The following is a 144,179-nucleotide window of genomic DNA, read 5'->3' as shown; positions in this document are numbered from 1 at the left end:
ACAATGTATCAGAATCTATACCCATGGAGAACAATGTATCAGAATCTATACCCGTGGAGAACAAGGTATCAGAATCTATACCCGTTGAGAACAAATTACCAGAATCCATACCCGTGCAGAACAATGTATCAGAATCTATTCCCATGGATTACAATGTATCAGAATCTATTCCCATGGAGGACAATGTATCAGAATCTATACCCGTGGAGAACAATGTATCAGAATCTATTCCCATGGAGGACAATATATCAGAATCTATTCCCATGGAGTACAATGTATCAGAATCTATTCCCGTGGAGAACAATGTATCAGAATCTATACCCGTGGAGAACAATGTATCAGAATCAATACCCGTGGAGAACAATGTATCAGAATCTATACCTGTGGAGAACAATGTATCAGAATCTATTCCCGTGGAGTACAATGTATCAGAATCTATACCCGTGGAGAACAATGTATCAGAATCTATATCTGTGGAGAACAATGTATCAGAATCTATTCCCGTGGAGAACAATGTATCAGAATATATACCCGTGGAGAACACTGTATCAGAATCTATTCCCGTGGAGAACAATGTATCAGAATCTATACCCATGGAGAACAATGTATCAGAATCTATACCCATGGAGAACAATGTATCAGAATCTATACCCGTGGAGAACAATGTATCAGAATCTATACCCATGGAGAACAATGTATCAGAATCTATTTCCGTGGAGAACAAATTATCAGAATCTATACCCGTGCAGAACAATGTATCAGAATCTGTTCCAATAGATTACAATGTATCAGAAGCTATTCCCGTGGAGGACAATGTATCAGAATCTATACCCGTGGAGAACAATGTATCAGAATCTATTCCCGTTGAGGACAATATAGCAGAATCTATTCCCATGGAGTACAATGTATCAGAATCTATTCCCGTGGAGAACAATGTATCAGAATCTATACCCGTGGAGAACAATGTATCAGAATCGATACCCGTGGAGAACAATGTATCAGAATCTATACCTGTGGAGAACAATGTATCTGAATCTATTCCCGTGGAGAACAATGTATCAGAATCTATACCCGTGGAGAACAATGTATCAGAATCTATACCTGTGGAGAACAATGTATTAGAATCTATTCCTGTGGAGAGCAATGTATCAGAATCTAAACCCGTGGAGAACAATGTATCAGAATCTATTCCCATGGGGAACAATGTATCAGGATCTATTCCCGGGGAGAACAATGTATCAGAATCTTTTCCCGTGGAGAACAATGTATCAGAATCTATACCCATGGAGAACAATGTATCAGAATCTATACCCGTGGAGAACAATGTATCAGAATCTATTCCTGTGGAGAACAATGTATCAGAATCTATTCCTGTGGAGAACAATGTATCAGAATCTATACCCGTGGAGAACAATGTATCAGAATCTATACCCGTGGAGAACAATGTATCAGAATCTATACCCATGGAGAACAATGTATCAGAATCTATTCCCGTGGAGAACAATGTATCAGAATCTATACCCGTGAAGAATAATGTATCAGAATCTATACCCATGGAGAACAATGTATCAGAATCTATACCCGTGGAGAACAATGTATCAGAATCTATTCCCGTGGAGAACAATGTATCAGAATCTATTCCTGTGGAGAACAATGTACCAGAATCTGTACCCGTGGAGAACAATGTATCAGCATCTATACCCATGCAGAACAATGTATCAGAATCTATTCCCGTGGAGAACACTGTATCAGAATCTATAACCGTGGAGAACAATGTATCAGAATCTACTCCCATGGAGAACACTGCATCAGAATCTATACCTGTGGAGAACAATGTAGCAGAATAGAAACATACAAACATAGAAGATAGGAGCAGGAATAGGCCATTCGGCCCCTCAAGATGCTCCGCCATTCAATGCGATCATGGCTGATCATCCAAATTCAGTACCCTGTCCCTGCTTTCTCCCCATATCCCTTGATCCCTTCAGCCTCAAGAAATATATCCAACTACTTCTTGAATATATTTAATGAATTGGACACTACTGCCTTCTGTGGTAGAGAATCTATTCCCGTGGAGAACACTGTATCACAATCTATACCCGTGGAGAACAATGTATCAGAATTTATTCCCATGGAGAACACTGTATCAGAATCTATGCCCTTGGAGAACAATGTATCAGAATCTATTCCCGTCGAGAACAATGTATCAGAATCTATACCCATGGGGAACAATGTATCAGAATCTATACCCGTGGAGAACAATGTATCAGAATCTATACCCGTGGAGAACAATGTAACAGAATCTATACCCGTGGAGAACAATGTATCAGAATCTATTCCCGTGGAGAACAATGTATCAGAATCTATTCCCGTGGAGAACAATGTATCAGAATCTATTCCCATGGAGAACAATGTATCAGAATCTATACCCGTGGAGAACAATGTATCAGAATCTATACCCGTGGAGAACACTGTATCAGAATCTATACCCGTGGAGAACAATGTATCAGAATCTATACCCGTGGAGAACACTGTATCAGGATCTATTCCCATGGAGAGCAATGTATCAGAATCTATACCCGTGGAGAACACTGCATCAGAATCTATACCCGTGGAGAACAATGTATCAGAATCTATTCCTGTGGAGAACAATGTATCAGAATCTATTCCTGTGGAGAACAATGTATCAGAATCTATTCCTGTGGAGAACAATGTATCAGAATCTATACCCATGGAGAACAATGTATCAGAATCTATTCCCATGGAGGACACTGTATCAGAATCTGTACCCGTGGAGAACAATGTATCAGAATCTATTCCTGTGGAGAACAATGTATCAGAATCTATTCCCGTGGAGAACAATGTATCAGAATCTATACCCGTGGAGAACAATGTATCAGAATCTATACCCATGGAGAACAATGTATCAGAATCAATACCCGTGGAGAACAATGTATCAGAATCTATACCCGTGGAGAACAATGTATCAGAATCTATACCCGTGGAGAACAATGTATCAAAATCTATACCCGTGGAGAACAATGTATCAGAATCTATACCCGTTGAGAACAATGTATCAGAATCTATACCCGTGGAGAACAATGTATCAGAATCCATACCAGTGGAGAACAATGGACCAGAATCTATTCCCGTGGAGAACGATAGATCAAAATCTATTCCCGTGGAGAACAATGTATCAGAATCTATACCATGGAGAACAATGTATCAGAATCTATACCCGTGGAGAACAATGTATCAGAATTTTTCCCGTGGAGAACAATGTATCAGAATCTAATCCCGTGGAGAACAATGTATCAGCATCTATACCCGTGCGGAACAATGTATCAGAATCTATTCCCGTGGAGAACACTGTATCAGAATCTATAACCGTGGAGAACAATGTATCAGAATCTATACCCATGGAGAACAATGTATCAGAATAGAAACATAGAAGATAGGAGCAGGAGTCGGCCATTCGGCCCCTCAAGATGCTCCGCCATTCAATGCGATCATGGCTGATCATCCAAATTCAGTACCCTGTCCCTGCTTTCTGCCCATATCCCTTGATCCATTTAGCCTTAAGAAATATATCCAACTACTTCTTGAATATATTTAATGAATTGGACACTACTGCCTTCTGTGGTAGAGAATCTATTCCCATGGAGATCACTGTATCAGACTCTATTCCCAGGTAGAAAACTGTATCAGAGTCTATTCCCGTGGAGAACACGATATCACAATCTATACCAGTGGAGAACAATGTATCAGACTTTATTCGCGTGGAGAACACTATCAGAATCTATACCCATGGAGAACACTATCAGAATCTAGTCCCGTGGAGAACAATGTATCAGAATCTATACCCGTGGAGAACACTGTATCAGAATCTATACCTGTGGAGAATGCTATCAGAATCTATACACGTGGAGAACACTATCAGAATCTATACATGTGGAGAACACTATCAGAATCTATACACGTGGAGAACACTATCAGAATCTATACATGTGGAGAACACTATCAGAATCTATACCCGTGGAATACACTGTATCAGAATCTATTTCCGTGGAGAACAAATTATCAGAATCTATTCCCATGGAGAACACTGTATCAGAATCTATAACCATGGAGAACAATGTATCAGAATCTATTCCCGTGGAGAACAATGTATCAGAATCTATACCCATGGAGCACAATGTATCAGAATCTATTCCCATGGAATACAATGTATCAGAATCTATTCCCGTGGAGGACAATGTATCAGAATCTATACCCGTGGAGAACAATGTATCAGAATCTATTCCCGTGGAGGACAATGTATCAGAATCTATACCCGTGGAGAACAATGTATCAGAATCTATTCCCATGGAGGACAATATATCAGAATCTATTCCCATGGAGTACAATGAATCAGAATCTATTCCCGTGGAGGACAATGTATCAGAACCTATACCCGTGGAGAACAATGTATCAGAATCTATTCCCGTGGAGGACAATATATCAGAATCTATTCCCATGGAGTACAATGTATCAGAATCCATTCCCGTGGAGAACAATGTATCAGAATCTATACCCGTGGAGAACAATGTATCAGAATTGATACCCGTGGAGAACAATGTATCAGAATCTATACCTGTGGAGAACAATGTATCAGAATCTATTCCCGTGGAGAACAATGTATCAGAATCTATACCCGTAGAGAACAATGTATCAGAATCTATACCTGTGGAGAACAATGTATCAGAATCTATACCCGTGGAATACACTGTATCAGTATCTATTCCCGTGGAGAACAATGTATCAGAATCTATTCCCGTGGAGAACAATGTATCAGAATCTATTCCCATGGAGAACAATGTATCAGAATCTATACCCGTGGAGAACAATGTATCAGAATCTATACCCGTGGAGAACACTGTATCAGAATCTATACCCGTGGAGAACAATGTATCAGAATCTATACCCGTGGAGAACACTGTATCAGGATCTATTCCCATGGAGAGCAATGTATCAGAATCTATACCCGTGGAGAACACTGCATCAGAATCTATACCCGTGGAGAACAATGTATCAGAATCTATTCCTGTGGAGAACAATGTATCAGAATCTATTCCTGTGGAGAACAATGTATCAGAATCTATTCCTGTGGAGAACAATGTATCAGAATCTATACCCATGGAGAACAATGTATCAGAATCTATTCCCATGGAGGACACTGTATCAGAATCTGTACCCGTGGAGAACAATGTATCAGAATCTATTCCTGTGGAGAACAATGTATCAGAATCTAATCCCGTGGAGAACAATGTATCAGAATCTATACCCGTGGAGAACAATGTATCAGAATCTATACCCATGGAGAACAATGTATCAGAATCAATACCCGTGGAGAACAATGTATCAGAATCTATACCCGTGGAGAACAATGTATCAGAATCTATACCCGTGGAGAACAATGTATCAAAATCTATACCCGTGGAGAACAATGTATCAGAATCTATACCCGTTGAGAACAATGTATCAGAATCTATACCCGTGGAGAACAATGTATCAGAATCCATACCAGTGGAGAACAATGGACCAGAATCTATTCCCGTGGAGAACGATAGATCAAAATCTATTCCCGTGGAGAACAATGTATCAGAATCTATACCATGGAGAACAATGTATCAGAATCTATACCCGTGGAGAACAATGTATCAGAATTTTTCCCGTGGAGAACAATGTATCAGAATCTAATCCCGTGGAGAACAATGTATCAGCATCTATACCCGTGCGGAACAATGTATCAGAATCTATTCCCGTGGAGAACACTGTATCAGAATCTATAACCGTGGAGAACAATGTATCAGAATCTATACCCATGGAGAACAATGTATCAGAATAGAAATATAGAAGATAGGAGCAGGAGTCGGCCATTCGGCCCCTCAAGATGCTCCGCCATTCAATGCGATCATGGCTGATCATCCAAATTCAGTACCCTGTCCCTGCTTTCTGCCCATATCCCTTGATCCATTTAGCCTTAAGAAATATATCCAACTACTTCTTGAATATATTTAATGAATTGGACACTACTGCCTTCTGTGGTAGAGAATCTATTCCCATGGAGATCACTGTATCAGACTCTATTCCCAGGTAGAAAACTGTATCAGAGTCTATTCCCGTGGAGAACACGATATCACAATCTATACCAGTGGAGAACAATGTATCAGACTTTATTCGCGTGGAGAACACTATCAGAATCTATACCCATGGAGAACACTATCAGAATCTAGTCCCGTGGAGAACAATGTATCAGAATCTATACCCGTGGAGAACACTGTATCAGAATCTATACCTGTGGAGAATGCTATCAGAATCTATACACGTGGAGAACACTATCAGAATCTATACATGTGGAGAACACTATCAGAATCTATACACGTGGAGAACACTATCAGAATCTATACATGTGGAGAACACTATCAGAATCTATACCCGTGGAATACACTGTATCAGAATCTATTTCCGTGGAGAACAAATTATCAGAATCTATTCCCATGGAGAACACTGTATCAGAATCTATAACCATGGAGAACAATGTATCAGAATCTATTCCCGTGGAGAACAATGTATCAGAATCTATACCCATGGAGCACAATGTATCAGAATCTATTCCCATGGAATACAATGTATCAGAATCTATTCCCGTGGAGGACAATGTATCAGAATCTATACCCGTGGAGAACAATGTATCAGAATCTATTCCCGTGGAGGACAATGTATCAGAATCTATACCCGTGGAGAACAATGTATCAGAATCTATTCCCATGGAGGACAATATATCAGAATCTATTCCCATGGAGTACAATGAATCAGAATCTATTCCCGTGGAGGACAATGTATCAGAACCTATACCCGTGGAGAACAATGTATCAGAATCTATTCCCGTGGAGGACAATATATCAGAATCTATTCCCATGGAGTACAATGTATCAGAATCCATTCCCGTGGAGAACAATGTATCAGAATCTATACCCGTGGAGAACAATGTATCAGAATTGATACCCGTGGAGAACAATGTATCAGAATCTATACCTGTGGAGAACAATGTATCAGAATCTATTCCCGTGGAGAACAATGTATCAGAATCTATACCCGTAGAGAACAATGTATCAGAATCTATACCTGTGGAGAACAATGTATCAGAATCTATTCCCGTGGAGACCAATGTATCAGAATCTATACCCGTGGAGAACAATGTATCAGAATCTATTCCCGTGGAGAACAATGTATCAGAATCTATTCCCGGGGAGGACAATGTATCAGAATCTTTTCCCGTGGAGAACACTGTATCAGAATCTTTTCCAATGGAGAACAATGGATCAGAATCTATTCCCCTGGGGAGCAAGGTATCAGAATCTATACCCATGGTGAAAAATGTATCAGAATCTATACCCGTGGAGAACAATGTATCAGAATCTATTGCCGTGGAGAACAATGTATCAGAATCTATACCCGTGGGGAACAATGTATCAGAATCTATACCCGTGGTGAACAATGTATCAGAATCTATACCCGTGGAGAACAATGTATCAGAATCTATTGCCGTGGAGTACAATGAATCAGAATCTATTCCCGTGGAGGACAATGTATCAGAATCTATACCCGTGGAGAACAATGTATCAGAATCTATACCCGTGGAGAACAATGTATCAGAATCGATGCCCGTGGAGAACAATGTATCAGAATCTATACCTGTGGAGAACAATGTATCAGAATCTATTCCCGTGGAGAACAATGTATCAGAATCTATACCCGTGGAGAACAATGTATCAGAATCTATACCTTTGGAGAACAGTGTATCAGAATCCATTCCTATGGAGTACAATGAATCAGAATCTATTCCCGTGGAGGACAATGTATCAGAATCTATACCCGTGGAGAACAATGTATCAGAATCGATACCTGTGGAGAACAATGTATCAGAATCTATTCCCGTGGAGAACAATGTATCAGAACCTATACCCGTGGAGAACAATGTATCAGAATCTATACCTGTGGAGAACAATGTATCAGAATCTATTCCCGTGGAGAACAATGTATCAGAATCTATACCCGTGGAGAACAATGTATCAGAATCTATTCCCGTGGAGAACAATGTATCAGAATCTATTCCCGGGGAGAAAAATGTATCAGAATCTTTTCCCATGGAGAACAATGTATCAGAATCTATACCAATGGAGAACAATGGATCAGAATCTATTCCTGTAGAGAACACTGTATCAGAATCTATACCCATGGAGAACAATGTATCAGAATCTATACCAATGGAGAACAATGTATCAGAATCTATACCCGTGGAGAACAATGTATCAGAATCTATACCCATGGAGAACAATGTATCAGAATCTTTTCCCGTGGAGAACAATGTATCAGAATCTATACCCGTGGAGAACAATGTATCAGAATCTATACCTGTGGAGAACAATGTATCAGAATCTATTCCCGTGGAGAACAATGTATCAGAATCTATACCCGTGGAGAACAATGTATCAGAATCTATTCCCATGGAGGACAATATATCAGAATCTATTCCCATGGAGTACAATGAATCAGAATCTATTCCCGTGGAGAACAATGTATCAGAATCTATACCCGTGGAGAACAATGTATCAGAATCGATACCCGTGGAGAACAATGTATCAGAATCTATACCTGTGGAGAACAATGTATCAGAATCTATTCCCGTGGAGAACAATGTATCAGAATCTATACCCGTGGAGAACAATGTATCAGAATCTATACCTGTGGAGAACAATGTATCAGAATCTATTCCCGTGGAGAACAATGTATCAGAATCTATACCCGTGGAGAACAATGTATCAGAATCTATTCCCGTGGAGAACAATGTATCAGAATCTATTCCCGGGGAGGACAATGTATCAGAATCTTTTCCCGTGGAGAACACTGTATCAGAATCTTTTCCAATGGAGAACAATGGATCTGAATCTATTCCCGTGGGGAGCAAGGTATCAGAATCTATACCCATGGTGAAAAATGTATCAGAATCTATACCCGTGGAGAACAATGTATCAGAATCTATTGCCGTGGAGAACAATGTATCAGAATCTATACCCGTGGGGAACAATGTATCAGAATCTATACCCGTGGTGAACAATGTATCAGAATCTATACCCGTGGAGAACAATGTATCAGAATCTATTGCCGTGGAGTACAATGAATCAGAATCTATTCCCGTGGAGGACAATGTATCAGAATCTATACCCGTGGAGAACAATGTATCAGAATCGATGCCCGTGGAGAACAATGTATCAGAATCTATACCTGTGGAGAACAATGTATCAGAATCTATTGCCGTGGAGTACAATGAATCAGAATCTATTCCCGTGGAGAACAATGTATCAGAATCTATACCCGTGGAGAACAATGTATCAGAATCGATGCCCGTGGAGAACAATGTATCAGAATCTATACCTGTGGAGAACAATGTATCAGAATCTATTCCCGTGGAGAACAATGTATCAGAATCTTTTCCCGTGGAGAACAATGTATCAGAATCTATACCTTTGGAGAACAATGTATCAGAATCCATTCCTATGGAGTACAATGAATCAGAATCTATTCCCGTGGAGGACAATGTATCAGAATCTATACCCGTGGAGAACAATGTATCAGAATCGATACCTGTGGAGAACAATGTATCAGAATCTATTCCCGTGGAGAACAATGTATCAGAACCTATACCCGTGGAGAACAATGTATCAGAATCTATACCTGTGGAGAACAATGTATCAGAATCTATTCCCGTGGAGAACAATGTATCAGAATCTATACCCGTGGAGAACAATGTATCAGAATCTATTCCCGTGGAGAACAATGTATCAGAATCTATTCCCGGGGAGAAAAATGTATCAGAATCTTTTCCCATGGAGAACAATGTATCAGAATCTATACCAATGGAGAACAATGGATCAGAATCTATTCCTGTAGAGAACACTGTATCAGAATCTATACCCATGGAGAACAATGTATCAGAATCTATACCAATGGAGAACAATGTATCAGAATCTATACCCGTGGAGAACAATGTATCAGAATCTATACCCATGGAGAACAATGTATCAGAATCTTTTCCCGTGGAGAACAATGTATCAGTATCTATACCCGTGAAGAATAATGTATCAGAATGTATACCCATGGAGAACAATGTATCAGAATCTATACCCGTGGAGAACAATGTATCAGAATCTATTCCCGTGGAGAGCAATGTATCAGAATCTATACCTGTGGAGAACAATGTATCAGAATCTATACCCGTGGAGAACAATGTATCAGAATCTATACCCGTGGAGAACAATGTATCAGAATCAATACCCATGGAGAACAATGTATCAGAATCTATTCCCATGGAGAACAATGTATCAGAATCTATACCCATGGAGAACAATGTATCAGAATCTATACCCGTGGAGAACAATGTATCAGAATCTATACCCGTGGAGAACAATGTATCAGAATCTATACCTGTGGAGAACAATGTATCAGAATCTATTCCCGTGGAGAACAATGTATCAGAATCTATTCCCGTGGAGAACACTGCATCAGAATCTATACCCATGGAGAACAATGTATCAGAATAGAAACATAGAAGATAGGAGCAGGAGTAGGCCATTCGGCCCCTCAAGATGCTCCGCCATTCAATGCGATCATGGCTGATCATCCAAATTCAGTACCCTGTCCCTGCTTTCTGCCCATATCCCTTGATCCATTTAGCCTTAAGAAATATATCCAACTACTTATTGAATATATTTAATGAATTGGACTCTACTGCCTTCTGTGGTAGAGAATCTATTCCCGTTGGGATCACTGTATCAGACTCTATTCCCATGTAGAAAACTGTATCAGAGTCTATTCCCGTGGAGAACACTATATCACAATCTATACCAGTGGAGAACAATGTATCAGAATTTATTCGCGTGGAGAACACTGTATCAGAATCTATACCCATGGAGAACACTATCAGAATCTAGTCCCGTGGAGAACAATGTATCAGAATCTATACCCGTGGAGAACACTGTATCAGAATCTATACCTGTGGAGAATGCTATCAGAATCTATACACGTGGAGAACACTATCAGAATCTATACACGTGGAGAACACTATCAGAATCTATACACGTGGAGAACACTATCAGAATCTATACATGTGGAGAACACTATCAGAATCTATACCCGTGGAATACACTGTATCAGAATCTATTTCCGTGGAGAACAAATTATCAGAATCTATACCCGTGGAGAACAATGTATCAGAATCTATACCCGTGGAGAACAATGTATCAGAATCTATTCCCATGGAGGACAATGTATCAGAATCTATACCCGTGGAGAACAATGTATCAGAATCTATTCCCATGGAGGACAATATATCAGAATCTATTCCCATGGAGTACAATGAATCAGAATCTATTCCCGTGGAGGACAATGTATCAGAATCTATACCCGTGGAGAACAATGTATCAGAATCTATTCCCGTGGAGGACAATATATCAGAATCTATTCCCATGGAGTACAATGTATCAGAATCTATTCCCGTGGAGAACAATGTATCAGAATCTATACCCGTGGAGAACAATGTATCAGAATCGATACCCGTGGAGAACAATGTATCAGAATCTATACCTGTGGAGAACAATGTATCAGAATCTATTCCCGTGGAGAACAATGTATCAGAATCTATACCCGTGGAGAACAATGTATCAGAATCTTTTCCAATGCAGAACAATGGATCAGAATCTATACCTGTGGAGAACAATGTATCAGAATCTATTCCCGGGGAGGACAATGTATCAGAATCTATACCCGTGGAGAACAATGTATCAGAATCTTTTCCAATGCAGAACAATGGATCAGAATCTATACCTGTGGAGAACAATGTATCAGAATCTATACCCGTGGAGAACAATGTATCAGAATTTTTCCCGTGGAGAACAATGTATCAGAATCTAATCCCGTGGAGAACAATGTATCAGCATCTATACCCGTGCGGAACAATGTATCAGAATCTATTCCCGTGGAGAACACTGTATCAGAATCTATAACCGTGGAGAACAATGTATCAGAATCTATACCCATGGAGAACAATGTATCAGAATAGAAACATAGAAGATAGGAGCAGGAGTCGGCCATTCGGCCCCTCAAGATGCTCCGCCATTCAATGCGATCATGGCTGATCATCCAAATTCAGTACCCTGTCCCTGCTTTCTGCCCATATCCCTTGATCCATTTAGCCTTAAGAAATATATCCAACTACTTCTTGAATATATTTAATGAATTGGACACTACTGCCTTCTGTGGTAGAGAATCTATTCCCATGGAGATCACTGTATCAGACTCTATTCCCAGGTAGAAAACTGTATCAGAGTCTATTCCCGTGGAGAACACGATATCACAATCTATACCAGTGGAGAACAATGTATCAGACTTTATTCGCGTGGAGAACACTATCAGAATCTATACCCATGGAGAACACTATCAGAATCTAGTCCCGTGGAGAACAATGTATCAGAATCTATACCCGTGGAGAACACTGTATCAGAATCTATACCTGTGGAGAATGCTATCAGAATCTATACACGTGGAGAACACTATCAGAATCTATACATGTGGAGAACACTATCAGAATCTATACACGTGGAGAACACTATCAGAATCGATACATGTGGAGAACACTATCAGAATCTATACCCGTGGAATACACTGTATCAGAATCTATTTCCGTGGAGAACAAATTATCAGAATCTATTCCCATGGAGAACACTGTATCAGAATCTATAACCATGGAGAACAATGTATCAGAATCTATTCCCGTGGAGAACGATGTATCAGAATCTATACCCATGGAGCACAATGTATCAGAATCTATTCCCATGGAATACAATGTATCAGAATCTATTCCCGTGGAGGACAATGTATCAGAATCTATACCCGTGGAGAACAATGTATCAGAATCTATTCCCGTGGAGGACAATGTATCAGAATCTATACCCGTGGAGAACAATGTATCAGAATCTATTCCCATGGAGGACAATATATCAGAATCTATTCCCATGGAGTACAATGAATCAGAATCTATTCCCGTGGAGGACAATGTATCAGAACCTATACCCGTGGAGAACAATGTATCAGAATCTATTCCCGTGGAGGACAATATATCAGAATCTATTCCCATGGAGTACAATGTATCAGAATCCATTCCCGTGGAGAACAATGTATCAGAATCTATACCCGTGGAGAACAATGTATCAGAATTGATACCCGTGGAGAACAATGTATCAGAATCTATACCTGTGGAGAACAATGTATCAGAATCTATTCCCGTGGAGAACAATGTATCAGAATCTATACCCGTAGAGAACAATGTATCAGAATCTATACCTGTGGAGAACAATGTATCAGAATCTATTCCCGTGGAGAACAATGTATCAGAATCTATACCCGTGGAGAACAATGTATCAGAATCTATTCCCGTGGAGAACAATGTATCAGAATCTATTCCCGGGGAGGACAATGTATCAGAATCTTTTCCCGTGGAGAACACTGTATCAGAATCTTTTCCAATGGAGAACAATGGATCAGAATCTATTCCCCTGGGGAGCAAGGTATCAGAATCTATACCCATGGTGAAAAATGTATCAGAATCTATACCCGTGGAGAACAATGTATCAGAATCTATTGCCGTGGAGAACAATGTATCAGAATCTATACCCGTGGGGAACAATGTATCAGAATCTATACCCGTGGTGAACAATGTATCAGAATCTATACCCGTGGAGAACAATGTATCAGAATCTATTGCCGTGGAGTACAATGAATCAGAATCTATTCCCGTGGAGGACAATGTATCAGAATCTATACCCGTGGAGAACAATGTATCAGAATCTATACCCGTGGAGAACAATGTATCAGAATCGATGCCCGTGGAGAACAATGTATCAGAATCTATACCTGTGGAGAACAATGTATCAGAATCTATTCCCGTGGAGAACAATGTATCAGAATCTATACCCGTGGAGAACAATGTATCAGAATCTATACCTTTGGAGAACAGTGTATCAGAATCCATTCCTATGGAGTACAATGAATCAGAATCTATTCCCGTGGAGGACAATGTATCAGAATCTATACCCGTGGAGAACAATGTATCAGAATCGATACCTGTGGAGAACAATGTATCAGAATCTATTCCCGTGGAGAACAATGTATCAGAACCTATACCCGTGGAGAACAATGTATCAGAATCTATACCTGTGGAGAACAATGTATCAGAATCTATTCCCGTGGAGAACAATGTATCAGAATCTATACCCGTGGAGAACAATGTATCAGAATCTATTCCCGTGGAGAACAATGTATCAGAATCTATTCCCGGGGAGAAAAATGTATCAGAATCTTTTCCCATGGAGAACAATGTATCAGAATCTATACCAATGGAGAACAATGGATCAGAATCTATTCCTGTAGAGAACACTGCATCAGAATCTATACCCATGGAGAACAATGTATCAGAATCTATACCAATGGAGAACAATGTATCAGAATCTATACCCGTGGAGAACAATGTATCAGAATCTATACCCATGGAGAACAATGTATCAGAATCTTTTCCCGTGGAGAACAATGTATCAGAATCTATACCCGTGGAGAACAATGTATCAGAATCTATACCTGTGGAGAACAATGTATCAGAATCTATTCCCGTGGAGAACAATGTATCAGAATCTATACCCGTGGAGAACAATGTATCAGAATCTATTCCCATGGAGGACAATATATCAGAATCTATTCCCATGGAGTACAATGAATCAGAATCTATTCCCGTGGAGAACAATGTATCAGAATCTATACCCGTGGAGAACAATGTATCAGAATCAATACCCGTGGAGAACAATGTATCAGAATCTATACCTGTGGAGAACAATGTATCAGAATCTATTCCCGTGGAGAACAATGTATCAGAATCTATACCCGTGGAGAACAATGTATCAGAATCTATACCTGTGGAGAACAATGTATCAGAATCTATTCCCGTGGAGAACAATGTATCAGAATCTATACCCGTGGAGAACAATGTATCAGAATCTATTCCCGTGGAGAACAATGTATCAGAATCTATTCCCGGGGAGGACAATGTATCAGAATCTTTTCCCGTGGAGAACACTGTATCAGAATCTTTTCCAATGGAGAACAATGGATCTGAATCTATTCCCGTGGGGAGCAAGGTATCAGAATCTATACCCATGGTGAAAAATGTATCAGAATCTATACCCGTGGAGAACAATGTATCAGAATCTATTGCCGTGGAGAACAATGTATCAGAATCTATACCCGTGGGGAACAATGTATCAGAATCTATACCCGTGGTGAACAATGTATCAGAATCTATACCCGTGGAGAACAATGTATCAGAATCTATTGCCGTGGAGTACAATGAATCAGAATCTATTCCCGTGGAGGACAATGTATCAGAATCTATACCCGTGGAGAACAATGTATCAGAATCGATGCCCGTGGAGAACAATGTATCAGAATCTATACCTGTGGAGAACAATGTATCAGAATCTATTGCCGTGGAGTACAATGAATCAGAATCTATTCCCGTGGAGAACAATGTATCAGAATCTATACCCGTGGAGAACAATGTATCAGAATCGATGCCCGTGGAGAACAATGTATCAGAATCTATACCTGTGGAGAACAATGTATCAGAATCTATTCCCGTGGAGAACAATGTATCAGAATCTTTTCCCGTGGAGAACAATGTATCAGAATCTATACCTTTGGAGAACAATGTATCAGAATCCATTCCTATGGAGTACAATGAATCAGAATCTATTCCCGTGGAGGACAATGTATCAGAATCTATACCCGTGGAGAACAATGTATCAGAATCGATACCTGTGGAGAACAATGTATCAGAATCTATTCCCGTGGAGAACAATGTATCAGAACCTATACCCGTGGAGAACAATGTATCAGAATCTATACCTGTGGAGAACAATGTATCAGAATCTATTCCCGTGGAGAACAATGTATCAGAATCTATACCCGTGGAGAACAATGTATCAGAATCTATTCCCATGGAGGACAATATATCAGAATCTATTCCCATGGAGTACAATGAATCAGAATCTATTCCCGTGGAGGACAATGTATCAGAACCTATACCCGTGGAGAACAATGTATCAGAATCTATTCCCGTGGAGGACAATATATCAGAACCTATACCCGTGGAGAACAATGTATCAGAATCTATTCCCGTGGAGGACAATATATCAGAATCTATTCCCATGGAGTACAATGTATCAGAATCCATTCCCGTGGAGAACAATGTATCAGAATCTATACCCGTGGAGAACAATGTATCAGAATTGATACCCGTGGAGAACAATGTATCAGAATCTATACCTGTGGAGAACAATGTATCAGAATCTATTCCCGTGGAGAACAATGTATCAGAATCTATACCCGTAGAGAACAATGTATCAGAATCTATACCTGTGGAGAACAATGTATCAGAATCTATTCCCGTGGAGAACAATGTATCAGAATCTATACCCGTGGAGAACAATGTATCAGAATCTATTCCCGTGGAGAACAATGTATCAGAATCTATTCCCGGGGAGGACAATGTATCAGAATCTTTTCCCGTGGAGAACACTGTATCAGAATCTTTTCCAATGGAGAACAATGGATCAGAATCTATTCCCCTGGGGAGCAAGGTATCAGAATCTATACCCATGGTGAAAAATGTATCAGAATCTATACCCGTGGAGAACAATGTATCAGAATCTATTGCCGTGGAGAACAATGTATCAGAATCTATACCCGTGGGGAACAATGTATCAGAATCTATACCCGTGGTGAACAATGTATCAGAATCTATACCCGTGGAGAACAATGTATCAGAATCTATTGCCGTGGAGTACAATGAATCAGAATCTATTCCCGTGGAGGACAATGTATCAGAATCTATACCCGTGGAGAACAATGTATCAGAATCTATACCCGTGGAGAACAATGTATCAGAATCGATGCCCGTGGAGAACAATGTATCAGAATCTATACCTGTGGAGAACAATGTATCAGAATCTATTCCCGTGGAGAACAATGTATCAGAATCTATACCCGTGGAGAACAATGTATCAGAATCTATACCTTTGGAGAACAGTGTATCAGAATCCATTCCTATGGAGTACAATGAATCAGAATCTATTCCCGTGGAGGACAATGTATCAGAATCTATACCCGTGGAGAACAATGTATCAGAATCGATACCTGTGGAGAACAATGTATCAGAATCTATTCCCGTGGAGAACAATGTATCAGAACCTATACCCGTGGAGAACAATGTATCAGAATCTATACCTGTGGAGAACAATGTATCAGAATCTATTCCCGTGGAGAACAATGTATCAGAATCTATACCCGTGGAGAACAATGTATCAGAATCTATTCCCGTGGAGAACAATGTATCAGAATCTATTCCCGGGGAGAAAAATGTATCAGAATCTTTTCCCATGGAGAACAATGTATCAGAATCTATACCAATGGAGAACAATGGATCAGAATCTATTCCTGTAGAGAACACTGTATCAGAATCTATACCCATGGAGAACAATGTATCAGAATCTATACCAATGGAGAACAATGTATCAGAATCTATACCCGTGGAGAACAATGTATCAGAATCTATACCCATGGAGAACAATGTATCAGAATCTTTTCCCGTGGAGAACAATGTATCAGAATCTATACCCGTGGAGAACAATGTATCAGAATCTATACCTGTGGAGAACAATGTATCAGAATCTATTCCCGTGGAGAACAATGTATCAGAATCTATACCCGTGGAGAACAATGTATCAGAATCTATTCCCATGGAGGACAATATATCAGAATCTATTCCCATGGAGTACAATGAATCAGAATCTATTCCCGTGGAGAACAATGTATCAGAATCTATACCCGTGGAGAACAATGTATCAGAATCGATACCCGTGGAGAACAATGTATCAGAATCTATACCTGTGGAGAACAATGTATCAGAATCTATTCCCGTGGAGAACAATGTATCAGAATCTATACCCGTGGAGAACAATGTATCAGAATCTATACCTGTGGAGAACAATGTATCAGAATCTATTCCCGTGGAGAACAATGTATCAGAATCTATACCCGTGGAGAACAATGTATCAGAATCTATTCCCGTGGAGAACAATGTATCAGAATCTATTCCCGGGGAGGACAATGTATCAGAATCTTTTCCCGTGGAGAACACTGTATCAGAATCTTTTCCAATGGAGAACAATGGATCTGAATCTATTCCCGTGGGGAGCAAGGTATCAGAATCTATACCCATGGTGAAAAATGTATCAGAATCTATACCCGTGGAGAACAATGTATCAGAATCTATTGCCGTGGAGAACAATGTATCAGAATCTATACCCGTGGGGAACAATGTATCAGAATCTATACCCGTGGTGAACAATGTATCAGAATCTATACCCGTGGAGAACAATGTATCAGAATCTATTGCCGTGGAGTACAATGAATCAGAATCTATTCCCGTGGAGGACAATGTATCAGAATCTATACCCGTGGAGAACAATGTATCAGAATCGATGCCCGTGGAGAACAATGTATCAGAATCTATACCTGTGGAGAACAATGTATCAGAATCTATTGCCGTGGAGTACAATGAATCAGAATCTATTCCCGTGGAGAACAATGTATCAGAATCTATACCCGTGGAGAACAATGTATCAGAATCGATGCCCGTGGAGAACAATGTATCAGAATCTATACCTGTGGAGAACAATGTATCAGAATCTATTCCCGTGGAGAACAATGTATCAGAATCTTTTCCCGTGGAGAACAATGTATCAGAATCTATACCTTTGGAGAACAATGTATCAGAATCCATTCCTATGGAGTACAATGAATCAGAATCTATTCCCGTGGAGGACAATGTATCAGAATCTATACCCGTGGAGAACAATGTATCAGAATCGATACCTGTGGAGAACAATGTATCAGAATCTATTCCCGTGGAGAACAATGTATCAGAACCTATACCCGTGGAGAACAATGTATCAGAATCTATACCTGTGGAGAACAATGTATCAGAATCTATTCCCGTGGAGAACAATGTATCAGAATCTATACCCGTGGAGAACAATGTATCAGAATCTATTCCCGTGGAGAACAATGTATCAGAATCTATTCCCGGGGAGAAAAATGTATCAGAATCTTTTCCCATGGAGAACAATGTATCAGAATCTATACCAATGGAGAACAATGGATCAGAATCTATTCCTGTAGAGAACACTGTATCAGAATCTATACCCATGGAGAACAATGTATCAGAATCTATACCAATGGAGAACAATGTATCAGAATCTATACCCGTGGAGAACAATGTATCAGAATCTATACCCATGGAGAACAATGTATCAGAATCTTTTCCCGTGGAGAACAATGTATCAGTATCTATACCCGTGAAGAATAATGTATCAGAATGTATACCCATGGAGAACAATGTATCAGAATCTATACCCGTGGAGAACAATGTATCAGAATCTATTCCCGTGGAGAGCAATGTATCAGAATCTATACCTGTGGAGAACAATGTATCAGAATCTATACCCGTGGAGAACAATGTATCAGAATCTATACCCGTGGAGAACAATGTATCAGAATCAATACCCATGGAGAACAATGTATCAGAATCTATTCCCATGGAGAACAATGTATCAGAATCTATACCCATGGAGAACAATGTATCAGAATCTATACCCGTGGAGAACAATGTATCAGAATCTATACCCGTGGAGAACAATGTATCAGAATCTATACCTGTGGAGAACAATGTATCAGAATCTATTCCCGTGGAGAACAATGTATCAGAATCTATTCCCGTGGAGAACACTGCATCAGAATCTATACCCATGGAGAACAATGTATCAGAATAGAAACATAGAAGATAGGAGCAGGAGTAGGCCATTCGGCCCCTCAAGATGCTCCGCCATTCAATGCGATCATGGCTGATCATCCAAATTCAGTACCCTGTCCCTGCTTTCTGCCCATATCCCTTGATCCATTTAGCCTTAAGAAATATATCCAACTACTTATTGAATATATTTAATGAATTGGACTCTACTGCCTTCTGTGGTAGAGAATCTATTCCCGTTGGGATCACTGTATCAGACTCTATTCCCATGTAGAAAACTGTATCAGAGTCTATTCCCGTGGAGAACACTATATCACAATCTATACCAGTGGAGAACAATGTATCAGAATTTATTCGCGTGGAGAACACTGTATCAGAATCTATACCCATGGAGAACACTATCAGAATCTAGTCCCGTGGAGAACAATGTATCAGAATCTATACCCGTGGAGAACACTGTATCAGAATCTATACCTGTGGAGAATGCTATCAGAATCTATACACGTGGAGAACACTATCAGAATCTATACACGTGGAGAACACTATCAGAATCTATACACGTGGAGAACACTATCAGAATCTATACATGTGGAGAACACTATCAGAATCTATACCCGTGGAATACACTGTATCAGAATCTATTTCCGTGGAGAACAAATTATCAGAATCTATACCCGTGGAGAACAATGTATCAGAATCTATACCCGTGGAGAACAATGTATCAGAATCTATTCCCATGGAGGACAATGTATCAGAATCTATACCCGTGGAGAACAATGTATCAGAATCTATTCCCATGGAGGACAATATATCAGAATCTATTCCCATGGAGTACAATGAATCAGAATCTATTCCCGTGGAGGACAATGTATCAGAATCTATACCCGTGGAGAACAATGTATCAGAATCTATTCCCGTGGAGGACAATATATCAGAATCTATTCCCATGGAGTACAATGTATCAGAATCTATTCCCGTGGAGAACAATGTATCAGAATCTATACCCGTGGAGAACAATGTATCAGAATCGATACCCGTGGAGAACAATGTATCAGAATCTATACCTGTGGAGAACAATGTATCAGAATCTATTCCCGTGGAGAACAATGTATCAGAATCTATACCCGTGGAGAACAATGTATCAGAATCTTTTCCAATGCAGAACAATGGATCAGAATCTATACCTGTGGAGAACAATGTATCAGAATCTATTCCCGGGGAGGACAATGTATCAGAATCTATACCCGTGGAGAACAATGTATCAGAATCTTTTCCAATGCAGAACAATGGATCAGAATCTATACCTGTGGAGAACAATGTATCAGAATCTATACCCGTGGAGAACAATGTATCAGAATTTTTCCCGTGGAGAACAATGTATCAGAATCTAATCCCGTGGAGAACAATGTATCAGCATCTATACCCGTGCGGAACAATGTATCAGAATCTATTCCCGTGGAGAACACTGTATCAGAATCTATAACCGTGGAGAACAATGTATCAGAATCTATACCCATGGAGAACAATGTATCAGAATAGAAACATAGAAGATAGGAGCAGGAGTCGGCCATTCGGCCCCTCAAGATGCTCCGCCATTCAATGCGATCATGGCTGATCATCCAAATTCAGTACCCTGTCCCTGCTTTCTGCCCATATCCCTTGATCCATTTAGCCTTAAGAAATATATCCAACTACTTCTTGAATATATTTAATGAATTGGACACTACTGCCTTCTGTGGTAGAGAATCTATTCCCATGGAGATCACTGTATCAGACTCTATTCCCAGGTAGAAAACTGTATCAGAGTCTATTCCCGTGGAGAACACGATATCACAATCTATACCAGTGGAGAACAATGTATCAGACTTTATTCGCGTGGAGAACACTATCAGAATCTATACCCATGGAGAACACTATCAGAATCTAGTCCCGTGGAGAACAATGTATCAGAATCTATACCCGTGGAGAACACTGTATCAGAATCTATACCTGTGGAGAATGCTATCAGAATCTATACACGTGGAGAACACTATCAGAATCTATACATGTGGAGAACACTATCAGAATCTATACACGTGGAGAACACTATCAGAATCGATACATGTGGAGAACACTATCAGAATCTATACCCGTGGAATACACTGTATCAGAATCTATTTCCGTGGAGAACAAATTATCAGAATCTATTCCCATGGAGAACACTGTATCAGAATCTATAACCATGGAGAACAATGTATCAGAATCTATTCCCGTGGAGAACGATGTATCAGAATCTATACCCATGGAGCACAATGTATCAGAATCTATTCCCATGGAATACAATGTATCAGAATCTATTCCCGTGGAGGACAATGTATCAGAATCTATACCCGTGGAGAACAATGTATCAGAATCTATTCCCGTGGAGGACAATGTATCAGAATCTATACCCGTGGAGAACAATGTATCAGAATCTATTCCCATGGAGGACAATATATCAGAATCTATTCCCATGGAGTACAATGAATCAGAATCTATTCCCGTGGAGGACAATGTATCAGAACCTATACCCGTGGAGAACAATGTATCAGAATCTATTCCCGTGGAGGACAATATATCAGAATCTATTCCCATGGAGTACAATGTATCAGAATCCATTCCCGTGGAGAACAATGTATCAGAATCTATACCCGTGGAGAACAATGTATCAGAATTGATACCCGTGGAGAACAATGTATCAGAATCTATACCTGTGGAGAACAATGTATCAGAATCTATTCCCGTGGAGAACAATGTATCAGAATCTATACCCGTAGAGAACAATGTATCAGAATCTATACCTGTGGAGAACAATGTATCAGAATCTATTCCCGTGGAGAACAATGTATCAGAATCTATACCCGTGGAGAACAATGTATCAGAATCTATTCCCGTGGAGAACAATGTATCAGAATCTATTCCCGGGGAGGACAATGTATCAGAATCTTTTCCCGTGGAGAACACTGTATCAGAATCTTTTCCAATGGAGAACAATGGATCAGAATCTATTCCCCTGGGGAGCAAGGTATCAGAATCTATACCCATGGTGAAAAATGTATCAGAATCTATACCCGTGGAGAACAATGTATCAGAATCTATTGCCGTGGAGAACAATGTATCAGAATCTATACCCGTGGGGAACAATGTATCAGAATCTATACCCGTGGTGAACAATGTATCAGAATCTATACCCGTGGAGAACAATGTATCAGAATCTATTGCCGTGGAGTACAATGAATCAGAATCTATTCCCGTGGAGGACAATGTATCAGAATCTATACCCGTGGAGAACAATGTATCAGAATCTATACCCGTGGAGAACAATGTATCAGAATCGATGCCCGTGGAGAACAATGTATCAGAATCTATACCTGTGGAGAACAATGTATCAGAATCTATTCCCGTGGAGAACAATGTATCAGAATCTATACCCGTGGAGAACAATGTATCAGAATCTATACCTTTGGAGAACAGTGTATCAGAATCCATTCCTATGGAGTACAATGAATCAGAATCTATTCCCGTGGAGGACAATGTATCAGAATCTATACCCGTGGAGAACAATGTATCAGAATCGATACCTGTGGAGAACAATGTATCAGAATCTATTCCCGTGGAGAACAATGTATCAGAACCTATACCCGTGGAGAACAATGTATCAGAATCTATACCTGTGGAGAACAATGTATCAGAATCTATTCCCGTGGAGAACAATGTATCAGAATCTATACCCGTGGAGAACAATGTATCAGAATCTATTCCCGTGGAGAACAATGTATCAGAATCTATTCCCGGGGAGAAAAATGTATCAGAATCTTTTCCCATGGAGAACAATGTATCAGAATCTATACCAATGGAGAACAATGGATCAGAATCTATTCCTGTAGAGAACACTGTATCAGAATCTATACCCATGGAGAACAATGTATCAGAATCTATACCAATGGAGAACAATGTATCAGAATCTATACCCGTGGAGAACAATGTATCAGAATCTATACCCATGGAGAACAATGTATCAGAATCTTTTCCCGTGGAGAACAATGTATCAGAATCTATACCCGTGGAGAACAATGTATCAGAATCTATACCTGTGGAGAACAATGTATCAGAATCTATTCCCGTGGAGAACAATGTATCAGAATCTATACCCGTGGAGAACAATGTATCAGAATCTATTCCCATGGAGGACAATATATCAGAATCTATTCCCATGGAGTACAATGAATCAGAATCTATTCCCGTGGAGAACAATGTATCAGAATCTATACCCGTGGAGAACAATGTATCAGAATCGATACCCGTGGAGAACAATGTATCAGAATCTATACCTGTGGAGAACAATGTATCAGAATCTATTCCCGTGGAGAACAATGTATCAGAATCTATACCCGTGGAGAACAATGTATCAGAATCTATACCTGTGGAGAACAATGTATCAGAATCTATTCCCGTGGAGAACAATGTATCAGAATCTATACCCGTGGAGAACAATGTATCAGAATCTATTCCCGTGGAGAACAATGTATCAGAATCTATTCCCGGGGAGGACAATGTATCAGAATCTTTTCCCGTGGAGAACACTGTATCAGAATCTTTTCCAATGGAGAACAATGGATCTGAATCTATTCCCGTGGGGAGCAAGGTATCAGAATCTATACCCATGGTGAAAAATGTATCAGAATCTATACCCGTGGAGAACAATGTATCAGAATCTATTGCCGTGGAGAACAATGTATCAGAATCTATACCCGTGGGGAACAATGTATCAGAATCTATACCCGTGGTGAACAATGTATCAGAATCTATACCCGTGGAGAACAATGTATCAGAATCTATTGCCGTGGAGTACAATGAATCAGAATCTATTCCCGTGGAGGACAATGTATCAGAATCTATACCCGTGGAGAACAATGTATCAGAATCGATGCCCGTGGAGAACAATGTATCAGAATCTATACCTGTGGAGAACAATGTATCAGAATCTATTGCCGTGGAGTACAATGAATCAGAATCTATTCCCGTGGAGAACAATGTATCAGAATCTATACCCGTGGAGAACAATGTATCAGAATCGATGCCCGTGGAGAACAATGTATCAGAATCTATACCTGTGGAGAACAATGTATCAGAATCTATTCCCGTGGAGAACAATGTATCAGAATCTTTTCCCGTGGAGAACAATGTATCAGAATCTATACCTTTGGAGAACAATGTATCAGAATCCATTCCTATGGAGTACAATGAATCAGAATCTATTCCCGTGGAGGACAATGTATCAGAATCTATACCCGTGGAGAACAATGTATCAGAATCGATACCTGTGGAGAACAATGTATCAGAATCTATTCCCGTGGAGAACAATGTATCAGAACCTATACCCGTGGAGAACAATGTATCAGAATCTATACCTGTGGAGAACAATGTATCAGAATCTATTCCCGTGGAGAACAATGTATCAGAATCTATACCCGTGGAGAACAATGTATCAGAATCTATTCCCGTGGAGAACAATGTATCAGAATCTATTCCCGGGGAGAAAAATGTATCAGAATCTTTTCCCATGGAGAACAATGTATCAGAATCTATACCAATGGAGAACAATGGATCAGAATCTATTCCTGTAGAGAACACTGTATCAGAATCTATACCCATGGAGAACAATGTATCAGAATCTATACCAATGGAGAACAATGTATCAGAATCTATACCCGTGGAGAACAATGTATCAGAATCTATACCCATGGAGAACAATGTATCAGAATCTTTTCCCGTGGAGAACAATGTATCAGTATCTATACCCGTGAAGAATAATGTATCAGAATGTATACCCATGGAGAACAATGTATCAGAATCTATACCCGTGGAGAACAATGTATCAGAATCTATTCCCGTGGAGAGCAATGTATCAGAATCTATACCTGTGGAGAACAATGTATCAGAATCTATACCCGTGGAGAACAATGTATCAGAATCTATACCCGTGGAGAACAATGTATCAGAATCAATACCCATGGAGAACAATGTATCAGAATCTATTCCCATGGAGAACAATGTATCAGAATCTATACCCATGGAGAACAATGTATCAGAATCTATACCCGTGGAGAACAATGTATCAGAATCTATACCCGTGGAGAACAATGTATCAGAATCTATACCTGTGGAGAACAATGTATCAGAATCTATTCCCGTGGAGAACAATGTATCAGAATCTATTCCCGTGGAGAACACTGCATCAGAATCTATACCCATGGAGAACAATGTATCAGAATAGAAACATAGAAGATAGGAGCAGGAGTAGGCCATTCGGCCCCTCAAGATGCTCCGCCATTCAATGCGATCATGGCTGATCATCCAAATTCAGTACCCTGTCCCTGCTTTCTGCCCATATCCCTTGATCCATTTAGCCTTAAGAAATATATCCAACTACTTATTGAATATATTTAATGAATTGGACTCTACTGCCTTCTGTGGTAGAGAATCTATTCCCGTTGGGATCACTGTATCAGACTCTATTCCCATGTAGAAAACTGTATCAGAGTCTATTCCCGTGGAGAACACTATATCACAATCTATACCAGTGGAGAACAATGTATCAGAATTTATTCGCGTGGAGAACACTGTATCAGAATCTATACCCATGGAGAACACTATCAGAATCTAGTCCCGTGGAGAACAATGTATCAGAATCTATACCCGTGGAGAACACTGTATCAGAATCTATACCTGTGGAGAATGCTATCAGAATCTATACACGTGGAGAACACTATCAGAATCTATACACGTGGAGAACACTATCAGAATCTATACACGTGGAGAACACTATCAGAATCTATACATGTGGAGAACACTATCAGAATCTATACCCGTGGAATACACTGTATCAGAATCTATTTCCGTGGAGAACAAATTATCAGAATCTATACCCGTGGAGAACAATGTATCAGAATCTATACCCGTGGAGAACAATGTATCAGAATCTATTCCCATGGAGGACAATGTATCAGAATCTATACCCGTGGAGAACAATGTATCAGAATCTATTCCCATGGAGGACAATATATCAGAATCTATTCCCATGGAGTACAATGAATCAGAATCTATTCCCGTGGAGGACAATGTATCAGAATCTATACCCGTGGAGAACAATGTATCAGAATCTATTCCCGTGGAGGACAATATATCAGAATCTATTCCCATGGAGTACAATGTATCAGAATCTATTCCCGTGGAGAACAATGTATCAGAATCTATACCCGTGGAGAACAATGTATCAGAATCGATACCCGTGGAGAACAATGTATCAGAATCTATACCTGTGGAGAACAATGTATCAGAATCTATTCCCGTGGAGAACAATGTATCAGAATCTATACCCGTGGAGAACAATGTATCAGAATCTTTTCCAATGCAGAACAATGGATCAGAATCTATACCTGTGGAGAACAATGTATCAGAATCTATTCCCGGGGAGGACAATGTATCAGAATCTATACCCGTGGAGAACAATGTATCAGAATCTTTTCCAATGCAGAACAATGGATCAGAATCTATACCTGTGGAGAACAATGTATCAGAATCTATACCCGTGGAGAACAATGTATCAGAATTTTTCCCGTGGAGAACAATGTATCAGAATCTAATCCCGTGGAGAACAATGTATCAGCATCTATACCCGTGCGGAACAATGTATCAGAATCTATTCCCGTGGAGAACACTGTATCAGAATCTATAACCGTGGAGAACAATGTATCAGAATCTATACCCATGGAGAACAATGTATCAGAATAGAAACATAGAAGATAGGAGCAGGAGTCGGCCATTCGGCCCCTCAAGATGCTCCGCCATTCAATGCGATCATGGCTGATCATCCAAATTCAGTACCCTGTCCCTGCTTTCTGCCCATATCCCTTGATCCATTTAGCCTTAAGAAATATATCCAACTACTTCTTGAATATATTTAATGAATTGGACACTACTGCCTTCTGTGGTAGAGAATCTATTCCCATGGAGATCACTGTATCAGACTCTATTCCCAGGTAGAAAACTGTATCAGAGTCTATTCCCGTGGAGAACACGATATCACAATCTATACCAGTGGAGAACAATGTATCAGACTTTATTCGCGTGGAGAACACTATCAGAATCTATACCCATGGAGAACACTATCAGAATCTAGTCCCGTGGAGAACAATGTATCAGAATCTATTCCCATGGAGGACAATGTATCAGAATCTATACCCGTGGAGAACAATGTATCAGAATCTATTCCCATGGAGGACAATATATCAGAATCTATTCCCATGGAGTACAATGAATCAGAATCTATTCCCGTGGAGGACAATGTATCAGAATCTATACCCGTGGAGAACAATGTATCAGAATCTATACCCGTGGAGAACAATGTATCAGAATCTATACCCGTGGAGAACAATGTATCAGAATCTATACCAGTGGAGAACAATGTATCAGAATCTATACCCGTGGAGAACAATGTATCAGAATCTATACCCGTGGAGAACAACGTGTCAGAATCTATACCCGTGGAGAACAATGCATCAGAATCTATTCCCGTGGAGAACAATGTATCAGAATCTATACCAGTGGGGAACAATGTATCAGAATCTATACCCGTGGAGAACAATGTATCAGAATCTATACCCGTGGAGAACAATGTATCAGAATCTATTCCCGTGGAGAACAATGTATCAGAATCTATTCCCGGGGAGAAAAATGTATCAGAATCTTTTCCCATGGAGAACAATGTATCAGAATCTATACCAATGGAGAACAATGGATCAGAATCTATTCCTGTAGAGAACACTGTATCAGAATCTATACCCATGGAGAACAATGTATCAGAATCTATACCAATGGAGAACAATGTATCAGAATCTATACCCGTGGAGAACAATGTATCAGAATCTATACCCATGGAGAACAATGTATCAGAATCTTTTCCCGTGGAGAACAATGTATCAGAATCTATACCCGTGGAGAACAATGTATCAGAATCTATACCTGTGGAGAACAATGTATCAGAATCTATTCCCGTGGAGAACAATGTATCAGAATCTATACCCGTGGAGAACAATGTATCAGAATCTATTCCCATGGAGGACAATATATCAGAATCTATTCCCATGGAGTACAATGAATCAGAATCTATTCCCGTGGAGAACAATGTATCAGAATCTATACCCGTGGAGAACAATGTATCAGAATCGATACCCGTGGAGAACAATGTATCAGAATCTATACCTGTGGAGAACAATGTATCAGAATCTATTCCCGTGGAGAACAATGTATCAGAATCTATACCCGTGGAGAACAATGTATCAGAATCTATACCTGTGGAGAACAATGTATCAGAATCTATTCCCGTGGAGAACAATGTATCAGAATCTATACCCGTGGAGAACAATGTATCAGAATCTATTCCCGTGGAGAACAATGTATCAGAATCTATTCCCGGGGAGGACAATGTATCAGAATCTTTTCCCGTGGAGAACACTGTATCAGAATCTTTTCCAATGGAGAACAATGGATCTGAATCTATTCCCGTGGGGAGCAAGGTATCAGAATCTATACCCATGGTGAAAAATGTATCAGAATCTATACCCGTGGAGAACAATGTATCAGAATCTATTGCCGTGGAGAACAATGTATCAGAATCTATACCCGTGGGGAACAATGTATCAGAATCTATACCCGTGGTGAACAATGTATCAGAATCTATACCCGTGGAGAACAATGTATCAGAATCTATTGCCGTGGAGTACAATGAATCAGAATCTATTCCCGTGGAGGACAATGTATCAGAATCTATACCCGTGGAGAACAATGTATCAGAATCGATGCCCGTGGAGAACAATGTATCAGAATCTATACCTGTGGAGAACAATGTATCAGAATCTATTGCCGTGGAGTACAATGAATCAGAATCTATTCCCGTGGAGAACAATGTATCAGAATCTATACCCGTGGAGAACAATGTATCAGAATCGATGCCCGTGGAGAACAATGTATCAGAATCTATACCTGTGGAGAACAATGTATCAGAATCTATTCCCGTGGAGAACAATGTATCAGAATCTTTTCCCGTGGAGAACAATGTATCAGAATCTATACCTTTGGAGAACAATGTATCAGAATCCATTCCTATGGAGTACAATGAATCAGAATCTATTCCCGTGGAGGACAATGTATCAGAATCTATACCCGTGGAGAACAATGTATCAGAATCGATACCTGTGGAGAACAATGTATCAGAATCTATTCCCGTGGAGAACAATGTATCAGAACCTATACCCGTGGAGAACAATGTATCAGAATCTATACCTGTGGAGAACAATGTATCAGAATCTATTCCCGTGGAGAACAATGTATCAGAATCTATACCCGTGGAGAACAATGTATCAGAATCTATTCCCGTGGAGAACAATGTATCAGAATCTATTCCCGGGGAGAAAAATGTATCAGAATCTTTTCCCATGGAGAACAATGTATCAGAATCTATACCAATGGAGAACAATGGATCAGAATCTATTCCTGTAGAGAACACTGTATCAGAATCTATACCCATGGAGAACAATGTATCAGAATCTATACCAATGGAGAACAATGTATCAGAATCTATACCCGTGGAGAACAATGTATCAGAATCTATACCCATGGAGAACAATGTATCAGAATCTTTTCCCGTGGAGAACAATGTATCAGTATCTATACCCGTGAAGAATAATGTATCAGAATGTATACCCATGGAGAACAATGTATCAGAATCTATACCCGTGGAGAACAATGTATCAGAATCTATTCCCGTGGAGAGCAATGTATCAGAATCTATACCTGTGGAGAACAATGTATCAGAATCTATACCCGTGGAGAACAATGTATCAGAATCTATACCCGTGGAGAACAATGTATCAGAATCAATACCCATGGAGAACAATGTATCAGAATCTATTCCCATGGAGAACAATGTATCAGAATCTATACCCATGGAGAACAATGTATCAGAATCTATACCCGTGGAGAACAATGTATCAGAATCTATACCCGTGGAGAACAATGTATCAGAATCTATACCTGTGGAGAACAATGTATCAGAATCTATTCCCGTGGAGAACAATGTATCAGAATCTATTCCCGTGGAGAACACTGCATCAGAATCTATACCCATGGAGAACAATGTATCAGAATAGAAACATAGAAGATAGGAGCAGGAGTAGGCCATTCGGCCCCTCAAGATGCTCCGCCATTCAATGCGATCATGGCTGATCATCCAAATTCAGTACCCTGTCCCTGCTTTCTGCCCATATCCCTTGATCCATTTAGCCTTAAGAAATATATCCAACTACTTATTGAATATATTTAATGAATTGGACTCTACTGCCTTCTGTGGTAGAGAATCTATTCCCGTTGGGATCACTGTATCAGACTCTATTCCCATGTAGAAAACTGTATCAGAGTCTATTCCCGTGGAGAACACTATATCACAATCTATACCAGTGGAGAACAATGTATCAGAATTTATTCGCGTGGAGAACACTGTATCAGAATCTATACCCATGGAGAACACTATCAGAATCTAGTCCCGTGGAGAACAATGTATCAGAATCTATACCCGTGGAGAACACTGTATCAGAATCTATACCTGTGGAGAATGCTATCAGAATCTATACACGTGGAGAACACTATCAGAATCTATACACGTGGAGAACACTATCAGAATCTATACACGTGGAGAACACTATCAGAATCTATACATGTGGAGAACACTATCAGAATCTATACCCGTGGAATACACTGTATCAGAATCTATTTCCGTGGAGAACAAATTATCAGAATCTATACCCGTGGAGAACAATGTATCAGAATCTATACCCGTGGAGAACAATGTATCAGAATCTATTCCCATGGAGGACAATGTATCAGAATCTATACCCGTGGAGAACAATGTATCAGAATCTATTCCCATGGAGGACAATATATCAGAATCTATTCCCATGGAGTACAATGAATCAGAATCTATTCCCGTGGAGGACAATGTATCAGAATCTATACCCGTGGAGAACAATGTATCAGAATCTATTCCCGTGGAGGACAATATATCAGAATCTATTCCCATGGAGTACAATGTATCAGAATCTATTCCCGTGGAGAACAATGTATCAGAATCTATACCCGTGGAGAACAATGTATCAGAATCGATACCCGTGGAGAACAATGTATCAGAATCTATACCTGTGGAGAACAATGTATCAGAATCTATTCCCGTGGAGAACAATGTATCAGAATCTATACCCGTGGAGAACAATGTATCAGAATCTTTTCCAATGCAGAACAATGGATCAGAATCTATACCTGTGGAGAACAATGTATCAGAATCTATTCCCGGGGAGGACAATGTATCAGAATCTTTTCCCGTGGAGAACACTGTATCAGAATCTTTTCCAATGGAGAACAATGGATCAGAATCTATTCCCGTGGGGAGCAAGGTATCAGAATCTATACCCGTGGTGAACAATGTATCAGAATCTATTCCCGTGGAGAACAATGTATCAGAATCTATTCCCGTGGAGAACAATGTATCAGAATCTATACCCATGGATAACAATGTATCAGAATCTATTCCCGTGGAGAACAATGTATCAGAATCTATACCCGTGGAGAACAATGTATCAGAATCTATACCCGCGGAGAACAATGTATCAGAATCTATACCCATGGAGAACAATGTATCGGAATCTATACCCGTGGAGAACAATGTATCAGATTCTATACCCGTGGAGAACAATGTATCAAAATCTATACCCGTGGAGAACACTGTATCAGAATCTATACCCGTGGAGAACAATGTATCAGAATCTATACCCGTGGAGAACAATGTATCAGAATCTATACCCGTGGTGAACAATGTATCAGAATCTATCCCCATGGAGAACAATGTATCAGAATCTATGCCCGTGGTGAACAATGTATCAGAATCTATTCCCGTGGAGAACAATGTATCAGAATCTATACCCGTGGAGAACAATGTATCAGAATCTATACCCGCGGAGAACAATGTATCAGAATCTATACCCGTGGAGAACAATGTATCGGAATCTATACCCGTGCAGAACAATGTATCAGAATGTATACCCGTGGAGAACAATGTATCAGAATCTATACCCGTGGAGAACACTGTATCAGAATCTATACCCGTGGAGAACAATGTATCAGAATCTATACCCGTGGAGAACAATGTATCAGAATCTATACCCGTGGAGAGCAATGTATCAGAATCTATTCCCGTGGAGAACAATGTATCAGAATCTATTGCTGTGGAGAACAATGTATCAGAATCTATACCCGTGGTCAACAATGTATCAGAATCTATACCCGTGGAGAACAATGTATCAGAATCTATACCCGTGGAGAACAATGTATCAGAATCTATTCCCATGCAGAACAATGTATCAGAATCTATACCCGTGGAGAACAATGTATCAGAATCTATACCCCTGGAGAACAATGTATCAGAATCTATACCTGTGGGGAACAATGTATCAGAATCTATTCCCATGGAGAACAACGCATCAGAATCTATACCTGTGGAGAACAATGTATCAGAATCTATACGCATGGAGAACAATGTATCAGAATCTATACGCATGGAGAACAATGTATCAGAATCTATACCCGTGGAGAACAATGTATCAGAATCTATACCCGTGGTGAACAATGTATCAGAATCTATACCCGTGGTGAACAATGTATCAGAATCTATACCCGTGGTGAACAATGTATCAGAATCTATACCCGTGGAGAACAATGTATCAGAATCTATACCCGTGGTGAACAATGTATCAGAATCTATACCCGTGGAGAACAATGTATCAGAATCTATACCCGTAGAGAACAATGTATCAGAATCTATACCTGTGGAGAACAATGTATCAGAATCTATACCCGTGGTGAACAATGTATCAGAATCTATACCCGTGGAGAACAATGTATCAGAATCTATACCCGTGGAGAACAATGTATCAGAATCTATTCCCGTGGAGAACAATGTATCAGAATCTATACCCGTGGTGAACAATGTATCAGAATCTATCCCCATGGAGAACAATGTATCAGAATCTATGCCCGTGGAGAACAATGTATCAGAATCTTTCCCAGTGGAGAACAATGTATCAGAATCTATACCCGTGGTGAACAATGTATCAGAATCTATACCAGTGGTGAACAATGTATCAGAATCTATACCAGTGGAGAACAATGTATCAGAATCTATACCCGTGGAGAACAATGTATCAGAATCTATACCCGTGGAGAACAACGTGTCAGAATCTATACCCGTGGAGAACAATGCATCAGAATCTATTCCCGTGGAGAACAATGTATCAGAATCTATACCAGTGGAGAACAATGTATCAGAATCTATACCAGTGGAGAACAATGTATCAGAATCTATACCCATGGAGAACAATGTATCAGAATCTATTCCCGTGGAGAACAATGTATCAGAATCTATACCAGTGGAGAACAATGTATCAGAATCTATACCAGTGGAGAACAATGTTTCAGAATCTATACCAGTGGGGAACAATGTATCAGAATCTATACCCGTGGAGAACAATGTATCAGAATCTATACCCGTGGAGAACAATGTATCAGAATCTATTCCCGTGGAGAACAATGTATCAGAATCTATACCCGTGGGGAACAATGTATCAGAATCTATTCCCGTGGAGAACAATGTATCAGAATCTATACCCATGGATAACAATGTATCAGAATCTATTCCCGTGGAGAACAAAGTATCAGAATCTATACCCGTGTAGAACAATGTATCAGAATCTATACCCGCGGAGAACAATGTATCAGAATCTATACCCGTGGAGAACAATGTATCAGAATCTATACCCATGGTGAACAATGTATCAGAATCTATCCCCATGGAGAACAATGTATCAGAATCTATGCCCGTGGTGAACAATGTATCAGAATTTATTCCCGTGGAGAACAATGTATCAGAATCTATACCCGTGGAGAACAATGTATCAGAATCTATACCCGCGGAGAACAATGTATCAGAATCTGTACCCGTGGAGAACAATGTATCGGAATCTATACCCGTGGAGAACAATGTATCAGAATCTATACCCGTGGAGAACAATGTATCAGAATCTATACCCGTGGAGAACACTGTATCAGAATCTATACCCGTGGAGAACAATGTATCAGAATCTATACCCGTGGAGAACAATGTATCAGAATCTATACCCGTGGAGAGCAATGTATCAGAATCTATTCCCGTGGAGAACAATGTATCAGAATCTATTCCTGTGGAGAACAATGTATCAGAATCTATACCCGTGGAGAACAATGTATCAGAATCTATACCCGTGGAGAACAATGTATCAGAATCTATACCCGTGGAGAACAATGTATCAGAATCTATTCCCGTGCAGAACAATGTATCAGAATCTATACCCGTGGAGAACAATGTATCAGAATCTATACCCCTGGAGAACAATGTATCAGAATCTATACCTGTGGGGAACAATGTATCAGAATCTATTCCCATGGAGAACAATGCATCAGAATCTATACCTGTGGAGAACAATGTATCAGAATCTATACGCATGGAGAACAATGTATCAGAATCTATACGCATGGAGAACAATGTATCAGAATCTATACCCGTGGAGAACAATGTATCAGAATCTATACCCGTGGTGAACAATGTATCAGAATCTATACCCGTGGTGAACAATGTATCAGAATCTATACCCGTGGTGAACAATGTATCAGAATCTATACCCGTGGTGAACAATGTATCAGAATCTGTACCCGTGGAGAACAATGTATCAGAATCTATACCCGTGGAGAACAATGTATCAGAATCTATACCCGTGGTGAACAATGTATCAGAATCTATACCCGTGGAGAACAATGTATCAGAATCTATACCCGTAGAGAACAATGTATCAGAATCTATACCCGTGGAGAACAATGTATCAGAATCTATACCCGTGGTGAACAATGTATCAGAATCTATACCCGTGGAGAACAATGTATCAGAATCTATACCCGTGGAGAACAATGTATCAGAATCTATTCCCGTGGAGAACAATGTATCAGAATCTATACCCGTGGTGAACAATGTATCAGAATCTATGCCCATGGAGAACAATATATCAGAATCTATTCCCGTGGAGAACAATGCATCAGAATCTATACCCGTGGAGAACAATGTATCAGAATCTATTCCCGTGGAGAACAATGTATCAGAATCTATACCCGTGGTGAACAATGTATCAGAATCTATCCCCATGGAGAACAATGTATCAGAATCTATGCCCGTGGAGAACAATGTATCAGAATCTATACCAGTGGAGAACAATGTATCAGAATCTATACCCGTGGTGAACAATGTATCAGAATCTATACCCGTGGTGAACAATGTATCAGAATCTATACCAGTGGAGAACAATGTATCAGAATCTATACCCGTGGAGAACAATGTATCAGAATCTATACCCGTGGAGAACAACGTGTCAGAATCTATACCCGTGGAGAACAATGCATCAGAATCTATTCCCGTGGAGAACAATGTATCAGAATCTATACCCGTGGAGAACAATGTATCAGAATCTATACCCGTGGAGAACAATGGATCAGAATCTATACCCGTGGGGAACAATGTATCAGAATCTATTCCCGTGGAGAACAATGTATCAGAATCTATACCCGTGGAGAACAATGTATCAGAATCTATACCCGTGGGGAACAATGTATCAGAATCTATTCCCGTGGAGAACAATGTATCAGAATCTATACCCATGGATAACAATGTATCAGAATCTATTCCCGTGGAGAACAAAGTATCAGAATCTATACCCGTGTAGAACAATGTATCAGAATCTATACCCGCGGAGAACAATGTATCAGAATCTATACCCGTGGAGAACAATGTATCAGAATCTATACCCATGGTGAACAATGTATCAGAATCTATCCCCATGGAGAACAATGTATCAGAATCTATGCCCGTGGTGAACAATGTATCAGAATCTATTCCCGTGGAGAACAATGTATCAGAATCTATACCCGTGGAGAACAATGTATCAGAATCTATACCCGCGGAGAACAATGTATCAGAATCTGTACCCGTGGAGAACAATGTATCGGAATCTATACCCGTGGAGAACAATGTATCAGAATCTATACCCGTGGAGAACAATGTATCAGAATCTATACCCGTGGAGAACACTGTATCAGAATCTATACCCGTGGAGAACAATGTATCAGAATCTATACCCGTGGAGAACAATGTATCAGAATCTATACCCGTGGAGAGCAATGTATCAGAATCTATTCCCGTGGAGAACAATGTATCAGAATCTATTCCTGTGGAGAACAATGTATCAGAATCTATACCCGTGGAGAACAATGTATCAGAATCTATACCCATGGAGAACAATGTATCAGAATCTATACCCGTGGAGAACAATGTATCAGAATCTATTCCCGTGCAGAACAATGTATCAGAATCTATACCCGTGGAGAACAATGTATCAGAATCTATACCCCTGGAGAACAATGTATCAGAATCTATACCTGTGGGGAACAATGTATCAGAATCTATTCCCATGGAGAACAATGCATCAGAATCTATACCTGTGGAGAACAATGTATCAGAATCTATACGCATGGAGAACAATGTATCAGAATCTATACGCATGGAGAACAATGTATCAGAATCTATACCCGTGGAGAACAATGTATCAGAATCTATACCCGTGGTGAACAATGTATCAGAATCTATACCCGTGGTGAACAATGTATCAGAATCTATACCCGTGGTGAACAATGTATCAGAATCTATACCCGTGGTGAACAATGTATCAGAATCTGTACCCGTGGAGAACAATGTATCAGAATCTATACCCGTGGAGAACAATGTATCAGAATCTATACCCGTGGTGAACAATGTATCAGAATCTATACCCGTGGAGAACAATGTATCAGAATCTATACCCGTAGAGAACAATGTATCAGAATCTATACCCGTGGAGAACAATGTATCAGAATCTATACCCGTGGTGAACAATGTATCAGAATCTATACCCGTGGAGAACAATGTATCAGAATCTATACCCGTGGAGAACAATGTATCAGAATCTATTCCCGTGGAGAACAATGTATCAGAATCTATACCCGTGGTGAACAATGTATCAGAATCTATGCCCATGGAGAACAATATATCAGAATCTATTCCCGTGGAGAACAATGCATCAGAATCTATACCCGTGGAGAACAATGTATCAGAATCTATTCCCGTGGAGAACAATGTATCAGAATCTATACCCGTGGTGAACAATGTATCAGAATCTATCCCCATGGAGAACAATGTATCAGAATCTATGCCCGTGGAGAACAATGTATCAGAATCTATACCAGTGGAGAACAATGTATCAGAATCTATACCCGTGGTGAACAATGTATCAGAATCTATACCCGTGGTGAACAATGTATCAGAATCTATACCAGTGGAGAACAATGTATCAGAATCTATACCCGTGGAGAACAATGTATCAGAATCTATACCCGTGGAGAACAACGTGTCAGAATCTATACCCGTGGAGAACAATGCATCAGAATCTATTCCCGTGGAGAACAATGTATCAGAATCTATACCAGTGGGGAACAATGTATCAGAATCTATACCCGTGGAGAACAATGTATCAGAATCTATACCCGTGGAGAACAATGTATCAGAATCTATTCCCGTGGAGAACAATGTATCAGAATCTATACCCGTGGGGAACAATGTATCAGAATCTATACCCATGTAGAACAATGTATCAGAATCTATACCCGTGGAGAACAATGTATCAGAATCTATACCCGTGGAGAACAATGGATCAGAATCTATACCCGTGGGGAACAATGTATCAGAATCTATTCCCGTGGAGAACAATGTATCAGAATCTATACCCGTGGAGAACAATGTTTCAGAATCTATACCCGTGGTGAACACTGTATCAGAATCTATACCCGTGGAGAACAATGTATCAGAATCTATTCCCGTGCAGAACAATGTATCAGAATCTATACCCATGGAGAACAATGTATCAGAATCTATACCCGTGGAGAACAATGTATCAGAATCTATACCCGTGGAGAACAATGTATCAGAATCTATACCCGTGGAGAACAATGTATCAGAATCTATACCCGCGGAGAACAATGTATCAGAATCTGTACCCGTGGAGAACAATGTATCGGAATCTATACCCGTGGAGAACAATGTATCAGAATCTATACCCGTGGAGAACAATGTATCAGAATCTATACCCGTGGAGAACACTGTATCAGAATCTATACCCGTGGAGAACAATGTATCAGAATCTATACCCGTGGAGAACAATGTATCAGAATCTATACCCGTGGAGAGCAATGTATCAGAATCTATTCCCGTGGAGAACAATGTATCAGAATCTATTCCTGTGGAGAACAATGTATCAGAATCTATACCCGTGGAGAACAATGTATCAGAATCTATACCCGTGGAGAACAATGTATCAGAATCTATACCCGTGGAGAACAATGTATCAGAATCTATTCCCGTGCAGAACAATGTATCAGAATCTATACCCCTGGAGAACAATGTATCAGAATCTATACCTGTGGGGAACAATGTATCAGAATCTATTCCCATGGAGAACAACGCATCAGAATCTATACCTGTGGAGAACAATGTATCAGAATCTATACGCATGGAGAACAATGTATCAGAATCTATACGCATGGAGAACAATGTATCAGAATCTATACCCGTGGAGAACAATGTATCAGAATCTATACCCGTGGTGAACAATGTATCAGAATCTATACCCGTGGTGAACAATGTATCAGAATCTATACCCGTGGTGAACAATGTATCAGAATCTATACCCGTGGTGAACAATGTATCAGAATCTGTACCCGTGGAGAACAATGTATCAGAATCTATACCCGTGGAGAACAATGTATCAGAATCTATACCCGTGGAGAACAATGTATCAGAATCTATTCCCGTGGAGAACAATGTATCAGAATCCATACCCGTGGTGAACAATGTATCAGAATCTATGCCCATGGAGAACAATATATCAGAATCTATTCCCGTGGAGAACAATGCATCAGAATCTATACCCGTGGAGAACAATGTATCAGAATCTATTCCCGTGGAGAACAATGTATCAGAATCTATACCCGTGGTGAACAATGTATCAGAATCTATCCCCATGGAGAACAATGTATCAGAATCTATGCCCGTGGAGAACAATGTATCAGAATCTATACCAGTGGAGAACAATGTATCAGAATCTATACCCGTGGTGAACAATGTATCAGAATCTATACCCGTGGTGAACAATGTATCAGAATCTATACCAGTGGAGAACAATGTATCAGAATCTATACCCGTGGAGAACAATGTATCAGAATCTATACCCGTGGAGAACAACGTGTCAGAATCTATACCCGTGGAGAACAATGCATCAGAATCTATTCCCGTGGAGAACAATGTATCAGAATCTATACCAGTGGGGAACAATGTATCAGAATCTATACCCGTGGAGAACAATGTATCAGAATCTATACCCGTGGAGAACAATGTATCAGAATCTATTCCCGTGGAGAACAATGTATCAGAATCTATACCCGTGGGGAACAATGTATCAGAATCTATACCCGTGGAGAACAATGTATCAGAATCTATACCCGTGGAGAACAATGTATCAGAATCTATACCCGTGGAGAACAATGGATCAGAATCTATACCCGTGGGGAACAATGTTCCAGAATCTATACCCGTGGAGAACAATGTTTCAGAATCTATACCCGTGGTGAACACTGTATCAGAATCTATACCCGTGGAGAACAATGTATCAGAATCTATTCCCGTGCAGAACAATGTATCAGAATCTATACCCATGGAGAACAATGTATCAGAATCTATACCCGTGGAGAACAATGTATCAGAATCTATACCAGTGGAGAACAATGTATCAGAATCTATACCCGTGGAGAACAATGTATCAGAATCTATTCCCGTGGAGAGCAATGTATCAGAATCTATACCCGTGGAGAACAATGTATCAGAATCTATACCCGTGGATAACAATGTATCAGAATCAATTCCCGTGGAGAACAATGTATCAGAATCTATTCCCGTGGAGAACAATGTATCAGAATCTATAGCCGTGGAGAACAATGTATCAGAATCTATACCCGTGGAGAACAATGTATCAGAATCTATACCCGTGGAGAACAATGTATCAGAATCTATACCCGTGGAGAACAATGTATCAGAATCTATACCCGTGGTGAACAATGTATCAGAATCTATACCCGTGGAGAACAATGTATCAGAATCTATACCCGTGGAGAACAATGTATCAGAATCTATTCCCGTGGAGAGCAATGTATCAGAATCTATAGCCGTGGAGAACAATGTATCAGAATCTATACCCGTGGATAACAATGTATCAGAATCAATTGCCGTGGAGAACAATGTATCAGAATCTATACCCGTGGAGAACAATGTATCAGAATCTATTCCCGTGGAGAGCAATGTATCAGAATCTATAGCCGTGGAGAACAATGTATCAGAATCTATACCCGTGGTGAACAATGTATCAGAATCTATACCCGTGGAGAATAATGTATCAGAATCTATACCCGTGGTGAACAATGTATCAGAATCTATGCCCATGGAGAACAACGTATCAGAATCTATTCCCGTGGAGAACAATGTATCAGAATCTATACCCATGGAGAACAATGGCCTACAAATTCAGCTGTTTGCGCCAGCCGTTAGCACCAGATTTCCGGCGCTAGCCACTTAGCGCCCGGGCACCGCCGGATCTGCGCCTACGCCGAAATTCAGGTGGGATTTAGTGCCGGCGCAAAGTGTTAGTGCCCGCTCAGCTGCGCGCGCATCTTATGACGTCATTTCTTCGTGCAACGCCGTTTGTGCGCCCCAAACCGGAAATTCAGTGGCGCCCGGCCGATGTGGGCGTGGCGCTGCTAAGAACTGTGAAATGGAACTCAACAGAGGCCCTGTGGGATTCCGGGAGTGCTAATTAAAGGGCACATCCACTCACCCATAAAAGCCAGCCATTTCGCTGCAATGACTTTACTGCTTTGGATTTCTGCACAGATAGCAAGGCACAGAGATTACTGATTTCGGACACCATAGGAGAGGTATTTTTGGCTTCTCGCCAGTGCTTTGACATTTGCATCTTTGTGATTTTGCTGTTTGGAACTTTGTAATGGGGGCTGCATGGGGGGCCAACCCTCAGTTGCTACATTTTGTGCGAAGGGCTCGCAGACGCTTTGAGAGAGGGCCAGGCATGCCTAGACGCAGAGGGGCCATTAGGCGTCGCCAACGTAGGCCTTACCCAGTCAGGCAATACCGGGAGCAGGTCTCATATCTCACCATGACTGCGGCGCATTGTGTTAAGAGGCTGCGCTTCAGAAGGGAGGTGGTTGGAGAGATCTGCCAGCTGCTTCACGCAGATTTGCAGCCACAGCTCATGTCCAGGACGTCTCTCTCGGTGGAAGTGAAGGTCACGGTGGCTCTCAGCGTTTATGCAAGCGGCTCCTTCCAAGCCGCTGCTGGGGACATTGCGAACATCTCCCAGTTTGCCGCGCATCGCTGCATCCGACAGGTCACCGAAGCACTTTTCGCGAGGAGGCACCAATTCATCTCCTTCCCCATGACCCAACACAAGCAGGAGCAGCGTGCAGTCGGATTTGCCAGGATCGCGGCCTTCCCCATGGTGCAGGGCGCCATTGACTGCACGCATGTGGCTATGCGGGCACCTATCCACAATGCCGAGCAATACCGCAACCGGAAGGGCTACCATTCCCTAAATGTGCAGCTGGTGTGTGACCACAGGCAGCGCATCCTAGCTGTCAATGCCCGCTTCCCAGGAAGCAGCCACGATGCCTTTATCCTGCGCCAGACTACTGTGGCTGACATGTTCCAGGCACAGCCTCCACCAAGGGGATGGCTTATCAGGGACAAGGGCTACCCTTTGTGCACATGGCTCATGACCCCGCTCCGCGCGCCCAGGACCCCAGCGGAGCTGGCATACAACGAAAGCCATCAAGCCACAAGGAACCTAATAGAGCAAACGATAGGCGTCCTCAAGCAACGGTTCCGTTGCCTGGATCGTTCAGGCGGGTCTCTTCAGTATTCGCCGGATAGAGTCTCCCAGTTCGTCGTGGTGTGCTGCATGCTCCACAACCTGGCTATCCGCAGGACTCAGGCACTGCCACCTGACATTGCCCCACCACCTCAGGAGGACGAGCAGGAGGACCGAGGAGGAGGAGCACCAGGCCAGGAGGGAGCGACAAGGTCCAAGGGCCGTCCGCCGGGGGCTTATTGCTCGACACTTCTAGGCCCCCTGTCAGGGAATGGCCTGGGCCACTGAATGCAGCTGAAGGCAGCCGCTCCGCAAGCCCTCAGCCGGTTAACCCAACAACCACTTGAAACATGACACCTGCACATGGTGAATAAATAAACATCTTTATTTCAAAAACTCAGGGCCCTTCCCACATGGAAGAGCAAAACAGAGAAGACCCCCAAAAAACAGTCACAAACTTCTGTCACTCCCAAAACCTGGGGAGGACTAACAAAACATCAACATCCAAATGGCCTTCCTCACTGGCCTAACAAAAACAAGCCCCCCCCACAACACAAACACCCCCATAAAACCAAACAACATAATGCCCCCCAGAACAGAAGCCCCCGCATCACCCAAACCCTCGCTCACCACACTCTATTCAGTGTGGCGAGAGGGCGAGTCCGTCGACAGCCGTCTTTTGCCCCGGCCCGTCCTGCTGCTGCGCCTCAAGCTGGGCCGTGAAGCTGTGGCGAGGCTGGGGGAAGGATCTTCAGGGCGACAAGGCATCTCGCCAGATGCCCTTGGGGGTCGGCCTACACGAGGGCGGGCCCGGGAGGGGCCGGCTGGTGGCTGCTGCAGCTGTGGGTGGCCCTCTTCACTGCCTGCAGCAGCTCCTTGCACCCTGGCTGGGGGAGTGGCAGGCTCGCCTGCACCAATGGGGACAAGGTGGGTGATGCCAGGCGCGCGCTGCTCGCCAGACACACGTGCACTCGGGCGGCCTGGCTGGGGAGCAAGCGCGCCAAACTGTTGGTCGCCAGACCGGTGTGCGGCAGCAGGGCGGCGGCTGGCCTGGCGACGCCTCCGCGCCAGTGCGAGGGTGGCAGAAGTCAGTGCCCCAACTGCGCCGGCATGTGCCCGCATCTGCAGTGCCATTGTCTGCCCAGCACCTCTCAGCTGGTGACTGGCGTGCTGCGCTGCCTCGAGTTGTTGCACCCCCGCCTCTCATGCACTGCCACAAGGAGCTCCACCCCCCTGGCGTGCGCTGCTGCGATTTCCTCCAGCCCCCTGGCCTGGGATTGGCCGAAAGCCACCACACTTTGTGCGAGGCTTTCGATGGCGTGAGGCATCTGTGCCACCACCTCCATGAATTCGACGTGCCGCCGCTCCGACGCCGCCGACATCTCGTCCAGGAGGCGCACCTCCTGGGCGACGTCCGAGTCCGGACTGGAGGGCGCCTCCCCCCTCTGGGCAGAAGGCTGGCGTGCCGCCGGAGCCTTGCCGCGTGCGGCCACGCCACTGGGAGCAGGTTCTGCCCTCCCCTCCACCGCCTCCCCCCTCTGGGCAGAAGGCTGGCGTGCCGCCGGAGCCTTGCCGCGTGCGGCCACGCCACTGGGACCAGGTTCGGGGCTCCCCTCCCCCGCCTCCCCCTGGCTCTCCGGCACGCCAGACGTCTCCCCTTCATTGCCATCTCCTGGAGCGGAGGAGGGTTCCCCCGAGGTGGCGCCTTCCTGCTGCTCCTCGACGTCCTCCTCCTCCGAGGGCCTGGCTGTGTGGGCTTCAGGGAGCACCTCCTCCTCACCAGCTGAAAGCAGGAAGGCACAAGTGTAGCTTTAGAGTGAGGACAGGCCGACAGCGAGGGAGGCCGCACTGGTGCATTATGCGCATTTTTCGGCCAGTGGGGAAGGATGTAGATCTGATGCGCGAGGGCAAGGAGAGAGGTGCACCCGGTCCTGTCCTTACCAGTGGGTTCCAGTATAGGGTCTGCGTCGCCGAGCGCCACAGGCCCAGTCACCGGGTGACGCAGGAGTCGGGCCACCCTCTCTTCCAGAACCGTTAGCTCCTGGTAATCGCGAGGGCCTCCACCAGTGAAACGCAGGCTCCTGGCGCTCCTCGCCAGCTTGGCCTGCAAGAGAAAGGAGGGCGTCTAAGTACAGTGTGGTGCCCCGTTGCTGTGTGTGAGTCCTCCCATGGTGGAATAGCTTGGACAGTGTGGTGCCCCATTGGTGTGTGTGAGGCCTCCCATGGTGGAATAGCTTGGACAGTGTGATAAGTGCAGAAAGAGCTATTGATTAACATGCAAGTGCCACTGCAGCGGGAGGAGGGCTGGGCATTAGACCTTTGATGTCCCTTTGGCCCTAATGGGAGGTGCACATGCAAGGATGAGGGGGACACTGGAAAGGGTACTCACCTTGACCAGCCGACATAGGTCATTGTATTTCTTGCGGCACTGGTCTGCACTCCTGGGAACATCGGAGTTGGAGGAGACCCTCCGGGCAATTTTGGTCCAGGCCTCCCTGAACTTGCTCCTGGGAGCCTTCCTGCCACTAGCCGGGCACACGACCCGTCTTCTCTTGCGTACCCCATGAAGGAGCACACCCAGCGCATGGTCAGAGAACCGCTGGGCTCTTTCACGGGCCCTCTCCATTACCTCCAGGCGTTGATTTGGGACACAACCAGTGCTGAGGCCTAGTTGCAGGGCTACAGCATGCAGGGCGTGGCTGCAGTCAAAGTTGACCCTTCCCCCTTTAAGAGCTGGCCGGCGTCAGGGTGTCTGCTGACACTCCGCACCTGCGCTGCGCCCGGAATCAGTGATATCAGGCCGCATCGCCGGATTAGTGCCTGAACACAGGGTTCCAATGCCTATTGCAGCGCTCGGCCAAAAAGTTGGCCAAATCTACTGAATTTCGGCGAGGTCGCCTGCACTTTCCGGCGGCCGCTAAATTTGCCGAGCGCCCGACTTTAGCGCCGCAAGAGCGTCCGAACTGAATTTCTAGGCCAATGTATCAGAATCTATACCCGTGGAGAACAATGTATCAGAATCTATACCCGTGGTGAACAATGTATCAGAATCTATTCCCGTGGAGAACAATGTATCAGAATCTATACCCGTGGAGAACAATGTATCAGAATCTATGCCCATGGAGAACAATGTATCAGAATCTATACCCATGGAGAACAATGTATCAGAATCTATTCCCGTGGTGAACAATGTATCAGAATCTATTCCCGTGGTGAACAATGTATCAGAATCTATTCCCGTGGAGAACAATGTATCAGAATCTATACCCATGGAAAACAATGAATCAGAATCTATACCCATGGAGAGAAATGTATCAGAATCTATTCCCATGGAGAACACTGTATCAGAATCTATACCCGTGGAGAACAATGTATCAGAATCTATTCCTGTGGAGAACAATGTATCAGAATTTATACCCGTGGAGAACAATGTATCAGAATCTATTCCCGTGGAGAACACTGTATCAGAATCTATACCCGTGGAGAACAATGTATCAGAATCTATACCCGTGGAGAACAATGTATCAGAATCTATACCCGTGGAGAACAATGTATCAGAATCTATACCCGTGGAGAACAATGTATCAGAGTCTATACCCGTGGAGAACAATGTATCAGAATCTATTCCCGTGGAGAACACTGTATCAGAATCTATACCCGTGGAGAACAATGTATCAGAATCTATACCCATGGAGAACAATATATCAGAATCTATACCCGTGGAGAACAATGTATCAGAATCTATACCCGTGGAGAACAATGTATCAGAATCTATACCCGTGGAGAACAATGTATCAGAATCTATTCCCATGGAGAACAATATATCAGAATCTATACCCGTGGAGAACAATGTATCAGAATCTATACCCGTGGAGAACAATGTATCAGAATCTATACCCGTGGAGAACAATGTATCAGAATCTATTCCCGTGGAGAACAATGTATCAGAATCTATACCCATGGAGAACAATGTATCAGAGTCTATACCCGTGGAGAACAATGTATCAGAATCTATACCAGTGGAGAACAATGTATCAGAATCTATTCCCGTGGAGAACAATGTATCAGAATCTATACCAGTGGAGAACAATGTATCAGAATCTATTCACGTGGAGAACAATGTAACAGAATCTATTCCCGTGGAGAACAATGTATCAGAATCTATACCCGTGGAGAACAATGTATCAGAACCTATTCCCGTGGAGAACAATGTATCAGAATCGGTACCCGTGCAGAACAATGTATCAGAATCTATACCCGTGGCGAACAATGTATCAGAATCCATACCCGTGGAGAACAATGTATCAGAATCTATTCCCGTGGAGAACAATGTATCAGAATTTATTTCCGTGGAGAACAATGTATCAGAATCTATACCCGTGGAGAACAATGTATCAGAATCGATACCAGTGGAGAACAATGTATCAGAATCTATTCCCGTGGAGAACAATGTATCAGAATCTATTCCCGTGGAGAACAATGTATCAGAATCTATACCCGTGGATAACAATGTATCAGAATCTGTTCCCGTGGAGAACAATGTATCAGAATCTATACCCGTGGAGAACAATGTATCAGAATCTATTCCCGTGGAGAACAATGTATCAGAATCTATACCCGTGGAGAACAATGTATCAGAATCTATTCCCGTGGAGAACAATGTATCAGAATCTACACCCGTGGAGAACAATGTATCAGAATCTATACCCGTGGAGAACAATGTATCAGAATCTATAGCCGTGGAGAACAATGTATCGGAATCTATACCCGTGGAGAATAATGTATCAGAATCTATACCCATGGAGAACAATGTATCAGAGTCTATACCCGTGGAGAACAATGTATCAGAATCTATACCCGTGGAGAACAATGTATCAGAATCTATTCCCATGGAGAACAATGTATCAGAATCTATACCCGTGGAGAACAATGTATCAGAATCTATACCCATGGAGAACAATGTATCAGAGTCTATACCCGGGGAGAACAATGTATCAGAATCTATACCCGTGGAGAACAATGTATCAGAATCTATTCCCGTGGAGAACAATGTATCAGAATCTACACCCGTGGAGAACAATGTATCAGAATCTATTCCTGTGGAGAACAATGTATCAGAATCTATACCTGTGGTGAACAATGTATCAGAATCTATACCCGTGGAGAACAATGTATCAGAATCTATACCCGTGGAGAATAAAGTATCAGAATCTATACCCGTGGCGAACAATCTATCAGAATCAATACCCGTGGAGAACAATGTATCAGATTCTATACCCATGGAGAACAATGCATCAGAATCTCTACCCGTGGAGAACAATGTATCAGAATCTATACACGTGGAGAACAATGTATCAGAATCTATGCCCGTGGTGAACAATGTATCAAAATCTATACCCGTGGAGAACAATGTATCAGAATCTATTCCCGTGGAGAACAATGTTTCAGAATCTATACCCATGCAGAACAATGTATCAGAATCTATACCCGTGGAGAGAAATGTATCAGAATCTATTCCCGTGGAGAACACTGTATCAGAATCTATACCCGTGGAGAACAATGTATCAGAATCTATTCCCGTGGAGAACAATGTATCAGAATTTATACCCGTGGAGAACAATGTATCAGAATCTATTCCCGTGGAGAACACTGTATCAGAATCTATACCCGTGGAGAACAATGTATCAGATTCTATACCCGTGGAGAACAATGTATCAGAATCTATACCCGTGGAGAACAATGTATCAGAATCTATACCCGTGGAGAACAATGTATCAGAATCTATACCAGTGGAGAACAATGTATCAGAATCTATACCCGTGGAGAACAATGTATCAGAATCTATACCCGTGGAGAACAATGTATCAGAATCTATACCAGTGGAGAACAATGTTTCAGAATCTATACCCGTGGAGAACAATGTATCAGAATCTATACCAGTGGAGAACAATGTATCAGAATCTATACCAGTGGAGAACAATGTTTCAGAATCTATACCCGTGGAGAACAATGTATCAGAATCTATTCCTGTGGAGAACAATGTATCAGAATCTATTCCCATGGAGAACAATGTATCAGAATCTATTCCTGTGGAGAACAATGTATCAGATTCTATTCCCGTGGAGAACACTGTATCAGAATCTATTCCCATGGAGAACACTGTATCAGAATTATTCCCATGGGGAACAATGTATCAGAATCTATACCCATGGAGAACAATGTATCAGAATCTATACCCGTGGAGAACAATGTATCAGAATCTATACCCGTGGAGAACAATGTATCAGAATCTATACCCGTGGAGAACAATGTATCAGAATCTATACCCGTGGAGAACAATGTATCAGAATCTATTCCCGTGGAGAACAATGTATCAGAATCTACACCCATGGAGAACAATGTATCAGAATCTATACCCCTGGAGAACAATGTATCAGAATCTATTCCCGTGGAGAACACTGTATCAGAATCTATTCCCATGGAGAACACTGTATCAGAATCTATACCCGTAGAGAACAATGTATCAGATTCTATTCCCGTGGAGAACACTGTATCAGAATCTATTCCCGTGGAGATCACTGTATCAGAATCTATTCCCATGGAGAACACTGTATCAGAATCTATACCCGTGGAGAACAATGTATCAGAATTTTTCCCGTGGGTAACAATGTATCAGAATCTATTCCTGTGGAGAACAATGTATCAGATTCTATTCCCATGGAGAACACTGTATCAGAATCTATTCCCGTGGAGAACAATGTATCAGCACCTATTCCCGTGGAGAACACTGTATCAGAATCTATTCCCGTGGAGAACAATGTATCAGAATCTATTCCCGTGGAGAACACCATATCAGCATCTATTCCCATGGAGAACACTGTTTCAGAATCTATTCCCGTGGAGAACAATGTATCAGAATCTATACCCGTGGAGAACAATGTATCAGAATCTATTCCCGTGGTGAACAATGTATCAGAATCTATTCCTGTGGAGAACAATGTATCAGAATCTATTCCCGTGGAGAACACTGTATCAGAATCTATTCCTGTGGAGAACAATGTATCAGAATCTATTCCCGTGGAGAACAATGTATCAGAATCTATACCCATGGAGAACAATGTATCAGAATCTATTCCCGTGGCGAACAATGTGTCAGAATCTATTCCCGTGGAGAACAATGTATCAGAATCTATACCTGTGGAGAAAAATGCATCAGAATCTATTCCCGTGGAGTACACTGTATCAGAATCTATTCCCGTGCAGAACAATGTATCAGAATCTATACCCAAGGAGAACAATGTATCAGAATCTATACCCATGGAGAACACTATCAGAATCTATTCCCATGGAGAACAATGTATCAGAATCTATACCCATGGAGAACAATGTATCAGAATCCATACCCCTGGAGAACAATGTATCAGAATCTATACCAGTGGAGGACAATGTACCAGAATCTATTCCCGTGGAGAACGATGGATCAAAATCTATTCCCATGGGGAACAATGTATCAGAATCTATTCCTGTGGAGAACAATGTATCAGAATCTATTTCCATGGAGAACACTATCAGAATCTATACCCGTGGAGAACAATGTATCAGAATCTATACCCGTGGAGAACAATGTATCAGAATCTATTCCCGTGGAGAACAATGTATCAGAATCTATTCCCGTGGAGAACAATGTATCAGAATCTATTCCCGTGGAGAACAATGTATCAGAATCTATTCCCGTGGAGAACAATTTATCAGAATCTATTCCCTTGGAGAACACTGTATCAGCATCTATTCCCGTGGAGAACACTGTATCAGAATCTATTCCCATGGAGAACAGTGTATCAGAATCTATTCCCATGGAGAACAATGTATCAGAATCTATACCCGTGGAGAACACTGTATCAGAATCTATTCCCATGGAGAACAATGTATCTGAATCTATTCCCATGGAGAACACTGTATCATCATCTATTCCCGTGGAGAACACTGTATCAGAATCTATTCCCGTGGAGAACAATGTATCAGAATCTATTCCCGTGGAGAACACTTTATCAGAATCTATTCCCGTGGAGAACACTATCAGAATCTGTTCCCGTGGAGAACACTGTATCAGAATCTATTCCCGTGGGGAACAATGTATCAGAATCTATTCCCGTGGAGAACAATGTATCAGAATCTATTCCCGTGGGGGACAATGTATCAGAATCTATTCCCGTGGGTAACAATGTATCAGAATCTATTCCCGTGGGGAACCAGGTATCAGAATCTATTCCCATGGAGAACACTGTATCAGAATCTTTGGTGGAGTCATGCAATTGCCTTAAATGCATTTTTGAAACTGGAAGTGAGTGAAGACTTGCGTGTATCAAAGTTTGCATCAGCTTATCTCTCTTTGCTATCCTGTTGATTGTGCTCATGAAATCCTTGGCTATACTGAAAATGGTGTATTTTCTCCTCTTTGTGGTTAAAGTTTACATTGCATGGGCGAATTGTGGCTCGGGTTAAATCAATGAAAAGTGTGATTCAAAAAACAATGAAACAATATAGCTTGTTTATATTTTTTAAAATTGCAAATGCCAGATATCTGATAAAACAATGGGAAATGCCTAGTCAGTGTATGACGGTGAAAGTCAGCTGAATGTTTCGTAGGGAACCACCACCAACAACAAAAGCAACTTGTATTTATATAGTGCCTTCAATGTAGCAAAACATCCCAAGGCACTTCACAGGAGTATTATAAGACAAAAAATTGTCACTGAGCCACAGAAGAAATTAGGGCAGATGACCAACAGCTTGGTGAAAGAAGTAGGTTTTAAGGAGCGTCTTAAAGCGGGAAAGAGAAGTAGAGAAGCGGAGAGGTTTAGGGAGTGAGTTCCAGAGCTTGGGGCCTAGGCAGCTGAAGTCACGACTACCAATGGCTGAGCAATTATAATCAGGGATGCTCAAGAGAGCAGAATTTGAGGAGCGCAGATATCTCGGGGCGGGGGGGGGGGTGGTTGTGGGGCTGAAGAAGATTACAGAGATAGGGAGGGGCGAGGCCATGGAAGGATTTAAAAACAAGGATGAGAATTTTAAAATCGAAGCATTGCTTAACCGGGAACCAATGTAGATCAGCGAGCACAGGTGTGATGGGTGAACGGGTCTTGGTGCGAGTTAGGACACGGCAGCTGAGTTTTGGATGACCTCAAGTTTATGTAGGGTGGAATGTGGGAGGCCAGTCAGGAGTGCGTTGGAATAGCCAAGTCTAGAGGTAACAAAGACATGGATGAGGGTTTCAGCAGCACATGAGCTGAGGCAGGGGCGGAGACGGAGACGGGCAATGTTACGGAGGTGGAAATGGGCGGTCTTAGTTTTGCCACGGATATGTGGTCGGAAGCTCATTTCAGGATCAAATATAACACCAAGGTTGCAAATAGTCTGGTTCAGCCTCAGACAGATGCTAGGGAGAGGGATGGAATCAGTGGCTAGGGAATGGAGTTTGTGGCGGGGACCGAAGACAGTGGCTTCGGTCTTCCCAATATTTAATTGGAGAAAATTTCTGCTCATCCAGTACTGGATGGCAATTTAGAGACAGTGGAGGGGTCGAGAGAAGAGGTACTGAGGTAGAGCTGGGTGTCATCAACGTACATATGGAAAATGACGCTGTGTTTTCAGATGATGTCGCCAAGGGGATGAGAAATACAGGAAACTTTTTTTTAATCTGGCACGGACGGGGCCGACGTGGTGCCGGTTCATCAAAAATTCCGGATAACCGAAAGCTATAGTAAAAGATACGGAGCTGAGAGCTCCGTATAAAGCAACAAACCCTGTTGCTTAGCAACAGCTTCAGAACAATGGCCACAAGTTGCAAGCGTCTCTGTAGCTTAGCAACAGCTGCAGCCACACCCTTGCACAGCAACAAATGGAGGAAGGCAAGTAATAAAAGTTACCTGAACCTACTCCTGAATTTTGCCGGTTAACCGAGATTTCTGGTTATTTAGGTGTCAGTAAATCGAAAGTTTCCTGTAGGAGGGGGCCATCATTAATGCATACCATTAACCCTTCATTAATACATAGCATCTATCTGACTAAATCTGTCTGAAAGATTGGATAGGTTGGGATTGTTTTCTCAAATAACCAGGGGGCATAGATTTAAAGTAATTGGTAGGCGGTTTAGAGGGGATTTGAGGAGAAATATTTTTACTTAGAGGGTGGTGGGGGTCTGGAACTCACTGCCTAAAAGGGTGGTAGAGGCAGAAACCCTCATCACATTTTAAAAGTACTTGGATATGCACTTGAAGTGCCGTAACCTACAAGGCTACGGACCAGGAGCTGGAAAGTGGGATTTGGTTGGATAGCTCTTTGTCAGCCAGCATGGACACGATGAGCTGAATGGCCTCCTTCTGTGCCCTAAATTTCTATGACCTGATTTGTATTTGGTGTATTTTCCTTTCCTCTTTAAGTTGTTTAAATTAGACTTGGGATAGTGTCCTATAGAAAGTGGCACCCCATATCTCAAGTAAAATAACAGACACAAATTAAGCAAATCTAGAGAGAAAAAGACAACTAATAAGATATTGGTGTAATAATGACCTTTCTTCTTGTGGTACAGATCCTCCCCATCATCTGAGGATTCAGTGCGGTACAGCAGAAGTTCTTGCTCGTAAATTTCTTGATAGTTGTATGCTTTTTTGGATTTTTTGCCTTTTGATTTATCTCCTTTCCCTTTATCCTTTTTCTTTTCTCTTTTTTCTTCATCACTGTCATCGGAGCCCTTCTTGGGTTTTTTCCCTTTTTTCTTTTCCTTTCTAGGTTTTTCATCATCATTATCATCTTCAACCGAACCTTTTGACTTGGACCTTTTGTTTGACTCTTCTGTTGATGATGATTTTTTTTTCTTCCTTTTCTCCAGTATTTCTTCTTCTTCCTCATCGTCGTCTAAATGCTCCTTTGATTTTTTCTTCTTGTCTTTCATGTTGGTGTCATTTTCATATTTTCTTTCCTACCCTTTATCCTCCGTGTCACATTCATACAACAAGTCGCTCTCTGCTCTCTCCTGCATAGCCGCACGACTCTCATGAAAAATTACTACTCTGACAGAGTCACGTGACTAGAAGAGAAAGCAGAGTGTAAAAAGAGCCCAGAAGCACAAACCCTATCGTCAGGCTTTAGGTCTGTCCATAATTTATGGTATTGGGATCACTTTACAGATGGGGGAATGTCTCAGCTTTACCTGAGATCTCCAACCACCTCAGTACATGAAGCAGACAATGGCTGGGCTGCATTCAGAAAATTGCATGTTAACACATATTATACTCTAACGACATAATAGTAAGTCAATTGGACAAATTCTGTGCCAAATCATTGATATGTGTAGGGGGACTTGTCATTGAATTAGGTTGTCTTCATTACATCACATTGCCTAACTCTATCATACCATTACTTGGCTAATCAAGTTCTGCTACACTCCTATATTATGAATTTAAGGTAGTTGATATCATCACTTTATTCGTAGAACTCCAGATGAGATGACTCATCATTGGGGTTGTTTTTAACTTCCCCCTTGCCGGTGGGAATGGTGCATGGGAGGGGTTAAAAGTGGGCGAGTCGACTTACTGAGGTCACTCTGTGCCCGCCCAGCGCTATTTTATTTTCATTGACTTCTCTGTAGATCTCCTACTACAGGCAGGCAGGGACCTAACTGAAATGTAAAAGTCACGGCCTAATTAACATAATAGGCGCTGCAATGTTATTTTTACTCAACTCGGGGGGGGGGGGGGCGGACCGCCTGGTGCCAAATCCACTGGAGAAACCTTGCAGGAGGCAGCACAGTGGCCAGAAGAGGCCACAGTAAGTTACATTTTTGGAAGGTTTCCTCGGGGGCCAGGAGGAACAGGAGTGTTCCTCTGGGTGCCGCAGGGAATTCTGGAGACTCCCCACTCATGATCTTTCTTATCCCTCCCCCAACTGGCATTGGTTCTGCAATCCTTCTCCCCCCACCCCACTCCCGGCATTTACTTATGCCGGTGACCATTCATTTGAGTGTCTGGCGGTGTCCGGCTCCCGCTTCAATTCCCACTTCCGCCCGCCAGACTTGATATCATCCCGCTAGCTTTGGGTGGGAGACAGATGTCCAATATTAAAATGAGCCAGGCTTCACAACGTTCTCTTCCACCAGGTGCGTCATCCGCTTTAGGCATCCCATGCATCGATTCCACCCTGAGTTTAAATCAACCCCAATTTGTTAATTGGGTCATAAAAATAACTTACATTAATACTGTGCTTTAACATAGAGAAATACCCCAAGGACCTTTACAAAGTGAGTGGAGGTTGAACATTGAGCCGAAAAGGCAAGATGGCTGCAGACGTGGCCAAAGATGTAGGTATTGAGAAGGCTTTTGAAAATGAGAGATGTAGGAATGGTTGGAGGAAGGGAAGTTCAGAAGGTGGCGCATGATGGTTTTGAGATGCTGAAAGTTGAACGGGGGAGGTGACTGTCGTTCAAGCTGAGACTTAGTGCTAGAGGACGTTGCGGAGTTAGGATGGGGTAAGATCGTGGAGGGATTTGCAGACAAGGACCAGGATTTGGAAATCAATATGCTTGGGGGGTGGGGAGCCAGTGGATGGCAGTGAGAACTGAGTCTGATTGGTGTGCAGGACTTAGTACAGGATAGGAAGGGGGTTGTGGAATTTTGGATGAGTTGGAAATATATAAGCTAAAGGGCTAAAGGGATCAAGGGATATGGGGAGAAAGCAGGGACAGGGTACTGAAGTTGGATGATCAGCCATGATCTCATTAAATGGCGGAGCAGGCTCGAGGGGCCGAATGGCCTACTCCTGCTCCTATCTTCTATGTTTCTATGGAACTTGCAAAACTGGAAAGGAGCATATTGGAGTAATGGAGCCAGGAGGTGACAAAGTTGTAGAAGTGGAGATCAGTGTTGATGGGGTCAAGGAAGAGCTGGGAGAAGTTACCGAGATGGATGTAGGCAGTCTTGATGGTTAGGATATGGGATTGAACGTCAGCTCAGGATTAAACAGAACGCCAAGGTTGTGCAATGTCAGATTCAGCCTAAGCGGGTAGCTGGGTAGGGAGATGAAATTGGGGGAAAGGTGCTAAATTTCTGGCAGGAGCCGAACAGGATGCTTTCTTGTTGCCAGGGTCGAGCCCCAGAATGTTCACGACAAGATTAGACCGGCAGACAGACAAAATAGCAAAGTTGATGGAGTTGAGGGAGAGGAAAAAAGCTAACTAACAACATTTTTCAACTTCATTCTTGTACTCAAACCACCGCACTATGACCTGGCTTCTGCGAAGTTGGGTTAATCCTGCATCTTCAATGTGTTGGAATCATGTCATTTCACTGTTGCCTAATTCAACTCATTCTCCAGGACTCAAAACTGTCAAATTGCTTACTACTTCCATTTAGTGTGTGGGAGCTGCTGATTGTGTTACAATACACACTCTGATGTATAATAATATACACTGACTGTTTTATATAAGACACTTGTAACATTAATGATCTGCATAACTGTTATTTTAATATGTATATACAAAATGTGCATTATTTTAATATACATTAACTGTTATTTTGTATATATACGGTGTATTATTTAATGTACAGAATGCAATGAGAATCTTCAATTTTACTTGAAGCAAAAGTGCATGATCTGTATAAGTAACAAGCTATTCTTTAAATGGCAAATGATAAGCTGATCTGGCATTAAAGATTACTTTAGCTTACTTGTAGGTCAGGTTTCAAATTTAGACAGGTTGAGTTACACTGCCCCTGGAAGTTCTGTACCTTTTGGCTTGTAACCTTAGAATGCATTGGCTTTATGAATGAAATTGTTCATCTAAATGCATTGTACCTGCTTGTCTCCTGTGGGTGCATTATGTAAGTGTTATTATGCAACTGCAGGTTGGCCCCAGTGTAGTCTAGTCGAACACACACTGCTAATTGCAGTCGTTAGGGGGCTGATTGTGTGATGCCATTGCGGTGGCAGTGGGACTGCTGTACGTGTGCCACGTGTGCAGCGGTGAACGAATGGCGCCAGCCGTGCATTACACTTACACTTGGCCACAGACATCCTATGGGATTTTGCACTGGAAATTACTGTCAATTAGAGAGCCAAAACAACGTGGCGCCCTCTACAGGGGATCTGGGGCCTGTGCGAACAGGACAAGCAGCTGTGTATCTCCTTAACCAATCAGACTGAAGAATTATTAATGAGCAGCGCAGAGTCTGAAACAGGCAGTGTCAGTTGGAATACTGAATTCAATGTCAAATCATGTACAGAAAGTGAAATGAAGAGAGGGAAAGAAAGATGCAATTAAGAGAGAGAGAGATAAAAGAGACAGAAAGAAAAAGTAAAAAAAATTAATGTTTTTTTTTTAAATCTTCAACTTTAATTAAAATGTGAAGGAATGAGACTCCACGCTTGTAAAAGTTCAGTGCCAGAGAGGTTGTTTGGCAGTAATTAAGACTTACCACGCCTATAAAAATCCACTTACTGTAGAATGGACACGCCCTAACTTTTTCGGGCAAATTTAGTGGGTATCTATCAGGTAAGTACCGCAACTTCACACCGTTCCATGTATTTAAATGGTGAGTCTCTGGGTGAGTCTCTGGTATAGCACAACTTCTGGAGGAGCAGGGCAACTCGGACAGGAACTTCCTGATTTCCACGTTTAACTGCGCATGTGCCGTCACTGGAAGTTCCTGTCCAACTTACACTTTAATAACGGTGAGCGCTGTTAGCCTCACCATTATTTCTACAGCAAAATCCAGTCCATTATGTTGTTTTGCTAGATCAGCTTGTTTGAATATTGGCCGGGAATGTGCTGCAATGACGATACTGGCGCCAAACGCTATAAGTTAGAGCACTGTGCTCCCCGATCCTCCAGTGGCCAATTTATGCCAGAATTCGCTGGAAAAATAATTATAATACGGTGCAGCGATTATAGTGGCAAATCGAGAATGGCAGCACCAATGAATAGTTAAGAATTAATTTCAATTGTTGATTTCTGCGGAAGTTTCAACCTTTAGATTGTACAATTAAACATTGTGTGGGAGGGTAATGTCAATTATAGGTAAAAATAATAACTAAATCGTTTTAAATCATTAAGGAATTCATAAAAACACAGCAGTGTCTATTTCTATTACATTGCTGCCTCTTGCCAACATTTATTTATATCTGGCAGCAAATTAATAAAAGATATAAACAGGGATGTATATTGAATAAATATTACAAGAGCAAACAGTTCTTCTATAAATCTCACACTGTCTCGCGAGGCTATGGCTGGGAGCTGTAAATTTAAGCAGAGTGTTGTACCACACCTGTGATTGACATCAAAAAGCGATTTCAGAAACAGTGCAGAAAACAGTCACTCCAAGCGGCAATTTCACTGTGTTTCAAGGATTACCCAACTTCTTTTGATTACAGTATTTAGCAGTGTGAGAAATAAGTATAAATAACATTCACATTTGCATTACATTAAACCTTCAAAAATATGGGCTCTGCTTTGATAAATCTGATCAAAATAATTTAGATTTCAGATAGCCACTGTATTATAATGTCCAGAAGTGATGTTGCCACTTTTAAACATGTACCTTTTTTTTCATTCGCTCCTGGGATGTGGGCGTCGCTGGCAAGGCCAGCATTTATTGCCCATCCCTAATTGCCCTTCAGAAGGTGGTGGTGAGCCACCTTCTTGAACCGCTACAGTCCGTGTGGTGAAAGTACTCCCACAGTGCTGTCAGGGAGGGAGTTCCAGGATTTTGACCCAAATCCAGGAACCTGTTATGTTCCTGTATATTCACCCCACCAGCGCCATTCTGCAATGATCTCAGTTGCAGTGGAGATCACAGTGGCTTTAATTCAGCAAACTCGACTGCACCATTGATTTTAATGGGGGTGGAGCTAACTGTCCTACTGTGATGGCGTGGGAAAAGGCGGAGCGGCACAGAACTATCAGGAAATTATGGGCGTGGCAACAACATATTACATAGAAACATAGAAACATAGAAGATAGGAGCAGGAGTAGGCCATTCGGCCCTTCGAGCCTGCTCCGCCATTCAATGAGATCATGGCTGATCATCCAAATTCAGTACCCTGTCCCTGCCTTCTCCCCATATCCCTTGATCCCTTTAGCCTCAAGAAATATATCCAATTCTTTCTTGAATATATTTAATGACTTGGCCTCCACCGCCCTCTGTGGCAGAGAATTCCACAGGTTCACCACTCTCTGGGTGAAGAAATTCCTCCTCATTTCAGTCCTAAATGGCTTACCCCTTATCCTTAGACTATGACCCCTGGTTCTGGACTCCCCGGCCATCAGAAACATCCTTCCTGCATCTAGTCTGTCCAGACCTGACAGAATTTTATAGGTTTCGATGAGATCCCCTCTCAATCTTCTAAACTCCAGTGAGTATAAGCCCAATCGACACAATCTCTCCTCATAGGTCATTCCTGCCATCCCAGGTATCAGCCTGGTGAATCTTCGCTGCACTCCCTCCATGGCAAGAACGTCCTTCCTCAGGTAAGGTGACCAAAACTGCACACAATACTCAACAGTTGGAGATGATGGAGGGACTGAGTTGGGATTGTTGAGGAAGCAGTTTAGAAGGAGTAGAGATGGTTAAGGACGATACCTAAATCTCAAGACGAAGATAGCCATTCTCAAAGGTATGGGAAGTTGGGACTTGTAGCTTCTCATAGACAAGAGACAATTTATTTTTTCCATCTGCCTGTCCCAGCTCTTTAGCCTACATTTCAGAGGTAAGAGAAAGAGAAGGAACAGAGAGATCAGTTGTGAGAGAAAGAGATGGCAGTGATGGGGCAAGAGATCATGGGACAGATATTGCTGGAGAGAGAGGGGGAAATATAGCTGGAGAAAGAAATGGGGGAGAGAAATGGGAAAGAGAGTCATTGGGGGAAAAAGAGATGTTTAAGAGAGATATGGTAATCCAGTACCATAACCATTGCACTATGATTACAGTGGTGTAATGGCTATAGTACTGAACTAGCATCTTTAATCTTCCCTTCCATTCCAAAGTCCTGGAATGTGTTGTTGTGATTTCAAATCCCACCATAGCAAGTTGTGAAACTGAATTCAACAAATCTGGTAAATTATGGGTTAGTATCAAGAAAAATTATCAAAGCTGTCAGATTGTTGTGTAAAAATCCAATTTGTTCTTCAGGGAAGAGAACCTTTCACCCCTAACAAAGTCAGTTTGTCACCATGAGGACACTCTCCATCGTGTAGTGTGACATTAGCACCATGCTAAGTGGGACATAATAAGGATAGATCTAGCAGCCCAAAACTAGGTATCCAGGAGGTGCCATGGGCCAGCTGCAATGGCAGAATTATACATCACCACAATCTGAAACCTCCTGGTCTGACACATCCCTCACTCCTCCATCAATACCATGCTGGGAGACCAGCCCTGATTCAATGGGGAGTGTAGAAAGGTGTGCCACAAGCAACATCAGACATACCTTAGAATGAGGTGCCAATCTAGTGAATCTATAACACAGGGCTACCTGAATGCTATACATCAAAAGCCACAGGCTGTAGACAGAGCAATATAGTCCCACAGCCCACAACAGAGCTCTGTGACCCTACCACTTCCAGTCCAGAATGGTGGTGGTAATTGTAGTGTATGTACCTTTAAGGGGAGAACTACTTTTTACAGCTCCTGTATACTGTAGTACCGGCAGTGACCACACCTGCATATAAACCCTGAGTAGGGATCTGTACTGTTAGTTTTAGAGTAACCCTCATCCAGTAAACACCTGTTGATTGTTCCTCTGCAGTCTCTGTCTATTTATTGAAGGACACCATACATCAAGATTCACGGATTTAACAGTAAAGCAAGCAACTAACAGGAGGAGGAAGCTCCATGAACTTCCCCATCCTCAACTGAGGTAGAACCCAACACATGAGCACACAAGATCAGGCTGAAGTATTTGCAGATATTTTTTAGTCAAAGCAGTCAAGTGGATGATCCCACTCAGGCTCCTCCCAAGGTTCGTACCATCATAAATGCCTGTGTCCTGCAGATTCAGTTCACTCTAAGTGGCATTCGATCATGTAGCATCAAGGAACCCTAGCAAAACAGGTCAATGAGGGTCAAGGGGAAAAAAAACATCCAATGGTAGAATTATACCTGACACAAAGGAAGATGACTGTGGTTGTTGGAGGCCAATCATCGCAGCTCCAGGACATTGCTGCAGGAGTTTCCCAACAATCTTCATCTGCTTCATTAACCATCCGAAGGTCAAAGTGGAGCAGGTCGCTGACAATTCTACAATGCTTAGCTCCATTCACAACTCCTCTGATAATGAAGCAATTCACAGAGGAGGCCCACCACCACTCTCTCAGGACAATTAAGGATGAGCAATAAATGCAGCTTTGCCGGTGTTGTCTACATCCCAAAACAAGTTAAAAAAATATGGGGCTTCCAGGCCAATTTTGCCCCTATTTCAGAGAGGGAGAACAGAAAGACCAGGGGAGAGACATAGGGGGAAAAATTCAGTATCGCTCCATTTGGGGCGCCATTATCGGCCGTGTGCAAAGTTTAGCGCCTGGCGCTAATTATCGCCTCCGACAGTAAACTTGGCTTTTATCGCCCCTGGAGGTGATTGGAGCGTTAAATCAGGCACTTCACACCCGTCTTAAGGCGCAAAGGCCGAGGAGTGAGGCGCTACCTCAGAGCGCTGGTGAAGCAAGGAAGGGCAAATCAAAATAAACCTGCAAAGTGCTGCTCAGTACCCAAAACTCCTTCAAACAGCGTTGAATCTCTCCAGAAGTCTCTCTCTCTCTCTGAATGCACGGTGCAAAAATGTCACCGACAAAAAAAGGCAGGAAGCGGTCGCCTTTAAATAGCACTCCCCTAGTCCCTTTCTGACAGCAGGGGGCGCCACTCAATATCCGGTCCGGGGTGCTAATGGGGCGTTGCACACTCGACTGACGTCACAATCTGCCGGCGCAGGAGATCGTGGCGGTAGTGTTTAGCGCCGCCGCAAAATGTCTAGTTAATTTCGCGAGCGGCGCAAACATCGCCGCGCCCAGGCGCTAGTTGCTTTGCGCCCCATTAGCGCCCTCTTAAGGCGCTAACGGGAGGTGCAAACAACTGAATTTTTCATAAAGGAGAGAGGGATAGAGAAAAAAAATACTAGCGTGAAAGATGGAAGAAGAAAGAATAAATAATGCAGCCTGGTTGCATAGTGCAGAGGAGGGCACAAGCAGGGATGTGGTCAGAAGGACCTGGGTGCAGTGCCACAAACCTTTCAATGATCTCAGTAGATCACGAAACATTAGTACAAAGCCACACTCAACCTCATCCTGCTGTGCCTCTCATCGCATCCCCATCACTCTGCCTTCCCTACCCTACTCCTGCACATCCTTACTCAAACCAACTTACCTTACACCTCCACCTATCCCTCTCTCTCTACATTATCACTTCCCCATCTCACTAGCCACCCCTCACACTCACCCTCATCCTGGTGCAATCATACCAACTAACAACACTTTATTTTACATAGAAAAAAAAATAGAAGATAGGAGCAGGAGCAGGCCATTCGGCCCCTCGAGCCTGCTCCGCCATTCAATGAGATCATGGCTGATCAAATTTAGTACCCTGTCCCTGCCTTCTCCCCATATCCCTTGATCCCTTTAGCCTTAAGAAATATATCCAACTCCTTCTTGAATATATTTAATGAATTGGCCTCCACTGCCTTCTGTGGTAGAGAATTCCACAGGTTCACCACTCTCTGGGTGAACACTTTGCATTCTTGGACAGATTTGTGTGCACCTTTGAAAGTGGCTTAATGAGTTGGAATGAATGGTGAGACATAACAGTACCCCCCGCAATGGTCATGAGTGTGAAAATAATGGCTTATGTATTGTAGGGATGCTTTATGGTGTTGATGTGGGGTGGTGCCAACCTGGCGCATCATGTGGCAGCCAGGGTGTACAGCGTCAAGTGAAGTAAATCTGGCCATGGTGAGGCCATTCCTGGCATCCCAGGCAGCAATATGGTTGGACGCTGATGCCCTCTGTCCTGTGCAGCATCAGTTGATTGCGGAGAAGGTTGGTGTTGTTGTTGGTGCTGCTGGTGTTGGGGCTGATCGTGGTGGGATTCTGAGGACCAAGGTGAGCGAGTATAAAGGGCACCCATGTTGATGGAATAGATGGCAGGTGAAGTAGAGATGACAGAAGCGATCTGTCAATGGTGAGAGAGGTAATGAGGTCAGACTGGATGGAGACTTATGTAAAGACTTGCAGCATCCTGAATCTGTTGTGGAAATGCAGTGAGGAAGAGCTTGTGGCTAAGGGAAGATAGCTCTGTAAGGTGGGAGCTTTTACTGTACATTTGAAACTGTCAACTCAACGGTCACTGAACTCCTGCCTTAGTTTAACAGACGAGATCCCCGAGCAGCGAGGACCCCATGGGCGAGCACATAAAATCAAAAGGTGAGCTCAAAAGTAATCTTAATGATCTCCAAACAAGGTCATAATGACCTGAATTGGGTCTCCCGCCGCTGCATGTTGTGTCTGCTCAGCGCTGACAGACCCGACATCGGGGAAAGGTGCGTGGCGGCAGGTTCACAGTGGGGTCCCAACCCACTGGGGGAAAAAAACACTTTCCCACCCGACCCGCCACCGATCGCTCCGGCTGACCCCCTGAAAAATCTCGGCCTCTGTCCCTATTAGTAGAATTATCCGGTTTTACTGATACCTAATAACTATGGGCCAGATTTTGGGAATTAAAGGAGCACACTGTTATTAGCGTGTAAAAGTCCAGCAATTTGTGGCGAGGAAGAGATAGGCCGTGAGTTGTAAATCGGCACAAATTGCTGGACAATTTGCACCCCGCTCTGCTGTCTCACAGAAATGGCTGCTCGCTGTCAATCTCCCCATGAGAAATGACTGGATTTGTGCCATAACTATGAATTAAACTCCCTGAGAAAGTTAGGCCTGGTATTTTATGACATAAGCACCCTTTTAATGATGAAATTTATGTTCCCGCAATGCCACTCAACCTCACAGGCCCAGAATGGGAAAAATTGAAACTGGGAAGTCTCACTCCTGCCATTTTTCCTAGAGGTTTTTAAAAAATTTTATTTAAATGTTTTTTTCTTACTTTTCCTTTCTGACACTTTTTCTCTCACTCTTAATTCAATCTTTCTTTCCCTCTGCTTTCTTTCTCTTTCTGTATCTAATTTGACTTTAATTCACTCCATTTCCTCATCTGTCGTTCACTCTTTCTTTCTCTATCCTTAAGTTTAATTGGTTTAGGAGATAGACTATTGGGCCCGTCATTCGGTAAGGTTCCAGATTCCCCGTTGACCCCGTGATCAATTTGCACGACCAACAATTTGTGGCGCAAAATGTTTTCCAACTGAAGGGTGAGGAAAAAAATCCAACTCACGAGATACCTCGCTCCAGCAAGTGCTGACCCAGTGTTATTCTTCAAGAGCAAGTTCCCTGCTGTTCATTCTGGCATCAAATTTATTTCAAAAACTGTGGAAATTTTATTTGTACCAAGATATATTTGGTTTACAGTTCCAAGAGTGTCAGTCACCCTACGTTATCCAATGCCTCACATAGGCACTTCATCTTTAATTAATTCTCAAGATGTGGGCATCGCCGACAAGGCCGGAAGTTATTGCCCATCCCGAGTTGCCCTGCGAAGGTGGTGTCACACTTGAATGGTTTACTAGGCCATATCAGAGGGCAATTAAGAGTCAACCGTGTCAGTGTGGGCCTGGAGTCACATATAGGCCAGACCGGGTAAGGACGGGAGGTTTTCTTCCCTAAAGGACATTAGTGAACCAGTTGGGTTTTTACGACAGTCCGACAGCTTCATGGTCACTTTTTACTGATAACAGCTTTTCATTTCCAGAATTTTTTCCTCAAACTGCTGTGGTAGGATTTTAACTCATAGGGCTTGATATTGCCAGGCCCGAGGAGGCGGGATTGGAGGCGTGTGAGGTGGTAAAATCGCAAAAAATGGTGGGCGGGCCCACTCCCACCTCCATCCCGCCTCCGAGCAATTTTCCCTAATGCATGTTTTCTGACCCCATTTCCATCCCGCCTCCAAGAGGCGGGATAGACCCTTGAAGCCCTTAACAACCAATTAGGACCAGGCCTCTATAATCCCATTTTGAGGGGCCTTTCTGAATTTACCACTTTTCCCACATCCTGCACGTCTCCTCTGGAACACACTAGTGAATCCTGGCGGCCTCACAAGTGGACTGCTTACGAACAGCTGCAGCTCCACCATTAAAAAGGAGTTTTCAGCAAGCATCATTTGCAGGTGGTAGAACTTTGTTGTCTCAGGTCTGGAGGAACTTTTAGCAGGCATACTCATTGTTGTGGAAGTTTGGAGCCTGACACCCATCTCCAGTGTTGTAGTGTCCGAGTATCAATAATACACGGACTGCAGGAGAACAATAATAACAGGTATTTACTGAACAGAGGGTAAGCTTAAACTGAAAGTACAGAAGCCTGCTATGGCTTTATATACAGGTGTGGTCACTGCCGGTACTACAGTATAAAATCAGTTCTCTCTTAAAGGTACATACACAACAATTCCTCCCCTTTTAGATAAACAGTACATAACATTAATTTAACAATTAAATAATAACTAATCACAATTACAATTTTCTCTGTACTATATACATCAACTGAAATAATCATTTATAAGTTCAGTCTTTGAGGAGGCTTCCTGATCCTGACTGGATAGCACCTTTCTCGAGTATCCTGTTCTTGCGGCGGAGTCGATTCTGGCTCATTGTCATTGGTTGGTTCGTCAGCTTCCAATACCACTGATTCTGAGGTAGAGGCAATCTGTACTTCGGGTTCATTACCAGGTGCACATGCTCGTGGTATGGGTTTGGCTTGTTCCTGTGACTCTAGAATCTGGTCAGCATGGCGTCTCCCGATGCTCTCTCCAACGTCCACTGTGTACATTAGTGGTCCCTGCTGTGTGCATATCGTTCCTGGCTGCCATTTTTCTGTTCGGTAGTCGCGGGCCAAGACTGGTTGCCCTATCTTGAAGCTCCTGGTTGGCTTCTCATTGATGTGCTGGAATTGCTTATCCTCAACATCTCGTCTTATGTTTGGTTTGAGCAAATCCAGGCGACATCTTAGCCTTCGGTTGAAGAACATTATGGCTGGAGCTTGGTTGGTGACTGCATGTGTCGCATTCCGGTAAGCAAACAAGAAATTATCCACCTTGTGTTGTAGTGGTATGTCGTCGTTATACATCGCCTTTATTGCCTTTTTAAAGGTCTGAACAAACCTCTCAGCCAATCCATTTGTGGCTGGATGATATGGGGCAGATGTATAATGTTTCACCCCATTATTCCTCAGGAACCTCCGGAAATCCTCGGACACAAACTGTGGTCCATTGTCGGAGCAAATCTGTTCTGGCAAGCCATTCCTGGCGAAGGTGGTCCGTAGGACTGCAACAGTTTTCTCCGTGGTGGTGGAGGACATTTTGATGACCTCTGGCCATTTCGAATGGGCATCCACGGCGATTAAAAACGTTGAGTCCATAAATGGACCAGCAAAATCAACGTGTACCCGTTGCCATGGAGATGAGGGCCACTCCCATGGGTGTAGCGGGGCCTGTGGTGGAGCGTTTTGGACCTTCTGGCATCCTGTACATCTCTTGGTCATATCCTCGATTTCTTTATCGATTCCCGGCCACCACACAAATGCCCTGGCTAGGCTCTTCATTTTTACCCCTCCCAGATGACCCTCATGAAGCTCATTGAGCACTCTATCTCTCAACTTGGGTGGAATTCCCACTCGGGATCCACACATCAAGGTCCCCCGGCACACTGACAGCTGTTCTCTCCTTGGCGAGAATGCTGGCAACAGTGAGTCGCCATGTACTGGCCATCCCTTCACCGTCAAATCATAGACCCGAGAGAGTGTTGGGTCATTTCGGGTTTCCTTCTCTATACTTGAGTTTGTAACAGGTAGACATTCGACTATGGTTGAATGGAATATCTCAACAGGGTCCACTGCAGGTGCTTCCTCCACCGTAGGCAACGGTAGGCGCGACAGCCCATCAGCATTTCCATGCTGTTTCGTACCCTTGTACTCTATGTCGTACTGATGTGCCCCTAGAAAAAGTGACCATCTTTGCAGCCGTTGCGCCGTCATCACCGGAACGCCCTTCTTTGGGTTAAAAATGGAGACCAGAGGCTGGTGATCAGTCAGTAGGGTGAATTTCTGCCCGTGCAGATAGTGATTGAACTTCTTCACCCCCCACACCAGGCTGAGGGCCTCCCTGTCAATCTGGGCGTAGTTACGCTCGGCTGAGGTTAACGAGCGCGACGCAAAGGCTATTGGCCTCTCTGAACCGTCAAGGAATTTGTGTGACAGCACCGCTCCAATGCCGTAGGGAGACGCATCACATGCCAACCGAATCAGTAGTGTTGGATTGTAGTGGGCCAATACTTCTTTTGAAGTGATTAGGCATTTACATTTCTGAAAGGCACGCTTACACTCATCACTCCATTTCCATGTTACTCCAGTTTGCAGCAGGGCATTCAGTGGGTGCAGAATTGTAGATAAATTCGGCAAGAACTTATGGTAGTAGTTCACCAACCCGAGGAACGACCTCAGTTGCGACACATTTTCCGGTGCTGGAGCCTTGACTACTGCCTCAATCTTGTCTGGGGACTTATGCAACCCTTCCTCATCAATCATGTGGCCACAATACGAGATTTGTCTCCTGAAGAACTCGCATTTGGGGCAGTTGGCTCGTAGCCCATATTCTTGTAATCTAGTGAGCACCTGCTCCAGGTTGGCAAGGTGTTAACTGTCATTTTCGCCCGTAACCAGGATGTCGTCCAAATAACACTGGGTCCCCGGGATCCCTTGCAGGACTTGTTCCATCGCCCTCTGCCAAATAGCCGGGGCTGATGCTACCCCGAATACCAGTCGGTTGTACTGGTAAAGACCTTTGTGAGTGTTTATCATGAGGTATTTCCTACATGCTTCTTCCACCTCCATTTGTAGATACGCTTGGGCCAGATCAATCTTCGTAAAGCGTTTCCCTCCAGATAGTGAGGCGAAAATATCTTCTATCCGTGGCAGTGGATATTGTACTGTGTGCAGGACTGGGTTCACAGTTACCTTGAAGTCCCCACAGATGCGAACCTTCTTCGGCTCCCCAGGCGTGCTGCTCAATGATTTCTTCATTACAGGAATGATGGGTGTGGCCCACTCGCTCCAGTCCACCTTGGACAGCACACCCGAACGCTCCAGACGCTCCAGCTCTGCTTCAACGGCTGGGCGGATCACGTACGGTACCGGTCTGGCCTTAAAACATTTTGGGTTTGCGCTATCTTCGATTTTTATCATTGCTGTTACTCCTTTTAGAATCCCAAGTCCTTGTTGGAACACCTCTTTCGCGTCAGTTAGAATTTTTGACAGTCGTCCAGGTGTGACGTCGTCATCCTTTTTGTCAGTCACAGTTAGCGCCTGAATGGAATGCCAATCCAATTGTATTTTTCAGATCCATTCACATCCCAATAATGGTGGTCCTCCATCTTGTAGTATATATAGGTACAGTTTCTGTGTTTCCTTGCCGTTGTATTTAACTGGCACCCTTATTTTTCCTCTGGGGTAGACTTTTTGCCCTGTGTATGTCTTCAATACAATGGATGTGTCCTTCAAGGGTATGTGTGAGAATAGCCGCTCATAGTCTCGTCGATTCATGACAGTTAAGGCTGATCCTGTGTCCAATTCCATCTTTACTTGGGACCCTGCTATCATGAGGGTGACCCAAATGGTTCGGTGATCCTCCTTTGTGATCACGTTGTGTAACTTTAGACAACTTAGTCTCCTGTTCCCGGAGTCATTATCACTCTCCTGATCATCTGAACTACTGTGTCATTTTTTTTACTTTCTTGTACTTTTCCTCAGTAGTTCTTTTAGTGTTGGTTTTCTTTCCCGACCTGCAGACTCTTGCTATGTGTCCCATTTTCCCACATTGCCTGCATACTTTGTCCTTAAACCAGCAGTCCTTCTGATCATGGGTTGTTCTGCCGCAGCGATAGCACTTTTCTGCTCCATATGCCATTTTGTTAGCGCTGTATTCTTGTGGTTTCTGTTGTATTTCTGCAGCTCCCCGTGCTGCTGCTTCGTAGGATACTGCCACGCTGAAAGCCTGTTCTAGCGTCAGGTCCTTTTCCGAAAGTAGTCGTTTCTGGGTTCCTTTGCTCTGGAGCCCGCAGACAAACTTATCCCTTAAGGTGTCTGCCAGTCCTGCTCCGAACTGGCAGTGCTTCGATAACTTGCATAGTTCCGTAAGATAGTCAGCATTGCTCTCATCTTTGTGCTGGTTTCTTTTATGGAACTTGAATCTTTCTGCTATCAGCAGCGGTGTAGGGTTTAGGTGTTCCTGTAAGATATTAACAATCTCTTCAAAACTTTTCTCCAATGGTTTAGCTGGGGTAATTAAATTCCGCAATAGGCCGTACGTTCTCGCGCCCATCAAATTTAATAATACCGACGCCTTCTTTCCATCGGCCACCTCATTTGCCTTGCAGTACACTTCAATTCTTTCCACATACGTGGTCCAGTCTTCTACCTCGTTGTCGAAAGCAGTGATACTGCCACTCTTCGGCATCTTGGGTGGTTTAAAATGGTGCCTCCCGCGCTTTTCCTTCTTTCCCAATGGAATAAAATGGCGCCTCCCGCGCTTTTCCTTCTTTCCCTTGCTGCTCCTAGCGTTCTACAGGGTAATGGCAGCGACCCGCGGCTTCGGCGCGTCTCACTTTTCCTTCCCCTCGTTTTATTTTCTCTACGCTGCCTGGTTCTTGAGCACCGACCGCGCCCTGTGCGCTCCACCCTCTCTCGCTCTCTTTTCCTCCCGACGACGCTGCACGGCCCCTTTGCAGAGCCGCTCGATCGAGCTTGAGCCCACCGCAGTCCGGAAGGGTCAGCGCACTACCTGCTACCAGCACGATTTGCTGGAACACCTTGGCTGGGGAGCCAAGCCCAGCTCTCCACAGCCTCCCCTGCAATTCTCCGAACTCCGATGGATCCCTGGGCGGTTGCCCGCGGTCGACACCCGTTGCTCTGACTTCGACCTCCAAGAAGCTTCTCTTCAGGGAAAGATCCCCGTGAGGTGATGCAGTACTGCAGGTGAGTTTGAACCTGCTCATCGCCAGTGTAGTGTCCGAGTATCAATAATACACGGACTGCAGGAGAACAATAATAACAGGTATTTACTGAACAGAGGGTAAGCTTAAAACTGAAAGTACAGAAGCCTGCTATGGCTTTATATACAGGTGTGGTCACTGCCGGTACTACAGTATAAAATCAGTTCTCTCTTAAAGGTACATACACAAGTGTGACCTCCTGGGAAACCCCTCTCGCCACCTTGACTGAGCGCTTCCTCAACTGAGGTATATACCAGAAGCATAGGAACCATTTATTTCCTTTCCTCCTGGACATCAGGTTCGGATGAAGACCAGCCGTGGCAGCAGCAGAACCATGAACAACAGCACCACCAACAGCAGCAGCAACAACAGGAGCGCCAAGCTGCTGCTCACCCACGTGAAGCTGCACAGACCAGAAGGCGCCAGCACGCGACTACATTGCTGCTGGGGATGCAAGGGGCGCACTCATCTTGGCCAGATTTGCTTAGCCTGCACAATCAAACACTTTTGCCTCACACCTTCTTACCAGAGCATCCACAATGGCCAAGAGCCTGCGGATTCCTATCACTCTGACCACCATACTGACAATTGCAAGTCGCCCTAAGCCCTCAATGTGGAAGTTCCATTAGCGAAATGACACACGCCACAACTGCAACAGTTTGCCATCAGAATTTTTTATGACAATAAGCAACTGATGGCTTTTCAAAATTAAACACATTACACCCAAGTGACTACCCTTGTGACTACTTGTGCATTATCTTCCTCTTACGCGTGCTTCCCCTGTGGCTTCAGCAGATGTGGAGGCCCCTTGCTCACTTTCTTGCTGCTCCTGTCTCGACACCTTTGGCGGCCGTCCTCTGGGGTTGCGAACCTGTGAGGGCTCAGCAACAATCTGCTGCTCCTGCGGCTGTGCAGGGGCTGAGATGCCCATCTCAGTTGGGTGTGGACTCTGGTGGGGCTCTGACCGAGGGCTTTGCAGTGGCATGGTCGTGTGAGCGCTTGGAGAGGAGCCCCCCACTTCCTTGTTGTATGCCACCAACATCCCTCTCATGGGTCAGCCCCACTTCAGATGTAGCAAGTGGCTTGACAGCACCTTGCTGCACTGCAGGGGGGCCATGAGGACCCGTTTCTGCACTGGAAGTCCTACTCCAGAGGACTTGCATGAAGGTCTGGTTTGTTTGCTCAATAGCTGACCATCGCTCCTCAAGAGATGTCAGTCTATTCTGAACAATTACCATGTTTCCATACCCTTGCGAATAAGCTCCTCCATGGCAATAGCCATCCTCTCCTCTACCGTAGCCATCCTCTCCTGTACAGTAGCCAGCCTTACCATGGAGGTAGCCATCCTTTCCGTGGTGATGTGTTCATCCACCAACTCCTCCACAAAGGCTCTGCTCATGTTAGCGATGGACTCCTCCATTCGCTCCACACTCGCAGCGAACCTGGAGACAAAACCTGCCAGAGACTCCTGCACCTGTTCCTGGAGTTCCAGCACTGCTCTCCTTCTGGGTGGACCCAGAGGCACAGGGTCGACATGCAGCGGAGCCGAGCTGGGAGCGTCCTCTCCACTGCAACAAGGACTCTCCACTGCTGTCCCTGTCTCCACCATCTGCTGATGCTCACTTGTGAGCTGTGATACACCAGGTGACAACACTACTCTATCTCCCGAAGGTCCCACCGAGGTGTGAGTGTCTGCGCTGGTGCAGGGTGTGCTTAATTCTGCTGATGCTGCGCCCTCAGAGGTTGCAGCTTCCTCTGAGGAGTCTGGAAGCTCAGGCTCTTCCTCCTGGACAGTGGGGACGGGGGCTCTCGATGGTCCTGTGGGGGAGTAAAGGAAAGAGTTAGAGATGTGAGACCAAGGTTGCATGCACACTGAATTGTGCAGATGATCATAAATCAATCTGTTAGAGCATCAGAATCATTATCAGTGACTCATGCTGTGTCTATGAGAGAGATTCCAAACTATTCTGTCACCAGCTTGCTGTGATGCGCCCGCCTGTCCGTCCCCCACTTGGATATCCTCCTCGATCCCGGCAATTTCGAGGGCCGCCTCCTCCCAGAGGGTGAGCTGGGCTACTAAGGGTGGCCCTCCTCCTGTCCTCACTCTTTCCCTCTTATTGTGGGCTCTCTTTTCCTGCAATGAGAGACACGAGTGGAGTTTGAGTGAGAATGAAGGAGTGAGTTTAGAGAATCCATAGCATAGATGCTTAGACCGAGACAAAGGGCCCTCCCTGTGTGTTGTAAGTTGTTGTTGTCATGGTATCACAGTGATAGGGAGTGCGAGTGCTGCATGGTCGAATAGTTAAGTGAATGTGACCAGAGAGAGAGAGGGAATGGGTAAGGGTGCAGGGATGTCAGTGTCAAGTGGGATGCAGAGGAAGAGGTTGGCAAAACTGAGTGCTGGTGAGGAGAGGCAATGGGGATGAGATTGAGGGTGATGAGAAAGTCATACTCACTTTTCCTGTGCGGAGAAGGTCATGAAACCTCTTCCTGCACTGCAACCAGGTTCCGCGGCACATAGAGATGGCATTGACCTCCTGGGCCACTTGCAGCCACACAGCTTTAGTCTGTTGTGGTGGCTTTTTTCTCCCTGAGGAAGGGAAGAGCACCTCCTTATTAGATCTTGCTCCCTGCACCAGAGCTTGGAGTGAGGGCTCATCAAAGCGATTGCACACTTTTGCTTGCTAGTGGGCCTGGTCGGTAAATTAAGTCCTTCATACAATGTCCAAAGCCTTTCCAGTCTCCAGAAGAAGCAAGGCTGCTTGCAGGCCTTAAATTCAGCAGCACTGATGACGTCATCGGAGGCGACTTTCAGGATGGAAAGACTAATTGGGCCAGGGGTTCCCACACGCTGGAAATCGTGCCCAATTAGGGGAAAATCGCAATTTTTTTCCCCCTTCACATCGGAGTCGGGGTCCTGACACGAAAATCACCTGACGCGCCCCAGCCCGGCCCCAATGGCAAAATCGAGTCCATATTCTCAGGATTATTAGTCCAGGACTCACAGGGTTTCCATCAGGGGCCACTGGATAATGCACAGGGGCAGGAATGCTGACAGATTCTTCCCTTATCAAGCCATAACACCCTGACTATGATCAGCTAGGAAGCTCGGGAGAATGCTAAATCAGTGGGAACTGTGCAGAACACGGAGATAGAGAAACTGGGTAGAACACGGAGTCAGGAAGATTTTCTTTCATTCTCAAGATGTGGCCATTGCTGGCAAGGTCGCCATTTGTTGCCCAGAGGAGGTGGTAGTGGGCCTTCTGGTTGATGCAGCTGAGTGGCTTGCGAGACAACCTTAGATGGCAGTTAAGAGTCAACCATATTGATGTGGGACTGGAGTCACATATAGGCCAGACCGGATGGCAGGTCTCCGTCCTTAAAAGGACATTTGTGAACCAGTTGGATTTTTACGACAATCCGGCAGCTTCAGAGTCACTTTTACTGACATCAGTTTTTTATTTTCAGAATTTTTAAAAAAAAACTGAGAGCAACAGGAGCGAGCCCTAGGGTTCTTCCAAATGTCAGATACCCAAAAGTTCAGGGTGTCATTGATTGCACTCAGCCCCTCATTTCCCTGCACACGAGATTGCGCCAACCGGAACTACAAGGGCTGCTACTCAATCAACGTGCAGCTTGTCTGGGATCACCCACACAGGGTAATGCAGCTGAAAGAAAGCCCATTTCCTCATCAGTAGACACAATGGAGGAGAAATCGGTATGTGTAACACTTGTTTGTCAGGTGTTAAACGTGTTGTATCCGTGTGTTAATGGAGACACGGAATGCAGGAGTTGGTTTCACAGGTGTTCACTGAACAAAGTCTGGAGGTGAACTAAAAGATACAAGACACTATACAGGCTTATATAGCCCGAGTAGCCATTACCGGCATTACAGTACACAGGGGCTCTTAAAGGCACATACACCACAATTCCTCCCGTTTTAGGCAACCAGTACATAACATTTTAAGTAATCATTAATTAACATGTTACAAGAACAATAATCTACACATTTGCTGCAGTTAATCAATTATAAGTCAGTCTCTCTGGAGGCTTCCTGACTCGGTCCAGATAACGCCTTGGGGGTGTAGTAGTTTTTGGTGGTGTAGTAGGTTCTTTTGGCAAGGTCGATTCGGCTTGAATGCCAGTGTCGGGTTCATCTGGTTCCAGTATCACCGGATCGGAGGTAGATACTATGGGTATCTCTGCTTCATCATTAGGCATATAGAGTTGTGGTGTAGGTTGTCCCTTTTCAGATGACTCTATGATCTGGTCAGCATGGCACCTTATTATGCTTTCTCCAATGTCCACGGTATACATCAGCGGTCCTAGTTGTGTGCAAATAGTTCCAGGCTGCCATTTCTCGGTACGGTAGTCCCGGGCCAAAACTTGTTGACCTATCTGGAAGGTTCTAGTTGGCCTTTCATTCATGCCTTGAAATTGCCGGTTCTCCACATCCCTTCTGATGTTTGGCTTGATCAAATCCAGCCGGCATCTTAGGCTTCTATTGAAGAACATCATGGCGGGAGTTGGTTTGTAACCACGTGTTGCATTCCTGTATGCTAACAAGAAGTTATCTACCTTATGCTGTAGATTTATGTCTTCATTACCCATGGCCTTTATGGCCTTCTTGAAGGTCTGGACAAACCTTTCAGCCAATCAATTGGTGGCGGGATGGTATGGGGCGGACGTGTAGTGCTTAACCCCATTGTTTTTTAAGAACTTCCTGAATTCTTCAGACACAAATTGTGGTCCATTATCAGAACAGGTCTGTTCAGGCAGCCCATTCCTGGCAAATATGGTCCTTAATACAGTGATGGTTTTTTCCGTGGTGGTGGAGGACATCTTTATTACCTCCGGCCACTTGGAGTGTGCATCAACCGCGATTAAGAACATTGAGTCCATAAATGGACCAGCAAAGTCGATGTGTACCCTTTGCCATGGAGGTGAGGGCCACTCCCATGGATGTAGAGGGACTTGTGGTGGGGTGTTTTGGACCTTCTGGCATCCTAGGCAGCTCTTGGTCATTTCTTCGATGTCTCCATCGATACCTGGCCACCACACAAACGCTCTGGCTAAGTTCTTCATTTTCACTCCACCCAGATGCCCCTCGTGAAGCTCCTTTAGCACTTTATCCTGGAGTTTGGGTGGAATCACCACTCTGGATCCACACATCAAGGTTCCTCGGCATACTGACAGCTGTTCTCTTCTTTGCGAGAATGCTGGCAACAGTGGTTCACCATGTGCTGGCCATCCCTTCACCGTTAAATCGTAGACTCGTGAGAGAGTCGGGTCATTTCTCGTTTCCTTTTCAATGGCAGAATTTGTTACTGGTAGACATTCCACTATGGTTGAGTGGAACATTTCCACTGGGTCCACTGTAGGTGCCTCTTCTACCGTTGGCAACGGTAGGCGCGATAAACCGTCAGCATTCCCATGCTGTTTTGATCCTTTGCATTCTATGTCATATTGGTGTGCCCCTAGAAAAAGGGACCACCTCTGTAGCCTTTGCGCTGTCATAATGGGAACACCCTTTTTAGGGTTGAATATGGAGACGAGGGGTTGATGGTCAGTCAACAAGGTAAATTTTTGTCCGTGTAGGTAATGGTTGAATTTCTTCACTCCCCATACCAGGCTGAGTGCTTCCCTGTCGATCTGGGCATAGTTACGCTCAGCTGAGTTCAATGAGCGTGACGTAAAAGCTATCGGTCGCTCCGAGCCATCAGGGAATCTATGCGATAATACCGCTCCTACGCCGTAAGGGGATGCATCGCACGCCAGTCTGATTGGCAGTGATGGGTTGTAATGAGCCAACACTTCCTTGGACGTGATCAAGCCTTTGCATTTATGGAAGGCATGCTTCGCTCCATTTCCAAATTACTCCCATTTGTAGCAGTTCATTAAGAGGGTACAGAACAGTTGACAAGTTCGGTAAAAATTTATGATAGTAATTTACCAATCCCAGGAACGACCTTAATTGTGAGACATTTTCAGGTGCTGGGGCTTTTATGACCGCTTCAATTTTTTCAGGTGACTTATGCAACCCTTCCTCGTTAATTATGTAGCCACAATATGATATTTGTTTCTGGAAAAATTTGCACTTGGGCCGATTTGCTCGTAGGCCCCGTTCTCTCAGCCTAGTGAGCACCTGCTCCAAATTGGCAAGGTGCTCATTGTCGTTTTCTCCTGTTACAAGGATGTCGTCTAGGTAGCATTGAGTCCCCGGAATCCCTTGCAGGACTTGCTCCATAGCTCTTTGCCAGATAGCTGGAGCTGATGCTACTCCGAAAACCAGTCGATTGTACTGGTACAGGCCTTTGTGTGTGTTTATCGTGAGATACTTTTTGGAGGCCTCTTCAACCTCCATCTGTAGATATGCCTGTGCCAAGTCAATTTTGGTGAAACGTTTCCCTCCGGATAGTGAGGCGAAAATATCTTCTATCCTCGGAAGAGGATACTGTACCGTGTGAAGGACCGGGTTTACAGTTACCTTGAAGTCCCCACAGATGCAAATTTTTCTCTGTTCTTCAGATTTATCATTATTCAATGTTTTCTTCATGACCGGGACGATGGGTGTTGCCCACTCGCTCCAATCTATTTTGGATAATACGCCTGCCTTTTCCAAATTCTCCAGCTCTGCCTCGGCTGCTGGACGAATTGCGTATGGCACCGGCCTTGCCTTAAAAAACTTGGGAATTGCCGCATCTTCCACTTTTATTGCGGCGGCAACGCCTTTCAAGGTTCCTAGTTCCTGTTGAAACACTTCCTTGGCGTTGGCCAAGATGTCTTTTAATCATTCAGGTATGACGTCATCATCATTTTTTTTCTTACTGGTCACCGTCAGTGCCTGAATGGAGTGCCAGTCTAAACGTATTTTCTTGATCCATTCACGTCCCAACAGCGGTGGACCACCATCTTGCAGAATGTATAAATACAACTTCTGTATTTCCTTGCCGTTGTATAAAACAGGCACCCTTATTTTCCCTTTGGGGTATACTTTCTGCCCCGTATATGTTTTCAAGATAATGGATGTGTCTTTCAAAAGGTATATGCGGAAATAGCCGCTCGTAATCCCGTCGACTTATGACGGTCAGAGCTGATCCTGTATCTAGCTCCATTTTAACTGAGGACCCTGCTATTGTGAGGGTAACCCAAATGGTCTGGTAATCTTCTTTGGCAATTACATTATGTAATTTGAGACAGCTTAGTCTCTTGTTTCCGGAGTCGCTATCGCTCTTCTGGTCTTTGGAGCTACTGTCCGTCATCATTTGTACCTTTCTTTATTGATTTTTTTCCTGTCCATGGATTTTGTGTTTCCAGATCGGCATACACGTGCAATGTGTCCAATCTTTCCGCATCGCCTGCATGCTTTGTCCTTGAACCAGCAGTCCCTCTGGGCATCTGCCGCTGCGATAACATCTCTCGAAACCCTGTGTCATTTCATGGGTGCCAAAGTCCTGTGGCTTTTGCTGTATCTCTGCAGCTCCTCTTGCGGCTGCTTCGTATGATACAGCCACACTGAAAGCCTTGTCCAGTGTCAAATTTTTCTCAGAAAGTAGCCTTTTCTGTGTTCCTTCACTTAGGAGACCACAGACGAATTTGTCTCGAAGAGAATCTGCCAGTCCTGCCCCGAATTGGCAGTGCTTTGACAGCTTCCTTAATTCGGTGAGTTAATCAGCATTACTTTCATTCTTGTGCTGATTGCTCCTGAAGAATTTGAATCGCTCCGCTATCAGCAGCGGTGTTGGGTTTAAGTGCTCCTGTAGGGTATCAACAATCTCCTTAAAATTCTTGTCCCTCGGTTTGGCTGGAGTGATTAAGTTTCGTAACAGCCCGTATGTCCTTGCGCCCATTAGATTTAGAAGTACTGATGCCTTTTTATCATCCTCTATTTCATTTGCCGTGAAATATACCTCCACTCTTTCCACATATGTGGTCCAATCCTCTATATCGCTATCGAAAGCAGTAATATTGCCAGTCTTAGGCATCCTGGAAAAAAAATGGCGCCTCCCGCGCTTTCCTTTCTTCCCTGCAGAAAAAAAATGGCGCCTCCCGCGCTTTCCCGTCGCTGCTGCTGCTGACAACGCTGTTCTCCGCACTTTTTATTTACACAGGTATTTTTAATAGGTGGAGACTCGTTCCCGCTGGACTCTCTGGGACTTTTCCCTCCCTCTGCTTGGTCCGAACGCCGACCTGCTTTGCAGCGCCGGCCGTCTCCTGAGTGCTCCACCCTCCGTCTCGGTTTGCCTCCGCCTTTGCTGCTCGGCCCCGCTGTAGAGCCAGCCGATCGAGCCCCAGCCCGCCGCCCAGGAAGGATTATTGCAGTACCTGCCACCAGCTCGGCTAGCTGGTGAAACCACAGTTTTTTTTCTTTCTTGTTTTTTTTTTTTCGACTTTCGTCTGAGGAATCGATCTCCTTGAGGTGCTGCCGAATTGCAGGTAAGTCCGTTTCCAATTCGTCGCCACTGTTGTATCCGTGTGTTAATGGAGACACGGAATGCAGGAGTTAGTTTCACAGGTGTTTACTGAACAAAGTCTGGAGGTGAACTAAAAGGTACAAGACACTATACAGGCTTATATAGCCCGAGTGGCCATTACCGGCATTACAGTACACAGGGGCTCTTAAAGGCACATGCACCACAAAACGGGTACAAAGGTGTACCAATTTCTGGGCGCGAGGTCCTGCACCGGGGACATGATCGTTGTCAGATTGGTCCTCACTGTTTTACGCCGTCCCTGGTGGCTGCCTGAAAGCAGCGTTGGCCCAATTTAAATATGCAAAGAAGGGTCCCAGGGTTGTCTCAGAAGGGGAAGGGGAAAAATTTGCAGGGCTATGAGGAAAGAGCAGGGGAATGGGACTATAGGTAGACTATCCTTTATCCGCACTTCCAAAAACTGAAAACCTCTAAAAACCGAAAGTTTTTTCGTGGAGCGTAAGTCGTGCGCACGACATGACCCGAGTGGCGCCAAACATGACAGGAGTGGTCCGGGAGCTCTGCCTTTCCCTGTGAGCAGGGCAGAGGGTCACAGAGTTCCCTCCTGGGTAGGAGATTGCAGGCCGAGCCGGGCAGTGTGAAGGAGGTACCGGGAGAGTGAACCCAACAATACAGCGGCCCGTCCGATAGCTGCAGCGGCCCGCCCGATAGTCTTTTCTTCCCCCACCCCCCCCCGACCTGATTTGCGGGCCAGCTTAGTGTAGGAGTCAGCCGATATCCGGCTTTCCCACAACTGGCGGCGGCAGTCGAGCCCCAGACCCCCGCTAAGTCAAGGAATTCAGATACGGAGCAGGGGGAGCCGGAAACCTCGATCTAACAGCAGAAATCAGCAGCCGTTTTGTTAGGTTTTTTTTCTTCCCCTAGCAATTTTTTTCTTCCCCTAGCATTTTTTTAAACAGTCAGGCTGGGCAAAGAGTCTCTGTAGCTTAGCAACAGCTTCAGAGACGCTTCCAAGGCAGGGCCCGAGTGTTTACAAGCTGTTGCTAAGCAACAGTGTTTGTTGTCAGATACGGAGATGAAAACCTTCTGAAATCCGAAAAATTCCGAAAATCGAAACACAGCTGGTCCCAAGGTTTTCGGATAAAGGATAGTCTACTTGTAATTGGATAGAAACATAGAAAAATAGGAGCAGGAGTAGGCCATTCGGCCCTTCGAGCCTGCTCCGCCATTCAATATGATCATGGCAGATCCTCTATCTCAATACCATATTCCCGCTCTCTCCCCATACTCCTTGATGCCTTTTGTGTCTAGAAATCTATCTATCTCCTTCTTAAATATATTCAGTGACTTGGCTTCCACAGCTTTCCGTGGTAGAGAATTCCACAGGTTCACCACCCTCTGAGTGAAGAAATTTCTCCTCATCTCAGTCCTAAATGTCCTACCCCGTATCCTAAGACTGTGACTTTCAAAGACACAGGCGCAATGGGCCAAATGGCCTCCTTCTGTGCTGTATCATTCTATGATTCTATGAAAAACATGTAAGGTAATGTTTAAATAAAACCATTTTTTCTCTCTAGATATTGGAGTGTAATTCCAGATATCAACAGTCTTTGTGTATGTCACATAATTGGCAATTCTTCATGTGTGAGCCTAGATAGAGTGTTAGAGTGTGTTGGCCAGCTGACCTACCTGGGAGGGCATCAAAGCTAAGCCAGAACCTTTACTGCCCATGCCTGCAAACAACAACTTGAACTTATATAGTGTTTTTAATGTAGCAGAATGTTCTACGGCATGTACTTGGGGGGGAGCCAGACAGACACTTAATAAGATATAAGGAGAGATAGGTAAGGTTTGCGTGTTGCCCGCATTACTTTGAACAGGCGCGGGTTAAATCGGGCATCGCGATCTCCGCGCCCATTTTCAGGTGTTATCGAATTTTTAACCCCTGGATTTTAGGGCGGTAGTGGCGAGGTAAAGCTGAGTATCGTCATTTGGAAGCTGATCCTACAGACTAGCAGGGATTACTGATTAGTGACCAGGAGCAGGAGCCATGGCTGATCTTTAGCTCGGGGACGCTGAGGTGATTTGCAGCGATTGACCGAGATCAGCACAGACTGGGGACGTAGCCTGCGGCCTACCCGGTCTGTATTGTTCATGTCCACACTAAGTAGTGCATTTATTGGCCCAGAAATTCGGGTCGGGGGCTTCCCGCGGGTGCAAGCCCCCGACCTGCACTTACCTTGCGCGCCGGCCGTTGAGCTCTGGGCCCCCGTGGAATTCCAATCCGGGGCCTGCTCCAACTGCCTGCGGGCAGTGCTTGCGTATCCCAGGGGCGCAGTTAGTTCGATGCGTCCCCTGGGATCACGTGGGCCATGGGCAGCCAATCGGAGCAGGAAATGCTCCATTCATAAGTCTGACAGGAAGTGCTGTCAAGACTTATAAATACTACGGCCCCAAAATAGCACTAAACCTTCAAACACATTTTTAAAAAACATCACATTTTTTAAATAAACTATAAATTAAATGAAATAACTATTTTAAACAATAATTTAAATTTTTGAAAAAAATAATGTTATATTCTAACGGGGCTAAAAATAAACTTACCTTGCTTTAAAGTATTTAAAAATAATAAACCTGTGGAAAAAATGTTTTAATTTTCATTAATTCACCACTTACCTTGTAAAAAGCAGGCCTTACACCTGCTTTTTACATTTCTAAATTCTGCAGACTTACCCTCACGGAGAAACCTGTAAAAAACGTAAGTTCAAAGCGCACGTGCCGCCTCCCCCGCGCACACGTTCGACCTCTGAACCTCTTCGTTCAGAGGAACGGAAGTGCCGGTTTCCCGCGCATGCGCAGTGCATGCAGGAAACCGGCACTTCCATCGGGCCTACGGGTGAGTACCCCGTGTGTACTCACCCGTGGAGACCCGAATTTCTGGGCCAATATCTGAGCCATTGGGGCGTGACCATGCTCACTTCAATCACTTAGGAAAGGCAAGACAAATACAGATCTGGCACCAGTGAATGGCTAGCGATCTCAATTATAATTAGCAGCTCTTAATTATTCCGTCCAACACAACCTCAAGTGAAACTTTCGAGAATCTGACAATGCAGATGGATAAGGAATCGGGGTTTCAAATTGTTTTCACTTTAATGAGAAGATGCCAGAGATGATAAGGAACAATCACTGTATCTTGAGCCAGAATTAATCAGCCTTTTATCTGTGTGTAGTATCCATGTTTCAGAGTAAGTGATAGGGAAGCCTGCAATTAAATATACGCAGAATTCGGATACAGCAACACCAATTTGCACTGTATTTCCACAAGGTTGTAGGTATCAGAAACCATCTTTGCCAGGAACATTATAGTGGAGACTTTGCTATGTCTGCGACTCAGTGCAGCAAATACCAGAAAATCAGGCAGGTCGGAGCGCACACCTGTAAAGCAACCTGCCCATATTTTCCTCTATTAATTAGCATGGAGGAAAATCAGTCATGTTCCTTTACAAGTGTGTGATCTGACTATTTTCCACACCCAGGCAATCCAGTTCACCCGGGCACAGAGCCAGGAAAACCTCCCTTCATATCTTTTATTTCCAATGTTCTCCCTTCTTCCCTTCTCTTACGAAGTACCTTGCTCAATGATGGGCTGTGAGCAACAGGGTTTCGGATGAACTGAAGTTTGTACAAAGTAGAACCAGGTAGAAGCTGGCAGAGAGCACAGATACTGAAGTCTCCCAATTATATATTTTAATATTATTTACTTCCCACTTTACAAAACAACATCAAAAACTGGCATTTATATAGCACCTTTAACGTAATAAATAAATATCCCAATGTGCTTCACAGGAGCGTTATCAGATAAGTGTTGACACCGGGCCACGTAGAGCTATTGGGACAGGGGACCAAAAGTTTGGTCAAAGAGGTGGGTTTCTGACTTAATACAGAAGTAACTGCATTTGTCTTTCCCTCCCCATCATCTATTATTTACATTATTAAATATATTTTGCTTCACCTCCCATTTGCAGTATTTGCTTAAGATACAAGTACTTATTTATTGGTTCATTCTTTTTGTCTCCCTCCCAAAACCCCTTTCTCAGTTATTTCCACGATAATAAAAGATGATGCCCTTCTCCTAGCCTCCACAGTGGATCTATCGTACTAGCTGAAATTATTGGATATGGGCTGGTGATGGAGGATTTCTCCCACTGTCTAGTTCTCAGTGACCAACACTTGAACAGACAGCCATTCATCATGGTGCTGGTTTGACCAACAGTCTGACCCCACCTGCAGTGCCTAAAGTCAGCATCAGAGCACCTCATAAACATCCCTGTGCAAACATCAGTCCCACCTCCCAACAACAGCCCCCCCCACTCCCCCGCCCTCCCGCTCCTCCGATCAGCTGCTCCGGCTCCCTATGTGCACCCAGCTCCTCCTGCCCTCCAATCTGCTCCGGACCCCCTCGCCCTGCTCCCCAGGCCCTCCAATCTGCTCTGGGCCTCCCCCCACTCATCTGCCGCCCCACCCCCCTCCCATCTGCTACTCCAGCCCCTGATTAGCTCTCGACACCACTACCACCCCACCTGCTCCTCTGGCCCTCCCCGTGCTCCTCCACACCCCACCCCCTCCACCGACCACCCCCTGGTCCCCACATGACCTCTTCCTCCCTCCTCTCTGCAGCCTAGTGCCGCAGGCCTACCCGCCCGCAGCCAGCCAGCCTCTCAATCTCAAGGTTTCCCGACTGCTTCCGAGCTACTGAATTCAGGCTACTGTATTTGTCTCCAGCAGTGAGAAACTCCTAGTTGAAATTTCCAACTGCAAATAACAGCGTTGACATGATGCACGCAATCGGTATCCCCAATTCATTGCTCTTGCCATTTTGTAGCGTACTTTTTCGTGAAAAGCCTCATCTCAAACTATTCACAGTGCTCAAAATTTAGAAAATATACTCTACCTAGAAGTGCAGCCTCAATCATTTTACGTGGGATTCAGCTGTGAGTGATACCCAAATCCAGCCACACATACACTGGCTGACACTAAAACTGCATAACAAACTTTTCAGAATAAGGCTGGAAATATGCAGAAGACTCATCGACATCTGCAACTGGGAAAGATGAGTAATCATTCAGTCTGTAACCCTTAATCAGAACTTAGCTAGACCTGAAATGTTAACCCATGATCTGTGGCTCAGCTGGTAGCACACTCGCCTCGGAGTCAGAAGGTTGTGGGTTCATAGTCCCACCCAAGCACCCCACCCACCCGCCCCTTCAACCACCGTCTGCCCCACCTGTGACAGAGACTGTAGGTCCCGCATTGGACTCATCAGTCACCTGAGAACTCATTTTTAATGTGGAAGCAAGTCATCCTCGGTTCCGAGGGACTGCCTAAGAAGAAGAAGAAGAAGAAGAAGAAGAGGGACTTGAGCACAAAAGTCTAGGCTGACTCTCCAGTGGAGTGCATGTCAGAGGTGCCGTCTTTCAGATGAGACGTTAAACCGAGGCTCTGTCTGCTCTCTCAGGTGGATGTAAAAGATCCCATGGCACTATTTCGAAGAAGAGCAGCGGAGTTATCCCCAGTGCTCTGGCCAATATTTATCCCTCAATCAACATCACTAAACAGATTATCTGGTCGTTATCACATTGCTGTTTGTGGGAGCTTGCTGTGCGCAAACTGACTGCCACATTACAACAGTGACTACACTCCAAAAGTACTTAATTGGCTGTAAAGCACTTTGAGATGTCCGGTGGTCGTGATAGGCGTTATATAAATGCAAGTCTTTCTTTCTTTCTCTTTACAGCTGCTGATGGACCTGCTGTATATTTCCAGCCTTTGCAGTTTTTTTTCTTACTAACCAACATTTCATAAAGTCACACGATTTCTCAATAAATATTTCAATCTTCAGCTTAATTTCTGACAATACCCTAGCACGCACCAAGTTGATGTTTAAAACCATTCTCTTAATTTAAAGATTAAATAAAATAATTCAAACACCGTGTACCACCCTCACCGGTTCTCTTTTCCTCCATGGTGTTCAGACGTTTCCACCACATGGCCACAAAGTTATTACTTCTCCAAACATTTTTTTAAAAAGTGCTCTTTTGTTTTACATTATAAAAGGCATGTATTTTTCTTTCCTCTACGATATCTAACTTTGACTGCTGCAGCTCCACGGACTGATGTGAAAGTAAAGGTCATGTATTTCCCCCCCCCCCCCCCCCGGGTGATATCAAGCCCAGCCCAGAGGAAAGTGACGCGATGGAGAGATGATGAGAGCAGGGACTCCATCCCCCGACACCAAATGCCAACAAATCAAGTGGTGATCTGACATGGAGTTCTTTAAAAAAATATGAGGCTCACCGATGCCTGGAGAAGGAACGGAGAGAAAAGGTAAAGTGGAAAGCACAGTGAACGCCCAAAATGTTATTCTAAGTCAGCAAGTAGACTTTCAGTTAACTGGCATTGTATGGTTGCAATTAAGCCCCCTGTTATGAGGACTGTGGTGACAGCAAAAATAACATAATTGCTTTGTGAAAGTGCTTTCTCTCACTTTCTTCTTCTGTCACTCTGTATTGCTCTTTCTCCCCATGTATCTCTGGTTGTTTTGTGTGCGTAGGTGTATATTCTTTTACTGTTTAGTGCTTTTTGAACCCTGATTTTCATATTAAGGAAGTGTCTACCGCCAGAGACAAGCGGGCACTTTGGGCGCCCAGCAGTGGAACCCCATCGAAATGCCGCCGGCCACTGTGTTGGTGTTAATGGGGACGGTAAAGCTACCGATCCCACTTTGGGACCGATACTACCCAGAAGGGAACATTGACCTCAGTGGGTGGTAAACATGTGAAATAGCCTACCCAGTGGGGATATTCCAAATTTTTAGTAGGGTGCTACCCAACAATTGCTTTGGAAAGTGCGGGTGCATGGATATCAGTTGAGACAGGATCAAGCTCGGCTGTGGCGCCTTGACTGCCAATGCTCATTGTCTAGGTTCACCTAAAAACAAATGGTCACTTCCGTGAGGTTCATGAGACCATGCCCTGGACTGAGCCAGCAGCTTCCGGAGCGCAGTAAGAAAAGTGTGCAAGTTGTGTCAGAATTGTGTTATGGCATTAAAAAATCTCTTAACAGCATCAACTAGATGGGAATATTTCTTCTGTTCCGCCTATTTCAATCTCATGCTCAGTTTAATTAAACCACCTGCTTGATTGTGTGTTGACCTGAAGGTATCCCTTTCTATATTAATAAAAGATTCAGGTGGGTTCTATTTTTGTTAAGAAACTAATTGATATTGTCTTGATTGTTGTGGCTCAATTCCAGCTGTCAAGGTGGCAGGGCTTCTCAACTGCTCACAAGAACACCCATGGTCTACTAAAGCTTTCTAATTGAGTAGTGATTGGCAGCTTATTGCTTTTTAAATATATATTTTTAATGATTAGCCTGCGCTCATCAAGTAAATGGATGGCAATGCCGGAGACATCTAACGTCATTTGCCGGAATTAGATGTGCCGTCAGATTGGCAATTTTATTCCCCAGTTGTAATACAGTTGTCACACCAATGTAAAATGAAACCCCAAATCAGAAGGATTTAATTTCTTCCCAAACAAGTTAAATCCGATAGATCTCACTCATGCAGCTGTGTTCCCTACCTGAGGTAGGGAAAATGTCACCTTCTCGTCATACCACTTGCATCATCAACACAGAGGCACCTTCAGCTCAGTGCGTTGCACAGACACATGAACAGGGCATGCAGGTGCAGCAGGCGGTTAAGAAGGCAAATGGTATGTTGGCCTTCATAGCGAGAGGATTCGAGTACAGGAGCAAGGATGTCTTACTGCAGTTGTACAGGGCCTTGGTGAGATCACACCTTGAGTATTGTGTGCAGTTTTGGTCGCCTTATCTGAGGAAGGATGCTCTTGCCATGGAGGGAGTGCAGCGAAGATTCACCAGACTGATACCTGGGATGGCAGGAATGAGGAGAGATTGGGTCGATTGGGCTTATATTCGCTGGAGTTTAGAAGAATGAGAAGGTATCTCATTGAAACTTATAAAATTCTAACAAGAATAGACAGACTAGATGCAGGAAGGATGTTCCCGATGGCAGGGGAGTCCAGAACCAGGGGTCACAGTCTAAGGATAAGGGGTAAGCCATTTAGGACAGAGATGAGGAGGAATTTCTTCACCCAGAGAGTGGTGATCCTGTGGAATTCTCTACCACAAAAGGCAGTTGAGGCCAATTCATTAAATAAATTCAAGAAGGAGTTAGATATATTTCTTAAGGCTAAAGGGATCAAGGGATATGGGGTGAAAGCAGGGACAGGGTACTGAATTTGGAAGATCAGCCATGATCTCATTAAATAGCGGAGCAGGCTCAAGGGGCCGAATGGCCTACTCCTGCTCCTATCTTCTATGTTTCTATGTTAACAAAGTTCTGTGGAGGGGTGGGAGGAGGTTCTGAAGATGTGGTTAATGATCAACTACTTTTAGCATTATACTTTATTAAGACAATTATACACATTTATTATTCAATTAAAGTTTTTTTTTTTTTTAATTTGCTCCTTCCAAAATTGTTTTACTGATTAAAACCAAAACATTCGGTTTACAAACATTCTGATTTATTTTTGACCCAAATAAAGCACATCATTATTTACAGCTGCTTCACTCAACTTTTTTCACCTGAATTCTTGAAAACCAGAAGGCCTAATCAGTCGGTGCGAAGTCAATAGATTTACAGACTGCGCACTAACCTCAGACCCATATCTAATTATACTGACGAACTGTCTCTTACTAACCGGTATAGTCGTTACGTCTCCCAGTGACTGGAGAGAATGTGCGGCTCAGCTGGCAATCTGTGTGAAATAGGGACAGCCAGCTCCTGCAGGGAATGTTCCATGTCTTGTTCCGAGCAGTATTTGTGATGGAAGCTTCTTCAATGTACCATGCCTGCCTCTTTTCCAGACCATCATGCTAAGAGCAGTGAGAAGAGAATTTTTAAAAACCTCGCAGTTAATACTGGAGACAACCGGAGCAGCCCTACTCTGAAAAATTAGATAAGGTGATAAAATGGTGGAATAAAAACAGAAAATGCTGGAAATGCTCAGCAGGTCTAGTTATTTTATGTAATTTATAGTTATTTTAAAAATGTGATGGTTTTTAAAAAAAATTATTTGAAGTTTTAGTTATGTTTTGGGGCTGAATTGTATTCATAGATTTGACAGGTCTTCCTGTCAAATCTATGAATACAGATTCCCTGCTACCATTGGCTCTCCATGGCCCACGTGATCCCAGGGGACGCATCGAACTAACTGCGCCCCGGGATACACAAGCACTGCGCGCCGGCAGTTGGAGCAGGCCCAGGATCGGAATCCCACGCGGGCCCACGGCACAACGGCCGGTGCGCAAGTTAAGTGCAGGTCAGAGGCTTACACCCGCGGGAAGCCTCCAACCCGAATTTCTGGGCCGTTAACTCTGTTTCTCTCTCCACAGATGCTGCCTGACCCGCTGAATATTTGCCAGCCTTTTCTGTTTTTATTTCAGATCCGCAGTGTTTTTTGCTTTTGATAAAATGGTGGAGTTGGTGGGCGGTGCTGAAGTGCTACGCTGCAGAGTGAAAGGGTGTAGAGTTCCAAGCTCGTTCTGGAGATGCCACTCCGTTGGCTCAGCTGGCAAGGGCACCGTAAGCTGTGGCACTGTACTACACATACTAGGATGGTCCCAGATTTCATTCCTGAAATCTGCTGAGTTAGGTCAATGTTTTGGGGCAGTTGACCTCAAAGAGCTCCTGAGGTGAAAATTCCTCATCAGAGTTCCTGCTCTCATTGCCAGAGATTCCTGCTGGGAGTGTGCATGCGAGGACAGAGCTGGACTCAGTGTGATGTCCCCCGTACAGTCAAATAGTTTGACAACACTGAATGCACTAACTCACAGGAGCGCAATAGTCTCTTAGGCAAGGCTTTGAAGGGTTGCTGAGATCCATGTAACCGTACCCGGGCATGAGTCACTGGGCTGGAAATGAGATAAAGTGGATAGAAAGGACCTATTTCACTTAGCAGAGGGGTCAAAAACCAGGGGCACAGATTTAAAGTAACTGGGGGAAGGTTTAGAGGGGATTTGAAGGGAAATTTCTTCACCCAGAGGGTTGTGGGGGTCTGGAACTCACTGCCTGAAAGGGTGGTAGAGGCAGGAACCCTAACCACATTTAAAAAGTACTTGGATGTGCACTTGGGATGCTCTAACCTGCAGGGCTACGGACCAAGAGCTGGGAAGTGGGATTAGGCTGGATAGCTCTTTGTCGGCCGGGACGGACACGACGGGCCGAAATGGCCTCCTCCTGTACTGTAACTTTCTATGATTCTAGAGCTGCACCCAAAATGGCCAGCAAGTCGGCGGAGAGATTGTTCCTTGTGCCAATCCGTGCTGGCAGTAAGCCCGTGCCAAATTCAGCACCGGGCCACATCTCCATAGAAACCAGTGAGCTGCGGGTGCCAATCGGACATCAGGAAGCAGCTCACAGGTTCCATCTGCAGCAATTTGGAGCGGCTGCAATGCCGGCAGCGTCCTCGGGTAGGACCTGGGAAAGGGGGAAGGTGATTGCGAGAGAGGGTGAGCCCGGGCTGGTGGCAGCTCACAGTTGTTTTGTGGTGCCAGGAGGAGCATTCCTGCTCCTCTGACTCCACAAAAAACCCAGAAATTTTCACAGTATCGGGGGCCATTCTCCTGCAGCCTCTTCCTGTTAAAGACCGCTGATAAGGCTGCTTGAAACCCGGTAGAAATGGACTGAGCTTGCGTGGCACAATCAGGTCGTAGTGTCACGATATGCATAAACAGTTTTAGGTGGGCGCCCTGGGTGACTAAAAGTTGCCTGATCCAATATGGCGGCCCCCGAACTTTGGGTACAGATCAGGCGCCGGAGATCCTGGTCCAATTTTGGTAATTTTTTCCCCTCGTTTTATGCCCGGAAAATGAGCGAAACAAGGTTGAATTTCTCCCCCACCGTCTTCAGGAGAGGAGGGTTAAAGGGTGAATTTTGCAAAAAGACTGGAGGAAGAAAAAGTTAAAAATGTAAAGAACTGGGCGGTGTATCGGCATATAGACTGGCCTTTCACCTATGGGCTCAGAGTTCAAAGAAATCCCACAGTGATGGGATGCAAGTCTCCTCTGTTTGTTGGAGTAAGTATGCTAAGTGGGGGCGTACGTACACAGATCCTTGAAGGTGGCAGGGCGAGTTGAGTAGGCTGTTAAAAAAGCATACGGGATCCTTGGCTTTATTAATAGAGGCATAAGAGTACAAAAGCAAGCAAGTTATGCTATTCATTTCTAAAACACTGGTTAGGCCTCAGCTGGAGTACAATTCTGGGCACCACACTCTAGGAAGGATGTCAAAGCCTTAGAAGGTGCAGAAGAGATTTACTAGAATGGTACCAGGGATGAGGGACTTCAGTTACATGGATAGACTGGAGAAGATGGGGTTGTTCTCCTTAGAGCAGAGAAGGTTAAGAGGAGATTTGATAGGTGTGTTCAAAATCATGAATGGTTTTGATAGATTAAATAAGGAGAAATTGTTTCCAGTGGCAGAAGGGTCGGTAACCAGAGGACACAGATTTAAGGTGATTGGCAAAAGAATCAGAGGCAACACGAGGAAACAATTTTTACACAACGAGTTGTTGTGATCTGGAATGCACTGCATGAAAGAGTGGTGGAAGCAGATTCAATCGTAACATTCAAAAGGGAATTGGATAAATACTTGAAGGGAAAATATTTACAGGGCTATGGGGAAAGAGCAAGGGAGTGGGACTAATTGGATAGATCTACCAAAGAGCCGGCACAGGCACGATGGGCCGAATGGTCTCCTTCTGTCCTGTATATGATACTATGTGAAATGACCACAGGATTCAATGGGGCAAATTCAAACAAAGATTACAACTATTTGTCCAGTTATCAATTGTTAGATAAGTGTGTTCTGCACAGGTACCTCTAATATGATGTTCTGGAGCTCCCCTATTTCCGGTCCATAGACTTTAAATGTATGAGATGATCCTCTGATGAACTGAAACGCTACGGGCTTATCAGATTTTGTTGACACTGACTTCTTGCACAGACGTTTCTTGTTAATTTTTCCTTTTGATCCCTTCATTTGTAGGAAAACCTAGCATAGATGGAACACAATTAGCTTTCATTCCCAATTCCGAAGGTGGTTAGGGTTCAGGTAACGCTCTCTCCTCCTCTGCAGACTGTTTTCAGTATTTAACAAGAAGTCCTTATTTACATAATTCTTTTATCTACTAAGAAATCTGTCACAGACCAATTTAGGAGCTGGATTTTCCTCTCATTCCGCCTGAAAAGCGACAGGACAGCGAGTAAAATCAGGCGGGTGAATCCTGTTGGCGCATTTCCCCCCCTGACCTCAATTTCCCTCCTCTTATCCCCACCACTGGCTGCCACTTCCCTGCCTGCCACATTTAAATGTCGGCGAGGAGGCTGGGCCTGGCAAACCACCCCATTTTCCTGTGTACTGCCACTGTCGCCGCCAATCCCAGGGACCGCCAGGAGAAAGGTGATGGTCGGGTCCGAGTCTTGGCCGAGGCCTAAGAAAGAATTCCCGTGTTCTCCTTTGGGCGATCCCTTCAAATTCAGCATTATGGCTGCAGTTTTTGTGGTTTTTGCACTGGCAGGCATCCCATTTGCTGTATGTATCCTGGCAGGAGGCCGTCCAGCATGATAAGTAAGCCCCGACCCAGGAAAATGGGTTACAGAGGCAGACAGGAAGTTACCCCGCCCCCACCCCCCACAGTATGAGGAGAATTCAGCCCCTGATGTGTAAAGGAAATCCGCAAATTATACCATCCTCTGCCATCGCTTGCCACATCCGTTGTTAGATTTATTTATTTATTTTTCATTAAAGTCAATGGGGGAGAAATTCAGTATAGCCCCGTTTGGGGAACAAATTAGCGCCCCCGCGCCGGAAATTGATCAGTTGCGCCCCAAAGGGAAGTGGGGCGCTACTGGAGGCCACACTCAGCGGCACGTCGTGCTGCGGTATTGCAGGCCTTCCTCCCCTTCTTAAAGGGGAGGGGCCTTGTGCAGCGCGATCTGGGGCCCAGCTGGGCCCCCGGAGATCGTGAGTGCAGGCAAAAGAGCCCGGCACCCAAGAGAAGTGCTGGGCTCTTGGAGCGCAGCTGGCACTCCGCGGGGGATGGGGGGTTCCGGAGGCCGGGGATGGGAGCGCAGGCAGGTGCTGGCAGGCGGCCAACAACAAAAATGGCCGCCCCGCACCTTGCCTTTAATTTGCGCCTCCCCGGCCGCAGGTACGCCACCCTGACCCTGTCGGGCATAGCGTCCGGCAGTAAATCAGGGGGCGCTCCCGAAGATCGCGGCCGGGGCCTGCGCACACCGATGACCTCATCGCCAGCGGCGCAGCGCTAACGGTTAGCGCCACCACTAACCTCCCGCTGAATTTAGCGGGAGGCGTGGGCAGTGCCGCGCCCGGGCGCTAGTTGGTTTGCGCCCCACTTAGCGCCCTCTTAAGGTGCTATCGGGTGGCGCAACCAACTGAATTTTTCCCCCAATGGCTTTGAAACTTTTACCTTACAGAGGCTTCCTGATCAAAGCTTTCATTTCCAGATTACTTCCAAACTCAGAAATTTGCATTACTGTGATGTGACATTTCCATGCCTACCTGAACCGCCCAGCACCCCAACCTATTCACTAAAATCAATGGAAGGAGCGGGTTTGGCTGGCTCCACCCAGCAGGAATGACCAGTAGCGGAGTTAAAATTGCAGCAGTGAACTTACTGACCCGTTCCAGCCCGCCACCATATTGTTACCAAATGCTTTCGCGTGCGGCCGAGACGTCTGCCTGAATCAGATCACAGCAACCATGCACATCGGGGTCCTATGGTGCACATAAGACCCGGGTATAATTTTAACGGCGTTCTGGAAGGAGCGCTCATTGTGGGCGCTGCACTCAGTAAACCTGGTCAGGAAGAGGAAGAGGCCCAAAAACGTAAGTGTTAAAAATTATTTTTGTGGGGCCCGGAGGAGCAGGAGTGCTCCTGTGGGCTTCGCAGGAATAATGTGGACCTCTCCCATCCCGGGCTCCCCCTCCTCCAAGATTGCTCCCGCCCTAGACCTACCAATCTTCCGGCTCGAGTTCCCAGCCACCCGATATTGTGCTGGCCCAGATCTGGCAAGTTGCAGCAGAGCCCCCATTCAGGACGTGCGCCCCCCAACCTCCACCACCCCACCGCCCCGCCCCACCTGATGTATGTTGATGAGTCCTGGCCCTTAAACTAGACCGGGCCTCCCACCGTGGGTAGCGGGCGGCCGACCTGCACATTTCGCCACTGTTAAACCCGTGTATCTTGATGTATGGTGTCCTTCAATAAATAGACAGAGGCTGCAGATAATAAACAACAGGTGTTTACTGGATGAGGGTTACTCAAAAACTAACAGTACAGATCCCTACTCAGGGTTTGTATACAGGTGTGGTCACTGCCAGTACTACAGTATACAGGAGCTGTAAAAAGTAGTTCTCCCTTAGAACATAAGAAATAGGAGCAGGAGTAGGCCAATCGGCCCCTCGAGCCTGCTCTGCCATTCAATAAGATCATGGCTGATCTGATCCTAACCGCCAATCCACTATCACAGAACCATCTCCTGAATCTAACAGAATTAGACACACGAAATAGGAGCAGGATCAGGCTACACGGCCCCTGGGCCCGCTCCGCTACCCACAGGGCCATGACCGATCCGAACCTAGACTCATGTCCAAATTCCTGCCCGCTCCCCGTAACCCTTAAAGAAATAGTTGAGGCTTGTAATAAGGGAACATCTATAATTATGGGGGATTTTAACTATCATATTAATTGGACAAATCAAATTGGGCAGGGCTGCCTTGAGGATGAGTTCATTGAGTGTATTAGGGATGGGTTTCTTGCGCAGTATGTAACTGAACCGACCAGGGGGCAAGCAACCTTAGATCTGGTCCTGTGTAACGAGACAGGATTAATTAAAAATGTCCTAGTAAAGGATCCCCTTGGAATGAGTGACCATAACATGTTTGAATTCCATATTCAATTAGAGGGTGAGGAGGTTGGATCTCAAACAAGCGTGCTAAGCTTGAATAAAGGAGACTATGAAGGTATGAGAGCGGAATTGAGTAAAGTGGATTGGGAAAATAGATTAAAGGGTAAGACGATACATGATCAGTGGTGTACATTTAAGGAGTTATTTTACAACTTCCAAAAAAAAAAAAAATTCCACTCAGAAGAAAAGGGTGTAAAAGAAAAGACAGCCATCCGTGGCTAAGTAAAGAAATTAAGGATAGTATTCAACTAAAAACAAGGGCATATAAGGTAGCCAAATCTAGTGGGAGGATAGAGGATTGGGAAAACTTTAAAAGACAGCAAAAAATAACAAAAAGATTGATTAAGAAAGGGAAGATAGATTATGAAAGTAAATTAGCAAAAAATATAAAAACAGATAGTAAGAGTTTTTATAGTTATATAGAAAGAAAAAGGGTGGCTAAAGTAAATGTTGGTCCCTTAGAGGATGAGACCGGGAAATTAATGGTGGGAAATATGGAGATGGCAAAAACACTGAATGAATATTTTGTATCAGTCTTTACAGTAGAGGACACTAAGAATATCCCAACACTGGACAAGCAGGGGGCTATAGGGGGGGGGGGGGGGGGGAGGAGATAAACACGATCAAAATCACTAAGGAAGTGGTACTCGGTAAAATAATGGGACTCAAGGCAGATAAATCACCTGGACCTGATGGCTTACATCCTAGGGTCTTAAGGGAAGTGGCGGTAGGGATTGTGGATGCATTGGTAATAATTTTCCAAAACTCCCTGGACTCGGCAAAGGTCCCGGCAGACTGGAAAACTGCTAATGTAACACCCTTATTTAAAAAGGGCAGTAGACAGAAGGCTGGAAACTATAGACCGGTTAGCCTAACATCTGTGGTAGGTAAAATTTTGGAGTCCATTATTAAGGAGACAGTAACAGGACATTTGGGTAATCATAATTTAATAAGACAAAGTCAGCATGGTTTTATGAAGGGGAAGTCATGTTTGACAAATTTGCTGGAGTTCTTTGAGGAAGTAACATATAGGGTGGATAAAGGGGAACCAGTGGACGTAGTGTATTTAGACTTCCAAAAGGCATTTGACAAGGTGCCACACAAAAGATTATTGCTTAAGATAAAAAATCACGGGATTGGGGGTAATATTCTGGCATGGATAGAGGATTGGCTATCTAACAGAAGGCAGAGAGTTGGGATAAATGGTTCATTCTCAGACTGGCAATCAGTAACCAGTGGTGTTCCGCAGGGGTCAGTGCTGGGTCCCCAACTCTTTACAATCTATATTAACGATTTGGAGGAGGGGACCGAGTGTAACATATCAAAGTTTGCAGATGATACTAAGATGGGAGGGAAAGTAGTGAGTGAGGAGGACATAAAAAACCTGCAAGGGGACATAGATAGGCTAAGTAAGTGGGCAGAGATTTGGCAGATGGAATACAATACTGGAAAGTGTGAGGTTATGCACTTTGGCAGGAAAAATCGTAGAGCAAGTTATTATCTTAATGGCAAGAAACTGGAAAGTACTGAAGTACAAAGGGATCTGGGGGTCCTGGTGCACGAAACTCAAAAGGATAGTATGCAGGTGCAGCAAGTGATTAAGAAGGCCAATGGAATGTTGGCTTTCATTGCTAGGGGGATAGAATATAAAAATAGGGAGGTATTGCTTCAGTTGTACAAGGTATTGGTGAGACCGCACCTGGAATACTGCGTACAGTTTTGGTGTCCATAATTAAGAAAGGACATACTTGCTCTCGAGTCAGTACAAAGAAGGTTCACTCGGTTAATCCCGGGGATGAGGGGATGGACATATGAGGAGAGGTTGAGTAGATTGGGACTCTATTCATTGGAGTTCAGAAGAATGAGAGGCGATCTTATTGAAACATATAAGATTGTGAAGGGGTTGGATCGGGTGGATGCGGGGAGGATGTTCCCGATGATGGGTGAAACTGGAACTAGGGGACATAGTCTTAGAATAAGGGGCTGCTCTTTCAAAACTGAGATGAGGAGGAACTACTTCACTCAGAGGGTGGTAGGTCCATGGAATATGCTGCCCCAAAAAGCTGTAGAAGCTACATCATTACATAAATTTAAAACAGAAATAGACAGTTTCCTAGAAGAAAAGGGAATTAAGGGTTTCGGGGAGCGGGCAGGAATTTGGACATGAGTCTAGGTTCGGATCGGTCATGGCCCTGTGGGTAGCGGAGCGGGCCCAGGGGCCGTGTAGCCTGATCCTGCTCCTGTTTCATGTGTCTAATTCTGTTAGATTCAGGAGATAGTCCTGTGATAGTGGATTGGCGGTTAGGATCAGATCAGCCATGATCTTATTGAATGGCGGAGCAGGCTCGAGGGGCCGATTGGCCTACTCCTGCTCCTATTTCTTATGTTCTTATGTTCTTTACTTCTAGGAAACTGTCTATTTCTGTTTTAAATTTATGTAATGATGTAGCTTCTACAGCTTTTTGGGGCAGCATATTCCATGGACCTACCACCCTCTGAGTGAAGTAGTTCCTCCTCATCTCAGTTTTGAAAGAGCAGCCCCTTATTCTAAGACTATGCCCCCTAGTTCTAGTTTCACCCATCATCGGGAACATCTTCCCCGCATCCACCCGATCCAACCCCTTCACAATCTTATAGGTTTCAATAAGATCGCCTCTCATTCTTCTGATCTCCAATGAGTAGAGTCCCAATCTACTCAACCTCTCCTCATATGTCCATCCCCTCATCCCCGGGATTAACCGAGTGAACCTTCTTTGTACTGACTCGAGAGCAAGTATGTCCTTTCTTAATTATGGACACCAAAACTGTACGCAGTATTCCAGGTGCGGTCTCACCAATACCTTGTACAACTGAAGCAATACCTCCCTATTTTTATATTCTATCCCCCTAGCAATGAAAGCCAACATTCCACTGGCCTTCTTAATCACTTGCTGCACCTGCATACTAACCTTTTGAGTCTTGTGCACCAGGACCCCCAGATCCCTTTGTACTTCAGTACTTTCCAGTTTCTTGCCATTAAGATAATAACTTGCTCTACGATTTTTCCTGCCAAAGTGCATAACCTCACACTTTCCAGTATTGTATTCCATCTGCCAAATCTCTGCCCACTTACTTAGCCTATCTATGTCCCCTTGCAGGTTTTTTATGTCCTCCTCACTCACTACTTTCCCTCCCATCTTAGTATCATCTGCAAACTTTGATATGTTACACTCGGTCCCCTCCTCCAAATCGTTAATATAGATTGTAAAGAGTTGGGGACCCAGCACTGACCCCTGCGGAACACCACTAGTTACTGATTGCCAGTCTGGGAATGAACCATTTATCCCAACTCTCTGCCTTCTGTTAGATAACCAATCCTCTATCCATGCCAGAATATTACCCCCAATCCCGTGATTTTTTATCTTAAGCAATAATCTTTTGTGTGGCACCTTGTCAAATGCCTTTTGGAAGTCTAAATACACTACGTCCGCTGGTTCCCCTTTATCCACCCTAAATGTTACTTCCTCAAAGAACTCCAGCAAATTTGTCAAACATGACTTCCCCTTCGTAAAACCATGCTGACTTTGTCCTATTAAATTATGATTATCCAAATGTCCTGTTACTGTCTCCTTAATAATGGACTCCAAAATTTTACCTACCACAGATGTTAGGCTAACCGGTCTATAGTTTCCAGCCTTCTGTCTACTGCCCTTTATAAATAAGGGTGTTACATTAGCAGTTTTCCAGTCTGCCGGGACCTTTGCCGAGTCCAGGGAGTTTTGGAAAATTATTACCAATGCATCCACAATCCCTACCGCCACTTCCCTCAAGACCCTAGGATGTAAGCCATCAGGTCCAGGTGATTTATCCGCCTTGAGTCCCATTATTTTACCGAATACCACTTCCTTAGTGATTTTGATCATGTTTAGCTCCTCCCCCCCTTTAGCCCCCTGTTTGTCCAGTGTTGGGATATTCTTAGTGTCTTCTACTGTAAAGACTGATATAAAATATTCATTCAGTGTTTTTGCCATCTCCATATTTCCCACCATTAATTTCCCGGTCTCATCCTCTAAGGGACCAACATTTACTTTAGCCACCCTTTTTCTTTCTATATAACTATAAAAACTCTTACTATCTGTTTTTATATTTTTTGCTAATTTACTTTCATAATCTATCTTCCCTTTCTTAATCAATCTTTTTGTTATTTTTTGCTGTCTTTTAAAGTTTTCCCAATCCTCTATCCTCCCACTAGATTTGGCTACCTTATATGCCCTTGTTTTTAGTCGAATACTATCCTTAATTTCTTTACTTAGCCACGGATGGCTGTCTTTTCTTTTACACCCTTTTCTTCTGAGTGGAATATATTTTTTTTGGAAGTTGTAAAATAACTCCTTAAATGTACACCACTGATCATGTATCGTCTTACCCTTTAATCTATTTTCCCAATCCACTCTACTCAATTCCGCTCTCATACCTTCATAGTCTCCTTTATTCAAGCTTAGCACGCTTGTTTGAGATCCAACCTTCTCACTCTCTAATTGAATATGGAATTCAACCAGGTTATGGTCACTCATTCCAAGGGGATCCTTTACTAGGACATTTTTAATTAATCCTGTCTCGTTACACAGGACCAGATCTAAGGTTGCTTGCCCCCTGGTCGGTTCAGTTACATACTGCTCAAGAAACCCATCCCTAATACACTCAATGAACTCATCCTCAAGGCAGCCCTGCCCAATTTGATTTGTCCAATTAATATGATAGTTAAAATCCCCCATAATTATAGATGTTCCCTTATTACAAGCCTCAACTATTTCCTGATTGATACTCCGTCCAACAGAGTTGCCACTGTTCGGAGGCCTATAGACTACGCCCACTAGTGTTTTTTCCCCCTTATTATTCCTTACCTCCACCCAAACTATTTCATTATCCTGATCTTTTGACCCAATATCATTTCTCTGTATTACAGTGATTCCTTCCTTTATTAACATAGCCAACCCACCTCCCCTTCCTTCCTGCCTGTCCTTCCTGATCGTTAAATAACCTGGTATGTTTAATTCCCAGGCATTGTCACCCTGCAGCCATGTTTCTGTAATGGCCACAAGATCATACCCATATGTAGTTATTTGTGCCATTAACTCGTCTATTTTGTTACGAATGCTACGTGCATTCAGATAGAGAACTTTCAAAGATGTTTTGTGACACTTAGTTCCTGCTTTTGCCCTTTTTATTACTTTACCTTTTACTCCATACCTTCTGCCCCTTCCTGACACGCTCTGGTTTTTAATTTCCCCACTGCTACCTAAGTCTATGACTGTAGTGTATGTAACCTGTACCACCTTAAGAGGATACCTTAAGGTGATGGACTACTTTTTGATGGCTCCTCTACATTGTAGTACCGGTGGTGACCACACCGGTATATAAACCCTGCGGAGCAAAGTGTATCCCAGTTCAGCCCTGACCCTCAATCACTAAAGACCTGTTTACTTACTTCTGTAGTCTGTGTCCTGTTATTCAGTATAACTGCAATTGAAACCACAGACTCAACAGTGGCGACGAGTCTGATCTTACCTTGCGGCAGTTTTGCATCAAAGGAAGCTTCGTCCTCAGAAACGGGCGTCGAAAAAGGGCATCCGCCCTCAACATCCTGCATCGCATGGGAGGCCATCGGAAACCTGGGTTGGTTTGCTGACCACGAAGTCAAGCATCAGTAAGCATCCCTTCTACGACAGCGGCGGGTAAGCCCGATCGAGCGGCACGGGGGGGGAAGTCGGCCGAGTTGTCAGTGGGAGAAGGGGAGGGAAAACGACGAAAAGGGCGGAGAACACGACCGCAGCCGGTGTCAGGGGCCGGACTGCAATCGGGCAGAGATGCACAGCAGCCAGAAAAGCGTTTATGGCCACAAGGACCACGGGAGCGGCGGGGGAACAAGAGCAGCAACGCAGGGGAAAATAAAGGACCGCTGGGAGGCGTGGACGGCAACAGCGCGGAAATCGTCATTTTGAGTCAGCGGGGGAAGAAGACAAGCGCGGGAAAAGCCGCCAAGCGCGGGAAAAGCCGCCATCTTGGAAGAAAAATAATAAATTATTAATAATAATAATAATAATAATATCCAAAGGGGAAGGAGAAACTCAGCAAGGATGCCAAAAATGGGTAACATCACTGCTTTTGATAACGATGTGGAAGATTGGGCCACTTATGTGGAACGCATCGAAGTTTACTGTACAACGAATGAGGTACCGGATGATAAGAAAGCACTAACCCTATTAAACTCAATGGGTGCGAAGACGTACGGGTTATTAAGGAACCTTGTAACACCAGACAAACCGGTAGGAAAGAGTTTCGCAGATATTGTTACTATCCTGCAGGAGCATTTAAACCCCACGCCGCTGCTGATAGCGGAACGATTTAAATTCTACAAAAGAATTCAACTTAAAGCAGAAAGCAACGCTGAATTCCTAACAGAACTGCGCAAGTTATCAAAGTACTGCCAGTTCGGAACAGGACTAGCAGACGCACTGAGAGATAAGTTTGTGTGTGGGCTCCTAAGGGAAGGAACCCAGAAGCGACTGCTAGAGGAAAAAGACCTTACGCTGGACAAAGCTTTCAGCATTGCAGCATCCCACGAGGCAGCAGCACGGGGCGCTGCAGAGATACAGCAAAGGCCATTGGAATTCAGCACCAATGAAATGGCATTGGGCACAGTAAAGTGCTATCGTTGTGGAAGGACAACACATGACCAGAACCAGTGCTGGTTCAAAGATAAAGAATGCAGGCAATGTGGCAAACTTGGTCACATAGCGAGAGTATGCCGGTCCGGAAAGAAGACCAGCAGCAAGAAGTCACCGCAGGAGAAGTACAAAAAAGTACACAAGGTGACAGAGAACAGTTCAGATGAACAGAAGACGGATTCAGACTCCAGCAGTAAGCAACTGGGTTGTCTGAAAATACATAATGTGGGTAACACAACAGACCACCAAACTATCTGGGTCATGCTTCGGATTGCAGGAGTCCAAGTGAAGATGGAATTGGACACTGGGTCGGCATTAACGGTCATGAATAAGCATGATTACAAAAGGTTATTCTCGCACATTCCCCTGAGGGATACGGAGATTGTATTGAAAATGTACACGGGGCAAATAGTATACCCCAAAGGAAAGATAAAAGTAAACGTGGTCTACAATGGTAAAGAAAGTCAGAAAATGGACTTGTATGTGTTACCTGATGGAGGTCCGCCAGTACTGGGACGGGAATGGATCCGGAGAATAAATGTGGACTGGCATTCCATACAAGCACTGACTGTAGATGCCTGTAGGGAGGATGACGTCAAACCGAAACGACTGTCCAAAATCTTAGACGATGCTAAGGAGGTGTTCCAACAGGGACTTGGAACACTGAAAGGAATTACGGCAACCATCAACGTTGAAGAACATGCAAACCCAAAATTTTTCAAAGCCAGACCGGTGCCTTATGCGATACGACCTGCTGTGGAAGCAGAGCTGGAAGGGCTAGAACGTTCAGGGGTACTGTCCAAGGTGGACTGGAGCAAATGGGCTACACCCAAATTTTCCGGTCATGAAGCGTTCGTTGAGCAACAAGCCGGGGAAACCTGGGAAGGTTCGCATCTGTGGCGATTTCAAGATCACTGTTAATCCGGTTCTTTACACGGTGCAATATCCGCTTCCGCGGATTGAAGATATCTTCGCTTTGCTGTCTGGCGGGAAACACTTCACTAAGATAGACCTGGCGCAGGCGTACCTACAGATGGAAGTTGATGAAGCGTCACGTCAGTATCTCATGATCAACACGCATAAGGGCTTATATCGGTATAATAGACTGGTTTTTGGAGTGGCATCGGCTCCAGCGATTTGGCAAAGGGCCATGGAGCAGGTATTGCAGGGAATTCCAGGCACACAATGCTACCTGGATGACATCCTGATTACAGGAGATAACGATAAGGATTATTCCTCCGAAATTAAGAGAGAGAGTTCTGAAAGAATTGCACGAAGGTCATCTGGGGGGAGTCAAGATGAAAAGCCTTGCTAGGGCTTATGTGTGGTGGCCAGGTATCGACAAACAAATAGAGGATCTGACTAAAAGCTGCTCAGGGTGCCAAAAAGTTCAAAACGCACCTCCAATTGCACCGCTGCATCCGTGGGAATGGCCTTCAGCCCCATGGCAACGTGTGCATATCGACTTTGCAGGTCCATTCATGGATTCCATGTTTTTGATAGCAGTAGACGCACATTCTAAATGGCCAGAAGTGATTAAGATGTCGACCACTACCTCTGAGAAGAAGATCGCAGTTCTAAGAACCATATTTGCAAGGAATGGGTTGCCGGAGCAAGTATGTTCAGACAACGGACCACAGTTCGTGTCAGAAGAATTCCAGAAATTCATGAAAAAGAATGGGGTGAAACACTATACATCTGCCCCATATCATCCGGCTACAAATGGGTTGGCCGAGAGATTTGTACAAACGTTCAAAAAGGCAATAAAGGCCATGAGTGAAGACCATATTCCACTACAACACAAGGTGGACAATTTCCTGATGGCGTATCGAAACGCCACGCATGCAGTGACAAATCAAAGCCCTGCCATAATGTTCTATAACAGAAGGTTGCGGTGCCGGTTGGATTTGTTAAAACCCAATGTGCGAAGGGAAGTCGAAAACAAGCAATTCCAGCTTGTAAATAACAAGGCCACTCGTAGTTTCGAAATAGGACAACCAGTGTTGGCCAGGGACTATAGGGATGATAAATGGCAACCTGGAACAATTTGTGCACGACAAGGACCCTTGATGTACACGGTAGACGTTGGAGAGAACGTAATACGACGTCATGCTGACCAACTTGTGGAATCGAGAACAAGGGTCGACCCCATGTCTACGGCAGAGACACCAGTTGAAGAACTTATTGAGCCTGTAGCATCTACCTCAGACTCGAACGTACCTGATGATGTTCAATCCATAGGAGATCAAGTGGATGAGTCACCCCAGCAACGAGAACCAGAGACCCCTGAAAGGCGTTATCCGGCCCGGATCAGGAGGCCTCCTCAGAGACTGAATCTTTGAACAGTTTTTTGTGTAAATTGTATATATGTTATCCATGTAATGTTTAATTTGGGGTGTACACTGTTAAGCTAAAAGGGGAGGATTTGTAGTGTATGTAACCTGTACCACCTTAAGAGGATACCTTAAGGTGATGGACTACTTTTTGATGGCTCCTGTACATTGTAGTACCGGTGGTGACCACACCGGTATATAAACCCTGCGGAGCAAAGTGTATCCCAGTTCAGCCCTGACCCTCAATCACTAAAGACCTGTTTACTTACTTCTGTAGTCTGTGTCCTGTTATTCAGTATAACTGCAATTGAAACCACAGACTCAACAATGACCTTCTCTGTTGTCATTTTTATTATTTGCTCTCTAGGAACCTCCCCCCCACTAGTTAGTTTAAAGCCCTCTCTACAGCCCTAGTTATATGATCCGCCAGGACTCTAGTCCCAGCACTGGCCAAGTGAAGCCCGTCCCAACGGAACAGCTCCCTCCTGCCCCAGTACTGGTGCCAGTGTCCCAGGAAGCAAAACCCATTTCTCCCACACCAGTCTTTGAGCCACGCAGTTAACTCTCTAATTTTATTTGTCCTAGCCAAATTCGCTCGTGGCTCAGGTAATAATCCAGAGATTATTACCCTTGAGGTTCTGTTTTTTTAATTTGACCCCTAGCTGCTCATACTCCTTTAACAGAACCGGCTTCCTAGTCCTATCTACGTCGTTTGTACCAACATGGACCACGACAACTGGATCCACCCCCTCCCACTGCAAGTTTCTTTCCAGCCCAGAGGAGATGTCCTTAACCCTGGCACCGGGTAGGCAACACAGCCTTCGGGACTCTCGCTCTCAGCTGCAGAGAACTCTATCTATCCCCCTAATAATACTATCCCCTACCACTACAACATTTCTATTTACTCCCCCCTCTTGAATGACCCCCCATTCCACGGTGCTGTGGCCAGGTTGCTCATCCTCCCTGCAGTCCCTGCTCCTGTCCCCACAGGGAGTAAGAACCTCAAACCTGTTGGACAAGAGCAAGGGCTGCGGCTCCTCCAGCTCTACCTCCTGGATCCCCGTACCTGCCTCACTCGTAGTCACACTGTCCTGTCCCTGACCATGGGCTACATCTGAATGAATTAACTTCATAGGTGTGACCACCTCCTGATACACAGAGTCCAGGTACTTCTCCCCCTCCCTGATGTGTCGCAGTGTCTGAAGCTCAGACTCCAGCTCATCAACACAGAGCTGGAGTTCCTGTAGAATCCTTCAGCAGCCAATTACACAGGGGGTCTTGCTACAATCCGACCTCAGGGAAATTCTGAAGAAACTCTAAATAAGCCAAAGGTACATAGCCCTGTAGAAGTTGGACATCTCGGGAGTCCTGTAGAAATCAAGCCTGAAGGAAGTAATGTAATAATGAATCATTTGTCACATAGTTCCATTGGAATGAGACTGAATGGGAATTATGAAGCAATAAGATCCCATGACATTCCTGTGGAAGTGAATCCTGAAAGGTATGTTATAAAAGATAGATCTCAGAACAGTGGTGCAATTATCATACCCGCTGAGAGTGCTGCTGAAACCAAGGATGATGAACAACCTTTACAAGTTAGGCTCAATGGGAATCATGTAGTATTCAACCCCCAGGACAGAGATCAGATGAGCACAGTTTCAGTCAGAACAGCAAGCAATCCCGAAGAAGACCCGAAGGCAATTATCAATATTTCTGTATCAGTCATTCTTCCTACGAGTCCGTTAGAAGCAAGTACTGAAGGAAGTCTTATAAAGGTCCGACCTCAGGAGAGTCCTACAAAAAATCTGAAGTCAAATCTGTTTAGCCATCCAGCAGCTAGAATCAATGAGAATCCTATATCAGTCAAACCATATGTGAGTCCTGCAGATTTAAGACCAACTGTCAGTCCTTTACCACTTGGTTCTCCTGGGAGTTCCATGTCAGTGATACATGAAAAGCATTCTGGAGGAACATTGACAATGAAAACCCAGTGGTATCCTATAAAAGTTGGACTTCATGACAGTCCTATAGAAGTTAAATCTCAGCAAAGTTGTGTAGCAGTCAGACTTGAAAGGAATTCTAGGAAAGGCCAGACATCAAACCTCATTAATTCTGGTGCCGATACGCCACATGGGAGCTCTTTAGAAGCCAGTTCTGAAAGATGTTTTGCAATTTTCAGATATCAGGAAAGTCTTGAAGAAGAATTTAAAATGTCAAATTTGGCTGATGCAGTGGCAGATAGGATCTGTCAGAATAATCTATCAATAAGACCAAAAGAAGCCACCAAAAATGAAAATTTACAGACTTCTGCAGGAGTCAATCCGGAAAAGGGTCTTATTGCAGTCAGCCCACAAGAGAACCCTGTAGTAACCACATCCCCCAAGAGTCATGGAAAATGCAGTCAGAGTTGAAGGCTCTGGAGGAGAATTGCCAACAAATATAGATAATATTCTGGCAGACACCGGTCAGTGGAGTACTGCAACAGCCACATCTCATGGGAGTACAGTAGAACACCTCAAGAACTTAAATACCAATAGTTCTGTAGCAAGCAGTTATCAGGGAAGACTTCTCAAAGTCAACACTGCAGTTATATCATTTGGGAATTGTGGAGGGAATCTGAACACCATGGTCAGACTCTATAAGAGTCCTACCAAATTCAAGCATCTAGAGGATCTTGTGGCACTCAAACCAGAAGGTAGTCCTAAAGGAGGCACACCACTTGGGAGTCCTTCTGCAACTGATTCTGAAAGAGGTCTTGCTACAGGCACGCCTGTTGATGACTCGGACAACTCAGGTCTGAATTTTCCTGAAGGTGTCAGCCTCAATGAGAGTCATGTGGACATCAAGCCTAAACATGTTCCCGTAGCAAACACACCCCAGAGGAGTTACATAGACGTCAGACTCAACGACAATCCTACAAAAGTCAATCCTCAAGAGGGGCCTGTGGCATTCAAATCTGAAGGTAGTCCTAAAGGAGGCACACCACTTGGCAGTCCTTCTGCAACTGCTTCCGAAAGAAGTCTTGCTGCAGGCACACCTGAGCGGAGTTCCAGTGAAGAACTAAAGAAGTCAAATCTGAAGAGTTTTGCAGCAGTCAGTCTTCAGGGGAGTGTTGTTACAATAAGACCAGAAAAGACTCCTAGAGATGATCTGAGAACATCAAATATGGATTAGTCCTATAAATGTCACACCTAAGGGGAGTACAGACCTGAGAAGGATAAAATTTAATAGTGTTGTAGCAGGAAAATATCAGGGGATTCCTTTAGAAGTCAATTCTGAAGAAGTTCATACAACAGTTAGATCCCATGGGAATTCTGGAGAACAGCAAAACCTGCATGTTTTTTTTAAGAAGTTATACAAGAAGAAATTTCTGTATTGGGGAAACTTCAGGAGAATCCTGTAGCAGTTATGTCTGGAGATGACGCGGAGAACTCAGATATGAATTTTCCTGACCATGTCAGCCTCAGTGAGAGTCATTCGGATATCAAACCTAAACAGGGTCCTGTGGCACTCAAATCTGAAGGTAGTCCTAAAGGAGGCTCACCACTTGGTAGTCCTTCTGTAACTGCTTCTGAAAGAAGTCTTGCTGCAGGCACACCTCAGTGGAGTTCTGACGAAGAAGTGAAGAAGTCAAATCTGAAGAGTCCTGCAGCAGCCAGTCGTCAGAGGAGTGTTGTTTCAATCAGACCAGCAAGGAATACTAGAGAAGGTATGAGGACATCAAATATTGATAGTCCTATAGACATCACACCTAAGGGCAGTACAGACCTGAACAGGCTAAATCTTAATAGTCCTATAGCAAGAAAATATCAGGGGAGTCCTTTGGAAGTCAATTCTGAAGAGGGTCTTACAACATTTAGATCCCGTGGGAATTCTGGAGAACAGCTGAACAAGTCAAACCTGCATGGTATTGTAGAAGACAACCGGGAAGAAATTCCTGTAGTGGAGAAACCCCAGGAGAATCCTATAGATGTTTTATCTGGAGATGACTCAGAGAACTCAAGTTTGAATTTTCCTGAAGGTGTCAGCCTCAATGAGAGTCATTTGGACATCAAGCCTAAACATGTTCCCATAGCAAACACACCCCAGAGGAGTTACATAGAGGTCCGGCTCAATGAGAGCGCTACAGAATTCAATTCTCAAGCGGGTTCTATGGCACTCAAACCTGAAGGTAGTCCTAAAGGAAACACACCACTTGGCAGTCCTTTTGCGACTGCTTCGGAAAGAAGTCTTGGTGCAGTCACACCTCAGTGGAGTTCAGATGAAGAAGTGAAGAAGTTAAATCTGAAGAGTCTAGTAGAAGTCCGTCGTCAGGGGAGTGTTGTTACAATCAGACCAGAAAGGACTACTAGAGAAGACCTGAGGACATCAAATATGGATAGTCCTATAGCAGTCACGCCAAAGGGGAGTACATACCTGAGCAGGCTAAATCTTAATAGTCGTGTAGCAGGAAATTATCAAGGGAGTGCTTTAGAAAGCAATTCTGAAGAGGTTCTTACAAGAGTTAGATCCAGTGGGAATTCTGGAGAACTGCAAAACCTGCATGGTCTTGTAGGAGTCAAACAAGAAGAAATTCCTGTAGTGGAGAAACCTCAGGAGAATCCTATAGAGGTTACGTCTGCAGATGACCCAGAGATGTCAAATCTGAATTTTCCTGAAGATGTCAGCCTCAATGAGAGTCATGCGGACATCAAGCCTAAACATGGTCCTGTAGCAAACACACCTCACAGCAGTTACATAGCTGTCAGATTCAATGAGAGTCCTACAGAATTCATGTCTCAAGAGGGGCCGGTGGCACTTAAATCTGAAGGTAGTCCTAAAGGAGGCACATCACTTGGTAGTCCTTCTGCCACTGCTTCTGAAATAAGTCTTGGTGCAGGCACACGTCAGTGGAGCTCTGATGAAGAACTGAAGAAGCTAAATCTGAAGAGTGCTGCAGCAGTCAGTTGTCAGAGGAGTGTTGTTACAATCAGACCAGAAAGGACTACTAGAGAAGATCTGAGAACATCAACTATAGATAGTCCGATAGCAGTCACACCTAAGGGGAATACAGACCTGAGAAGGCTAGATATTAATAGTCCTGTAGCAAGGAAATATCAGGGGAGTCCTTTGGAAGTCACTTCTGAAGAGGGTCTTACGACAGTTAGATCCCATGGGACTTCTGGACAGCAGCTAAATAACTCAAACCTGCATGGTATTGTGGAAGCCAACCAAGGAGAAATTCCTGTAGTGGAGAAACCTCAGGAGAAACTTATAGATGTTATGTCTGGAGATGACTCAGAGATGTCAAGTCTGAATTTTCCTGAAGATGTCAACGTCAATCAGAGTCATGCGGACATCAAGCCTAAACATGGTCCTGTAGCAATCACACCTCAGAGCAGTTACATAGAGGTCAGACTCAATGAGAGCCCTACAAAATTCAAGTCTCAAGAGGGTCCTGTGGCACTCAAACCTGGAGGTAGTCCTAAAGCAGGCTCAACACCAGGGAGTCCTTCTGCAGTTAATTCTCAAAGTGGCCTTGGTGCAGTCACAGCTCAGTGGAGTTCTGATGTAGAACCGAAGAAGTCAAATCTGAAGAGTCTTGTAGTAGCCCGTCCTCAGGGAAGTGCTATTACAGTCAGTCCGGATCTGAAGAAAACAAACATGGATACAGCAATCATACCCGAGGAGAGTATGGAAGACCTGAGGAAGATAAAGCTTGATAGTCCCGTAGAAAGCAAATATCAGGAGAGCCCTTTAGAAGTAAACCCTGAAGAGAGCTTCACAATAGTCAGACCCCATGGAAGTTTGATAGAAGGCCTGAAAATTTCAAACCTGTATGATTCTGAAGAGGTCAAACCACAAGGAAATGCTGTAGAAGTCAAACATGAAGTAGAGCCAGTAGCAGAGAGACCTCATGGGAGTTCTGTAGCAGTCAGACCTGGATATGACTCAGAGATGTCAGATCTGAATTTTTCCAAAGATGTCAGCCTCAATGAGAGTCATGTGGACATCAAGCCTAAACATGGTCCTGTAGCAAACACACCTCACAGCAGTTACATAGAGGTCAGATTCAATGAAAATCCTACAAAATTCAAACCTCAAGAGGGTCCGGTGGCACTCAAACCTGAAGGTAGTCCTAAAGGTGGCACACCACTTGGAAGTCTTTCTGCAACTGTTTCAGAAAGAAGTCTTGGTGCAGGCACAACTAAGTGGAGTTCTGATGAAGAACTGAAGAAGTCAAATCTGAAGAGTCTTGCGGCAATCAGTCGTCAGGGGAGTGTTGTTACAATTAGACCAGAAAGGAATACTAGAGAAGATCTGAAGACATCAAATATGGGTAGTCCTATAAATGTCACACCTAAGGGCAGTACAAACCTGAGTAGGCTAAATCTTAATAGTCCTATAGCAAGAAAATATCAGGGGAGTCCTTTGGAAGTCAATTCTGAAGAGGGTCTTACAGCAGTTAGATCCCGTGGGAATTCTGGAGAGCAGCTGAACAAGTCAAACCTGCATGGTATTGTTGAAGACAACCGAGAAGAAATTCCTGTAGTGGGGAAGCCTCAGGAGAATCCTATAGATGTTTTGTCTGGAGATGACTCAGAAAACTCAAGTCTGAATTTTCCTGAGGATGTCAACGTCAGTAAGAGTCATGCGGACATCGAGCCTAAACATGGTCCTGTAGCAATCACACCTCACAGCAGTTACATAGAGGTCAGGCTCAATGAGAGTCCTACAGAATTCAAGTCTCAAGAGTGTCCTGTGGCACTCAAACCTGATGGTAGTCCTAAAAGTGGCACACCACTTGGCAATCCTTCTGAAACTGCTTCTGAAAGACGTCTTGTTGCAGGCACAACTCAGTGGAGGTCTGATGTAAACCTGAAGAAGTCAAATCTGAAGAATCTTGTAGCAGCCAGTCTTCAGAGAAGTGCTATTATAATGAGACCAGATCTGAAGAAAACAGATGAGGTTAATCCTATACCAGTCACACCAGAGGGGAGTACAGACCTGACAAGGACAAACCTTGATAGTCCTCTATGAAGAAAATATCAGGAGAGTCCTTTAGAAGTCAAACCTGAAGAGAGTTTGGCAGTAGTTAGACCCCATGGGAGTCCGAGAGAAGACCTGAAAAAATCAAACCTGCATGATTCTGAAGAAGTCAGTCCCCAAGGAAATGCTGTAGAAGTCAAACATGAAGTAGTGCCATTAGCAGAGACGGCTCAGGGTAGTTCTGTAGCAGTCAGACCTGGAAATGTCCCAGAGAAATCAGATCTGAATAGTCCTAAAGATGTCAGACTCTATGAGAGTCTTGCAGAAATCAAGCCTAAACAGGTTCCTGTAGCAGACCCACCTCAGAGGAGTCACATAGAGGTCAGACTCCATGAGAGTCCTACAGAATTCAAGCCTCAAGGGAGTCCTGCGGCGCTCAGACATCAAGGGAATATTATAGGTGGCGCCCCGCATGGGAATCTTTTTGATGTAACCTCTGATAGAATGCATGCATCAGTCGCACCTCTATGGAGTTCTGAAGAAGACCTGAAAAATACAAATCTGGAAAGCTCATTCGTAGTCATAGAAGATAAGCATCTCAGAAAAGACACAAAGAAAATAAATATGGGTAGACCTGGAGAAGTGAGATCCCAAGCAAATCCTATAGCTGTCAGTCCTAACGGGAGTCATTTAGAAGTGAGGTCTGAACTGAGTATTGGACATATCAGCTCTGAACTGAGTATTGGAGAAGTCAGCTCTGATTTGAGTATTGGAGAAGTCACGACTGAATTCAATATTGGAGAAGTCAGCTCGGATTTGAGTATTGGAGAAGTCAGGTTTGAGTTGGGTTAGACATGAAAGAAATTCTGGTTAAAGATCTGAAGAGGATGGCAAAAAGAACCTTGGAGCGATGCTAAGCAGGGTCGGCTTGAATAACTAGAGTTCAAAGGAGTGTTTGACCTATTTTTAAGTTTATCCTTTTGTGGATCTGCTTGTCATCATCCAACATAAGCTAAACACAGCTATTCTTGGAAAAGTATTAAAAAAAAGTAATATTTTTATATACATAACGGTATTATTTTCAACCAGTGTTTGAAGAGTTCATGCTCTATGATGTTTTGTAAGTCATTCTAAAATCAATATTAAATAGTGGGTAAATATTTTAAAAAGAAAAAATATAAATGGGTATGGGAAAAGGGCAGTTGAATGGGACTAGGTAGATAGCTCGTTAGAGAGCCAGCACAGGGGTGATGGCTAAATAGCTCCTTCTGGCTCCAGTGCCCAAAGAAACTTCATGACCTCAGACCAGTGGTGTCAAGATCAGTGAATGCATCTCCAAAAGCCATCTCTTATCAACTGCACCACTTGCCTCACAAGCTTCTCAATGCACGAATGCCCCCACCCCCCCAATCACTCACCTACCAACAAGCTGTACCAAACACGAGGCACACCTCACATTCTTAGCTTCAACTCACCCCCTTGGAGGAGATGGTGCAAGCCATTCTTGTCAGGGGCATGGCTGAGCCCTTGGCCAGCGGCGAGGCTGGAAGAATACAAGATGCCCGTACCCTCATACGTTATCCTCCTTCTCGCATAAACCTCATGCTTTTCCTCCCTCCCCTTATCACAGAATGAAAAATACCTCTAAAGATATAAGACTGAGCATGCAAGATAAATACATTCCCAAAACTAACAAGCTCAGACTAAACTCAAACATGACCCACATAAGATCAGCAAACAAAAGTGAGAAAAAGTGGAGAAATGGCAGATACAAATCCTGCAGGGAAAAAGGAAAAGGGGCTCATGGGATGAATACACAAAATTGCAGCAACATGTTAAAAAGGTAATCATAGAGGCAAAAGGAGACCTGGAAAACAAGCACAGCAGCTGCAGATAAGCATAAGAGTAAACAAATATTCAGTACCACACCAAGAAGGAAGTCAGAGATGAGGTGAGGACCATAAAAGATGAAAACAGGCTTGCAACTGAGGATGAGTACAAAATAGTAAATATTCTGAATGACTACTTTCTCCAAGTGTTCACAAGCGATGACATAAGCAACATTCCCTACCAACCAAAGACATCCCAAGTAAAATCAATGGGGTAGATTTGTGCCATAGTGTAAACCGGGTGATGGTAAATCAGCAGCCGATTTCACGTCTCTCCCGATTTTTAATTCCACTGACTTCAATATGAGGAAAATCATATTAATATCAACAGCACTAATTTCTAAGATCAAAAATAATAGTGATTTGGAGAAAAACAAGTGTTATAGACTACCACAATATATATGATCCATTGTTAGTTTTCAATTTAGTGGGGTATATAGTCTCATATGAACACATCTGAAAGTATTTATGTATTCACCAAAAGAATGCTAAAAAAAAATGCACCAAGTAAAGTTATACATTTTCTGGGGGAACATGCCTGTAGATCCCTCCCTATAAAATAAATTCCATTTATAATGCACAGTATACTGGCTTCTACAATTGCCACTACACCATATGTTGCAGCACCTGAGTACAGTTGATGAAAACAGGGTCAAACTGTCAGCATTTGGTTTTGAGTGTAAACATTGAAAAAGTTTTGGCAAAGCTTTCTCCACAAGGATAATCCCCATTAAAACTTTCACTGAGATTTGACCAGTGATTAAGCCTGATTGGTAAAATCAAAAGTGACTCACAATTTCTGCATCACCCTTGGCATAATCTGTCCAAAGTGAGGACAAACCATTACTACTGATGTAAGCATCCAACAGAAAATGAATTACCAGCAGAGGACATGTAAACCCAGTTGAAAACCATGGAGTCTTGAAGTATCCATAGGACAAGTCCTCCCTGGTATAATTTCTTATTGTAGACTGTTATAAGAACATTTATGTTAGAAATTATCCCAGGGAGGGCTTGTCCTATGGGATACTTCAATACTACATGGTTTTCAAGCGTTATCACTGACACGTGTGCACATACCACCTGAAAAAGAGTTGATCAGAATGACCTCACCTTTGCATCAGTGCCTGCTTCTTTTTTCTCTCCTGTCTTCACCGTTACTTTGTACAAAATGGCACCATCTGCTACAGATCCAGTCCTTGAACAGGCAGCTCGCGAGCTCGATGACGTCGGAAGTAGAGCACTCCTAGGGCGCTGAACATTACAGTGAATCAAAACTCATTGCATTTTTGTATAAAGTTATTTTGCGTCATGGTAATTGCTTTCAAAAACTATGACAAAATAATTTCAAGATAAGCATAGCCATAAGAGTATCACAAAGAACATGAGAAGGCCATTCAACTTATCAAGCCAGGTTCTTTCCACAGGCCAGATTCAACTTGCCCTATTATGAATTTTATCCAATGCATTTATTAAGCTGGGAGAAGATTCTGGGAAGTTTCTCCCTGCCCCCAAAACCCCAGGATATTTATCTAACTTTGCAACCTACAATATTTTATACCAGTCACTTTCCATGGCATGAATTCCTTCTTACTCGTGCTTGAGGCATGTCAGTTTTGGACTCATGCCTTTTAGTTCTGCGCTGACGGTACAGGTAAAAGAGGCTGTGTTATAAATCTCATCATCATAAAGAAACTACTCATGAAATAACACTGGACGGCCAGCTGGTGGCGCCGTCCAAGGAGTATAAATACGCGGGCGTGGGCCCAGATTGCCCAGGGACATTTTGTAAGACAGGAACTAGTGAAGTACAACTAGACCTCCATCTTCTGAAACAAGTTATACTCAAACCAAGTGCGTAGTGAGTTTTATTATGTCAGGCTGTTTATATCTAAGCCTCTCAGCATTATAAAGACATTGGCCCAGAAATTTGGGTCAGGGGCTTCCCGCGGGTGCAAGCCCCCTACCTGCACTTACCTTGCGCGCCGGTCATTGAGCTGTAGGGCCTCGTGGAATTCCGATCCGGGGCCTGGTCCAGCTGCCAGCGCGCAGTGCTTGCGTATCCCAGGGGCGCAGTTAGTTCGATGTGTCCCCTGGGATCACGTGGGCCATGGGGAACCAATCGGAGCAGGGAATGCTCCATTCATAAGTCTTGACAGGAAGAGCTGTCAAGACTTATAAATACTACGGCCCCAAAATAGCACAAAACCTTCAAATAATTTTTTTTTTAAATCACATTTTTTAAATAAACTATAAATTACATGAAATAACTATTTTAAACAATAATTTAAATTTTTAAAATAAATAATTTTATATTCTAACAGGGCTAAAAATAAACTTATCTTGCTTTAAAGTATTTAAAAATAATAAACCTGTGGAAAAAATGTTTTAATTTTAATTAATTCACCACTTACCTTGTAAAAAGCAGGCCTTACGCCTGCTTTTTACATTTCTAAATTCTGCAGACTTACCCTCACGGTAAAAAAAACCTAAGTTTGATGCGCACGCACAGCCTCCCCCGCGCACGCATTCCACCTCTGAACCCCTGCTTTCAGAGGAACGGAAGTGCCGGTTTCCCGTGCATGCGCAGTGCATGCAGGAAACCGGCACTTCCATCGGGCCTACGGGTGAGTACCCCGTGCGTACTCACCCGTGGAGACCCGAATTTCTGGGCCTTTAATCAGTGCATCCTCTTACTTTAACTTTTATTCAATGAAAGCAAGTTCTGTTCAGGCTGAAATCCCCAAGCCCCAGAATCATCCTTGTTATATTTCCCTCAACTTTGCCCAATGCATCAAAGTCTTTTTGTAGGTGGAAGGCTCAAAACTGCACACCGTATTCCAAATATGGCCTCGCTAGAGATCTCTATGAGGTTCAAATCCCTTGGTGGTAATTTTCATTTTTATTGCTGGGTGAAAAACGGGTGGTACAGGTAGACTACCCTTTATCCGAACTTCCGAAAACCGAAACCCTCTAAAAACCGAAGGTTTTTTCGGTCAGCGTAAGTCGTGCGCACGACATGACCAGAGTGGCGCACGACTTACGCTGAGCAGAGGGTCAGCATAAGTCATGCGCACGACCCCCCGCGGACCCCCCCGCGGACCCCCGCCGACCCCCCCGCGGACCCCCGCCGACCCCGACCCCCGCCGACCCCCCCGCGGACCTACGCTGAGCAGAGGGTCAGCGTAAGTCGTGCGCACGACCCCCCGCGGACCCCCGCCGACCCCCCCGCCGACCGCGACCCCCGCCGACCCCCCCGCGGACCCCCACCGACTTACGCTGAGCAGACCTGTTGGTGGAAATGCGGAACTTCATTGTATTCCAGGCTAGCAGCGACGGACAAGCCACGACTGCGGACCCCCCCGCGGACCCCCACCGACGCCGACCCCCCCGCGGAACCCCGCCAACCCCGACCCCCGCGCGGACCCCCACCGACCCACCTTCCGAAATCCGAAATTTTCCGAAAACCGAAACACGGCTGGTCCCGAGGTTTTCGGATAAAGGATAGTCTACCTGTAGTGACCCGGCAGCCCATTGTGGAAAAGAAAATCAGGAGAAGTGTAAATTGGGCTGCCGGGTCGCTATTAAATAGGAATATAGGAAAGGAGTAGACCATTGAGCCCTTCGAGCCTGTTCCGCCATTCAATGAGATCATGGCTGATCTGCGACCTAACTCCATATACCTGCCTTTAATACTTTTGGTTTGCAAAAAGCTATCAATCTCCGATTTAAAATTAACAATTGATCTAGCATCAATTGCCATTTGCGGAAGAGAATTCCAAACTTCTACCACCCTTTGTGTGTAGTGTGTTTCCTGATTTCACTCCTGAAAGGTCTGGCTCTAATTTTTAGACTATGCCCCCTAGTCCTAGAATCCCCAACTAGTGGAAATAGTTTCTCTCTATCTACCCTATCTGTTCCCCTTAATATCTTGAAAACTTCGATCAGATCACCCCTTAACCTTCTAACTTGTAGGGAATACAACCCTAATTTGTGTAATCTCTCCTCGTAGCCTAACCCTTGAAATCCGGGTTTCATTCTGGTAAACCTACACTGCACTCCCTCCAAGGCCAGTATATCCTTCCGATGGTGTGGTGCCCAGAACTACTTTTTTTTATTCATTGCTGGGATGTGGGCGTCGCTGGCTAGGCCTGCATTTAGTGCCCATCCCTAATTGCCCTTGAGAAGATGGTGGTGAGCCGCCTTCTTGAACCGCTGCAGTCCATATGGTGTAGGTACACCCACAATGCTGTTAGGAAGGGAGTTCCAGGATTTTGGCCCAGCGACAGTGAAGGAACGGCGATACAGGTCCAAGTCAGGATGGTGTGTGGCTTGGAGGGGAACTTGTAGGTGGTGATGTTTCCATGCGTCTGCTGCCCTTGTCCTTCTAAGTGGTAGAGGTCGCGGGTTTGGAAGGTGCTGTTGAAGGAGCTTTGGCGAGTTGCTGCAGTGCATCTTGTAGATGGTACACACTGCAGCCACAGTGCGCCGGTGGTGGAGGGAGTGAATGTTGAAGGTGGTGGATGGAATGCCAATCAAGCGGGCTGCTTTATCCTGAATGGTGTCGAGCTTCTTGAGTGTTGTTGGAGCTGCACTCATCCAGGCAAGTGGAGAGTATTCCATCACACTCCTGACTTGTGCCTTGTAGATGGTGGAAAGGCTTTGGGGAGTCAGGAGGTGAGACACTCGCCGCAGAATTCCCAGCCTCTGGCCTGCTCTTGTAGCCACAGTATTTATATGGCTGGTCCAGTTCAGTTTCTGATCAATGGTAACCCCCAGGATGTTGATAGTGGGGGATTCAGCGATGGTAATGCCATTGAATGTCAAGGGGAGATGGTTAGAGTCTCGCTTGTTGGAGATGGTCATTGCCTGGCACTTGTGTGGTGCGAATGTTACTTGCCACTTGTCAGCCCAAGTCTGAATGTTGTCCAGGTCTTGCTGCATATGGACACAGACTGCGTCAGTATCTGACGAGTCTCGAATGGTGCTGAACAGTGTGCAATCATCAGCGAACATCCCCACTTCTGACCTTATGCTCACAGTACTCCAGGTGTGGTCTAACCAAGGTTTTGTATAGCTGCAACATAACTTCTACCCCCTTGTACTCTAGTCTCTAGATATAAAGGCCAATAAAAATGAAAATTACCCTGACTAGTTTCAGCTTACAAGCAAATGTCCTTGAAATGATGATATTACATTAATTGGATACTTCACATTAATTGGATACTTTCAGCAAATGGTTAGTAATCACCCAATTCCTTTTTTCTTTCTCTCTTTGCTAAAGGACATCTTTCACCTTGTACGTGTTTCCTTTTCCTGTTCCATTGAGCATTCCCTCACACTTATCCACATTAAAGCCTACTTGCCATTTCTCAACCACAGTTCCAGTCCTGCTGAGGGCACTGGGAATATCGCCATTGAATTGCAACCACTCAGGATTGCATGAGAACGTAGATTAAAAACATTAGATTGAAATCCTGCAGCTACCTTCACATGGTCAGGGAACATTTTCAGAAGGATTTCTTTTCACTGAAGGAAGGTTGCTCGTCTTCCTCACAAGATTACGGGCTAGGATTTCCTCTGCCCGCTAGAAATACAGTGGGTCAGTACTTGCGCCCACCCACGTGACGTTGCCAGAAACCCACAGCATGTTTCTGGGCAGGGCCTCATTTGATATGCAGGATGGGTTTTCAACAGTGTTCCCGCTTTTGAGTGGCTTACCACCGCTAGGAGGGAGGGAAATATAGGGGGTGATTTTGGTTTCACCACCACCCCGATTATCAGCGCAAACGGAGCGGTAGTGAGATCAAAATTTCAAAAGAAAACTCATTGCTGGCATCTCGACCATCTGACGCGATTTTCAAAAGAGTCTCAATTTAAGCAGGAGCGTCATTATTTGTATCGGAGTCCTAAGATGTGTTTAGGATGCCCAACATAATTTTGGTCTTCCACTGGGCAGAGCGCAAGTTGCATGAATGCTTCTCCCGCCCCTCCCCCCCCTCCCCCCCCCCCCCCCAAAAAATCTTCCTGCCCACTGCAGGACCCTCTGTGGCCCCCGCCTCCCAACCGGGGTTGCCTTATCTAGCAGCAAGCCTAAGGCACTAATTCAACCTCAGGCTCCCACTAATATTTACAAAGCATCCAACCTAACCTTTTATGGTTTATGACACCCTCAGAACTGGTCGCTATTTACTACCATCTGATTATCTAGAACAACAAATAGTCAGAGGCTTACAGAAGAAGAGCGTAGCTGCAGCTGGTGTCCAAACTTCTTGGAATAGTAATCAAAGAGATGCGGGTCATTGAGTGGGTTGTACTGAGGGAAATTGCCCATCCGGTCATCCTTATATCTGCAGCCAGTGTCCAAAGTCCGTGCTGTAAATACAGAGATGTTGAAATTATATTTAGTGCTCTATTTGAGGTACTGGTCAACGTAGAAAAATAGGAACAGGAGTAGGTCATTCGGCCCTTCGATCCTGCTCCGCCATTCAATATGATCATGGCTGATTTCTATCTCAATACCATATTCCCGCTCTCTCCCCATACCCCTTGACGCCTTTTGCATCTAGAAATCTATCTATCTCCTTCTTAAATATATTCAGTGACTTGGCCTCCACAGCCTTCTGTGGTAGAGAATTCCACAGGTATTCTCATCCACATTCTTGCGAAAAATTCCTACGTGAGCTATTTTAATGAAGGTATTAAACTATTTAAAATGAATGACTTTGTTAAAGTACCGCACATAAGAATTTAACACAAGTGACTTAACGAGTGTACTAAAAATAGTGCTCAGTGGAATTTCAACATGATAGAGAACAAAGATTTAGTATTAAAGTATTGACCAAAGTGTACAAAAACATTCTAAAGTAAAGGAACTGGTGACTACTTTGTGTCCTTTCACTGTACTTTCACTGCGGAGACCCGAGTCAGAATGTTGATTGGGCCGATGAAGGATTCCTCAGAGCAGATTCAAGTGAACTCCCAAGACATGGTGGAGGTTTTAAATAGTTACTTTGCATCAGTCTTCACTCCTGTAGGCTGTGTTCCGATACCATTAATGCAATGTGCAATTGACACTAAAGTTGTAAATGTTAAAGTGAATGCAGATGAAATCTTGGAGAGAATAAGGGGTCCCAATTCAGAACAAGGGGCTGGTCCAAACGACATTTACCCGAGGGCGCTCAAAGAAGTTGGGACTGTGCTAAGTGAGCCTCTTGCTCATATATTTTATTGCTCACTGGAGTCTAGGATCATTATCTGGATTGGAGGGAGGCTCAAGTTGTACCGATATTCAAAAAGGGCAACAAGACCGAACTGGGAAACTATAGGCCTATTATTGCGATGGCAGTTATAGGAAAGTTGTTAGAAGGGATCAGTCGGATACTCTGTAAGACCACCTTAACAGAGAAGGGGTTATTAGGGACATGCAACATGGATTCTGGAAAAGGTCATGACTTGCCAACCTGGTTGAATTCTTCGAGGAGGTTACTAGGTTGATGGTTGATTGACATCGGCACGAGTTTTGCGGTGGTAATGGCAATGAAACAGTCAGCGTTCGCTGTCATTACCCCTCTGAAACTGACAGCAACTTCAGGATTTAGCGCAGCACAGATAAACGCGAAAATCCAGAAGTTGCGGTCAGCCATTCCCTGCTCTGCCATAGGTTGTGCTGTGGAATTCCCCAGAGCGGGCAATCAATTGAAATCACACTGAAGGACGAAAACTTCCCCTATTACACTGGAATATCACTGTTAAAGCCCCCGGAAAAAATTAAGCCTTGTTTAAAGAGGTGTAACTGGGTTTATAATGGCGTATTGACTGCTGAACAACCGTTCTAGCCCAGAAAATCTAATTTTATATTTGTGGAATGTCAAATTTTTCCATTAATGTGATTAAGAATTACATGGTTTTTAAAATAATATTGTTTTTAAAGTTGGTTTATGATATTTCTGCTTCTACCTTAATCCTATGTGTATGTCCCAATCTTTATTTCGCTCTTTGTAAAATGAATAAATAGTAAATTAGAATCTGTGCATTTTACTTCCTGGTTTGCAGTCGGTGATAATTCTTCAATGTGATTGGCTGCTCAGCCTTCTTGATAACATCACTGTTGCTGGACGCTGGAGATTCACTTGATTTGGTGCCAGATTCAAACAAAGGTCAGGAGAGCTGAAATCGATGCCACAGAGGTCACTAGATGTTTGTGGACAGCTTTCTTTGAGGAAAGCGGCAAGCGCCGTCACTTCACAGCTGACCGCAAATTCTGGGCCATTGCATATTTGGACTTTCAAAAAAGCTTTAGACAAGGTGCCACCTATAATATAGGTTACTATTTAAGATAGAGTCCTGTGGGATTGGAGGGCAGATCCTAAGTTCGATCAGGAATTGGTTGCAGTCTTGTAGGCAGAAGATTGCCATTAATGGTATTGACTCGACGTGGTTACTAGTGGAGTGCCGCAGGGATCAGCGTTAAAACTGTTACTCTGCACAATCTATATCAATGATCTGGATGAAGGCATTTGAGGTACTGTCCGGAAGACTGCAGCTAACTCAGAACCCTTGAAGGAAAAAAAAGATTACTGTTGAATCTAGATACGATGGGGGAAATGGAGCACGCCTGGCAGATTACATTTAATGTAAATAAATGTAGTGTTACGGGCATAGGTAGGATTAATGCTAAGCATGTGTATACCATGCTGGGCTCTGAAGTGTTGAAAGTGAAAAAGACCTGGGTTTTATAGTGCATGAGTCTCTAAAGGTTCATGACCAGTGCTGAGAGGCAAAAGCAAATAGAGTATTTAAATGTATAGCTAGGACAATCCAATTGAAACAAGGAGCACCATAGTGTCTTTGTACAAGGCCTTGGTTAGGCCTCGTCTAGAATACTAGACACAGATTTAAGGTAATTGGCAAATGAGCCAGACGTGAAATGAGGAGAATTTTTTTTGCGCAGCGAGTTATGATGATCTGGAATGCACTGCCTGAAAGGGTAGTGAAAGCAGATTCAATAGTAACTTTCAAAAGGGAATTGGATAAATTCTTGTGGGGGAGAAAATTTGCAGGGCAATGGGGAAAGAGCAGGGGAGTGGGATGATTTGGATAGCTCTTTCAAAGAGCCGGCACAGCTTCTGTGCTGTGAGATCCTATGATTGTATGAAATGTTTCGGCTCCACCCCGATTCCTCCCAAACCTGCCCATATTCTTCAGCTTAAGCTTTGATCCCTCCCTCTCACACAATACATCTCAGAACAACCCCACTTCCTGCCATCTCTGTGGGTCCAAGCCTACTCCCACCGCCGCCAACCCTGGTTCTACCTCACTATGCTGATTCCATGTCTTGATCCGCAAGTTGGAAGCACAGTGAGGGTGCTGCAGCGGTTTGGAAGTGAGTTTTTTAAGAACACATTTAGCTTCAGGACCAGCAAACCGACTAACTTTCTGACCACTGCTCCTCCCGCTTCTAACAATTAAAGCAGGGAAGCAGCAGGCTTCGTACTCAGGACGTCAGCTAATCTGCTAATCCCAATGCTGAGTGAGCCTGCGTCCCCTCATATAATACACCATTGCTGGTCTGCAGCAGCCTGCTCTTCGCCCGGCACGGATGCCAGCTAATCTGTCCTGACCCCCGACATGCAAAACGTTCCACAAAAGACTCCCACCTCCCTGACATCTTTCCACCTTTGGTTCTCAGGCCCCTGCAATGCTCCATCCTGTACCGGTTTCAGGTCACAGGACAAGATGAACGCCTGTCCCACTCTAAATTGGGCCTCATAGAATTACATAGCATGACATAGAATTACGTCGACATTACAACATGGAAACAAGCCGTTCGGCATAACCCGCCCGTGCTGCTATTTATTGTCCACACAAGCAACAGTCCTAATCCCATGTGCCTGCTCTATTCCCATATCCCTTCGTTTCCCTTTCCTTCAAACATCTATCTAAACTATTCTTAAATCTTGACATGGCCTCTGCTTCTATTACTAACTCTGGTAGTGCATTCCACAACCTCAAAATCCCCTGTGTGAAAAGGTTTCTCCTGGTCTCTGTCCTAAATCTCGTACATTAAATCTTTTATCTATGTCCCCTTATTCTAAACCCCTCAACCACCGGAAACAGTCTGTTTCTATCCACTCTGCCCCACCCTTTCATAATTTAAAAACCTTTATCAAATCGCCCTGTAATCTCATCTGTTCTAACTAAAACAACCCCAATTTATCAAGTCTTTCTTTGTATTTGAAGTTTCTCATACCAAGCAGCACCCTAGTGAATCTGCGCTGTACTCTCTCTATTGCGTCAATATTCTTACTACACTATGGAGCCCAAAACTAGACATACTATTCCAATTTTGGTCTTAAGTCTTTATATAGATTTATATATTCTATACCATTACCATAAAACTCACCATTCCATTAGCTTTTTTATGGCCTTATCCACTAGAAGTGACGCTTTTAATATCTTGTGAGCCTAAATCCCTCTGCTCTTGTATATCACCCAGCTTTCAAAGTAAAATTATCACTTTTATTTTTTTTACTAAAATGTATTGTCTCACATTTAGTGACAATGAATCCCATCTCCCACTTTTGTTTACCCATTCAATCATCTTATCAATATCTCCATACAACTTTCTTTGGTCCTCAGGATTATTTATTATGCCTCCTATTTTAATATTGTCTACATATTTAGACACTACTCCCTCTAACCTTTATCCAAATCATGGATGTACACTGTGAACAGAAGCCTCAGGCCCTGCTGTGCTCTCTCTCCTGCTCCAGGTTCACACCTCAGGCTCTGCCCTCCCTGCTCCATCTCCATCACAGTCTCGGACCTGCTCCCTTGGACCACAGAGCTCCAGCTTTCAAAGCCCCCGAGACTCCAGGCCCCTGCTCCAAACAAGGCCCATGCCCCCTTATTTTTCTCTCATGTGGTGCAGCAATTCTCAGATGATAATATTGGTCAGGGCTGCAGATGTGGTCCACTGCTCCCTCTCAGAAGAGTGCCATAAGGAGAAGGAGGAGAAAGAGCGGGAGACAAACAGAAAGACACAGGGCTTGATTTTGTCAATGGGGAGCTTTTGGAGGCGGGACTCCCACTTTTTGGGTTGTAGTCCCGCCTCCATCAACTTGTGGCCAACCCACGCTATTTTCCCTTGATTGACCTTGTTAAGCCCGCCCAGCGGGCTCAGCAGGCCAATTAAAGGACACCTGGTTACTGGTGACGTCAGTGATTGACATTTCATCTGTCAAGAGCTTTTGACAGATGAAAAATCAGCGTTCGACAGCTCTGTGAAGCTGTCAAACACTGACAATCTGTCTTCTAACTTGAGTCCTTCTACTCAGACTCAGTTAGAAAGCTCTCCAGACCAGAAAGCAGAGGCTGCAGCTTTTGACAGTTCAGCGGCCATTCTGCTTTCTGTGCCGGTGAACTGAGGGACTCCCGAGAACTGAAGGAAGGAAGCCTGCAGGAGAAAGTAAAGGTAAGTAAAACTTATTAAAACACTTTACACTTACTTCACACACTTACCTCTGCACACATGCACCCATCACTCACCTGCACAACGGACATCTCGACCCCTCCAACCCCTGCAGACCGACGATCCGCCTCGCTAACTTGGCGTGGTTTGGAGCCATCGGACAACCCACACTTCAGGGTGAAAAATAGGGATTAGTCAAAAAACTGCCTGTTAACTACCTGTTAACAGGCAGTTAATTGGCACTAATCCCCTTCCCGCCTTGGGGAGGCGGGTCCCAGCACAGGTCGGGTACCCGCCTCCTGGGACATTGGCATGGAGACAGGTTGGGGGCAGGATGGGTTCCTGCCCCCCGATTCTGCAATTTTCCCACCACTTCCGCCTCCAAACCCGCCTCCTCGGGGCTTGGAAAATCGAGCCCACAGAGTCAGAAACAATTAGAGTGAGAGAGAAACACAGAAAAGAGAGACACAATTTTTAGTTTTTCTGTCTGTGAGCAATATCACGTAGAGATTAGCTAGCCCGTGTTTAAAACTCCTGGGTTTAAAGGGGACCTGTCTTCGCGAAAAAGTATTTGACAAAACTGTGTGTGTTAGAGTTAACATCTGAGCCAAGCTGATACTGGCCACAGCACAGATTTTCCACAGCCAAACTCTTGCTCCAGATAACCTGGTTCAGCAAGCACTTTTAAGTCTTCACTTGCACATTTGTGTATAAATGATAAAGCTCCAGATGATGACACTGTCCAGGAGACAGCCCATAGGCAGGAGCAGTGTGCAAAACATAGAAGATAGGAGCAGGAGTAGGCCATTCGGCCCTTCGAGCCTGCTCCGCCATTCAATGAGATCATGGCTGATCATCCAAATTCAGTACCCTGTCCCTGCCTTCTCCCCATATCCCTTGATCCCTTTAGCCTTAAGAAATATATCCAACGCTTTTATGAATATATTTAATGAACTGGCCTCCACCGCCCTCTGTGGCAGAGAATTCCACAGATTCACCACTCTCTGGGTGAAGAAATTCCTCCTCATTTCAGTCCTAAATGGCTTACCCCTTATCCTTAGACTATGACCCCTGGTTCTGGACTCCCCGGCCATCAGAAACATCCTTCCTGCATCTAGTCTGTCCAGGCCTGACAGAATTTTATAGGTTTCGATGAGATCCCCTCTCAATCTTCTAAACTCCAGTGAGTATAAGCCCAATCGACACAATCTCTCCTCATACGTCATTCCTGCCATCCCAGGTATCAGCCTGGTGAATCTTCGCTGCACTCCTTCCATGGCAAGAACGTCCTTCCTCAGGTAAGGCGACCAAAACTGCACACAATACTCAAGGTGCGGTCTCACCAAGGCCCTGTACAACTGCAGCAAGACATCCTTGTTCCTGTACTCGAACCCTCTTGCTATGAAGGCCCACATACCATTTGCCTTCTTAACCGCCTGCTGCACCTGCATGCTTACCTTCAGCGACTGGTGCACAAGAACACCCAGGTCTCTTTGCACTTCCCCTTCTCCCAATCTATTGCCATTCAAATAATAATCTGCCTTCCTGTTTTTGCCACCAAAGTGGATAACCTCACATTTATCCACATTATAGTGCATTTGCCATGTTTCTGCCCAATCACCCAACCTGTCCAAATCGTACTGGAGTTTCACGACATCCTCCTCACAGCTTACCCTCCCACCCAGCTTTGTGTCGTCTGCAAATTTGGAGATATTACATCCAATTCCCTCGTCCAGATCATTAATATATATTGTGAACAGCTGGGGTCCTAGGACCGATCCTTGCGGTACCCCACTAGTCACTGCCTGCCACTCGGAAAACGACCCATTTATTCTGCTCTGCTGCTGGTATTCAGATTGATACAGAACCTTCTTAGACAGGTACAATAGCAAAATACTGCGGATGCTGGAAATCTGAAATAACAACAGAAAATGCTGGAAGCACTCAGCAGGTCAGGCAGCATCGTGGGGAGAGAAACAGAGTTAACGTTTCGGGTCGATGACCCTTCGTCAGAACTGGAAAAGGTTAGAGAAGTAACAGGTTTTTAAGCAAGTGTGGGGTAGGGACAGGGAGGTGGGGAGGAAAGGGAAAAGGGAAGGTCTATGATAGGATGGAAGGCAGGAAAGATTAAAAGACAAAAGGGATGATGGTACAAGGCAAAAAGAGAAGGTAATGGGACAAGTTAAGAAACAAAAGATGAGTCTAGATGCTGTGTAAATGGCGGTGGCAGAATCGTCAACAGCTGCCATGTGAGAAAAAAAAGGGAAAAAAATATAGGGGCCGAGGTTATAGTCTGAAATTGTTGAACTCGATGTTGAGTCCAGAAGGCTGTCAAGTGCCTAATTGAAAGATGAGGTGCTGTTCCTCGAGCTTCATTGGAGCAGTGTAAGTGGCCGAGGACAGAGAGATCAGAGTGGGAGTGGAGCGGAGAATTGAAGTGGCAGGTGACCGGAAGCTCGGGGTCACCCTTACGGACTGAACGGAGGTGTTCCGTAAAGTGATCACCCAATCTGCGTTTGGTCTCCCCAATGTAGAGGAGACCGCATCGTGAGCCGCAAATACAGTATACTAGATTGTGCCTGGTTTGAGGTCCTGGTCCTCAGGCGACCGAAGGCTGCACTGGCACACTGAAGGCGGTGTTGGACTTCGTCATCGACGTCTGCCCTTGTTGACAGTAGGCTCCTGAGGTATGGAAAGTGGTCCACATTGTCCAAGGCCTTGTTGTGGATTTTGATAATCGGAGGGCAGTAGTGTGTGGCGGGGGCAGGTTGGTCGAGGACCTTTGTCTTACGGATGTTCAGTGTAAGGCCCATGCTCTCGTACGCTTCGATGAAGGTGTTGACGATGGTTTGGAGTTAGGCGCACCAACGTCAGTGTTCTCGCGCAGGCCAACATCCCCAGCATCGAAGCTTTGACCATGCTCAATCAGCTCCGATGGGCGGGTCACATTGTCCGCATGCCCGATACGAGACGCCAAAAACATGCGCTCTACTCGGAGCTCCGACACGGCAAGAGAGCCCCAGGTGGGCAGTGGAAATGCTTCAAGGACACCTTCAAAGCCTCCTTGAAAAAGTGCAACATCCCCACCGACACCTGGGAATCCCTGGCCCAAGACCGCACAAAGTGGAGGAGAAGCATCCGGGAAGGCGCCGAACACCTCGAGTCTCTTTGCTGGGAGCAAGCGGAAGCCAAGTGCAAGGAGCGCACGTCAACCCAAGCACCCCACCCACCCGCTCCTTCAACCACCATCTGCCCCACCTGTGACAGAGACTAGGTCCCGCATTGGGCTCATCAGTCACCTGAGAACTCATTTTTAATGTGGAAGCAAGTCATCCTCGGTTCCGAGGGACTGCCTAAGGAGAATTGTAAGAAGTACAAGTAAAGATTTCTTAGACACAGCCCCTGTGTCCTTGGCATAAGTGTGAAGGTCTGGCTTAATTGATGTTGACTTATTGTGATGGTGTTCAAATGAAGGAGCCAAGAAAGCTTGGTAACAATGTACTCAGCAGTACTCACCAGCAAATGGGGCTTTTCTGCTGACCACAGACTCCACGGGCCTGTGATTTAGGATCACTCTGTACTTCCTTAGACTGCCGATCCATTGTTCCTCCTTTTTCCTGGGGTCATTCCATACAGGTTTACCTCTGGGAGGAGAAATGTCCCTGAACTGGAATCCTGGTTAAAAAATAGGGGAAGAATATCAGTCAGTAAGTACGCCATTCCTGATTTCACAGGCTCTTAATGTGGGGGTTAACTGTCACGGTACATGCTACGGTAGACTCATGACTAAGGCCAGCGAATGTGGAGCCAGGGGACAAGTAGCAGAATGGATAACAAGCTGGCTACAAAACAGAAAGCAGAGAGCAGGGGTTAAAGGTACTTACTCAGACTGGCGGAAGATGGGAAGTAGTGTTCAACAAGGGTCGGTGTTGGGACCACTGCTGTTCACCATTTACAGAAATAATCTGAACTCAGGAATCGGAAGTACGATATCAAAATTTACGGATGATGTCAAATTGGTGGTTTAGTTAATACTGAGAAAGACTGTGACAAAATACAAGGAGACGTTAACAAACTTGCAGAATGGGAGTGTAAATGGCAAATGAATTTCAATGTAGATAGGCATGAGGTGATGCATTTTTGTAGGAGGAATAAGGGGGCCATCTACTCCTTGTAAAATAAAATAAGATTCTAAATGGGGTAGAGACGCAGCGGGATCTAGGGGACCGATTCACAAATCATTAAAAGTAGCAACGCAGGTTAACCAAGCCATAAGAAATGCAAACAAAGCACTGGGGTTAATTTCTAGAGGAATAGAATTCAAAAGCAGAGAGATAACTCATATAGAGCGTTGGTAGACTATACTTTGAGTACTGTGCATAGTTCTGGTCTCCACATTACAAAAAGGATACAGAGGCACTGTAGAATGTGCAAAAAAGATTTACAAGAATGATATCAGAACTGAGAGGATACAACTATCAGGAAAGACCGAATAGGCTGGGGCTCTTTTCTCTAGAAAAAAGAGAAGGCTGAGAGGTGGCCTGATAGAGATCTATAAAATTAATAAGGGGTTCAATAGAGTAAACACAGAGGAGATGTTTCCACTTGTGAGGGGATTGCAAAACTAGGGGCCATGAATATAAGATAGTCACTAATAAATCTAATAAGGAATTCGGCAGAAACTTCTTTACTCAGAGATTGGTGAGAATGTGAAACTCACTACCACATGGAGTGATTGAGGTGAATAATATAGATGCATTTAAGGGGAAGCTAGATAAGTACATGAGGGAGAAAGGAATTGAATGTTATGGTGATAGGGTGCGATAAGTAGGGTGGGAAGAGGCTTGGGTGGAGCATAAGCACCCGTATAGGGTTGTTGGGCCGAAGTGTCTGTTTCTGTGCTGTACATTCTACGTAATTCTATGAATGGTAACCATTTACCTTTCAAAAGTACCCAGGGAGTCAGTTATTTACTTTTTTGTGGGTGAGACTCCCTCTTTTTGATATATTTTCTTCCTATCCTCTTTTTCTCCTCCAACGTTCACCAATTTTCTCCTCTACTGAAGGTGTTGAATTATTGTCATGCCCTTGTGGAATCTTGCCCAGGTGATCATCCAATGTATGGAAGACGAGCCAGGGAGTCTTGGCAGGTGATTTGACTGCAGACTGAGCATCATAGCTAAGTCTGATGGTAGCCTCACCTGACATCCACACATACACTTTTCAGCAGATGTCACTAGTTAGTGATCTGGAGCAGGGACCCTGGGTGATGTTTCTCCTCCCTAGGCTGGAGACACAGAGGTTAAATGTAGTGCTCTGCTGCCATACCAGCTGAGGTCATCTAACTGAACACAAACCAAGAATCAATCTGCGGCCTTTTGAGCCTCTATGGCTCAGTTATACACTGAGCTATCGATGCCTTCCTTCCCCTATCTTCAACCTACTCTTGTCATGCACCATGGCCAGTCTAGAGGCTATCGGTAAAGTCTGCGATCGGGGAGGGGTGAAGCTTGGGGCAGGGGAGGCTTAAGGTATCCTTGTGGGGCCAGAGAAGCACTACCATTAAAAAGTAAAATAAAATAAACATACCTAGGCCGCCTGTTGCCAGAATGCTGCCTGCGGCCTGCTTTTGCTGGCGGGTGCGAGACCATGCGGGCCTTAGCCTGGCCCGCAGTTAAAATGGCGTGCACGTCCCGATGATGTCATCAGGATGTGACTTTGCCATTTAAATTAGGCCCACGCTCCTCTGGCAAATTAAGATGGGGAGGTAGGAACATGTCAGGAACACGACCTAAAACCCCCTCCCCTCCTGCCATCTTAACCCCTCAACTCCCCCCCCCCCCCCCACTCCCCCCAACCCCCATACATTTCCTGCCGGGCGAGGAAAGTTAAAATCAGGCCTTCAATCCTAGCAGAGAACTCCACCGTAACAACAGAATAGATTTCCAAAACATTCGTAAAGCTTTGACATTCAGAATATAACAATATTGGTAATGAACAAGTTAAAATGTCTGTATGAAATTCACATTTGTTACTAGTATCACATTTTCAATTCATTAATCTTTTATGAAAATCAAAGATCACAGAGTTAATTATGTCCTCTAATGTGACAGAGATCTTCAGTAAAAGCATATAATGAAAGCTCTTTATCTGAAAGATTATTTCTAATTTGTCACTATACACATGAAGCCAAACTGATCCTCTAAGCACAGCAATTCTTAAATATGAGTGATGAGTGACTATGAAATAAAAGGCATTTCATACTACTGTATAATCAGACTATAACTTACATGTATTTCCCTTGTAACACTTGCTAAAATGAAAGCGTATATCATTGTAATTTGAATTAGACTGTAGAGTATCACTGCATCTTGAGTTACATAGTATGATGATATTATGATCATTTTCCATATTCGAGAACTTACCATCTAACTCTGCTGCCTCCAATTTTCATGAAAGGTTAATGTATTGAAATCACACTGTGCTACCAGTAACAAATGCGGCCAGAGGAATTTCATATGAATACCTTAATATGTTCATTACAACTAGCATACAGCCCAGAAGTACATCTATCTGAAGAAAATAACATACAAAGGAATGTGTTTCAAAGTCAGTGGTAAATCTTATGGTTGACAATGATCCCTCCTCATCCTCCCCGAGTTCTCTTCAGCCTTTGATGTAGTCGATCACACCATCCTCCTCCAATGCCTCTCCTCCATTATCCAGCTCAGTGGAAATTCCCTCGTTGGATGCACTCTTACCTACCCGATCTTCATTTCCTGCCCCAAATCTGTACCTCCGAAATTCCCCAAGGATCTATCTTTGGTCCCTTCCTCTTCTTCATCTACATACTACCCCTTGACAATATCATCTACAGGCATGCGGTCAGCTTCCACATGTAAATTGACAACACCTAGCTCTACCTCTCGACACTTCCACAGCCTCTGTGCTGTCAGACTACTTGTCCGACGTCCAGTTTTGGATGAGCTGCAATTTTCTTCTGTTGAGCTTTGGAAAGACTGAAGGCATTGTCTTCAGCCCCCGCCACAAACGCTGGATCCTTGCCACCAATGTTTCCCCTCGTTTATTTTTTGGTGCACGGCCCCATTCACAGTTTCGCACACACATGAAACTTAACATTGAAAAAGCCGGTCCCGGGCTGTGCGGGACCGGCAGAGAGGAAACATTGCTGGCCACCGATTCCATCTGCCTCCCCGACCACTGTCTCAGGTTGAACCCGACTGTTTGAAACCCAGCTGTCCTATTTGATCCCGAGATGAGCCTTTGAACCCTACCTTCTCCATCACAAGGACCATCCACTTCCACATTGCTCGGCTCCACCCCTACCACAGCTCGCCTGGTGCTGAAACTCTCATCCATGCCTTTGTCACCTCCCGACTCAACTATTCTAATCCTCTCCTGGACGGCCTTTCATCCTCAGTCTTTCATAAAACTTGAGCTCACCCAAAACACTGCTGTTTATCCTGCTCCAGGTCCCACTCACCCATTACTACTGTCCTCGCTGACCTACTTTGGCAGCTGGTCCCCACAATGCCTGCAATTTAAAACTCTCATTCTCATGTTGAGGTTCCTTCATGACCTCACCTCTCCCTATATCTGTAACCCTCTCCAGCTCTCCATCCCCTCCTCCAGAACTCTCTGTTCCTCTGACTCTGGCCTTTTGTGCATCCCACCTTCCTTCAGCCCACCTTGTCCCCATCCCCATCACCACTCCAGCCAAGAAAATTCACACTTAGCTTCAATTTCCATCTATTTGCACTGAGCACACTTCTTTCTGGCCTCCCAAGGTCCACCCTTCATAAACTCCAATGCATCCAAAACTCCACCCTCCACATCCTGTCTTGCATTAAATTCCACTCATCCATCACCCCTGCCCTCACTCACCTCCACTCGCTCCCTGTTTCCAACAAACCAAATTCAATTTGCTTATCCTCATTTACAAATCTCTCAATGGCCTTGCACACCCTACTGCTGCAACTACTCCTAGTCCTATGTTCCACGCTGTACCTTCAGCTGGATAAACCCACCTCTTTGTCCTTCTTTGACTCAGTGTCCATTTATTTCTGATTACGCCTCTCTAAAGCATCTTGGGATGTTTTTCTATGTTTACAGCACTATATAAATGCAAGTTGTTATTTATAGATTTCTCCAATTTCATGCTCATGGTTCATAAGATCATCTGAACTCTCAATGTGTGACAAGTTTGCAATCCATTCCTTGCTTGTTCTTGTCCTACACATACAAAAAAACAATTCTATGGAGGAAATAACAACAAGTCCCATTTGTATTGAACCTTTAAACATAATAACATTTTCCAAAGGGCTTCACATAAAACAGAGTAGAGTGGTTATTAGTTGAATTATTCAGAGAGGTAACTGAAAGCATTGTAGAAGTAGTCGATTTTGAGGAGGTTGTAAAGGCAACGAGGGAACAGACAGGGGCAGAGTTTTAGGGAGAGAGCTCCTGAGGCGTGACTTAGATGATTGAAAGCTCTGCCATTAAGTGAAGTGGGAAGCACAGCAGCCCAGAGGGGCCAGAGGATCATAGGGTGCAGCGTGGAACATTGGGCTAGGAGTACTTGCAGCGGTAGGGTGTGCAAGGCCATCGAGAGATTTGTAAATGAGGATAAGCAAATTGAATTTGGTTTGTTGGAAACAGGGAGCGAGTGGAGGTGAGTGAGGGCAGGGGTGATGGATGAGTGGAACTTAATGCAGGATGTGGAGGATGGAGTTTTGGATGCATTGGAGTTTATGAAGGGTGGACCTTGGGAGGCCAGAAAGAAGTGTGCTCAGTGGAAATAGATGGAAATTGAAGCTAAGTGTGAATTTTCTTGGCTGGAGTGGTGATGGGGATGAAACTAGAAAGCAGATTTTCAAGTTGAATTGTAGACTTTTGGACAATCTCCCAGAGTGTCAGGACAATTAGAATTAGATAGTGCAAAAGAAAAATACTGTGGATGCTGGAAATCTGAAATAAAAACAGAAGATGCTGGAAATGCATTTAGTTCTTTTACACTAGAGAAACTTACCAGTCGCTGGCCGAATGCGGGGTACTGCGTTGATGGGGTAGGGATCTACCGGCCTAATGGTCCTGATTGCACATTCTGTGGTCTGGGGCTGGAGTACCCCAGTCACGGCCGCTGAGGAGTTATAATATTGAATCTGTGTTGGCATTTTGTTGTCCAGTCCTTGAAAATTAAGAAATAATTAATTGGAAAACTTGGGCACAGAATGAACGTAAACAGCTCTGCTACCTAGAATACAGCAGTTTTACAAAATAAATCTCTTTAAAAAAAAAATGTTCCCCTTCTTTTTGCTCCTCCTTTTCTAAAGGTAGTGGCTTATGTGGGGTACGGTTCCCTACGTATTGCCAGACTATTTAACCAGGGGTGGAGCATAAAAGCCAAACCTGATCCTGTTCTCACTTGTGGTGGGGTGGTGGGGAGGGGGGAGATTTCATTATTTATAGTAAAATCCTGAACATACTTTTTATATGAGCATTTAAAATTTCACAATAAATAGTGAACACTGGGTATCTTCTCCCAAAATGTATTACCTTACACTTATCCACATTAAATTGCCACCTGTCTGACCATTCCACTAATCTGTCTATGTCTTCCTGAAGTATTGTGTGTTTTTTTGGTCAGAAAATGTTGAAATTGTGCTCTCTATGCCCACACTGAGGGAGTGTTGCACTGTCAAAGGTGCCATCTTTAGAATGAGATGTTAAACTGAAGACCCATCTGCCCTCTAAGGTAAATGTAAAAGATCCCATGGCGCTATTTCGAAAAAGAGCTGAGGAGTATTCCCCGGTGTCCTGGTTAATATTTATCCTTCAGCTAACACTAAAAACAGAGGATCTGCTGCTGTTAGTGGGACCTTGTTGTGTGCAAATTACTGCCTTGTTTCTTACATTAGAACAGTGACTGCACTTGAAAAAGTATTTCATTGGCTTTAAAGCGCTATGCGACGTCCTGAGGTCGTGAAAGGTGCTTTATAAATGCCAGTTCTTTCTATCTCTTAACTATTCTTCTACTTTCTGTATGATTATTAAAAACCCTTACTATTTCCTTTTATATTATCTACTAGCCTTTTTTTGATATTGCTTTTTGGCCCATCTACTCTCCCTTTTTTAATTCCCTACTACTATTCCCCGTGATTTTCTTTAGTATTGTTAGTCCTAATTTTATCAAATGCCTTCCTTTTATGTTTCAGTTTAATTTTAATCTCTATTTATCCATGGAATTCTATTCTTTGATGCATACCATGTATGCCTTATGGAATATATTTATTTTGTGCTCTATGCATCTCATATTTGAAGATTTCCTATTGCTGTTCCATTGACCTATTTATTAACTTTGCTGCTCAGTTAATTTGGGCCTGATCTCCCCCACCCCTTATCGCACTGATCTTTGCCTTTTTCCAGTTCATCACCCATATGTTTGATTTTTCATTAATCTTTTCTATTTTTACATTGAACCTAATTAATCTCAGGTAGTTAATGTCTTAAGCAAAACTCTGTCGACCTCCGACGTAAGGGGTGTTCTACGCGGAGTGAACACACGAAAGGCTGCTGGACCGGATAGCATCCCTGGACGGGTACTCAAGGAATGTGCTGATCAGCTGGCTGATGTCTTCACCGCCATCTTCAATCTGTCCTTGGCCCAGGCAGTAGTCCCTACATGCTTCAAGACCGCTACCATGATTCCTGTGCCAAAACAAACGGCTGTGACGTGCCTGAACGACTATCGACCTGTCACACTCACACCCATCATAATGAAGTGTTGAGAGAGACTGGTCCTGGCTCACATCAAAGCCAGTGTTCCCGCCTCTCTTGACCAACACCAGTTTGCCTATCGTGCAAACAGATCAACGGAGGATGCAATCACAACTGCTCTACACTCGGCACTGAATCACTTAGATGGTAAAGAGACCTACATCAGAATGCTGTTCATAGACTACAGCTCAGCATTCAACACTATCGTCCCCAACAAGCTGGCCACCAAACTCCAAACTCTTGGTCTGAACACTTCCCTCTGCAACTGGACCCTGGACTTCCTAACAAACAGACCCCAGTCTGTCAAATTAGGTAACCACACCTTCCCCCCCACCCCTGACCCTGAACACGGGGGCCCCACAAGGATGTGTGCTGAGCCCCCTCCTCTACTCCCTCTTCACCCACGACTGTGTGGCTGTTCATGGTTCCAACACCATCATCAAGTTTGCGGATGATACCACGGTAGTAGGCCAGATCACCAACAACGATGAGTCAGCCTACAGGGAGGAGGTCCAGCATCTCGTGAAGTGGTGCGCCGATAACAACCTGGCCCTTAACATCAAGAAAACCAAAGAAATCATTGTGGGCTTCAGGAAGTCTAAAGGCGGAAGTCACACCCCCATCCACATCAATGGGGCTGTGGTGGAAAGGGTGGACAGCTTTAAGTTCCTCGGAGTCCACATCACGGAAGACCTCTCCTGGTCCCTCAATACCTCCTCTCTGGTGAAGAAGGCCCAGCAGCGCCTATATTTCCTAAGGAGGCTGAAGGGATGTAACCTGTCACCTCTGATCCTCTCTAACTTTTACCGCTGCACAATAGAGAGCATCCTGACAAACTGTATCACAGTATGGTATGGCAGCTGTAGCTACTATGACCGGAAAGCCCTGCAGCGGGTAGTCAAAACTGCCCAACGCATTACCGGCACCCGGCTACCGACCATAGAGCACATATACCAGAAGCGCTGTTTACGGAGGTCACGGTCCATCATCAAAGACCTTACCCACCCCAGCCACAGTCTGTTCGCCCTCCTGCCATCTGGGAGATGCTACAGATGCATTCGCACCCGTACGACCAGATTTAGGAACAGCTTCTTTCCCAGGGCTGTCATCCTACTGAACTCCACAAATAAACTCTAAAGCCTGCACATCTGCCAATGCACTTTATTATGGTTATGTTCATGTTAATGTATTACAAGCCAAATGTATGTTGAATGTTTAAATGTCTTAATCTAAATGTACACTCTCGGGAGCCGCAAACCTACATTTCGTTGTACTGCGCTTGTGCACTAACAATGACAATAAAAGTTGATTTGATTTGATTTGATTTTAAGGGCAGTATCAACCCAGTCTCAGCATAAAGGAAATATTCAGAATGACATTTATCATTGGCAGGAATACTCACCACTGAAATGGTACTCACCTACAGAACTACCTTCAGTTTAAACTTCACAAGCTAATACATAATATCACACGTAACATGCCATCAGACCCTGGTGGCTTATCCACCTTGATTTCTGTTAATTAATAATGCCACAATTTTGGTGGCATTTTAAATAAATGGGTTAATGATCATGTTGAAATGGTGGACTGAGGAATAACATACAAATATAGAAAGAAAGAAAGACTTAAAGTTATATCGCGCCTTTCACGACCACCGGACGTCCCAAACCGCTTTACATCCAATTAAGTACTTTTTTTTTTAAAGTGTAGTCATTGTTGTAATGTAGGAAATGCGGCAGCCAATTTGCGCACAGCAGGCTTCCACAAACAACAATGTGATATTGATCAGATAACCAGTTTTTGTTATGTTGAGTCAGGGATAAATATTGGCCAGGACACCGGGGATAACTCCCCTGCTCTTCTTCGAAATAGTGCCGTGGGATCTTTTACGCCCACCTGAGAGAGTAGACGGGACCTCGGTTTAAAGTCTCATCCAAAAGACAGCACCTCCAACAGTGCAGCGCTCCCTCAGCACTGCACTGGAGTGGAGTGTCAGCCTAGCTTTTTGTGCTCAAGACTCTGGAGCAGGACTTGAACCCACAACCTTCTGACTCCGAGGCAAGGGTGCTCCCAACTGAGCCACTGGCTGACACTACACTGCGTATGTGTTAAGTATTCGTCCACTAATATCAGTAACACTTATTTCTAAGATTTTACGTAGTTAGCCAGTGCAGCTTTAAAAACAAATGCTCCACGCCTATAGTACTAGTAACATATCTTATATAATAAATCAGAAAACAGCATTTTAAGTAATTAAAGCTCATGCATTCAATCAACGATGGGGAAGGTTTTCTCTTTTAGAGCTTAATTTGTGAGGACGCCTCAGGTGCTTAACAATAAAACCCATTGGCTTTGACGCATCAATCTGGTTAGTCCCAGTAACAACTTCCAGTGGTTCACCTATCTTCCATAGTCAAGCGGAGGAGAAGCATCCGGGAAGGCGCCGAACACCTCGAGTCTCTTCGCCGGGAGCAAACGGAAACTCAGCGCAAACAGCGGAAGGAGTGCACGTCAACCCAAGCACCCCACCCACCCGCCCCTTCAGCCACCGTCTGCCCCACCTGTGACAGAGACTGTAGGTCCCGCATTGGACTCATCAGTCACCTGAGAACTCATTTTTAGTGTGGAAGCAAGTCATCCTCGGTTCCGAGGGACTGCCTAAGAAGAGAGAATAGTCTAGTAAAGTGAAATGCCACCCCCACCTTTCTCTCCGCCACATGCTACTTCCTGGAGGCTGACAGGACGGCAGTTGCAAAACTCAGAGTGGAGTGTGCTGTGTCAGTGTCTTAAGCTTTCTACGTCTGAAATGAGGTTACAGCCATTTACCTCTCTCAGCCTTCCCTTCTGCCCACAAAACATTTTAATCTCCAGATTGGCATTACACAAGCACTACTTCTTGATTTACCTCGTACTTTCTCCTGTTGTTTTCATCTTTAGTAGTGTGCTGGACTATGACCTTGGCCCTTCAAATAGGTTTCTCAATAGTCCAATAACAGCAAGGAGTTTAGAATAACTTTGCTCTGTGAGTCAACTTTTTTCCATTAATTTCTATGACATGAGATTTCCCTTTCTCCCCATCAGTTTTCTTCTCTATTCCACTTTTTTTCTGAAAGCGGTGACACATTCTGAGGTACAGCGATTGGCAAAAGAACCAAAGGCGACATGAGGAAAAACTTTTTTACGCAACGAGTGGTTATGATCTGGAATGCACTGCCTGAAAGGGTGGTGGAGGCAGATTCAATCATGGCTTTTAAAAGGGAATTGGATAAGTACCTGAAGGAAAAAAATTTGCAGGGCTATGGGGAGAGGGCGGGGGAGTGGGACTAGCTGAAGTGCTCTTGCAGAGAGCCGGCACGGGCTTGACGGGCCGAATGGCCTCCTTCTGCGCTGTAACTATGATTCTAGTTTCACAAGGTGGAGGCAACCCTTTAGCAATCTCTTAAAATCATAATACGATAGCAAAATACTGCAGATGTTGGAAATCCGAAATAACAACAGAAAATGCTGGAAAAACTCAGCAGGTCAGGCAACATCCGTGGAGAGAAATGGGAGTTGACGTTTTGGGTCGAACCCTTCTTCAAAAGAAGGGTTTGACCCGAAACGTCAACTCAAATTTCTCTCCACGGATGTTGCCTGACCTGCTGAGTTTTTCCAGCATTTTCTGTTGTTATTTCTTAAAATCATAACCTCTTTATGTGTGAGACTAGAGACTGAGTGCTGGCAGACTAATCACCTTGGGGGCCATCACAGCTACGACAGATCCTGTCCCCATCCGACAGCCACCCACTTTCCAGCAAGGGTCACTGATAACAATCCTGAGTAGGGAACCGCAGCTGATTTTCCCCTCCCGCTAGCCCAGAGAGCCTAAGGCCAACTCTAGTTCCTGCCAACTCCATCCCAGCTGAGAACAGCTAACTCAGTACAGACCCAAGAGAAAAAAAAGCATCTGGTGTCCGTGGAAACTATATCCAACCATGAGTCAACATCGTTAGTGAAGAAAGGATGAAAAAAATACAAAGATTACATAGGATATACAGCACAGAAACAGGCCATTCGGCCCAACCAGTCCATGCCGGTGTTTATGTTCCACTCGAGCCTCCTCCCGTCTTTCCTCATCTAACCCTATCAGCATAACCCTCTATTCCCTTCTCCCTCATATGCCTGTCCAGCCTCCCCTTAAATGCATCTATTCTATTCGCTTCAACCACTCCCTGTGGTAGCGAGTTCCACATTCTCACCACTCTCTGTAGTTTCCCACATTACAACAGTGACTACACTCGAAAAAAGTACTTCATTGGGTGTAAAGCGCTTTGTGATGTCCGGTGGTTGTAAAAGGTGCTATATAAATGAAAGTCTTTCTTTCTTCCACCTTAAATGTATTTAATGACCCAGCCTCCACGGCTCACTGGGGCAGAGAATTCCACAGATTTACGACCCTCAGAGAAGGAATTCCTCCTCATCTCAGTTCTAAAAGGGCGACCCTTTATTCCGAAACTATGCCCCCGAGTTCTAGCTTCCCTACATGATCTAGATCTAGATCACTCATGATCCCTACAAAAAAAAATATTGCTCACTGGATCCTTCTTTAGAGAACTTGATGAAAATATATCATCCACTCTGATCATTGCCCAGCGTATTTACAGGGTGTAAAGTGGGAACACAACTGGGCTGAGCTGCGATTTCTCCTAGGTTCAAATAGCCTACCAACTGTCACTGGGCCTAAAAATCCATGCGCGGCAATCCCAGTCGGTGTTTGTGGGGTCAGTGGGAGGGCACCTCATTTGAATGGGACCAGCAGGCAGCACTTCTTAACCACCACCTGACCCATGTCAGTGGAAATTCTGCCGGCCGCCCACCCGTGGGACAGGGAGGAGGCAGTTGCCTAGGCCCCTGTCCCCCGAGCCCAGCACTGCTCCGATTGGCCCCAAGTCATGTGGCCTGGGCACCATCGGTGGAGCCCATGTGCGCCCTTGGTCAGGCTGGTTTGTAGTTGCAATGGCAGAGGCTTAGAGCACGACAGAGCAATAATATCCCGCTAGTGAAGCTTTTCTACAGAGTGAGGTATAAAGTGGATGCCAGGTTACCCCAGGGCCCACTTTTATTTCACTCAGCATCACCAGGGACGCCACTGATATGCTGGGTACCCATCCAAGGCTAGGATGGGGAAGTTCCAACCTAGGGAGTGCCTGTCCTGGCCTGTTAGTTGCCTTCTAAGGGGTGGGATAGAAATTCCAACCCCTTAAAAGACAATCTGGAAACATACAAAATTGACAGGCAGGAAAAGTCCAGTTGGTCCATCAAGCCTGATCCACACACCTTGATGGCTGGAGCATTATAACTGGATACAGTCAACCCCCCCAGCCTGGGAGAGGCAAAAAACAGAGAAAAAAACCCAGGGCCAAAAAGGAAAAAAATAATCTGGAACATTCCTCTCCGACCCCCTCCCCTCAGACAATCGAAACCAGTCCAGGAGATCACATGGACCAAGCATAGACAACATTCGCAGAAACAATGGCGACCCATGCAATTGGATTCCCCCTATTTTATTAGGGGTTCTGCCAGTTTCTGTCGAAGTTACGGCAGAGCGCCGGTAAAGCCTCTGTGGAATTTTGAGGCCACTGTGTTTAGAAGAGACATTCAGAAGAATAAGAAATGTAGCCATCAGGAAATGCTGTGGGGTTGCAGTGTGTTAGAGCACCGGGCGCTGGGGGTCTGAGTTTGCAGCTGCAATCTGATAGATACTTGACGAGCTTCTAACTGGGGTGAGTCTGGGCATTTCCAAGCCGAGGGAGGGAGGCCTCCGTTGCACATTTCCTAGTTTATAGTTGCCGTGGCAGAGTCCTGAGAACACTATAGAACAAGAATATCTCGCGAGTGAAGCTTTCCAACAGAGTGAGGGATAAAGTGGATGCCAGGTTACCGCAGGGCCCCACTTTTATGCACCTCCCAGCAACCAGAGAAACAGCAACACAGGCAAAGGACTGGAAACAGGTCCTAGTCCTTATCTTCTCAGACAGGTACTAGGGGGGAAACCAGAAAAAAGGGGGCCAGAATGAAACACAATAAAGCATACCTTAATAAATAAATTAATAACATAGGAGCTCTTAACTCACACAAACCTGTTGCGAAAACACAAAGGCTTAAACTCTAATCCAGCTCTTGTTATAAAAACAAGAATAGAGACAGAATGAATAACACTAAAACATCCTAAAGTGAAGGTGATAACAACAACAGATTAAGGGACTGATCTGTAAAACAGAGTGGACCAGACAGAAGCCGTCTGTCTGTTAGTCTCCAGAGCTTACCTTTAAATCACTATCAACAATAGGGTTCAGATGAAGTCAAGCCGTATCTAACTATCCAGTTGGCCTGGTGTAGCTCTGTAAATATTTGATTCAAACAGGGTAGCGAAAGTCCTTGTGATCGGGTGAGTGAGTGAATGATTCTTGAGTTCCCTTTTGCTGAAGCCCGTTTGCTGTCTCTCGGGATCCAGCTCTGTGTGTGTTGTTTAGGGATTTTTGTTGCTAAGGAAGCGAAGACAGGAATTAAATGGACGTCAACGCCATTGCTCTGATATAATTACTAATCTGTTCGAGCAAAATTGGGACAGCGCCCAGAAACAGAAAGTTAAATGAAGTCTCAGGAGGATATAACGACACATGTAGTGGCGTTGCCTCTGTTTGTAAGACACCTGGTAATTTCTGGGTGTATGGGGTGTGTCCTCGGGAAACAGGTGGGCGCTTCAAACAAGTAAAACAACAGTGAGAAGACTGATATTTAATCAGGACCTATGGCACTGGGATCAGCCTTTTGACAAGGGTGGACTCTCCCCAGAGCATGTTGACTCTCAGGGAGATGAATAATCCCAGGTGAAATTCTGTAACAATTTCCTCCCGATTCCCCAGTTCAGCAAAAACTCCAAGACGCCAATCAAATACCGTGCTTAACATAGGAGGTGGGAACTCAATGAATGGCATTAAAATTGTACTTTTTGTTTTGGAAAGCCCCCCTTTTGAGTTTTAATTGAGAACACCCCAAAACAGACGAATGTGTCTGCTCATCACTGGTGAGTTTGGTATTCCTCCAATGTACATCTCCCAATTTGGGCAACCAGTGTCAGCCTCAAGCATTCCCAGGTCAGGTACGGACAGACAAATGCAGCTTAAAGCTCTTTCTGCTCTACCATAAGGTACCTCACCCTGCTATTCTTGATATCTTTCTGGTACCTCAGCCTGCTATTCTTGATATCTTTCTGGTACCTCAGCCTGCTATTCTTGATATCTTTCTGGTACCTCAGCCTGCTATTCTTGATATCTTTCTGGTACCTCAGCCTGCCATTCTTGATATCTTTCTGGTACCTCAGCCTGCTGTTCTTGATACCTTTCTGGTACCTTAGCCTGCTGTTCTTGATATCTTTCTGGTACCTTAGCCTGCTATTCTTGATATCTTTCTGGTACCTCAGCCTGCTGTTCTTGATATCTTTCTGGTACCTCAGCCTGCTATTCTTGATATCTTTCTGGTACCTTAGCCTGCTATTCTTGATATCTTTCTGGTACCTCAGCCTGCTATTCTTGATATCTTTCTGAGTGGTGTTTCCATTTTGTGCAGAATTCTGAGCAGCTATGTGTTATGAACCGGTATACTCTAGGAAGTGAATTGAGACTACCTCAAACTCACACTTCATATTAGATCCCTACATCATCGAGTGAAGACATTCAAACCCAGATCACAGAGGTGAAAGGACAGTACCACCCAGCCCCATAGTTTCAGTACCTGTGCACTCCCACAGCACACGCCAACAACTTTGTCACAAAGCTAATAAAGGACCAATAAGGCAATGTGGTGCCCCATTGCACATTGGGCACTGGGTCCTGGTATTATGAGACACAGAAGCCAGGATCCACCTTCGCAACCGATGCGTTTGATAATGCTGCCAAGATGGAAGATAATGTGGAGAAATGTGAAGTTATCCACTTTGGTAGGAAAAATAGAAAAGCAGAGTATTTTATAAATGGTGAGAGATTGGGAAATGTTGGTGTTCAGAGGGACCTGGGTGTCTTTGTACATGAATCACTGAAAGTTAACATGCAGGTACAGCAAGCAATTAGGAAAGCGAATAGAATGTTGCCCTTTATTACAAGAGGATTTGAGTATAAGAGTAAAGAAGTCTTACTGCAATTATATAGGGCCCTGGTGAGACCACACCTGGAGTATTGTGTACAGTTTTGGTCTCCTTACCTAAGGAAAGATCTACTCGACATAGAGGGAGTGCAAGGAAGGTTCACCAGACTGATTCCTGGGATGGGGGGATTGTCCTATGAGGAGAGATTGAGTAGACTAGGCCTATATTCTCTAGAGTTTAGAAGAATGAGAGGTGATCTCATTGAAACATACAAAATTCTTACAGGGCTTGACAGGGTAGATGCAGGGAGGATGTTTCTCTGGCTGGGGAGTCTAGTACCAGGGGTCACAGTCTCAGAATAAGGGGTCAGCCATTTTGGACTGAGAGGAGAAATTTCTTCACTCAGAGGATGGTGAATCTTTGGAATTCTCTACCCCAGAGGGCTGCGGAGACTCAGTCATTGAGTATATTCAAGACAGAGATTGATAGATTTTTGAATATTAAGGGAATCAAGGGATATAGGGATAGTGCAGGAAAGTGGAGATGAGGTAGAAGATCAGTCAACTTTTTACAATTTATATAAATGACTTGGATGAAGGGACCGAAGGTATGGTTGCTATATTTGCTGATGGCACAAAGGTAGGTAGGAAAGTAAATTGTGAAGAGGACAGAGAGAGGCGACAGAGGGATAAAGATAGGTTAAGTGAGTGGGCAAGGATCTGGCAAATGGAGGAAAATGTGAAATTGTCCATTTTGGCAGGAAGAATAAAAAAGAAGCATATTATCTAAATAGTGAGCGATTGCAGAGCTCTGAGATGCAGCGGGACCTGGGTGTCCTAGTGCATGAATTGCAAAAGGTTAGTATGCAGGTACAGCAAGTAATTAGGAAAGCTAATAGAATGTTATCATTTATTGCGAGGGGAATTGAATACAAAAGTAGGGAGGTTATGCTTCAGTTATACAGGGCATTGGTGAGACCACATCTGGAGTACTGTATACAGTATTGGTCTCCTTATTTAAGGAAGGATGTAAATGCGTTGGAAGCAGTTCAGAGAAGGTTTAGACTAATACCTGGAATGGGCGGGTTGTCTTATGGGGAAAGGTTGGACAGGCTAGGCTTGTATCTGCTGGAGTTTAGAAGAGTAAGAGGTGACTTGATTGAACATATAAGATCCTGAGGGATCTTGACAGGGTGGATGTGGAGAGGATGTTTCCTCTTGTGGGAGAATCTAGAGCTAGGGGTCACTGTTTAAAAATAAGGGGTCGCCCATTTAAGACAGAGATGAGGAGAAATTTTTTCTCAGAGGGTCATGAGTCTTTGGAACTCTCTTCCTCAGAGGGCGGTGGAAGCAGAGACTTTGAATATTTTTAAGGCAGAGGTAGATAGATTCTTGATAAGCAAGGGGGTGAAAGGTTATCGGGGGTAGGCAGGAATGTGGAGTAATCGGATCAGCCATGATCTTATTGAATGGCGGAGCAGGCGCAAAGGGCCAAATGGCCTACTCCTGCTCCTATTTCTTATGTTCTTATATGCATGTCATGTGCTTGGAGTCTGGGGACTGAATATGTGTAAAACTCATTAAATGCAACAATTTAATGAGAGGGCCCTTGACAATGAGACCCAGAAATCTGATAAACTAAACACCTGTTTCAACCGATTACACTTAGCTGGGTCCATCTAAAAGAGATAAAGTATTTTTGGTTGTATTTCTGGAAGTATGTTTGTTTCTGTACCATTTTGGTCTTGTAGTACAAGAAAAGTTATTGGAATTAGTTGTACACTCCCTGATAAATACCTAAAGCTGTATTGCTTCTCCTGTCACTTACTGTACAGCTGTAGTTGTTAGACAGCTCTATCCCTTCCAGGTATGGGCATATGTCACTACTTGCATTTTTTGAAAGAGGAGACTGGAGATCAGACGAGGCACAAAGGCCAGGCTGCACCTTACACGCTCCCTACAGATATGCC

General features: G+C 44.3%; 1 protein-coding gene across 1 annotated transcript; it reads right to left on the bottom strand.

Annotated features, from left to right (window-relative positions):
- Positions 1 to 87,224: 87,224 nt before the first annotated feature.
- Positions 87,225 to 140,819, bottom strand: LOC147123617 (uncharacterized). Its single transcript, XM_086004785.1, has 7 exons — positions 140,394 to 140,819; positions 132,341 to 132,499; positions 126,808 to 126,966; positions 118,054 to 118,193; positions 112,932 to 113,072; positions 90,808 to 90,981; positions 87,225 to 87,803 (listed from the first exon to the last, which is right to left on the bottom strand). Exons 2-7 carry the CDS (start codon positions 132,483 to 132,485, stop codon positions 87,624 to 87,626), a joined length of 939 nt encoding a protein of 312 aa, XP_085860911.1. The 5' UTR covers positions 132,486 to 132,499; positions 140,394 to 140,819; the 3' UTR covers positions 87,225 to 87,623.
- Between the last annotated feature and the right edge of the window lie 3,360 nt (positions 140,820 to 144,179).

The sequence above is a fragment of the Somniosus microcephalus genome, chromosome 2 (assembly GCF_052327205.1).
Source record: "Somniosus microcephalus isolate GS21.2 chromosome 2, FLI_Smic_1.0, whole genome shotgun sequence".
In the NCBI taxonomy this organism is placed as follows: domain Eukaryota; kingdom Metazoa; phylum Chordata; class Chondrichthyes; order Squaliformes; family Somniosidae; genus Somniosus; species Somniosus microcephalus.
This window is presented reverse-complemented; position numbering and strand designations above follow the sequence as displayed.

What these genes read in the sequence shown, in the direction of transcription:
- LOC147123617 (XM_086004785.1), bottom strand. Translation starts at nt 132,485, where the DNA reads ATGCCAACACAGATTCAATATTATAACTCCTCAGCGGCCGTGACTGGG. An exon ending in CAGAAAAGCCCCATTTGCTG is followed by an intron (nt 118,194 to 126,807) that starts GTGAGTACTGCT and finishes CTGTATTTACAG; the next exon opens with CACGGACTTTGGACACTGGC. An exon ending in TGCAGCTACGCTCTTCTTCT is followed by an intron (nt 113,073 to 118,053) that starts GTAAGCCTCTGA and finishes TGTAATGTTCAG; the next exon opens with CGCCCTAGGAGTGCTCTACT.